At 41.7% G+C, this 142,461-nt stretch overlaps 8 protein-coding genes across 19 annotated transcripts in view; 4 read left to right on the forward strand and 4 right to left on the reverse strand.

Annotated features, from left to right (window-relative positions):
* The window catches only part of LOC111844689 (acid-sensing ion channel 1-like), a 26,679-nt gene extending 24,953 nt beyond the window's left edge, over positions 1-1,726 (reverse strand). Inside the window, exon 1 of the mRNA XM_023813384.2 lies at positions 308-1,726. Within this exon, the coding sequence (XP_023669152.1) occupies positions 308-672 (365 nt within the window). The 5' untranslated portion in view covers positions 673-1,726. The remainder of the gene's footprint in view (positions 1-307) is intronic.
* A 10,811-nt stretch (positions 1,727-12,537) lies between these two features.
* On the forward strand, positions 12,538-16,434 carry spryd4 (SPRY domain containing 4). 3 transcript variants are annotated; one of them, XR_002838452.2, is made up of 3 exons: positions 12,538-12,708; positions 13,329-15,875; positions 16,194-16,434. XR_002838452.2 is itself a non-coding variant. In XM_023813362.2 (2 exons), exons 1-2 carry the CDS (start codon positions 12,576-12,578, stop codon positions 13,868-13,870), a joined length of 675 nt encoding a protein of 224 aa, XP_023669130.1. In that variant the 5' UTR covers positions 12,538-12,575; the 3' UTR covers positions 13,871-16,434. The 3 variants fall into 3 exon arrangements, 1 of the variants encoding a protein (XP_023669130.1); XR_002838451.2 differs by having other exon boundaries at positions 13,329-15,450; positions 15,757-16,434; XM_023813362.2 differs by having other exon boundaries at positions 13,329-16,434.
* A 13,496-nt stretch (positions 16,435-29,930) lies between these two features.
* LOC111844673 (uncharacterized) lies at positions 29,931-60,369 on the forward strand. The gene is made up of 53 exons (XM_023813345.2): positions 29,931-30,198; positions 32,740-32,946; positions 34,058-34,074; positions 34,669-34,695; positions 35,075-35,128; positions 36,340-36,432; positions 36,635-36,712; positions 37,339-37,383; positions 37,781-37,834; positions 38,652-38,705; positions 39,547-39,600; positions 40,254-40,307; positions 40,492-40,545; positions 41,029-41,073; positions 41,455-41,508; positions 42,004-42,048; positions 42,210-42,263; positions 42,741-42,839; positions 43,276-43,320; positions 43,508-43,606; positions 43,951-44,004; positions 44,134-44,241; positions 44,631-44,684; positions 45,281-45,379; positions 45,700-45,753; positions 45,961-46,059; positions 46,335-46,388; positions 46,696-46,749; positions 46,874-46,927; positions 49,216-49,269; positions 49,411-49,455; positions 49,584-49,682; positions 51,639-51,746; positions 51,931-51,984; positions 52,201-52,254; positions 52,348-52,401; positions 53,050-53,103; positions 53,592-53,699; positions 53,892-53,945; positions 54,215-54,268; positions 55,054-55,215; positions 55,404-55,511; positions 55,717-55,824; positions 55,930-55,983; positions 56,279-56,386; positions 56,634-56,687; positions 56,999-57,106; positions 57,916-57,969; positions 58,064-58,171; positions 58,307-58,592; positions 58,729-58,916; positions 59,052-59,294; positions 59,496-60,369. Exons 1-53 carry the CDS (start codon positions 30,111-30,113, stop codon positions 59,640-59,642), a joined length of 4,416 nt encoding a protein of 1,471 aa, XP_023669113.1. The 5' UTR covers positions 29,931-30,110; the 3' UTR covers positions 59,643-60,369.
* A 3,152-nt stretch (positions 60,370-63,521) lies between these two features.
* On the reverse strand, positions 63,522-69,114 carry aaas (achalasia, adrenocortical insufficiency, alacrimia). Of its 3 annotated transcripts, XM_023813424.1 has the most exons (18): positions 68,993-69,114; positions 67,871-67,935; positions 67,513-67,644; positions 67,133-67,260; positions 66,997-67,049; positions 66,680-66,771; positions 66,333-66,379; positions 66,076-66,174; positions 65,744-65,887; positions 65,538-65,658; positions 65,284-65,408; positions 65,140-65,200; positions 64,969-65,059; positions 64,770-64,863; positions 64,256-64,323; positions 64,063-64,144; positions 63,868-63,952; positions 63,522-63,773 (listed from the first exon to the last, which is right to left on the reverse strand). In XM_023813424.1, the coding sequence occupies exons 3-18, from the start codon at positions 67,621-67,623 to the stop codon at positions 63,618-63,620; spliced, it is 1,557 nt and encodes a 518-aa protein (XP_023669192.1). In that variant the 5' UTR covers positions 67,624-67,644; positions 67,871-67,935; positions 68,993-69,114; the 3' UTR covers positions 63,522-63,617. The 3 variants fall into 3 exon arrangements, with proteins under 3 accessions (XP_023669192.1, XP_023669193.1, XP_023669191.1); XM_023813425.1 differs by lacking the exon at positions 67,871-67,935 and having other exon boundaries at positions 68,993-69,109; XM_023813423.1 differs by lacking the exon at positions 68,993-69,114 and having other exon boundaries at positions 67,871-67,991.
* map3k12 (mitogen-activated protein kinase kinase kinase 12) lies at positions 68,169-80,617 on the forward strand. Of its 3 annotated transcripts, none has more exons than XM_023813421.2 (14): positions 68,169-68,801; positions 70,760-71,296; positions 71,697-71,880; positions 72,016-72,207; positions 72,359-72,517; positions 75,988-76,146; positions 76,937-77,045; positions 77,196-77,305; positions 77,768-77,884; positions 77,966-78,082; positions 78,234-78,936; positions 79,048-79,115; positions 79,210-79,471; positions 79,649-80,617. In XM_023813421.2, the coding sequence occupies exons 2-14, from the start codon at positions 70,828-70,830 to the stop codon at positions 79,754-79,756; spliced, it is 2,757 nt and encodes a 918-aa protein (XP_023669189.1). In that variant the 5' UTR covers positions 68,169-68,801; positions 70,760-70,827; the 3' UTR covers positions 79,757-80,617. The 3 variants fall into 3 exon arrangements, with proteins under 3 accessions (XP_023669189.1, XP_072569125.1, XP_023669190.1); XM_072713024.1 differs by lacking the exon at positions 68,169-68,801 and adding an exon at positions 69,145-69,817; XM_023813422.2 differs by lacking the exon at positions 68,169-68,801 and adding an exon at positions 69,839-70,009.
* A 414-nt stretch (positions 80,618-81,031) lies between these two features.
* pcbp2 (poly(rC) binding protein 2) lies at positions 81,032-87,803 on the reverse strand. Its single transcript, XM_023813426.2, has 13 exons — positions 87,631-87,803; positions 86,553-86,679; positions 85,922-85,945; positions 85,799-85,831; positions 84,630-84,746; positions 84,314-84,445; positions 84,091-84,219; positions 83,575-83,649; positions 83,395-83,436; positions 83,065-83,137; positions 82,747-82,799; positions 82,432-82,601; positions 81,032-82,084 (listed from the first exon to the last, which is right to left on the reverse strand). The coding sequence occupies exons 2-13, from the start codon at positions 86,619-86,621 to the stop codon at positions 82,048-82,050; spliced, it is 954 nt and encodes a 317-aa protein (XP_023669194.1). The 5' UTR covers positions 86,622-86,679; positions 87,631-87,803; the 3' UTR covers positions 81,032-82,047.
* A 1,497-nt stretch (positions 87,804-89,300) lies between these two features.
* On the reverse strand, positions 89,301-106,495 carry kif5aa (kinesin family member 5A, a). Of its 6 annotated transcripts, none has more exons than XM_023813381.2 (29): positions 105,811-106,495; positions 104,694-104,781; positions 103,950-104,023; positions 103,382-103,486; positions 102,949-102,997; positions 102,365-102,420; positions 102,107-102,194; positions 101,888-102,012; positions 101,525-101,629; positions 99,116-99,264; positions 98,665-98,882; positions 98,431-98,564; positions 98,186-98,254; positions 97,502-97,708; positions 97,274-97,420; positions 96,348-96,536; positions 95,170-95,287; positions 94,976-95,028; positions 94,737-94,846; positions 94,282-94,383; positions 93,655-93,715; positions 93,382-93,450; positions 93,179-93,286; positions 92,704-92,905; positions 91,901-91,976; positions 91,570-91,649; positions 91,393-91,420; positions 90,902-90,979; positions 89,301-90,600 (listed from the first exon to the last, which is right to left on the reverse strand). In XM_023813381.2, exons 1-28 carry the CDS (start codon positions 105,937-105,939, stop codon positions 90,904-90,906), a joined length of 3,015 nt encoding a protein of 1,004 aa, XP_023669149.2. In that variant the 5' UTR covers positions 105,940-106,495; the 3' UTR covers positions 89,301-90,600; positions 90,902-90,903. The 6 variants fall into 6 exon arrangements, with proteins under 6 accessions (XP_023669149.2, XP_023669144.2, XP_023669147.2 ...); XM_023813376.2 differs by having other exon boundaries at positions 90,902-91,000; XM_023813379.2 differs by having other exon boundaries at positions 91,393-91,423.
* A 24,871-nt stretch (positions 106,496-131,366) lies between these two features.
* Positions 131,367-142,461, forward strand: part of LOC111844693 (neurexophilin-4-like) — a 13,850-nt gene continuing 2,755 nt past the window's right edge. The window contains exon 1 of the mRNA XM_023813391.2: positions 131,367-131,796. Within this exon, the coding sequence (XP_023669159.2) occupies positions 131,743-131,796 (54 nt within the window). The 5' untranslated portion in view covers positions 131,367-131,742. The remainder of the gene's footprint in view (positions 131,797-142,461) is intronic.

Genomic DNA, 142,461 nt, shown 5'->3' on the forward strand with positions numbered 1-142,461 from the left:
TTAAACACAAGGTAAGGTGAAGCATAGTCCAAATAATAACATCAATCATGTTTTAATGTTGAGATTAAATGAAAACTGGTGTGCCTTGTGGCCACATTAGATTTATATGGGTTTATACACCTGGGAACCTATTATAGAGATGAAGAAATGTGAAAGAATCATAAAATGTTTTTCCTATATTGTCTCATTTCAAGTAAATGCCTTTGCCCCTATTACTACGGGATAAGCCGTTGATCTTCCTGACACCATCTTGTTCTCCAAATCCCATCCAGATCATTTCCCTGCAACTAATAACAAGTAAACGCACCTATTGTTCAGCAGTTCCAGGAACTCCCCGGCATGATAAATGTCGTTGCGTGTGACGCGGCTGAAGCGAAAGGAGTTCAGGTTACAGAAGGTGACAGCGGGGAACACCATAACCGGCGCCGTCACTTCGTCCAGTTTGGTGACATGCGGGTACTCGAGATAGAAGCGTATGCGGTCCGCACAGACGCACACTAGGAAAGCCAGTGATCCCAGGAAAAACACGGCCCACAAGCAGCGTCTAATGCCGATCCGCTCGTAAGTGAAGATGTGGGAGATGCCGTGCAACGTTGACCTGTTCGCAAAAACGTCGATCGGGGGTGGCTGGCTACAGTCCGCTTCTTCTGACTCCACTTTCAGATCCATCATCACGACAGCCCGTAATAAAATATTGAAGCAGATGAAATAAGTGTTGTCGGGGGGCAGGCAAGTTCACACCCTCCTGTACATACTCATAAGTCCTGAAGGCTATCCAGATCGTTCTCTGAAATTATAGTATACGACATTATATGCCTAAATGTGATTAATCCTTTAAAAAAATCTACGGGTTTTTTGTGCACTCACACAAACTAAATCTAAATTACAGCGGGAAAACCACAGGCGTAATTCTGTTGATGCTGCGCTGGATCTATTGTATTTCCCATTTGATATCAGATGCCTGCCCCAGTGCGTGAAACTGTAGCCCACGCTCAGTGTCGTGAGGTCGGGAGTCGCTCACGACCTAAACAGCGCAACTTGTGGAGAGGCGTTATCAGTTAAACAAGCAAAAAGCAACAGTTGCCCAATTTACTAAAATGCCTCAGCCGATATTTTAACGATGCAAGTAAAACAAACACGTCCACTTATTTATAAACATTAATAACTGACATAGTTTACGAAGTTAAAATTCAAGGAAGATCATATTTGGCCATATAGAATATCGTCAACCGTTTTCCTACCAGACATCCTAGACAAACTGAAGTAAAAGATTCAAAGCCCTCTATAGGGATAAACTCGTAGTGTGGCAAAGAGTAAAGAAATCAGGGAATCTCCGCTTCAACGAGAACAATCACAGTGAAGAGCCTTTTACATCCAAATGAAGGATTTGCAGCTTCCATCCCTTAAACATGTATACTCCAAAATATATGTTCTGGTAGACTAGAGACCACAAAGCCTGGTTTAATAACGTCAGCTTCCGCAATTAGTAAAATAAATAAGACAAGACGGCGAGACGGAAAAAACTGACGAGGCGCCTTTGTTTTCTTAATTAAAAGAAAGGTGTCGTATTCCTATCGCTTATGTCTTGGCAAAGAAAAACATGAAAACTGATTTCTGAGTGTATGTCTATGGAAAGCTGGATGGGGGAGAGGTGAAAAAAGCAGCGATCCCCGTTCCCTTGCAGATTTGTAGGTTGCTGCTGCTTTGACGGTGACTGCAGTAAGGACTGCCCTTAGGTTTCCATTAGAGAGGGTCTGGACTACAGTGGGAGGGGGGCGGCACACGTGCCAGCTGCAGTTTGGGTGTCTGTCTACGGCGCTGCCGCTTTAAGGAGCCGCTCTGGGCTCCGAGCGTGGGCAGCTCTGCAGGTCTCACAGACGGCCGCTGGACCACTGGTCAATTTCCACCGTTATAATTTGACGCTGTATGGTGACGTTTTTTATTTTATTTTAATTCTTTACTTTCTTCGTGATTTAACTGACGTGTAAAATAATGTGAAAGAAAATAAAAATCGTTCACAATACATAACACTAACTTTTTCACGCAGGACTAAACAGCATTTCATCAATTGATGCAACATTTTGAAATTTACAATTAGGCCTACGTTTTACATATTTGACACACTCATTTGTCCAAAGCAAGGTACAAAAGAAGCAAATGGCACAATACAAACATTCATGCTGTCAAGGCATCAACTAGGCATAAAAGCAGCTAGGCTGAGCTTCCAATTAATGGCCAGACACAAGTGTAAGCAGTACTGGATCATGAGATACGCATCAGCTACACATTAAGTATTAACCAAGTAAGAAACTAATACGACTATTCAAGTGCCAGTGAGTGAATCACAAGAGCCTTCATAGAACATAAACAGGCATCAGGTTGGTAAAAGAATCCATGGAACAGATGGGTTTAAAGGTGTTTCAGTTAAGGTGGAGAGGGAGTCTGATGACCAGACATGGTTCAGCAGCTCATTTCACTGTCAGGGAACCAGACAGGTGAACCATCTGATGTGACACTTCTCTCATGATGGAGTTCCAAGCAGCATTTGCTTTCTGACTGAAGGGGGGACATATAGGTCGTGAGGAGCCTTTTGATAAAGCCTTTTGATAGGTGCCTGTCCATTAATGGACCTGTAAACCAGCCCGAGGATTGGAACTTGATGCGAGGGCCGATAGGGAACCAGTGAAGAGAGGCAAGGAGAGGTGTGATATTAGACACGCTTGGGCTATGTTACAGGCTCGGGCTATATTGTACAGTAGGTGGGAAAAGATGTGATGACCCTCTTGTGGCTCCAAAACAAAAAACGGGTTTTATTTAAGGACAGATTTTGAAGTTCAGAACACTGAGAATCACACAAAATAAAGGACCATGAAGGGTCAGAAAACTATAAAAGAACTACATACTAAAACAAGCTACAAAACCATAAGGGAAACATAACCAGGGAGGAGGGCAACACAGGGAATAGTATACAAGGGCCAACATTACACCATGATATTACATTGGCCGACTAAAGCACATAGTGAGGGAAGGCACTTAAATGCATACAAGGAAAACAAGGAACAGGTGTAACCAAATCAATGAACCAATCAAGGGAGACACAGGAGCAATGAGAAACAGGTGGACAAAATAACTCTAAGAACACATAGAACTAAAAGGATTAACAAACACTAAAAACTAAAAATCTACGTCAAGCACTAGGGGAAACACCACCAGGAAAAACTAGCAACAAGAATATATAGAAATAATCACAATGAACCTGGGGAAACTAGAATAAGAAAACACAAAATAAATAGTAGAGAATAAAAATCTCAAGCCAGCCTCAAACCTATGACACAAAAGAACAGTAGCGCCCGTCAGGCACTGACCCTAACAGGCTGACTGAATATCAGGCATGTTGTCATATGGTCCAATAGCATAAGCGGGTCGACCTGCTAGTAGAGAGTGAAGTGGAGCAAACGTGAAGTCGTGAGGTAACAAGTGCCTGGACTAGAAGCTGAACTGCATACTGAGACCGAAAAGGCCTGATCTTCCTGATGTTATACAGCGTAAATCTGCAAGATCAGGAGAGCGCTGCCATGTGCTCAGCAAAGCACAGCTGGTTGTCTGTCATTAGCCCTAGGTTCCTGGCGGACCGTGTCGGAGATGGTATGGATGAGCCAAGCTGAACAGTGATGTCATGGTGGATGGTAGGGCTGGCAGGAAGGACAAGAAGCTCAGTCTTGGAGAGATTAAGCTGGAGGTGATGGTCCCTCATTCAGATTGCGATGTCAGCCAGGCATGCAGAGATCCGAGCAGAGACCATGGTGTCATCAGGAGAGAAGGTCAAGCAGACATGGATATCATTGGCGGAGTAGTGGTAGGAGAAGCCATGGATGATCTGATTTAAAGAGGTAATGAAATATCAATATTTTAAATAAATTTAAGCTTCTTTTTGGTTCTGGTTTTGCTTGATTACGTTTATACTCAGAAAACATTATTTAAAGTACATTTAAATTCGAATTAAATTCACTGTGAATTAATGGGTAGCAGGAGTGTCCACCCCTAGTAAATGCATAGCAACTGCTATTGCTACCCCACGTCAATGTAATATAAATGATTTTATTTTCTAAGGGGAACCATGGAAGAGACACGGTGTGGCACAGCCACCCCCATAAATATAATTGCCTCCTAATGACCACCCCAATCAAAATGTTCTGCAGATGCTGCTGGTGAGCAGCCCTGTTGCTTCCCAACTCCATGTTTAGAGCTTTGACTCCTGTGGTGTGTGTGGAGCTTGTGTTTCCTCCAGCTGTTCAAAGAGATGCAGACAGATGAGATTATCTACAGTATAGTATATGACTGTGCATGTTTGTCCTGCAACGGACTGGCGTCCCATTTGCGATCTTCCCTGTGTCTTGGCTGGGAAAAGCTCTAGCTGTCTATATTGGATAAGCCATAGGAATTGGATAGATAGATAAATTGCATTAACTCATCATGATACATTTTGCACTAAAGTATAACTATTGGACTCATTGTTCTAAAAATGGTCTACAGTATCCATCCATCTATCCACCCATCCATCAGCCGTCTATCCATCCATCAGCCGTCTATCCATCCATTGTCTGCCGCTTATCCGGGGTGGGGTCACCCTCTCCCCAGCCATCTCCTCCAGAGGAATACCAAGACGTTCCCAGGCCAGCCGAGAGATATAATCTCCCCAGCGTGTACTGGGTCTGCCCCGGGGCCTCATCCCAGTTGGACATACCTGAAACACCTCCCCAGGGAGCCAGCCAGGAGGCATCCTAGATAGATGCCTGAAATACCTCAACTGGTTCCTTTCAAAACAGTAGTGGTTCTCAAACTGTGGTACGTGTACCATCAGTGGTACTCGAGGTTCCCCAGGTGGTAGGCGAGATGATGATGATAATTTATTGCTGTGATTCAGGTCACTGCGATTATTTCACCCACATGATACTTGGCTACTTTTGTTTGAGCTCAAGTGGTACTTGGTCCAAAATGTTTGAAAACCACTGCTCTACAGTTAACCAAAATACAGCCGCAGAAAAATTAAGAGACCACTCTATATTTGTAAACAAATTTGCATTTTTTAAATACTGGTTTAATCCTGGTTCTCCTGGCTGAAGGCTACACTGAGCAGCAGGTGGTTCAATATTTCTAAGACCGCAGTACACAAGAATAAAGTGAAGCAGGAACACTGGGTATGACCAGAAACCAGCCTGGTAGAGGGCGGAAGTGACTTTCTAATGCCAGAGATACCACACCAAAAAATGGCATTGATTCAGTTATGCTGAACTGGACCTTATAGAGCTGTAGGTCAGCAAAGCAACACATGGCATACACTTCAAAGTGAGCAAAACTTGAAATGTGTTAAAGAGGGGTGGGGAGGAAAGTGTGGGATATCAAAGAAGTTTAGGGATATTCAGAGCAATGATTACATGGAGCAACTGGAGTTATTCAGGGATGCCGCCTGTGTATTTAAAGCAAGTAGATCAACCAATTCTCATTGGTTGGAGAAAATTAGAGAAATAGAGAAAAATGTTTGTGATAAGTTTGAAATGGACAGAAAAAAAATCTAGAATGGGTAATATGTAAAAATTACAAATTATTAGGTCCAACTCCATCAGTATTTATTGGACCCATGACCCTGACCAGGGCAGGCATATAGAAGACAGATGGATGGTTAGATGGAAAAATGATTGGCGAAATTATTCACAATTAAATGGAAAGGAGATTGGTTTATAACAGCAAGAGCCCAGAACTTAATATAAAATTTGCTATTAAACCATCATTTGTAGCTTTACCATATTAATGGCATGAACATTACACATAAATTAGTTAAGATGTTTGTACCCATAACAGGCCACTAAAAGCTTCACTGGCATTTTATTGCAGGGATTCATAAAATAAAATATAAGAAAAAAAAATGAAATGCACAGATTTCACAGCTCCCTTTGCCATCTGTTCTCCTAGTATCTAGCACTTCCTATTCACTCTGTCTGCTCACCCTCTTGGGATTACTGTAAACAGTGTCTCATCATTCAGTACTCTGTGTGTAAATCACACACATCATACAGTAAATAAAAAGTGTGCTATTTATGTTATTTCTGTACATATAACAGAGTACACTCAAGACATATTGACAAAGGTTAACTCTGTCTTGTGAAATTCCCACGTTTGGGAATTTTTATCTGATAGTCTCCAGTTCCCACAAACTGGTTGTCTCCTCAAACAAATTATATCATAATCATTAGTTGCCATAGATCTAGATACACTGTCACACAGATATTTGACAATACATAAGAGTGGGATTTTGGTTTCATACAACAAGCACCACATGCAGAATAATATATCAGCTATGTTGGTGGTCTGAAATGCACAAAGCAGTACCTGCTGACTGAACAGCAAAGAGGTTTCAAAATGATATTTTGCGATGTATTCTCCGCCTGGCAGTGTTCACAGAGAAAGGAGAGCATGGTTATGAAGTCTGAACTCACAATAGAAGATGATGATTGTATGATCAATTGGCTAACAGGTTAGCAGTCCAGATTTTGTTATAAAGCTACAGTTTGTTAACCAAAACATTCAGAATTTCTGTCCAATTGATTTAAGTTATTTCAACTTATTAAAAAGGAAATGATCGGGCATTTCCATCAGTACAGTGTTCTTGCTGTAGATGTTGCCTTCCTGGCATTGTTCAAACCACTAGCAATAAGCTCAAGGAAAGACGAATACATTTTTCTGTCAGATTGTGATTGTTGGTACAGGATCACCATTAATGAATCATATAATATGAAATAATTCAGGCTTTACTAATAACAAGCTATTTATTACTCTGCAGTTCCTATGCATCACATTATTCCTAAATGCCTGAAGAGCCTGTAGTTTCAATCTGCCTCAGAATTTAATGGAAAACTGGACTCTGCTGCCATGAATCTGATATTCAGAAGAACAACTAGAGGCTTTTCTCCATTAGTGATAATAATGAGTATGGTCTTCTGCCTTCCTTCATGCTCCCTGATAGATTTGGCGTGGATTATGACTCAGAATTGGCCCTGTGTAGTTGATCTGTGCAACAACCTGAATGTGAATGGTGTATGGGAGTTAGACCAGCCAGAGAGAATAAGATCGGGCCAAATGTGGAGGGAATGAACAATGACTGAGAGATTCCTCACAGGAGAGCTTTCCACTCCCAAGAAATTAATGTTCAGTTAAGGACTGGCACTCCTTGCCAGCTAATTTTACTAAAACTCAAGTAAGGTCTATGAGGCTGGAAGGGTCTGGACAGATGGGCCATGAGAAAAGAAGCATGAGGCTGAAGGCCAGACCTATAAAGAGCTAAAGGGACAAGGACATTGGTCAGTTGGGCTTTTGCCCCAGGAGTTGATAATCGGCTAGGAAATCTAGCCAAGCACTTTCTTTCTCTGCTGTATCCCTGGTATTTTTTTACAGATACTGTAATCATCCTCAGCATGTGTTAGCTGGAGCTGGCCAGACCGGGAGCAAGAGTTGGGGCTGGCCAGACTGGGAGCAGGAGGTGGAGCTGGCCAGACTGGGAGCAGGAGGTCTTTTGTGATGGATTTTAGCTTATATTAGCTAAAGAAGATGGGGGGAAAAAAACTGGTTAAAGAAATGCTGGCTTCTTGTATTTTGTTTTTCATGTTGTATGAACCATAGGGTTGTCAATGCATGCATACAGTATGCAGACAGGAACAAAAGGTTCAGTTACTGTTTGTCTAAGCATCAGCACAGCTGGGATGTGTGATAAATGTGATTTATGTGGTGTGATTGTTGGTAGACCCAGCATTTCAAAAAGAGCCACATAATGCAGCCTCTAGAGCAGGGGCCCAAATTCCATCAGCAACACAAAGCCAAGGTCCACTGCATCCAATAAAATTTGCTGCCCTGACGGTTAAATTTCCCAATAATGGGGGAGGGGCGTGTTCCTGACAGTAAACTTTGCCAGGGTGGTCGATCGCTGAGCGCATAGTCTAGTGCTCTTGGTTGGTGAGCCAGTTGGGGACCACTGATCTAGCACATCCAAAATCGTGACGTATGCCAAAAAGACTTTGCTAAGGACAGAGGTCAGGGGCATCCTCTTTAACAGGAAGGCTACATGTGCAGAATGAGCAGCTCAGTACAACAGCGGCCTCTCTGAATGCACATCTTGCTGTATTTATCATTTATCATCTTTGATCACTGTCCTTCAGGACATAGACGAAAAGGTTACTGCTGTTATGCTACTTAGCTAACTTTTTCCCTTGCAGCATTTCAGGTTAAGTATTTTCATCAAGGGAAATAGAGCAAGACTGTTCTTCTGACGTGAGCCAGCAACAGCCCATGCCCTCACCTATAAAGCTTCCTGCTGAGTTTAAATTGAAAAAAGAGCCTTTGGGGAAATGCATTCAATTCCTGCATGTTTTATTAGCTTAGCTAAGAAAACCATTTGTTCGTTGGGAGGTTTTCCACACTGAAATATGTACTGTCCAGCAAGCTTGCTGGTTTATGAGTTTCTTTGTTGCTGGGCAGCTGAATCTGTCCCTTTGAGGGGAAGCAATATGTCTTGTGTGGATTCCAAATCTCATATTGGAAACTGTGAAATCCGTTCGATTTCCCAAACAGGAAAAGTGTGTATTAAAGCTGTTGTCTTAACAGCAATTTTGAATTCTGGTCCTGTCTGTGGGAAGGAATGAAGTAAAGACGTGATATTGTGGTAAAGCATCATGAAATTCATCTATACAGTACCTATTTACAGTATATACATACACACACTGTCACAGAGCAACTGAGCAGGCATGGGAAAGGCAAGTCCAAATGGTCTAAATGCCGGGTTATTTAGACAGACTACCACAACTAAGGGAACAAGGGAGAACACGGACAACACAGGGAACCACAGACAACACAGGGAACCACAGACAACAGCACCTATATTGGCTAAAGCAACAAAACACAACAAATGCTCTATCTACATGTCAGGGCAGAAGCCTTTGCATATAAAGAGCAGCACACAGGTGCAGCACATGAGGGCAATCAAGGCAGGGTGATCACCAAGTAAGGCACCACACACACACACATACTGTAGACACATAGACACACACACTAGTGTAGATAATCCAAATACTAACAAAGTTGGCAGATTTTCCAGGAAAATAATATTTTATGAATCTAATGTCAAAAACAATGTGCCCCATTGGTCATAGTTGGCACTGATGCAACTAACTTTGCACTGAGAAACAAGGGGAAGTTTTTCTTTCTGGGATTGATGCATCATTTTTGAGGGACATCATTTCAGAGATTAGCTTCTATCTATTGCTCCAGGACTATGACAGTGAAAGACTGATAGATCTGATATATCTTTTTTCCTTTGCCCTTTTCTGTATCACAGCATATGAAACAGAGAGGGGCGCTAATCCCATCAGTGAAATTAATCAGGTTATCCAGTTTCATAAGACTCACATATCTCCAAGGACTCCAGCTCCTTTCAGTTCTTCGTTCACCTTCAACAACGTCTTAGTGACAATGGGGGTATTAAGCACTTGCACTTACAGGCTGAAAGCAACTCCTTTATCCAGGTCTTTCTGGACCTTATGAAGTACATGGACATTTATCTGGGAAAAAAAGTTCTATTACCAAGCTCTCCCACATCACTGATGCATATTTAACAGGTAGTTCAAGCACTGAAAATGTACATATTCCATATCAGAACTTGTTTTTTAATAAGCAATATCAAGAGTAGAAGGACTTTATTTCATATCATGACATGAACCAGGTTCGCTTGATTCCCCTCATAAATTTTCAACATTTACAATTGACAATTTTGTAATATATCTGGTAAAAAAAAAACATAGTAGTGGTCAGGCGTGGGAGAATAATGGTCTGGAAATAAAATGCATTGCAACCTAGATGGCTTACCATTACTAAAGGTGACGCAAATTCTGCTTTCACATACTGTAGAACTCTGCAATGGTTTGCCATACCAAGGTCTGAGCTGATTTGGAAAAGAATCAGACAACAGGATCCAAAATACAACGGCAATTCAACATGAGAATAGTTTATGAACAAAATACAAATGTTTTGGACTGGCCAGGTCAATATCCAGATCTAAACTGAACTGAGAAAGCCAGAAATTAGCAGTTTGTGTTTGTAGAACCAGATGTAGCACTAGGATCTGCTAATGACAATACAGGTACTCCTCACTTAATGACCGAGTTCCATTCATACAGTACGGCTAGGTCGTTAATAGAATGATCGTGCATTTTAACCTTTATATGCTATTCGCATTTCATTTGGGAAATCACGGCTAAAATGCACGGTAATTTCTTGTCATATCAGTTAAAATTAACATAAAAAACTTGCTCATTTGTGCTGTTACCACAATCTATTGCCGCACATTACGCTTTTAAAGTTGAATTCGTAGTTGCGTAAGTTATGTGCATCCCTGTTTGTAAATGTTTATACAGTACTGTACTGTATAGTGTAATCAACAGAGGAAATCAGCTCTGATATACACTACTCAGGTTTGCATACCGTAAATACAGGTCATCGTTTGTATTTACTCTGAATAATGAAAAGAGCTAGGAAACTCCAGCTTGATAACTTTGTTTTAATTTCCATAATTGATTGACGCTGAGACGCCGCGCAGAAGTTCTCGTACAGTGTACAATATACCGACTGGTCACTAAACAGGTAGGTAGTTAAGTGAGGAGTGTCTATGCATATGTTTTCATATTGTTTTTCATTGATCCTGCATAGAAAATGCATGAATGGGTGTACTTGTATATCCAGAAGGTTTTGCATTGCTTTCCACTGCGTTATTCATTTGTTATGTTTGCTGTTTGTCAGCTACAGTTAAAGTCCAACATACACTCACCTAAAGGATTATTAGGAACACCATACTAATACGGTGTTTGACCCCCTTTCGCCTTCAGAACTGCCTTAATTCTACGTGGCATTGATTCAACAAGGTGCTGAAAGCATTCTTTAGAAATGTTGGCCAATATTGATAGGATAGCATCTTGCAGTTGATGGAGATTTGTGGGATGCACATCCAGGGCACGAAGCTCCCGTTCCACCACATCCCAAAGATGCTCTATTGGGTTGAGATCTGGTGACTGTGGGGGCCATTTTAGTACAGTGAACTCATTGTCATGTTCAAGAAACCAATTTGAAATGATTCGAGCTTTGTGACATCGTACATTATCCTGCTGGAAGTAGCCATCAGAGGATGGGTACATGGTGGTCATAAAGGGATGGACATGGTCAGAAACAATGCTCAGGTAGGCCGTGGCATTTACACGATGCCCAATTGGCACTAAGGGGCCTAAAGTGTGCCAAGAAAACATCCCCCACACCATTACACCACCACCACCAGCCTGCACAGTGGTAACAAGGCATGATGGATCCATGTTCTCATTCTGTTTACGCCAAAATCTGATTGAGATTTGAATGTCTCAACAGAAATCGAGACTCATCAGACCAGGCAACATTTTTCCAGTCTTCAACTGTCCAATTTTGGTGAGCTCGTGCAAATTGTAGCCTCTTTTTCCTATTTGTAGTGGAGATGAGTGGTACTCGGTGGGGTCTTCTGCTGTTGTAGCCCATCCGCCTCAAGGTTGTGCGTGTTGTGGCTTCACAAATGCTTTGCTGCATACCTCGGTTGTAACGAGTGGTTATTTCAGTCAAAGTTGCTCTTCTATCAGCTTGAATCAGTCGGCCCATTCTCCTCTGACCTCTAGCATCAACAAGGCATTTTCGCCCACAGGACTGCCGCATACTGGATGTTTTTCCCTTTGCACACCATTCTTTGTAAACCCTAGAAATGGTTGTGCGTGAAAATCCCAGTAACTGAGCAGATTGTGAAATACTCAGACCGGCCCGTCTGGCACCAACAACCATGCCACGCTCAAAATTGCTTAAATCACCTTTCTTTCCCATTCTGACATTCAGTTTGGAGTTCAGGAGATTGTCTTGACCAGGACCACACCCCTAAATGCATTGAAGCAACTGCCATGTGATTGGTGGATTAGATAATTGCATTAATGAGAAATTAAACAGGTGTTCCTAATAATCCTTTAGGTGAGTGTACTTTGCAGCAACGTCATGGTAAACCAGCGTTCGAAAGGTCCCTAAGCCCCACCCTACGTGATATGTTAGCGCCCCCTAGAGATTAGGCTGTGATTATGACCCACTTTAAATTCTACATTTTCCTGTAAGTTGTTTTAAACCGTTTTAACCTGTCAGAACACCGCCGACAATCGATAATGGCACGCACACTATTTGTATTATACAAAGCCCAATTTCTGGATTTTTTTATTGTAAATGTAAAGTAGAAAAGGTGAAAAGGGAAAACATTGATAGCTTTTAATATAACAACAATGCAATGATATCCCTGCCACTAAAATTGCTAGAAAAATATGTAACAAATACTGTTGTGCGGACTCAATACGCCTTTTATTATGGACCGTTATTACAGGACAATGCCTCTGTTACTGCACCGTGAAAAACAAAGCCCGTGCTCAACATTCCACACATGCGCGTTATTAGCCCAACTTTCTAAATCGTGACGTATTCAAGTAAAGATGGCGGCTCTGAGAAATTTCTCTGTATGTTTGCGCCTGAAAACCGGACCCTTAAGTGCTGGGTTTTTCAGAGAGGTCTGCAAACCAATTCTGTCACCTGAGAGGCGATATGCCATTAACACGGCAGTGAATAGTGAGTACAGTTTCTGTACTTTCCGTTTAAGGACGGACGTATCTTTCCCTACCCTCTGTAGGCTATTGGCTCTACAGCTAGCAGTGGAGGTCAGACATGTGCATGTGCTGATAGAAACCTTATGCGTAAATATTCCCCTTCACTAGTATAAAATGTCTCTAAATTTAATCTAGAAGTTTCACTATGGTTCACTTATTTCGTAAATTTCTGTTGAATACACGTATTTAAAAGTATTGTTAAGTTTTATAAATGGTTAAAATAATAAGTTTAATAGCAACATTTAGCAACTTTCTAGACGTTATATTATTCGTGCTGAGAAATAGTGATTATTCTCTGCGTTTATTTTTCAGTTAAGATAGAACGGTGGAGATCTGCGTGGTTTTCACAAGCATGTGGATTGCGTAATCAGTGCAAAACAACACGAATCAGTTCTTTTATGCCGTTTAGGTATCCCAGGCACAAGTCACTGAACCACTGCTGTTGAATTACACGGTTTAGATGAGGCTCCTCATTTGACTGAACTCTTTGGCACTTTATACATTGTAAAGGTCTAGTTTTTCCACATCGTGGGTCAACCAGATATTGATATATTTATGATATTTTCATGCTTCTTCCTTTAGACCTACATTTTAAACTCGATGAGCGGACGGCACACAGTAGCTTGGACCTCTTCAAGAAGGACACGGGTGTCATCTACCGTATTCTCGGTTTGGACCCAAGCCTGGTTATGGATAACCCAGAGCGGTTCCGGGACTGGGCTGTGGTGTTTGGAGATTGCCAGGTCACAAGTGGGCGCCACTACTGGGAGGTGACTGTACGCAAATCGGAGGAGTTCAGGTTGGGGGTTGCTGAAGCAGGGATGGCAAGGGATGAGTGTGTTGGCACCAACAGCAGCTCCTGGGTCTTTGCTTACTCTCAGCGGAAGTGGTACGCCATGACTACCAATAAGATGGTGCCTTTGTCGGGTGTGGGCAAGCCCGATCGTGTGGGCCTATTGTTGGATTATGGGCTGGGCCTCTTGGGACTGGTGGATGTCCATAAGCCCCAGGTGATTCACTCGATTCGGGCTCAGTTTAGGGCACCCCTTTGCCCTGCATTCGCACTTTGGGATGGAGAGTTGCTCACACACTCTGGTTTGGAGGTTCCACAGGGTCTGGACTGATGACAGGGCGTTTTCCAACGAAATGTCCAGGAAAAACCAATTGAGGAATGGGTCAGCATTGCAGCGGGACTCAGTATGGGATGAGAAAAATGAGAAGAGAATGTATATTGTGACTGTCTTGGCAGTGTGAAATGGACAGATACAGGAGTGGCATTACAGTGTTGTCACAAGCTCCCCACAAAGCAAATATCAGCCCCAGCACAAGGGGTCAAGCTTGGTTCAGAAAATGAACTCACCCTGCATAAACTGGCAACTGGGCACACAGCAATTGATTTTCTGAGTGCTTACCAGGTTCAGATGTTGTATTTACTTAACTGCGAAATGTGAAATGTTTAAAGAAATTGAAAACATTTAAAACTACATTATAGGTGTTGCCTGAGGCTAGTATTCAGGGTTGAAAATTAAGAAAGAGATGTTTTGTGTTGTAAAATCAAAATGAAGGCAATATGAATGTGGAATCTTTCTTGGACCTGATAAAATGGCTTAATATAAACAACTGTACTTTGTTGGTCTTTATATTGAAATATCGTTTTTGCATGCATTACTTCTGGTTTATTGCAGTGAAGGCTCTGCCATTTATAAAAAAAGGCAAGTGAAAATGGATATTCTCTTTTGGAATAACATCGAGCCGCCAAATAATGTAATCAAAGTGTCTTTATAGATAACTACAGACAGAGTAAAATTATGTAATATAATAGAAACAGATATAGAGGTGGAAAGTTCAAGGCAAAACAGATATTTATGTACCTTTTAGTTGCACAGGAAAAACAACAGTTCAGCTACTCGTACCTGAATAAGCTCTCTTGGGCTGATGGTTGGTAATCTATGCCAACCAAATTGCCCACTTTCTCTCTTTGTTCTTTTTAGACTGACTGCAGCTGTGCAGATCAAATTCAGTCTTCAGAAGATTATTTGAATATCTAGCTACATGACTATTTTAGATGGTGTGAACCTGACAATACCTATGTAGAATTCAACCAGTGGTGAGCCCATTGAAATGCAGCTGAAACCAGTGAAATAAAATTGGTAGGAAGAAGGCTTTCTGTGAGTTAGTTCATCATTAAAAAAATAATAAGAAATGATTGATTTAGATGGGGTCCATAAGCCAGGATTTATCTGTTTAATAATGTTAAGGGAGCTCTATCCTGGAGCCTCACAAGAGTATGAAAGGGATGCATTGCTCTTGAGACTCAGGACTCTAAAATGATACAGAAGCAGTCAATATACTCTTTCTTGGCTTTATTAAGACCTTCATAAAATCTTAACTTGAACCCACTACCCTTGGCTTGAAAGCAGCAAGGTTCGGTTGGTTTATATATAAGGACAGAAAGGGCAACTACTGGTTACTATCTCACTTGATACTGTTGCATTCTGATAACATTTCTGGACTCCCACTGCACCTCGGCTCACATTGCCACTGGTTAATTTGCCTTGCCATGGAGACTAAAGTGTGCTATATTTTTCTGGCACTCATTTCGGCTATGACTGGCATGAGTCAGCCTCTCCTGGATTTTGAAATTGATGAAAAACTGCAAACTGTTACTGAGGAAAACCTTGTGGATCAGCTGGCCAAGTTGCTGGTAAGATATTTTTTCTTTCTTAAATACATAATGTGTAGGTATTGCAAACTTGGTATCTCCCAATAAAGGGCAACCTAAGATAGAAACTATTATTTTCTTACACACTACCCATTGTCTGCTGTTTTGACTTAGAACTCCAATTTTTTTTTTATCAGAAAAAAGATCTTATGTTCAACATTATTATACTTTAGTGTAGATGTATCTGATGGGAAAATAATAATGAGCAGAAGTCCTCTCTCCAGTGCTCTAATTGTGTGATTGGTCAATGCATGAACAGCACAATAACAGAAACCAAATGTATTTTAGGACCGTGAAAATCATGGAAATTCTGAAGTAAAAGAGTATATCCTGACTCTCCTGCAGTCTTTTTTCCAAAAATCCTCAAGTCGTGATCCTGGCCGTTCTATATCCTACCAGGCAAAGAGGTCAGTCCCATACAGCCCATAGCATATGGTAAATTCCATGGTCATAGAAAGCACTTGTGAAACATGATAGCAGTTGCTGGTAACAATGTAACTTAATGTCGTCTTCTGAGTGAATGTCCTTAGTGACAAGAGTGTCACTCGGGATTTGTGAAGCATTTACTAGGGAGGCCTGTCATAAATGAAAATGAATGAGAACACTATTTAAGCCGATTATGAACATTTATTTGGAGGGGATAAAGAGCATTTTAGAGGGTGAAAAGCCCCCGATTAGTGATGCAAGGTTGGCTGTTTGAATGCTTCTTTGCCATTTGTATCCAGGTCCGTACGTGAATCAATGGCTGCTGTGAACGGCAATGGATTCCTCCCGCAGTTTTGGCAAATGGCGATGCCGCAAAGGTTTGGAAAAAAGTAACATGGCTTTCAAACCCACATAAAGTCCATCCATTCTGTTTGTTTTACTCAAGACTGGTGGACGGAAGGCAAGCAGCAAATTAACATAAGCAAATGATCATACTTTGTATAACATTCAACTTGCACTTCCAATAAAGCTTGAAAATTACATGCTCATGTAGACTTGTTTTTTTTTGTATTGAATTGTTTCTTTCTGAATTGTGGTACTGGAGTCCACATACGAATGGACTCGATCTTGTCAATTTTTACTCGGTCTTGACTCAAACTCGCTTAATAATGATTCGAAAAACTTTCCTAAGTCCATCTGAGTCCATATCGTATGTATACTGATGTAATGTATAAAAACATTGTTTTATTCAAGACATCCAGTAAAAGGAAGCACACTGTCGAATGCAAGTATTGCAACTCATTGATTACTGAAGTGATCGGTACGACTTCCAATTCCTGCTGACATATGGAAAGGCAACATAAAGACAGATGTAATGCTTGCGAACACTTTTCAAGAGGCAATGACTGGTCAAGTGTCTTGGCAAAATTTGTTTCCCAGCTAGCTATTATAATAATAATCATTGTGTTTTATTTAACCCTGTCAGAAATTCTGTTCTTCATGTCGCCCACCTTGGTCTCCCGAGAGAGACTGCTGAGAGTGGAGTCTGGAAACATCGGCGTTTAGCAGCCCTGGAGTAGTTATGTTTAAAGATCTTACTTAAAGGGTTAATGGTGATGCCATTGATCTGCCCGGAGTGGGAATCAAACAAGCAGTTTTTCAGACACTGGAGTCTTAATCCCCACTGTGCACATTTAAGCCACAAAACGCTTACAATACTTGTGTTGTCCCAGTCGTCGTAGGTATCACACATATTGTGTTAGAGTAAATCTGCCACTGAACATTCGTTTGTACTTACAGTATAAGTAAATTACAAAATGTTTAATGAAAAGTTTGTTAAATAAAAAATACATTGAAAGAAACCTTATTGTTTTATGCATTTTTTTTGTTCCACAACCAATTTTAAATGGATTTAATGGAAGAAGTAAAACATCTCAGGAGGCAAAATGAGGAAAATTATAAGAAAATTCTTATGTTGGAAGGACGAGTGTCTGAGCTGGAACAATTTTCAAGAATGAATGAAGTGATTGTGACAGGACTGGAAACTATGCACCGGACAAATGCGAGGGTTACAGTAACAGAAAATGAGGACCCGTCTGAGCACGAGCTAAACTCCTTAGAGAAGCAGGTAATTGACTACTTTGGTAGTAAGTGTATAAAGGTGGAAAGCAAGGATATAGAAGAGCGCAGACTGCTACCAAGAAAAAATAAAAACCTGAAACCAGCCATTATCATGAGATTTGTGAATAGAAAACAGAAGAAAGAACTGCTTATGCAGGGGCGTAAGCTGAAAGGAAGAAATGTATATATAAATGAACATTTAACTAAGAAAAAGACTACTAAAAAAGCAGTAGAAAATACAGTTAACTTGGACATCAAATTGTAAGGTATTCATTAAGTTGAATGGAACTCCAGAACAGGCAAAAGTGCTTGTTATAAAAGAGATGACAGAACTAGAAAAATACAATTAACAAATAAGGTTGAATTAGTTAAGATGAGGTGATAGATAGGATGATATTCTTGATAAGATGTGTGATGAAGGGAAATAGGTTAAATATTATAATTAAGATGATAATTTGAATATTACTAGATATATAAACTTAGATAATAGGTTAATGGAGTGTGATAGTAATATAGACCCCGATTATAATATTCTTAATATAAAAATGAATCATTGCACTTATTGTACAGAAGAACAATATAATATGAAGATAAAGGTAGAAAAGAGGGGTGGCACTGTATATTAATAAAAAAATAAATTACAAAAGAGTGGATAGGATGACAACTATGGTTAGTGGAGTAATGGAATGTATAACTGTAGAAATCAGAATGGAAGGAAAGAAAAAGATAATTGTTAGTTGTATATACAGAACACCAGGAACTAAGATTGAGACTTTTAATAATATTATGGAGGAGTTATTCACTAATTTAAATCAGAAAAGGATGTTTATATGTGGGGATTTTAATATTGATTTGTTGAACTCTAAACATAATAAAAGTATATATGAATTTGTAGATACCATGCATTGCATGGGTTTATTTCCCCTGATAACAAGACCAACTAGAATAACAGCACACTGTGCAACTTTAATAGATAATATATTTATGAACATAATGGAAGAGAATATAGATTGTGGGGTATTAATCAATGATGTAAGTGATCATCTACCAGTTTTTGCAACTTATAACTGTCATTATAATGTCAACAGAGAAGAAAATACTATTATGTATAAAATAATTAGGGCAGAGAAGACGTTAAATACTTTAAAAAATGAACTTCAAAAGCAAGATTGGGAAATTGTATATGAACAAAATGAAGTCAATAAAGCATATGAAACATTCTTAAGGATATTTAAAGTTCTACTTGATAAAAACTGCCTAGTAGTTGAAAATAAGAGGAACTGCAAGTATGTTGGAAGACCGTGGATGACTAAGGGATTACAAAATGCCAGTAAGAAAAAGAAAACACTTTATCACGATTTCATAAAATCTAGAACTACAGAAGAAGAAAATAAATATAAAAAATATAAAAACAAGTTTACTAATATAATGAGAACTTGTAAACGAGAATATTTTACGAAGAAGCTAGATGATAATAAAAATAATATAAAAGGCATGTGGAAGGTATTAAATAGTATAATAAAAAATGGAAAGAGGAACAATAATTATCCTCAGTTTTCTAATGAAAGTAAACAAAATAATGGTTCTATTCAAGACATGAATGAAGTAGTAAATGGGTTTAATGACTTTTTTGTAAATATAGGACCGAAATTGGCAGAGGAAATAAAAGTTGATGGGATTGAAATGGATGCTGCAGATTATGTGGAAATAAATAATAGTTCAATGTTTTTAAGACCAGTGGATGAGAGAGAAATGTACGACATTGTCAGTGGATTTAAAAATAAATCTAGTAGAGACTGGAATGATATTGATATGATAACACTGAAGAGTGTTATTGGTGGCATTGTAAAACCATTAACCTATGTTTTTAATTTGTCTTTTCAAACGGGGGTATTTCCACAAATGATGAAAGTTGCAAAAATAATTCCCATCTACAAAGAAGGAGATAAGAATAAATTTACAAATTATAGGCCAGTGTCAATACTTTCTCAAATTTCTAAAATATTAGAAAAATTGTTTTTAAAACGACTGGAAAGTTTTGTTTATTAAACAGGATTTGTTAACAGATTGTCAGTATGGATTTAGAAATAATAGATCAACAGAATTAGCACTGATTGATTTAATATAAGAAATAACAGAATGTGTGGATAAGAAGAAGTACTGTATGCAATTGGAGTATTTCTAGATTTAAAGAAAGCTTTTGATACTGTTAATGATGAGATAATGATAAAATGGAGAAGTTTGGTTTCAGGGGTATAGTGTTGGAATGGATTAAGAATTATATAAGGAATAGGCAACAATTTGTGCAAATAAATAAATATACATCTAGATTGATGAATATTGCATGTGGAGTACCTCAAGGATCTATATTAGGGCCAACACTGTTTATTATGTATATAAATGATATTTGTAAAGTATCAAAGATATTAAAATGGGTACTATTTGCAGATGATACAAACATTTTCTGTTCAGGTGAAAAATTGCAACAGGTTCTGGAGGTGATTACAAAGGAAACAAATGCAGTCAAAAAGTGGTTGGATATAAATAAATTGTCTTTAAATAAAACTAAATTTATGTTATTTGGAAATCATAGATGAAATATAAAAGTAGAAATATGTATTGATAAGGTGTATATAGAAAGAGTAAATGAAATAAAATTTCTTGGTGTCATATTGGACCATAAAATTAGTTGGAATTCACACATAAATCATGTGAGGGGGAAGTTGGCACGGGGCATGGCGATCCTGGGGAAAACAAGGCATATTTTCAGCCAGAAAGCACTTTATACATTATACTGCTCTTTATTACAACCATATCTTAGATATTGTGTAGCGGTCTGGGGAAATACATATAAAAGCAGAATAAGTACAATAACCATAATGCAGAAAAGGGCCATTAGAATGATAAACAATGTAAGGACCACACTAATGAAATAATGAAATTCCCAGACTTGGTTGAATTTAAAACAGCGCAAATAATATATAAAGTAAGAAATAACTTACTTCCAAAAGGAATACAGAAATTATTTACGAAGAGAGAAGGGGAATATAGTTTAAGAGGAGGTCTGAATTTAAAAAGGCATAGTGTTAGAACAACGTTAAAAAGTATGTGTATCTCAAGAGCTGGGGTGAAATTATGGAATAGTCTAACAGAAGAATTAAAAAAAAGTACAAATATAACTCAGTTTAAAATTAGTTATAAATAAATATAAGGATCTGAAACATGGGTTAAACCAGGGCGGTAATTGACGAAGGAAAAGAGCTGTCATTTTATTTTATTTTATTTTTTTGTTTCGTTATAAAAAATTTGTGAATTGCTCTTTTTTTTGGTGGGGGGGGGGATTGGTGTGTTTGGTAGAATAGCTGGTTTTGTTGCAAGGTTTATTTATTTAGTTGTTGTTGTAATTTGAAGGAGGTTAATTTTGAAGTGATATGGTATGAATGGGGTAGGACCAAATAAGTTTACACTTCTGCCTACTCCTTTTCAAGCAAGGAAATCAAAAAGTGTAATATTATGATGGAAAATGTGGAAATGTTTTTTTTTGGTTGTTTGTTTGAAATAAATAAAAATGAATGAATTAATAAATGTATTCAGTATGATAGTGTCATGTTACAGTGAAAATAATTGCTCCTGGATGCAGTGGAGATCTGTTTCTGTTACCTTTGTAGTTCATTGTCAAAAAACAGTTCATTGCTTTACCTAGTTATCTTACACTTGGCCTCCATCCGTGATAACCTCAGTTTGAAGGAAAGGATTGAAAAAAGACTAAAAAGCATTTTTAAGGTAGTTAGCAGTAAAGTAATCAAATATCATAAACATAGAAGAGGGTGCACAAAATATCAGGTAGATGTCTGAAATAGCCTAGAAGGTAGCCTTGTGTGTAATACGCTGTATGTGGGTAAATGTTTAAGGGGAAAAGAGGAAGGGTTTGGAGGAGCATCTGTTAGTCTGTTACTGAAAATCTTAAGGGACGTGTTCCCACTCACCACTGACAGCATGATGCTGCAGAACCAACATATTGTTTGTATTTCTGAGATGACTAATGACCCAAAAGTCATTTGTCCTTCTAGCATCTGCTTATCCAGTAACAGATCACATGGGGCCATTAGCCTATCCCATGCAGCGCCGGTCACACCCTGGATGGGGCGCCAGTCTGTCATAGGATACTCATTTTTCACACTGGGAAATTTTAGAGATGTCAATTGGCCGAACTGCATAACTTCATACAAACCCAGCACATCGTGACAAAAAAATGCAAACTGCACATACAGTCTGGGGGTAAGATTCAACACCCAGTTCCTGGACGTTTGAAGCAATGGTCTGGAATTTTAATGCCTGGTATATAATTGTATCTGACTCTGGCCATTTGTTCAGAACAAAGATTTCTGCAATCAACCTTTTTTTCTCAATATTGTGCCCCGAGGCGCAGCGACAGGGCAGGCAGGGCAGGCAGTGGCCTGGGGCCCCAAGCTGGAAGGGGGCCCCTGAGGGCAGCCAATTACATAGTACATTGCAATGACAAATCTGCTTTATTTGCGTACTCTTTTTCACAAAAGTGAAAATAAATATCTTTTGTTTATTAAATTGTCTTTGTTGACATTATGAATTTACACTTCACAGTAGAATAAAGGTAACAAATTTTACCATGCTGGAGGAGAGGCGAGTTGGAGGCCCCTTGGATTTTTTTTTTGTCTAGGGCCCCCAGAGTATTTAGAGTCACCCCTGGCTGTGCCCCTGACTGCTGTGATGGTCACGTTATGGCATCAGGCTGAATGCAGCTGCCTTGAAGCAAGAATGCAGAGCAGAAAAACCGTCCTGTTTCACCATATGACCACTAGGGGCCATTCTGAGCTTGTGCTTTTGCAGTTTCTGAACTGAGATTTATTTGGGAAACGTAGTGTAATAAACAATGTTGAGGGTGTATTAGAATTGTGTGCGAGCATAAAAATCTCATACTGGAATATGTTAAAACTACTGCAATGCTTCCTGGCTAAACAAGAGACAAGATACCTAAACCTACCTTTTCACCCTGAAAAGCATCATCCCACCAGGGTTCAAAATGCCAGCGATAGGTTATGCTACATTTTTATTGATGAGTCATCCTTTAATCAGCCAGTGGTCCTTTAATATGGGAGAAAAACATGGAAATAGGGTGTTTAGAATAATGTGTTGTTTTCAGCTCTAACACCAGCAGTGGAACGGGTTTTGGAATTAGATTTCAAAAATCACTGTTTAACATGCTGGAAGGTCTGTCTTGTCAAGTGGTTTCTATGCCTTTTTGTGGTTCTTTGTGACAGGTTTGCACTGACAACTGTTGTGTGCTCTTCATCATGTCCTCACCATACACGTAACATTATGAGCTCCGCTCTGCTAGAGTTTCAGTCTGAGCTGCTGCAGAATGGGCAATCTGGACCAGATTCAGTGAGATTTGTTTTTTTTTTCCTGGCTAAAGTCTCAAACATTTATGTACAAAATATATGCAGGTACTTGGCTTGCCAGTCACTTTTCATAGTAAATTGATACTGATATAGTATGAAACTACTTTTGATACTTTCTTACACTTTTTAATTATACAGAGGAATTACTAACTTTTCACACCTGCTCACCATTTTTCGTGAGCAAAAAAGAATTCATCCCAATGTAGCTGTGCCTCAATGGATGGCGAAGTGTTTTCAAAACTTTATGTATAACATTTTTGTCTATTGAGGGACAAAATATCTGAGTCCCGTGGTTCAGCTTCATTACAACACTGAAACATACACATTAGTGTGACCCTCACCTATTGCCAACAGAGTAACACAGTGCTAATAAATGACATTAGCTGAGCCAATATACACCCCTTGTCTTCAGGGTAGAGAAGTGTTAAGGGTTTTGTAATCCAGCACCAATGTCAGGCTACTCAGTCTGATTCTGGATACAGCACATTGAGGCCCTGTTCCCACACACAGCTAGTCTGCCACAAAAACCAGAACATGTTCTCTCATATAACCAGCACACCCTAGGTCCAGTCCTCACCCAAGGCCTCTTCTCTCTTCTCTGTTTTCCATTCCATGAATGGCATCTTTGTCCCTACAGATTCAGACTAGCATGTGAACCCCCCACTCTAACCTTCTCCCACTGCCCTCTCCAAACCTAACCCTCTCCCCTCATCATTGCCTTGCACAGGGACACCCAGAGTAGGCATTTATAATCCTTACTCACAGTGTATCTAAAACCCAAGAACTCTGCCATCATAATAGGCGCTCAGTGTCGGAGGCAGAGTCTGCTTAAATCCTGCATAAAAGTTACTCTCTACCCCTTGCTCCTTCCTGGTTCTCTGTTTTTCCTCTCCCTTCTCTCCAAATAGGCCCAGCTTGAGTGGTCTTCATGCTTATTCAGCAACAGCCTCAATAATGTTGGGAAATGATGCAAACTACCTCTGGTTAGAGAAACAAATCAGGGATAAGACCAAATGACATTGTGGACCTATGTGATCTGTATGGCTATAGCTAGTAGTACAGTAAACAATACTGGCAAATTCCTATGGATTTAACTTGAACAGTTAAATAAAAGCAATAACAAAAGATACTGAGTCAACATTGTTTACCCAAAATGTAATTTATGAACAATTGCACTCAAAACGTTTTTTGTCAAGGATTCCTCAATGAATGACTTTTCATTGTGTTTTTGAATGACGCTTAATTCTCTAGATATTTGTGCTTCGCAGTTAACCTTGTGCTTATTGCATTGTCAACAGTATCACAGGGATTCTTCTTGGGGATAACATTGTAAAATTGGTTCAATGCTCCACAAGAGGGCGCCTTTTCACATTGGCAGTGCATTTCTAAAGCTTAAAAGACTGTAGTGTTTTTGAAGCCATTTAGAGCAGCTGATAAGAGCCCGTTCATGCCCTTTTCGTGTACTTATAAAATATCATAAGATGTGTTCCTGTTATTATTATTATTATTATTATTCTCTCCTGACTTCTATCTGGCTCTTCAGGCTTCCCGGTAACATGTTTGTTATTTGAAATTTGTTATTTTTAAATTTATTTTCACTGTAAGTTTCAGCTAAATCCAGGACCTTGTTCTGGCCACAAATAATCTTAAAATCGGGTTACAACTCTTGAACTCCTCCTACTGTGATAGAGCCACTGGTGGATGGGCACAATAGCCAGGGGTGCTAGGTTTTAGCTAGCATTTTGCTGGTTTTAGCTGCCTCTATCGCAGAATATTGATAATCCTTATAGGCAGTTTGCACCTTGTAACCAACTTGTGGCATAGGGTCCAGTGGTTTTTGCTTATTTTACACCTTCAAACCTTTAAGGAATTGTCTTTCAAAATGCAAATCCTTTTTCCTCAGCACAAGCCATTGCACCCAGATTTTTCTGATACAGAGACCTGGACACCTTGCAGACCTCGGGAGCCTCCTTGGGATGGATGTGGCAGCAGTCCTCCCCCCGCTGCTCCGCTCGCCGGTGCCCTCTTCATGCATTCCAGGGAGCGCCGTACAGAGGGCCATTGTGTAGGCCGGCAGAGAGTACACAGAGGCAGCCCCGGCATTCACGCCCACAAGATCGCCTCAGGATGCCATGAATAGCGGCTGAGCCCCGCGGGGTGCTCCCCTCCTTCCGCCCTCTCTACTCCATGGCTTCTGCTAGAGATCTCCTGCTTTTTTTTATCTTCCCATCCGTCGGACTTCATATTTCCGACCTGGCTGTCGTGTGAAGAGGGGATGTGATTCCAAGACATGGCAATGAGGTCTTTGTGAGAATTTGATCTTGCAAGTTTCCTGCCACAGTCCTTAGTATTACATGAACTACGCTAGTTGACAGCCAGGCCCAATACAGTACATCCCTCCGTTAGCTCTGAATACCACGACTCCTAGGTTGGGATGTATTTAGTGGGAGATTTTCACCAACGAGATCATATTTCATCTCAATTCATTATGCAGGAGGAGGGAGAGGGGGGAGGGAGCCAAGGGAAGCAGGAATAAAAGAAGACAAAGACACTTTGCGTAGTTCAATCCAGTGAAATCCCAGTGCTGAGCCTTGCCTCAGGCATGTGATGCTACATTTGTCTAATATAGCTTTGCAGTGCCTTTGAGGTAAGAATGTTTCATTGCTACACCAGTTGGCACCATTTAGCGCCCTTTTGGTCTCACTCCTAATACTTTGATATAATTGATAACCAATGCTTTGTAAAGATGGCACATGGTCAACTTTCTTCTAGATATTTCACTTCTCAGTTACAGTCTTAAGTTCTGCTTTTCACGTGAATTAGTATCTCTAAATTACCCTTTGTGTGTTTGTGACTAACATTACATTCAGATTGTTTTCTGAATTATGCCCAAAGGTTCCTAATAGTCTGTCTATCACCATAACCTTGAATGGAGGGAAATTTTGCTATATTTTATGCCTTCGTGAGTTTCTGGGCATCCTTAGAATAAGCACAATCAGGCTCTAAGCTGGTACCGTTAATGGCAATCGGGCAACCCAACCTGTTGCATAATTCCAAGAATAATCCAAAATTACAAAAATAATGTGGAAGTATAATGGATGTTTATGCTGTGAACACAAGTTCTATCTGTCTGTTTAGGGCAGTGCATAGCTTAGCAGATCAGTACTCTGTGCCCATGGCCAAACGGTCACCTGGTGAAATCCCAAGGCTGGCGGAGTGATGTCACTGTCGGCCCCTTGAGCAACACGCTTAGCCCCAGTTGCTCCTAGCGTCAGTGCTCCATACCCGTGAGTAGGAGGTCACTAGTTCAAATCCCAAGGCTGGTGGAGTGATGTCACTGTTGGCCCCTTGAGCAACACCTTCTGCCCCTATTGCACCAGGGTTGTTGGCAAGCTGGGTGCTCTGACTGCTCAGCAGTCTATGTGCCTGTGTGTCTCATGGAGAGCAATATGGAATATGCTAAAACTACCCTGTATCCCCCTGGCAATGAATGAAGCATCATTATTCTGTCTAGGTGTAAGTTCTTTTATCTTTTCTGTTTTTCCTGGGAACAAAGAACAATTTGTCTTCTTTTACCTCTTGTTTCTTTATTGACTATGAGAAGTATTAGTAGACACAGATCTACCACAACAAAGAGTATAGTATTGTCACAGGGCTTTCCATTTCACATGACACCTCAAAGAAGTTTACAATTGTGTACTCAGCCAACAACATACAGCTACATTCTCTGTGCTTAGGAAGAACAGGGCTATAGCCAATGAAGCTGCTCATATGAGCCGGAAAAATGCAGAAATGTCATTTACTTATGGAACCTCTAGCTGAATTTGGTCATTCTTGGTATGTTGATGGAAGGCAGTATAAGAATGTTTACTAAGTTCCAGCAATGCCTACTGGGAAATAAGCTACCTGATGTGTGTGTGAACGGAGAGTAACAGACAGAATGACGGCTGCTATAGGAGGAAATTTGTGCTTGAGACACAGAAAATGCTTTTTGCTGAGTCTGAGAGAGGAATATGTGTATATACACATGTACCAAACAGTTATGTACAGCTTTTTTGGTACAACTTGGCACTGGCTTTGCTTAATGTCTAGTTTTAAACCATATAAACTTCCAATTTCAATTAACTTCATATCATTTTAAAACAGCTCTGAACATATATAGATCCACTGTAGTTGTACCAGGATGATTCTATATTTGGTTTTATGAATTTCACATTTGATTCATACCTGGTTGTCTTAAGCATTGCAAAATACTTAAACTTTATATGGCATGTCATTCTTTTTGACCTTGTTGCCCTTATTGAAGCCATTCCTGAAAGCTCATTCCAGTACCTAGGAGGCCAGATTTTCGATTCCAATATTCAGCTGTTTGGTTACATTTGGCCCTCTTATGTAACTGACTTCAAACAGTTTGATGTAACACTATTTGGTGATATAACTAAAATCATAAGATATAATCGGATGATATTGTGTATATGTCACTTTTTGGTCAAGTAGAAGGAGACGTAAGGATAATATGAACATAAAAACACAAAAGTGTGAAGATACATTATATTTTTACAGAAATTTTACTCATCCTAAAGACCTGAAAGTGACCTCTGACCTAATGAAAGGAGCTTTGGCTTATTGCATGGTTAGTAAGCACTCAAGAGGGGGCCACTTTTGTTACCCTTAAGTGAGGTACTTTTCCTGACAAATTTTTAAAACCACTGACAGCTATTAAATATTTAGAAACTGTATAGATATTCCTTTTGTATTTCATAGGATTGTGTGAATGTCAATGTATTGAATTTCTAATGAATTGCTCAGCAAGAGTCTGAACACCCGGCCTGTTTTCGATGGGCTATCCCTTGTGTGATATTGATGGAACTCCTTCTAATGAGCTCAGAATCTGGTGGTCCCACAGACGTGTGACATTTTGGAGAAAGTCTGGGTGACAGCACCATTACACTTTGTTAGCTCAGCTGCGGCATGGAGCAGGACCGAGGGTGGTGTTGTTGCCTAGACAGGGGGAACACCAGATGGGATGCCGATCGAGTGCTCTGCACCTAGAAGCCCACGTCCATCACCACAAGGCAAAATCCTTTATTTGCTCTCACTCTGGAGTCCTTTTGTGGCACATATGGGGTATTTCCATTGCAATTTATTTCAAAGCATAAAGAAAAATGTATTTATTTTGCTGTAAACTCACGTTTATGGATATGAATATAGCAGGGTTATTCAAATCACGGTCCTCGAAGTCCGAGCACTGCTGGTTTTCCAGCCTTCCTTTACCTGCCAGTCAGGTGAGAAGCCTCTGACCAATCAGAATCAGTAATCATTAAACTAACTACCTGGGAGAACTGAAAACAAGCCTGGATTTGGAATCGAGGTCCAGCTTTGAAGAGATCTGGAATATAGGATCATGTTGCCCTGTTTAATGTGCAAGTTCTCAGGTGATGAATTTATCATCAATTCAATTTACACAAAAATACTAAAACACAGCCACTATCCCCCATGACAGCTTTGAATCATAGTTATTTACTATTGACAAATCTACCAAGCATTCAAGCCTCCTGTAACGGTGGTTCCTGACCCACACTGGTTGAACGCCAACACGATGCCTTACAGGCCTGCTTACTGTACTCTGTGTTCCATTGAATGGTGCTCCCAGTCTTAACCCCTTCATAACTAGAACCAACGTTCTCCAATAACTATTTTGGAGGATTTACGCGGAGAATGTTCTGGAATGTAATTAATATTGCCTAAATGATTCACTCCTAAAAGGAATCAGTCCGTTAGAGCAGTCAAAGGTGAGCTTAACTGAACGTTTGGTAATATAGACAACAAGCAAAGCATAGACGTGACAAAGCTTTTAAGGATAAAAGCAAAGATCGAGGGTTTATATAGATGACAATTTTGTAAGCTGGCTTACACCAGCAGATTCATACCAGCATTAAAGCTGTCTATGTCCAAATGTCATTTGTGTCTGACCATGATAATATGTGCCATGTCCCAGCCACCAGCTTAGGTAACAGACCATGCAGCTGGTCCCATTATGACCGCTGCTGGATGACTGACTATCAAACGGACTAACCAGGTGACTCTGCTGCTGAATTCCCCTTCAGCATATATATGCTTGTTACTCTGTGCTCATTATGCTGCCCAGGCAACTTAATTCTTAACTTGACATGTTTGGATATAAGGTTAATAGGAACGTGACTGTCAATAAGTGAACACAACCTTATTACAGTGGATTCACAGCACTAAGTAAAATGGAAATCTCATCTTCGCATCTTTTCTTGGACAAAAAAAATAAAAGTACAAACCACCACACAACTAAACACAATTGAATAGTGGTGGCGCGTGCTTGCACTTAATTCAGTTAGAAATCTGTCAGAATTTATAGGCATGAAATGGCAGTAGAAGCTGTCATAATAATTTACAAATTTATATATATATACAAAAACCAGGTCACTCCTATACTAAAATTGCAACACAGTTCTTTAGTGATTATACGGTTTCATCGGAGCAAAATTACGTGTAGAGCTGTAGCACTGCGTCAAACGTCCGCGCATAACTTATTATAATTCTGTTTTATTTATGCATGTGCCGCTGTCGGATTTTAGCTTTGTCGAAATCAAGTTTTCACACTACTACTTGTAATATAATGGACTTTTTGCATCTTCTGTCCGTTTGACCCAATTCCGAAATTTTCTCAAAATCATTACTATATATGTATAGGCCTATATCCCCATTCTCATACAGGCTACATATTTATTTATTAAGTTAAAAACTCAGAAAGGTCCATCGTTGCTTAGCGATGAAACTATACTGAGCCGATCTTCAGTACTCTGCCGGAGGTGTGTGTAAGAGCGAACCTTGGGAGAGAGAGGCGAGTAGGGAGTGGAAGCTCGTGTTTCAGCTTTGCTGGGGGTCGGGGTGCCTGTTCTGAGGGAATATCCGAAGATCCATTGGAGACAGAACCGACATAAAACCTCTGTACCTGACCTGGTGCGGTGGGTGCTGAGCGTTTACGGGGGCCTGCTATTGGATTCCCCATCAGTTTTGGAAGGTTGACTTATGGTGCGGTAGTCAAAGGGGACACAAGAGCCGCGTCTGCTCCCTCACCTTTGCTTCTTCTTTTCCCCGAAGACCTTGCATGTCTAATTTTCAGACATGCTCAGCTTTGCGGATTCCAGGACTTTTCTGCTCATTGTAGCAGCCCAGATATTTTTATTAGCCTTTGTGAAATGTCAAGAAGACCGTAAGTCGCACGTTTTCTTATATATATAATTTTAACAATGGTTGGCGACATTCTTTATTTTACACATAGTTAATATGATGAATGAATGATTGATATGTAATGAACATTTGCCACATATACATAACGAAATCTTAAACGTGTACTCTAATATATTGATGCATTTCTTTAGTTTATTGGATATGTAACTTTCAGTTGTCAGGCATTTATTAGATGGATTTTTCATCAGTCATTTATTTAATATTTTAACAGCTTGATTAATATATAAAATCATTCCATATGTGCTACTTCTGTATTTTGAGTTACATTTGGTTAATATACAGTCTATTGTTTAATGTATTGATTTTTGTGTTTTACACTGTAAATCATATTGGCTATATCTGGATAAAATTATTTCACAAAACTTTGCATTTCCACTGCATTGCCCTGTATTTAATCTTGTTGCATTGAGTAGCAATTACGACTTTGGCCAATGCGCACGCGCCGTACGTATGGCTACAGGTATGCGGTCCAGGAACCTTTGAAATAACCGCTGTTCGGCGCCCGATAATGCTTTCATGTTTTATATACTTAATTTTTAAAGGTAATTTGCCTTGTTTTGTTTGGCAGGTATGATTGTTGATCACCAGCAGTTGATACTTTTCCATTAAATGTAATAATAGAAATGCAAATAATATATAGTCAATTTCCAGGACTAGAATGATAGTTTGTTGGTAGTCAGTTGTAGGAAATGCATGCAGGTTTATAAATCGGATCTTATCGTCTGCCGGCGTTTTATTGGCGGTAAGATTTGTGGACGGTTTCACTGCCAACTCCTGCAAAGACGGAAACACAGATGCTATTTAAAACCAGTTTTAGAGTTTAAGGCTGTATCCGTCCATCAAAATATATAATTTATGTAAGGGTAACAATATTTTAACAATACAAAATTACCGAGACCCCGAACGCGATAAGCTGTTAGAGGGTGAATTCTTGGAAAACACGAATACTGGTGGCTATGCTACAGACTGAATGGGATGATAAATACGGCTGTGTAACTGCGACAGTAACAGCAAATGCCTTATTTACAGTCTTCGTTTTGGAGGTTAAAAAGAAAACCCAAGTAAAGCCGAAAACAATAACAAGTAACGCTGGAGTGGACTTTAAAAACAACACGACCTTTTTTATGAGGTCTTAATAGACTTAACGAAGTACCCCCATGTGACCTCTGGATGCCAGGATCGAAGGGTGACTCCCAACAATGAACCTTCATTTCAGTTATTTAAGTGACTGGTCGTGTATCTCTTTAAACTACCTATGGGTTCCTATGAACTGTATAATCTATAAATTAAACACTTAGATGATTTATCGCCCGTTCTGCTTTACCCACACAAGAGACCAGGCAAGAAATAACTTATTCAGATATTATTTTTAATTGGAAATGACTAAATGTAAACAAATACACAATTAACGTACATAGTACTCTATTATGCGTTTGAACATTTAACTTACGCCATTACTGATACTATTAGATGCCAATTAATCTTACTTGTAGAAGAGAAAAAAACTATGTGAAATAGTTTTGGCAGTCGCTGGGGTCCCCAGGGTTACCCCTGCTATAGGCACGGAGGGTGAGCACAAGCAGAACTAACTGACAGCCCGATCTTACTCCAGCTGTAATCTGTGCCTCGCTCTGATGCTTGTTTTGGACGTATTTAGACAGCAACTTGTTGTAGGTCGCAAATGCGATACTTTCCTCCAGAATAGAATGATGCAGTTGTCACCGATGGTTGTAATAAGTCAAATAAGTCCTTCATAATCTAAGTGTATTGTTTTACGAAAATGTTACAAGACAATATATTTAAGTAAGTGCATTCTCTTGACTTTACATTACAGAACAACTACAAAAAGTCTGCGGTTTTTTTAGGAAAGTGTGTTTTCAACCCGTACTTTACAGCCAGATACTGTAGGCCTGTGTGTTCTTGATAGTTTTCTCAAATAAGCTCAGTTTTAATTGGAAGTTTTGTATTTTTTAATGCAAAAACTAGAAGATGAGGCAAATGAATATGGTGCTCGTTTTTTATTTTTCATTTGTGGAAGGTGGCCCTTACAAGAAAAATCATGAGCTTTGCACATGTTTATGGGATGGCAAGGGAGTGAGCTTGATCAAAACTCTTTAGTTGTCAGACAGATTTTGATATCACTATAAAGTCTGGTAGCTACTATTGTGTAAGAAATTTTATTGAGGAACCTAAAGACAATTTATGACACTTTGCAAAGTGGGCTTTTTACAGTTTCAGTTGTGTGAATTTGAATATTATTAGTTGAAATTAAAATCATTATTACATAGTAATTATTTTTGTATGTTGCATTGGTGCTTCCTTGACGTCGCTTGTATCCCTATAAACTGCTAACATGTTTTGACTACTGTGATTATCTGAGAATCATGCATGTCATTGGGAATCATGCAGGCTTCTTAACTCCCCCCCCCCCCCCCTCAACATCTGACTTCTGCCTACTTCTGTGTGCCTGACCTCCCCCCCCCCCACTCTCCTTTCCACACAGAAGAATCTTGGAGTTGTATCCAAGATGGGCAGCACTATAATGACAAGGATGTGTGGAAGCCCCAGGCATGTCGCATCTGTGTGTGTGACACTGGGAATATCCTGTGTGATGAGATTATCTGCGAGGAGCTAAAAGACTGCCCAAACCCGGAAATCCCATTCGGAGAGTGCTGCCCGATCTGCCCTGCTGACCACAGCACCCCCATTGGTTGTAATTTATTTATTTACGCTATTATAAATAAATTACCGTGTTGCTTCTGTTTGGCTTTTATTCTTTTTTTTTGCTGATAAATGGCAGCATCTCTACAGACCTGTAAATGTCCCATCTCCATTAAATGGGATTATGCTTGTCTGTGGTGTGGCTTCTGTTTTGCAAAAAAATAAATAACAAACAGGAGATAAAGACAAACACGATTTAACCAGATGCTTTTTATCATGGAAAGCAAACTTTCAGCTTTATATTCTTCATGTTGTGTATGTATGTTGAATGAATTATAGATTTGTGCAGTTGGAAATCTCGGTCCTCATCATCTAGGCACAAATCAGAAAGGAAAAACTTTCTAGCCAAATCGTATCTCATTCTTGAACATGGCCTGTGGCAGCCCTGTTGTCTTTCTGTTTGGATACTATTTGAGGTTTCATTCAGCATTACCATAGCCTTATTATTTTGACCCCACATAACAACTTAAGGCAAAATAACTTTGAAATTGTGATTGTTTTGATGCCAAAATAAACACAAGTGTAGCAAGAACAATTTTTTATTAAAAAAAGTGAAGACCCAGTTTCCATTGAGAGCTTGATTAATCTAGATTCAGAAGTGTTGATTGAAGAATAATCTTGCAAAAACTAAAACAGGGGATGAAAAATACTTTAACTCCAGTGACCAAACTACATGTGCTCGCTAACAAATCACTAAGGTGCTACAGTCTCTAGCTTTTTGTACAGTCCAGTGTGAGCCTACTCTTTGCAAGCAAAGATGGCAGTCCTAGCCTGTGTGTACAAATGACCCCAGTGACCTCATTCTGCATGTCTGCCTTGTCATGTGACCACTGTCCAATGGCTTTGCCAGTAGATGGCACCCTACTCTGTAACAAGGCTTCTGTCTTTTCCTCTTGACACTATTGTGAAGCATCTTGGAGTCCTGGGATGTTTATTTTTTGTCCATTTCCTTTTGGTATAATTAGATAATGCCATCAGATTATTGTTCATGTAGCAGTGCATTTTCCAGTGTTTTTTTTAAAATAAACTTTATATAACAGTGTGTCTGTCTATCCTAATATTTGTGTCTTTTTTCTTTTTGATTTTTATTCTAAAAACAGGGCCAGTTGGTGGTAAGGTGAGTCAGTTTATATGTGAAATTTTTGATGTTTCTACATGAAAATCAGGGGTATTTTTAATAGACATAATGAATGTTAGATTGCATGACTTCAAATTCAGCACTATTTGTCTACTTACATTATTTTGTCATATAAAGCCTATGATTTTGGCACACATTTTATATGATAAAAACCTATGTTCTACATATTTTATTTTCATAAATGATCTGCATGTATTATTTAGGACATTTATGATTTAGTATTTATTTCTCATATTTCCAGAGGTTTTATGAGGTTTAGCAGAAGGTAACAGATTTTGGCTTTATTCTAGATTTATTTTATATTTTAATAGTAAACCAGATTATTTTAGCTTACACCCTACCTGTACCTTGCATCCTAAATGCTATTTATGTGTTTCTATGGCAGTTAAAGGTAGTTTGAAGTAGTCCAATTAGTGGTATTTTGTTTCCTGACTGTGGCTGAAAGGGGTACCGGGTACCAGAGCATCAAGCACCGCTTACTCAGGGAGTGAGGGATGCAGTGGGGCTGCCTTCGGTGTTCCTTTGAAATGTGCTCTGATGTTTTGGCAACTCTTCTTCTGTGTGTCTTTACAGGTGGTGGATGGAGTAGCAGGCCCCATGGTAGGTTGTTGACGAGCTCTTACTGAGGAATAGTCTCTTTAATGAATAATAATGCTTAACTCTACCCAGAGTTGAACATTTCAGGTCCAGAAGGAAAAAAATCCAGAGTAAGGTTTTGTTTCAGCCAACTGGTTGAGTTACAGTCACAGAGTACTCACCTGGTTGGTGGACCTGAAATGTCCCCCGCTGACTCCTCTGCTGTGTTTTATTGCATGATGTTATTTTTTTTTGGTTTCAGGAAGCTATGAACTTTTACTGTTCAGGTGACAGCAAGCTGTGTTTGTTCATTGCCATTAAGATTAAACAGTGTGGTGTTTTCAGTAAACTGAAGCACTGTGTTCCACTGAAGTGTTCATTATGTTTATTGTTGGTCTTTCAGGGACCCCCCGGGGAGCAGGGACCACGAGGAATGAGGGGTGAAAAGGGTGACAGGGTAGGATATGATCATAAACATTTGGCTTCAGCATCTCAGAGTTGCCATTCTAGTGGAATTGTGATTTTCGGTTCACAGCAGCTGATACAATGGCAACTGTAAATAAGGCTAAATGAACCCCACAAAGCATATTGGTGTTTATTAACAAGCCATCTAGTTTGAAACATCATCCAAGCACTAGTTCATACTCTTCAATACATGTGTACTTGTTCTTGATAACAAGTGGAATTTTGCCAAGAAGATGAAGAAGACAGACGATCTAATTCATCAGCTAGTGCATGCATGCAGAGTATGCCTTAATGTTATGAGTGGGTTTTTATATGTTTACAATGACTGCTGAGCTATTAACAGTTCTGTCATGTCAAAGATTATGAATCCTGTGTACTTCCCAGGCCCCAGTTCTATAGATTAGTTTTGTTTACAAAATGAAGAATGATCAAGCCTTAATTGTTGACCCAAGGGCTATGCTCACCCAAACCCTACACCGTAATGTAAAGAGGTGGTAAAGCATCAAAACATCATTAAGGAAAGATAATCCTCTCCTGTGTTAATGACTGACTGTTGACTGCATACACTCCAGTGCTGATAGGACAGCAGTTATCTTTCAACAAATGGAGCCATGCTTTTTCAAGTGAGTCATGACTCATTCATCATTCATATAAAGGCTTGAACTGTCCTTATGACAGAACAAAGGTTTGAAAGGCATATTACTAGCTAGGAATATTATTCTGCGGTCAGTCTACTCTCAATGTCATGTTAAAATCAGGTAGACAAATAAATTGATATAAATGTGTGTGTGTGTGTGTGTGTGTGAGAGAGAGAGAGAGAGAGTGAGAGAGAGAGAGCTTTCATAGATCGTATTTGGGGACCACAATATCCCTAAAGTGTGGTAAAACCTGACATTCCCTTACTTTTTGAGACATTTTCAGGTATCCATTTGTATAACCTCAATTTTATTAAAATCTGCGAAGAGTAAAAATACTAAAATTATTGTAATTTTTTGGGTTACTTATGGTTAAAGGTAGGGCTGGGTAGAGGTTAACGGTGTCATGATTGGGATTAGGGCATAACCCATAGAAATGAATGGAAGGTTCCTATTTATCTGGGTACGCCAACGTGTCTGTGTGCGTGTGTTTCAGTGTGTGTGCACATAATGTTTCTTTGGATTGTACCTGTTTGTTTCAGATGTCCTTTTTCCTCCTTCCTCTCAGGGTAATCCTGGCCCCCCAGGTAGAGATGGCGAACCTGGCATCCCCGGAAAGCATGGCCCCGCTGGCCCTCCAGGCCCCCCAGGCCTTGGTGGAGTAAGTATGAGCAACAACTTTAGCTTTATTCTGCAATGAAAGGATGTTAATTTAGATAGCTAGTTAATGCTTTGCCATGTTGGGGATTTTGTTAGCAGTAACTTGGTGCGGTGTCACCTCACCTCATCTTAATTAGCTGATGGCAGTGACCACATCCAGGGTATTTTTTGCCATAATTGCTAATTCCTGCTTTCTGCTGTAGAACTTTGCTGCCCAGATGGCAGGTGGCTTTGATGAGAAAGCTGGTGGAGCTCAGATGGGAGTCATGCAAGGCCCAATGGTAAGAAATGGCGGGGAATGTGTTAGTCTAAGGGTGCAGTCAGATACGAAATCATGCACTTTGTGAAACAGGTATGTAATACAGGTATAAACTGATAACTTTATGGTAACGGGCAAAGAAATTTCAGTAAGGAAACCTATTGACATCTTGTGGACGAAATAAGCAATTGCAATGTCTGGCCCTCAAGTTTCATTAGCAGATATAAAGAAATGCCTGTGTTGTAATCTGCAATAGCATCTATTGGTGCTGGTCAAAGGCCATATGGAGCCCAGGGGATTATGCAAGACTTTGGGGAGGTGGGGGGTCAGACAGGGGTTACTGAAAAGATGCCACCTGCCTATTTCACCCTGTGGGTTGAGCAAAATGCCCAAAATGATCTTCTATAGTTTAATCGAAACCCCTGTTGTAAATAAACTTTTCCTTATAATGAAGTTATAATGGGTCTGAAGTGAGATATAAAGATGTTAAATTAAATTTATGTAATTTTTAAAATAATCATTGTAGGACCAAGCTGATTTTCGAAGGGGTTTTAAGAGCTCAGTCCTCATTCCTTTCTGTACTGACTCACATGCCATCATCTTTTTTATATATATATTGTCTTCTCTCCACCTTTCTTCCTTCCATAGGGCCCGATGGGTCCTCGTGGTCCTCCTGGCCCCCCCGGCCCTCCAGTGAGTCTTTCACCTTTTCACTCCTGTAAACACCAAGAGAACACTGAGTGAATTCATGGCAGCACTTGGACACCAACGTGCTTTTTCCTGCACCACAAGGTCACACACAAGAGTGTACACTTGTTCCTGTTAAATCCCACTGGGGATCTTGGAGTTCCGGAGTTTTGAAAGTGTCAGATGTTTTGCCAGGTCACTCAGAAAGAGGCTTTTTAAATATCTGATCGCCAAACCGGTAACAGCTGTGCTGTTACTTTTAACCATTACTGTCTTTAACTGAAGTCCTTTTGATGAAAAATGACCTTTTCATGCAAAGTAGTCTTGATAACCAGACTGCTGCACTGTTTGTCAGCTGCTCATATTTTCTTCAGACTGTAACCCTGCATCATACACTTTGTAGGGCCCACAAGGTTTCCAAGGCAACCCTGGAGAGACTGGAGAATCTGGAGCAACGGTCAGTACTGCTTAGTGTTGCAGTGACACACAGTGACACAAAGGGCACCCTGCACCACGGCTAATTAAAAAGACCACCGTCTACATCGGTCCAGAGCAGGGCTCAATACCATGGGCTCAATCTGATGGACATTTTGATCAAAATGCATTTTTCCACAGACATGGTATTTAAAATGCAGTGTTTTTTTTCTCAATCAAATCATTCTGCCTTGGACCCAGACAAGTGTTGCCATAGACACGTTTGTCAGTGTATGGACAGGTTGGCAATTCCTGGTCCCCTGTAACATCCATTTACTGCAAATGCATTGATATATAATATTGGTTTATTATATTATCATTATTATAAACTTATTACCTAATATTACAGTCTAATTAGGAGCACTTTTTATAGCAACCATTTTTCCACAATGGTGGAGATGAGTGTAGGATGTAGCATAAATTCTGCATGATCAGCAGAAGTATACACAGGAAGTGAAGACAATGAGAGTCAATGTGCTAAGTTTGATTAATTTTAGAACCTTGGACTTCACTGATTCCAGACCAGCTCAACAATTTAACACACTCAGCGCCTATGAATACCATGTGACCATGTGAATAAAACCATGCCGTGGAAAATTCCAGAGAAAGATGCATTATATTACATATTTTACATTCACTTTGTTACTTTTTCAAATTATTTTGAATGTTCATAGTGCAAAGCCGTCACTGTAAACATTATTTATGTATTTATGTACAGGATAGACCTGAAGAGTAAAGACACCACAAGAGTAAAGTCTTGTTGAGTGCTTGACTCCACAGCATTGGCTTTTTTTTCACAGGGTCCGATTGGCCCCCGAGGTGCCCCTGGACCCTCAGGCAAACCAGGAGATAATGTAAGTATTACTAACATCAGTATCCATATTCATTGTTTATGTCTAGCATTTTCATCTTTTCAATGACTGTCATCTCCACTATGCATGATTCTGTAAAGCCTCTTTAATCAAAGAAAATGTCGTAGAACTAAAGTAGGTAATTGAGATAATATAGCAAGCAGGATTAGAACCTGTCATAGTCAGAAAGGAGTGAAAATGGGTTATATATATTTTTTTGTTATGAATTTATTGTCCTCATCAATGACATTGTGCTTTCTTCATTCCTCTGGATCTCTGAAAGTTTTTTACTGATTGTATTGATTTTGTTGCCAAGGTGATGGCAACGATGATTACAATTTTTGTATCCACTTAATTCATTTGTAGTGCTGTGTAGCTGGGAATACAATAATATTGCATGTTATATGTTCTTAGATGAAACAACGTATGTGTTTATTCCCCAAGCATGTGTCACCCTGTATAATATTATTATAATTATTATTTTGCATCCATCCATCCATCCATCCACTTGGTCAGGGTCACAGGGTTGATCCTCATTCATTCATTCATTCATTCATGTATTCTTTTTTATTTATTCATTTATTTACTTATTTACTTGAAAGTCAGTCAGTAAGTGTGCTAAGCACAGTTCCACTGGGGGGCGCCACAGAGTCAAATAAAAGAAATATTGCAGTAGGGCATGCAGCAATATTATTAATAGTCATCAAGCAAATAATTTATGTAATCACATCAAGTATTTCTCACCAGATCTTCAAGCTTTTGCAAGATAACATTTTATTGTAATTACAAACTTGTAATTTTTATATTGCCAGTGATGCTGAGATGAAACTCATTTCTTTTGTAGGGAGATCCTGGCAAACCTGGGAAAGCAGGAGAACGTGGACCCTCCGGTCCCCAGGTAACACATCAGCACTGATGTTAAATAACATCAATGTACGGTAGCAAGTGTACTTCTGCACTAATATTTTCACTTGTTTGTTGCGCACTAATTTATTTAATCTTAATGTATTTTATTTCAGGGTTGTTCATTTTGTTAACATTTATATGTTTTGTGTGTGTAATGTATTATGCAAGATAATTAAATTAAGATAAGTAAGTTTTCTACATAATTATGGAATGGGTCTTTATAGCACACGTTGCTGGTCTGAATAGTAGAAAGGCACAATTTTAACTTCCCCATAAAACCCATTTTTTTAGGCATTTTTTCCCTCCATATTAATGAATATACAAATAATAGTTTGCGCCTAAGTAATCCTATTGGTGTCTAGAGACAATTTTAAAGTCTCCTTAAATTCCAAAAATAATTGGGCTTCTTTCAGCCAGGCTGATAGGTCCATCTCTCTGTTAGCATTGGTGAATGTTGCTGTGATAATGTCTAATAACAGTGCTGCAGTGTTTGGCATCAATGACCTCATGCATTCTGTAAGTCACCTAAGCCCTGCCATTGAACAGATTCTTCCTGCTCTTGCATCACCCCATATCTTTCCCACTTTCCCCTTCCTTACTTTCACTTTCTCCATCAATTTTTCATTTCCATTTCTTTGCCTTTAGGGAGCACGAGGATTTCCGGGAACTCCTGGGCTTCCTGGCATCAAGGGACACAGAGTAAGTCCCCGGGCTGTGGTTTACTTAAAAAAGGCACCCCGATCATTTTATTACTCTAGCAGCTAGCAATAATCACATCTAATAATTACTTTTGTTTTAAAATGGCATGTATCCATTAACCAGCTAAAATGTAGCGATCGGACATGGAACAGTTCAGTAATGGTATGTTCCTGTTTTTTTGCAGGGTCACCCAGGGATTGACGGTGCCAAAGGAGAAGGTGGTGCCGCAGGAGCAAAGGTTTAATGCTGCTCCGTCATTCTCCTGCCACCTGCCTGATCTACTCTGTTGCTCCTCATACATCTATAGAGGCTGTTCTTTATTCAGGAGTCTGCTAATTTTTGTCTTAACTTTTGTCGTAATCCTCCTACTTCTGGTTTATTATTACTGTGCTGTTTATTTACTCCATTCATCGGGTTCTTTGTTGTCATAGATTCTCCGTTGAATTCCAGTTGTATCTTCCTGTTTCTGTATTTTATGTCCCTGATGTACCCACAGACTTGCAGTACTCCTTGTTTTAAATGTAGTTAACTCTGGTCTGTGAACTCATGTATGTAAAATCTCTTACGCTCTCTAATCATGATTTCTTTCACTGTGTTCACGGGTTTATTAATTAATGTTCCTTAATATCAAAGTTGTATATAGTGAAGTCTTTATTATAAATATTATACAAAGTCTTTAATCTCCCTTCTCACTGGACTTTGTTTCCTTTACTGTCACCAGGGTGAGGCTGGTTCACCTGGTGAAAATGGTGCCTCTGGACCAATGGTAAGTGTACAAGCATATTGTATGCATGTAAAATGGATTCCCAAAGGCCAGATATTCCATTACACGTAAATGTATGAAAAATGCATTGGTCCATGTTTTACATCTATGTTTGTCAGAAAACAGTTCAAATTAAACTGTGTGTTTGCCTAAATATAATGTCACTTGAAGTGTGTTTGATCATAGCAAAATGATTGTAGTACTACTGAAAAAACAGTTGATGATATAGTGATGTACCTGAGTTTAGGAGTTATTTTTAAGGCATTTAAGGCATGGTTAGTAAATAATATATGCAGTACAGCTCTGTACATGGCAGTTCAAGTTGTTACTGTAGGTCTGTTGTGTTATTGTACAGAGATGAATGATGGTTCTCTGTGTCTGTAGGGTTCCCGTGGCCTGCCCGGTGAGAGAGGTCGGCCTGGCGCTCTTGGTTCTGCTGTGAGTTTCACACATGCTCCTCATTCTTCAACACTCCTTTAATCTGCACCAAGCCTATAGGCCAATGAAAGGAGTGTGCTGACAGTTTGTAATAACATTTAAGTCGCGTTCACTGCAAGGGACTGCACACAATTTTTTGTTATACCTTTATATAATGACAATAAAGTTTCTGATTCAGCACCTTCCTCATCCTCCCCACTTACTCCTCCATTAAATAGGCATCAGTCTCACCACGTCTTCGAACTTTTGCAGGCAGCTAATATTTTATTGTAATTACAAATGACAAAAGCATTTGATGTGGTATTAAGCCTCTAAGATGGTGTGAGAATGTAGGCTTTGTGCGCTCCGCAACACTTCTTTGGTACTATTGGTTAACTTAAATACAGTTAATTTGCTGATGCTCCTCATTGACCGTAGACAAGTTCCTGTTTTCCAATGTTCTTGTGTAATGGCCCGATCTTCTTTGTCATTGTCATCATTTTTTCTGTTTTTTAGGGAGCCCGTGGTAATGATGGACTGCCTGGTCCCGCTGGTCCTCCTGTATGTCATAATTCCCTTTAATAATTCAATGTTCCATTCCCTTTTACATTGCAGTATTATCTGTAAATGCTACATATATGCTTTAATTGAAAGATCATTGAAGAAAGGATCATTCCAGCAGACAGACTATGCCCTCATTGTGATTGCTTCCACCACCATAGGGTCCGCCTGGTTCTGCTGGACCTCCAGGTTTTCCTGGTTCTTCGGGTGCTAAGGTGTGTATTTTCTTAGTATACAGCCTTTCAGAATATTTTTATTTATTTTTGTGGCTTGAAAGAACAAGCAAAGAAACAGAGTGAATGCCTCTCAAGGCCACATTTTCCTTTTACTTTATGAGTAGAAGCACCATTATTAGAAGTGCCATGTTATTCCTCAATCGAACACCACTTGCCTTGTTACCACAGCAACCTGTCAGAAAGTTTGGGCTGACTGAACACAAAGCTGTTATATTCTCTACGGAAGGCCAGTGTGGTATAGCTACTGCAACAGATGTAGTTCAGTATGTAAAGTTTATTTTGTATAATTTAAGATCATCTTTCAAGTAACCATAAGTGAATGACTTTTTTGTATGGTACCAAAACTGGGTGACTGAGCACAGAATGACCTGATTGTTTGGTAGAAGCTGGATGCTGTCAGACAGACCGAATGGTGCAGCTCTGTTATGGATGAATGAGTGTTGTGCCTGTTAACAGGGTGAAGCTGGTCCTTTAGGGACTCGGGGGGCAGAAGGTCCGCCAGGATCCCGTGGAGAGGCAGGGACCCCAGGATCACCTGGCCCGGCTGGAGCGTCTGTGAGTAACGTTTTTGGAATCGCAGAGAACCAAAATCCATGGAACGCAAACCTGAACAGAGCCAATGTGGACTGCGGAGAAAATGCTTAAATAAGCAGGAAATTGCATAATAATGAACCAACAATAGCTGAGATCAGCATGTAAACTGTACCTGTACAGGCCTGGTTCCAGGACTGCCAGATGACCTGTGAGTTTGAGCTCTTTATGAAAGATCAGAATGTTCGTCATGATTGTATAAATGATGTAAGCTTGTAACATGTTATGGATGGGAAACATACGCCGTACACAGGAAGGGTAAGGGTCCTTTTTTGAAAGAAAGAGATCAACTAATCATTGTGATCATTAGTCAGTATGAAACTAGACTAGCTTAGCATAAAAATATTAATGACAGGCTTTCAGTTTCCCCAAGGATTAGTGTCTGCCTTTGTCCTCCTAGGGTAACCCTGGTACTGATGGAATACCTGGAGCCAAAGGCTCTTCAGTAAGTAGCTCTGCCTAAATCATGTGACAACAACATCTGTCTTATCTAGCACTTTATATGAAGTATATCTCAGATATTGATCATAATAATAATGAAAGTGGCTAGTGCATTAGCTACGTTTATACTGAGTCACTTTTAACCAGTTACGGAGTACCAATAATGCTCTGTTTCTGTTTCCCATCTGCAGGGTGCCCCTGGTATTGCTGGGGCCCCTGGATTCCCTGGCCCCCGAGGGCCCCCAGGACCACAGGGAGCAACAGGGACCCTAGGGCCCAAAGGACAGCATGTAAGGTCCAGTCTCCATGCTAGTTTTAAGAAGGAGATCAAATAAATTGTTTATTTTTGGGGAGATGCTTACTGCATTATGTGTTTTATTTACCCAGCAGTCATTTTATCCAAAAATGTTACTTGCTTCTAAAACTTCCAATTATACAGTTTTCCATAGTTTGTGATTCTGAAGAATACGTCATCTGTTATTGTCTACTTTGTGCTTGCAACCTGATTAAACTACAGGTGGTGAAAATCAAGTCATTTAAAAAAGAATACATCACCTTGATCTTTAATGTAAAAATTTCCCTCTGCTGATAAACAGATGATTCATATGTTGAGCAATGTCCTGCATCCATTTAGGGTGATCCCGGTGTCGCAGGATTCAAGGGTGAAGCTGGACCCAAAGGAGAGCTTGTGAGTCATTTTCTTTTGTCATTTAACACATTTTCTAAAACATAAACCATTTTCCACACTTGTCCACTTGTTTGTTGGAAGGACGCATGGAGTGTTCAATGATGTGGCATATTTGCATTTCACCTCCAGGGTCCTGTGGGTCCGCAAGGTGCCCCTGGTCCAGGAGGAGAGGAGGGCAAGAGAGGACCTAGAGGAGAACCTGGTGCAGCAGGTCCACTTGGACCTCACGGAGAGAGGGTGTGTACAGTGCTAACATGTCTGCAAAAAATATTCTCCATAGATCTGTAACCTTTATTTTAGCAACGCAGTGGTTGATGTAGTTACACAAATCAGTTCTTTTGTGCTTCTGTGGAGAACTGGCCTTTATGCCTGGGGCAAGAGTTTGCTCATCAGTGATTATATCAGACCACATATTTGCCATTTGTAAATTTGAAGCATTAAAGTGTACAGGTGTGATATGCAAATAAACAAATTGACTCAAAAGTGACATAAAAACAATTTTCCATAGTATAATAATTTCGAGTTACCAGAAATGATATCTACTCCCAATCTTCACATGCTTAAACATTTAAATAAATGTGTTTCTGTGTGTCATGTTGCTGCTTTGTCTCTCTTGGCCATTCTAGGGTGCTCCTGGTAACCGTGGTTTCCCAGGTCAGGATGGTGTGGCAGGTGTTAAGGTGGGTAATGAAATAAAACAGCTGATTAATGACTCGTCTGTAATGCATTTCAACCATTCTAGCTGTCGCCTGTCTACCAGCCTGTGTACTCTGCTGCTACAATCACACGCAGCTTACAAACTGCAGAAGAATGACCTTCTGTACTGTAACACACCTCAGGCAGATTGTTCTGTTAGTTACCACCCCAATATATCTCTTCTGCTTCCAAAAATGTTGTCCTTTTATTCAAATATTAACCACAAAATATTAGTAAACAGTTTCACCTGTTGGCTGGTGGCGTTTGTCATTATGCTAGTAATTTGGAGAAATGGAACGTGTGGTTGTGTCTTCTACACAGCACATTTAAATATATTTTTATTGCTCTTACAGTATGTCATGCTAAAAGCTGGACTAGTCTCATATGTGTCAGATACTGGCATGTTTATATAGTGCATAATGTGTGTTAGGCCATATTTGTGTATGTGTTTTATGATAACTGTAGTATCATCTGCATGGACCATCTGACCTCAGTGCTTGGCAGCATTGCTGTCTTTTGCTGGGGCCTCAGGCTTCAGAGCGGCCATCTGCTGCAGTAACCCTGTTCTCATTTTGTTCAGGGTGCCCCAGGTGACCGTGGAGTCCCTGGACTTTCCGGGCCCAAAGGTGGCAATGGTGACCCGGGGCGTGCTGGAGAGCCTGGCCTGCCTGGTGCCAGAGTGAGTGCTGTGACTTTCCGTGTGGCTCTGCCGGCAAATTCTTTAATTACACTGATGATTGATATGGTGATATTTGTGAGCAAGATTGATAAGTCTTTTTCAGTTTTGGTTGTTTTTCAGTCAGACTCGTGAGGTTAATCCAAGGCCTGTGAACACATAACAGAACACATAACACATGTAACATAGAGTAAAAATATGCCTGTACAGTATGGAATACTAACTAGTCCATCTCTCTTTATTTAACTAAATAATAGCCAAACATTGAAAGGGTGGAATTAGTAGGCATCTCTATTTACTGTCTGTTTTTGCTTTGCATACAGGGTCTCACTGGTCGCCCTGGTGATGCTGGTCTTCAGGGCAAAGTTGGACCCACAGTGAGTATAAATTTCAGGCCAACTGTCAGGCCTTCAGAAAGTGTTAAAGCTTTTTTTGTTCCATGTATTTATTCTTAGTTATTCTTTGTCATGCAGTTTTCATGTTACAAAAATAGCATTTATAACTAACAGCTTTACATTTTCTGGAAACAGTCACTGCACTAAATTCTAGTAGAGATTTGAGGTGCTCCTGGCTGCCCCCTACAGGGAGTCCCAGGTGAGGACGGTCGCCCAGGACCCCCTGGCCCATTAGGGGCCCGCGGCCAGCCCGGTGTGATGGGATTCCCTGGACCCAAAGGAGCCCATGTGAGTATCCCTCTTTGCAAGGTGTGAGCAAGGCCAGCCAGTCAGGCCAGGCTGCCGTGTGGCTCCCTGGGTTAGAAATGCCTCTGAAGGGACAGATGCGCGTTCAGGTCCTCAGGCTGGCCGAACCAGCATGTCCCTTCTGGGCTCTGCCTGTCCAGCTATAAAAGAATGCTACATATTCGCTGTATATAAACACTACACTTAGCACACCTTTAGCTTAAGCTCTTAAGTAAGAGACATAGAGGATTTGTAAGCAAAATATTTTTCCTCCTCAGGGAGAGCCTGGTAAAGCAGGACAGAAGGGACTGATTGGGGCCCCAGGTGTACGGGTAAGGGCCTCTTCCTGCACATTTATACATGTCTTTTCCTGATTGGTTAATTAACATGTAATGTGTACAGCAGCATATTGTTTTCTCGTTGCCAACTGATATTCTAATGTTAAAAATAACAGCACAGTTAGATATGAGACAGCTGGAATGTGAATGTTCTCCAGGTAGTTTTTCAGAACTTGTAGCAGAACAAATGTAGCAGTTTCTCTTAAGTGCTACTCAAGTTGACTAACCATCCATAGTCATTGGTATATTAACATCTCATGTGATGTCCAGATTAATTGACTTTCCAATCCTCACTCAATAGGGTCTGCCAGGCAAAGATGGCGAGACTGGACCTACTGGATCTCTTGGGCCTGTAGTAAGTTGACCTATCACATTGTGATGATGAGAGGAGATTTGTTTTTGTACTTTATGTGAAACCGTGTGACCACCTTGTCGCTCCTGTTGAGAAACTCATTGCTGATGATGCATCCTTCTCACAGGGAGCAGCTGGAGAAAGAGGAGAGCAGGGACAGCCAGGCCCCCCCGGCTTCCAGGTACGTGTGTCACTTGGCAGGACACTGTAACCTGGAAACAGCACAAGGGTGAACCTCAGTGCATGTAGTCTCGGCAAATATTAAGTGGTATCCTGTCATTAATATCGCCACTATTACAATCAGTTTGACTAGAGGAGTATATTGCCTTATGCCTGGGTGGCACTGTAGTGCACTGGTTAGCACTGTTGCCGCATACCTCTGGGACCCGGGTTTGAGTCTTTGCCATGGCTCCATGTGTGTGGGGTTTCCTCCAGGTACTCTGGTTGCCCCCCCTCCCCCAGTCCAAAAACATGCTGAGGTTAATTTGAGTTGCCAAATTGCCCATAGATGTGAGTGTGACCAGTGATGGGTTTCACCCTCGGCTGTTCCCTGCCTTGCACCCATAGGCTCTGGACCCCCTCCTGACCCTGAATAGGATAAGCAGTTATAGAAAATGGATGGTTATGCATAAAAATGCCTTTTGTTATCTTTGTTTATAGGCAAGATGGGATACGTCTAAATTAGTTGTGCCATTTGTGTTTCAACTGTGTTAAAACTGATGAAGTATCAAGAAGTACTTTTTTCCTTATGAGCACATTGAAAAACATCAGCATTTTGTAATGTAATATATTTAGAACTGAACCCTACAGTTAGGCTGCAGAACATCTTAAATCAGCATGAAATAACTATAATGCATAGGCACACGTAGGCTTGTATGTTATCAAGAAATCAACTTTTTATTTGAAAATGGCGCCAAATTATTGTACACCACAGTATAATGTAAAATGTACACAAGGGAGAAAGAGTAAACACAACATGATCTATGCAGAGTACACAAGCTGTCTAAGTAGGTTTGAGCGGTATCTAATTTTGCTACCATAATACCGCCCAAGCCTACATCTAACCAAGAGATTTTAAAATGCACCAGATAAAGTACAACTCCCAGCAGAAAATATAAAGAAGTGCTGAAGATAGACATAAATATCCGTCGCTAATTACTGGATGGCAGTTGGCTTGGGAAAGAAAGCATCATTCATGCTGAATTCTCATTTCACCCCTAGTGTTTTACATCCCATCTGGTTTCCAGCTCCTCCTAGTGGTCAGGCAGCATGATGCGCTAGTATTTATTTCAAAGTTGTTATTTTGTTTATAAAACATTCATTTGTTAGGGTTGCTTTGGTTATAAATAGTTTTGCATTTACCAATCCTATTTTCAATGTGTATTTGCTGCTTACTCAGCCTGCAGAAACACAAGACTTGATATTTATTGTTACTGTCACAAATACCAATCAAATAAAAGCCTGCTTGTTTAAATGCATTGCCAGGAAACAACCTGAGTCCACAATGCTTTCTTCAGGGAAAACGATGGACAGAACCATGTGACTTGGGGATACGACGAAGTAATAGGGATTTTATTGGTCGATGGGTTTAACAAAAGCAGTGGAAGGGAATGGAAGCAAAAGTCAGCAGGGGAAAAAACCGAGCTTCAACTCAACTGGGATGGAACACTAAATCAGGGGTGACCAATCATATCTGCAAAGGACCGGTGTGTTTGCGGGTTTTCGCTGCAACTCCCTAATTAGATTACTAATTAGAGGACTGATTGGCTGAGGAGTCCTCACACCTAAGTTTGAACAGCTGACCTACAGGTTATCCCGAAAACCAGCATACACACCGGCCCTTTGCGCATAAGATTGGCCACCCCTGCACTAGAGTCTGGACATAGTGCTGAACTGGTTATAGGTGAACTGAATGAATGACCTGTTTACCTGACATGGTCCTGCCCCATGACCTCTGTACTCCTTTTCCAGCTTGCAGAGTGCTGATAGTGTGAAATGTAGGTCGTGGTAACGATGGTTCAGTGCTTTTGGGGAAGCCTGTAGATTTGCTACCTGGACTTGGTTATGGGTTAGAATTATTTACTTATTATTACTAGACAAATTTCTAGACAAAAAGACATCGTACCATGAAAGATGGACACCTTCCCTTAAAAGTTTAGACTGTTTTAAGATATTTGAAGTCTTAAATGCTGACTCAGATTTACCTTTAGCATAGAATACGCAGTTACCTATTATTATCAGCTTAAAGGCCCCTCAGCAGATGAAATTAATCAGATGAAAACAGGGGATTAAATGCTCTCTGTCATCCATGCTTCCCATAATGCACTGTGCTGTGACATGGTGTAACATGGATAAATTGTTTTCTATGGCATGAAACTCAGTGTAACCAGAAGAACGCAAACAAGTAATAGCCAAAATAATTTTTACACAATAGAAAAGAAAAGAATGCCATTTTGTATCTCTGTGTAGGGTCTGCCTGGACCTACTGGTGCCACTGGTGAAGCGGGCAAGTCTGGAGAACCGGTAAGGTCCTAAAAGGATCAGCTGCTCTTTTATTGCGATGTTACGGGTCTGCTTTTGATCCTGTCCCCTCAGACCTCAGTGGGTAATATTATGGGATGGCAGTGACAGTACAATGCGTAACAAATTCCTGTCCTCATGCAGGGTCTCCCTGGAGAGGGAGGAGCTCCTGGTGTAGTTGGAGCCAGGGTAAGTTTTTTTGGTTCTTACAGACATACTGTAATGTTTGGTTCTGTGTATTATGTTCTGTGAACTCTGCGGTTCCCTTTGCCCCCTCAGTCATTGTAATTTTTGTGGCCTGGTCTCCCCTCACACAGGGTGAGCGAGGTTTCCCAGGCGAGAGAGGTACAGTTGGTCCCCAAGGTCTGCAAGGACCACGCGGTCTTCCCGGGAGTGCAGGAACTGATGGACCTAAGGTGAGCATCATGCTTCTCCATGCATTTTCTTACCTTCAGCCCCATAAACTATAGGCACTTTCACACTGGAGTTCTGTAACCTGGTGCCGGTGTAGAAGTCCCTGGGCTGTCTCCACCTGGAAATTTTGTAGCTCCTGGCCATTGTCTTGCAGTTCTTCGCTTTCACACTGCATAACGGAACAGGGACCTTTACGCCAAACAAGCATGGGAGACACAAACATTTTGTAGGTTAAACTTCACACATAATTTCATTTGAAACTACACCGCCACTCCAAAACAATGGAGGATGAACAAGCTGTCTTTTTTTAGTTATTTTTTAGTTACTGGAGGGATCGATTAGAATGAAAATGGGGCAAAACCTGTTATTAATACTTTATTTGTATGACATCTGACACATTTATAATTCTTATTAAATCTGGCTAGCTGACATTCATTTTCCACAGAAAAAAAGATGTAACATTATCCCACGGACACTGACAATATTAGAAAAAAGTATATTGGTTAGCGATCATGTTTTCCAATCCAGAAATATAGAGACACGGGCAAAAAATGTTTTTATTGATGCATTAAATGTAATTGAGGTACAAAAATCTCTTCAGTTTTTGCTCCACTACCTACTTTTCCCTCTGCTACTTCTGTTCTGTTTGTTCCCCACGTAAGGTGCTTGCGGTTGGCCAATCTGCAAGTTTATTGCTGTAAGCACCTCCCCAGTAGTTTGTGTTCCAATGAAAAGTACCTGATTTGGATTAGGGACTGAAAAAGGGTTCTGGCACTGCCTTTGAGGAACTACTATCAGACCTAGTTCCTGCAGTGTGAACGTAACAAAAGTTCCTCGTTCTGGAAAAAGGTTCTGGTTCCTGAAAAAAGCTCCTGCAGTGTGAAAGCACCCTATGTTGCTTTTTACATTCAATTTCAATAACTTTTAAAGATCATTTTAAAATCCTGGCTTTAACATATAGGGCCCTGCATGGCCAGACTTCAGAATATGTCACAGACCTTCTATACACTGTCATGGTGAGCCTGTCCCTTAGGTCATCTGGCCAGGGACTTTGAACAGTCCCTTGTAGAAGTTTAAAGACCTGGGGTGACCGAGCCTTTGCAGCTGTTGCACCCAGGCTTTGGAATCCTCTTCCAGTATCCCTGCGGTCTGTAGATGCTGATAAGTTTAAATACCTGCTGAAATCTCATTTTTAAACTAGCCTTTTTACCCCAGCACTTCAGTACAGGTGTGCCCCTGGAGATTTCTATTTTTTAGTTTTGTATTTTATTTTTATGATGCACTTTGTGACTGTCCTTTGTTTTATTGGTTTTAGGCCTCATTTCTATAAATTTACTTATGTACTAGTTTTAAAATGTGAAGCACTTTGTGACTGTATTGGTGGAGTGTATTTACAGTAATTACTTACTATGTAACTATGGTTTTGGAAGCACTTCATTTCAGAATGATGTATATGTGTCATTGCCATGATGAACTATAAGAATAGTTTCTGACCTGGTACTGAGGTCAGGTTACATTTATGTTGTTCTGTATTCAAAATGGAACTTAATATAAACAGCGGCTTAACTTTTGGTGAAATGTTTGAGGCAGGGCAAAAATAGTGATTTATTACAGTTACACAAGTTTTACCACAATGATATGAGCACAAATACTGCAGGAAATTCTTTATTAGTTGCACAGAGTGCAGAAGCTTTTCAATAACACAAGAATCATATCTTCCTTGGGTCAAGTTTAGAGTATAGCCAGGTTTTTCAGTGTGACTTCAGGCATCAGACATCTGTCAGACTGGAGCGAAATGTTACCCAAAACCTCCTTTGCTAACACATGACCCTAAAAGAAGTTTTGCGTAAGGCTATGAGGAAGCATAATGTCTGTAGTGTAATCCATGCTGTTTCACAGGCTGTTGTGTAGTTCGGTTGCTGGTATGCTTCTCTTACAGGGTTTCCCTTCTTTTCCAGGGAGCTATTGGGCCTGGCGGCCCCCCCGGTGCCCAAGGACCCTCAGGCCTCCAAGGCATGCCTGGAGAGAGGGGTACCTCTGGGATAACTGGGTCTAAGGGAGACAGAGTGAGTGACAAACACCCTCTAGCCTGGACACTAGTACATCCTTAATTCACTTACATATATCACAGCTCCTCTTTGTATGTTGAACGATAGTCAGTCTATTGGCATTGGTACTGTGGTTATAAAGACCGCTTATAGTGCTATATGCTATAGCAGTGTGGACTCATTATGCTGGTTTGTCCTGCAGGGTGACAATGGTGAGAAAGGACCTGAAGGTGTCCATGGAAAAGATGGATCGAGGGTGAGTACCTGTTCTGTGAAGTCGGCACTGCATCATTTCCATAATTAATTAAGTGATTGATTGAGGAGTTATTGATTAGTGATTTTACATTTTTTAAATGTACTGAATTTTAAATATGTATGTGTGCTATCATACATCAGTCTGGTATATGGTGTATTGTGACATGGAATTGCTATTGGAGTTAATGACCTATGTTTGTGTCTTCTTCTCACTTAGGGTTTGACTGGTCCTATTGGTCCTCCTGGTCCAGCAGGCCCTAATGGTATAAAGGTGAGGCATCATGTCACAGCTAATTTTTGTGATGAAACTTTTTGGTGGATTAATGTTATATATATGATTGTTTTCTTCTGATATCCGTTTTAGGGTGAATCTGGTCCCTCCGGTCCTTCTGGAGTACCTGGGGCTCGCGGTGCTCCTGTAAGTCACTGCAGTCTGTGTAAAAGGCTCTGCATGTAACCTGAAATTGAAATAATTCACTTTGTATCCCTGACTTCGTAGTGCTATAGCGCTGTTACCTCCAAATTCAAAGGTTTCCCTAAGCTATGTGAATGACGGCTGAATTCAGTCCTAGGATTTGATTGACACTGGTGTTCTGCCACTTTCTAGTCAGCAAAATCTGTTCTTTGTCCATTTGCTGGTTTCCCTAGTAGGCTTGTGTGAATGTATGGCAGCAGACAATGCCCCTTATCTGAAATATAAACGTCACGCCCCGTGTCCTGTGTGCTTGCTCTGTGGCTCAAGGTTTTTGGCAGTGGCGACATCAGAGCTACACAACCACTGGAATTTACAGGTTTCTAAGTAAGGGTTAGCCAGTGTTTCACTTCATTGTGGGAATGACAGTAAGCTTTACCCATGCCACAGAGTACAGGGCCGCCTCCGCCATGGGCGATCGGTACCATGAAGATCCCTTTGCTTTTATTTACTGCTAGCATAGACATTAATGGTCAGTGTGTGGTAAATAAATGGTTTTAATAATGCAGGAGAAATCAACTTATATTACCGCTAGTGTCCAGCATTCCAGGATGTTTCCATGTTTCCACACCTCTTTGTTTTCTGCCCTTTCAGGGAGATCGTGGCGAGAATGGCCCTCCAGGCCCTACTGGCTTCGCTGGACCCCCTGTGAGTGTTGATTTCATGATGTACACTCATCAATCTAAAGCCACTTCTATTCAGCCCCACATGGGATGAGAGATATTAAGTAGGATCATTTAGGTGGCGACTAGAAGCCTAACTTCGACAAAATTAGAGATTTCTTTAACATGTTCAGCCATAAGGCGTCTCAGTATGGCATGTTTGCATGATGTTGATCACACCGTCTTCTGATGACTTTATGGTAATTTCCTTCATATTCTGAAAAATGTATTTGTTGTAAATAGTCATTAGGTGGTATTTTCCCTATGTTGCTGAACTTTCTAGCCCATTGTTGACAAACAAATGCTTTGAATTAAGTAAAACACTGTTTATTCTTTGTAAATGTCAAAACATGACTCGAACGATTTGTAGCATTTGTTTTCTTCAGCGCTGAATTTTCTTTATGAACTCCCCCAAACCTGGCCCATGTTACTGAAACCATACATGTGAAATGGCCGGTTCTTCTCGACCAATAGGGTGCAGATGGGCAGCCTGGAGCCAAGGGCGAGCAAGGAGATTCTGGCCAGAAGGGTGATGCTGGAACTCACGGCCCTCAGGGTCCCTCAGGAGCCCCAGGACCTTCGGTAATATTCTACTGTCTTTCGTTTGGTGACAAGAAGCTTCAGTGTGGGCCTTCAAGAAATTCCTCCCTGAGATCAATAACGTTCATCTTATCTTATCATTGCTGCCCATTTTGTCATTAGCAGTAGATTTCAATCATGTATGTTAAATAGCCTGGGAAATGTTGTTAATCTGAGTTTTCTCCTTTAATTCAGGGCCCCACTGGTCTTACTGGTTTCAAGGGTGCCCGTGGTGCTCAAGGTGCCCCTGTGAGTCACGTCAGCTTTTCCCACATTATTAGCACACTGTTAACAAAGAAAGTGCCAGTAGATAAGAGCCACATCATTTTTAGGAACTTTTCTCATTAACCAAATTTATGAAAACATGTCAGATTTCCACTACAATGATCTCTTTGTCTTTACTTAAGATTGCAGCAGGAAGTATTTTAAGGCTGATATTTAAAGCCTAATGTTTCCAATGAACTGACTGGAGTTCAGCATTGCAACCCTATTCTCTTACAAACCTCTTTATTCTAAAGGGTGTAACTGGTTTCCCTGGAGCTGCTGGAAGAGTCGGCTTACCAGGTCCCAGTGTAAGTCCCATGCCGTCGCAGCTCAGGCATACCTCTCTGTTCAGGAAGTGCCGCTTTGTTCTGCGCATGCAGCTGGTCTAAGCGACCTTTCTATCCCGAATACACCATTCTGCTGTTGGGACGTGCAGCTTGTCTCTCGATGCATCCTTGTGCTCTTTGTGTTTCTTGTGGAAGTACCGCACTGTTCTGGATGTTGCCCTGGGTGTCATCAATCTGAGCTGTTTTGAAGCAACAGTAATGGCAGTCAAAATATAGACTATGCGTGTTTCGGATAATAAGTAAGATCAAGTTGTAGTACATATAAAATTTTAAGTGAATGTACTAAATATTAATGACCACTACAATCGAAAGGTATAAAAATAAAAACAGTAATGATGATTATGCGGCTATTAGCAGTTTATAATGAATATAACAATTATATATATATATAATTTTTAACAATGCCTAATACATAAGGCTCTAAATTTATGCAAAAGTTGCATATAGGCAACATGAATATTTCAAATTTTACATATTTTTCTCTTATTGACAAGTGAAATGAATAAAAACAGTGTAACTGTCCAATTTGTCTTAATGACTGTACAGTGATAAACAAGAACCAACATATTGTTATGTTATTATAATTATACATAATTTGAATAAAAATCATGCAATTAGTTAAGTATTATATAAATATATGGTTTTTATATTTGCATACTGATTAATATTTGTATTAGACACAAGTTAATTTCATCATATGCATTTTGATTCAGTGTGTGTGACGGTTTCCATATTCTCCTGCTCAGGGTAATCCCGGCTTTGCTGGTCCTGCTGGCCCTGCTGGTAAAGATGGTCCCAAGGGTGTTCGTGGAGACATTGGTCTTGCAGGGAGACCAGGAGAGGCTGGCCTGCGTGGAGCTGCTGGGCCTCCTGGGGAGAAGGGAGAGCCTGGACCCGACGGGCCCCTTGTGAGTTTGCAGCTCCTGGGCTGTGACCTTCACACTGTCATCATCCAGTAGACTGATACAGAAAGCCCTAATCTATTCGCATCACACCAGTAGAAAGATAACATCCCATAAAATACCTGACTTGTCACTTTTCCAGTCACTGAAACCCAAAACTCGCCCTGCTGTAACCCACATATCCCTTATTTCAGGGACCTTCTGGCTCTTCAGGTCCCCAAGGTCTTGCTGGATCTCGTGGAATCGTGGGTCTCCCTGGGCAACGTGGTGAAAGAGGTTTCCCAGGCCTCTCTGGGCCTTCTGTGAGTTTTTTTTTATGTATGCATACAGTATGTTCTATAAAACACTGCAGGCAGTCGTGATGAAATAATCATCCAGTCAAAAACTTGAGAAAAGTCTTAAAAGGACTTCAGAAACCAAATTTATTTTAGAAACAAAATGGCGGATGAAGAAAGCCTGTGCTGGTGAACGTGCTGGCCTGGTTGAGACCAGTGTTTCCCTCTGTAGGGTGAGCCTGGGAAGCAAGGAGGGCTTGGCAGTGCTGGTGAACGTGGCCCACCTGGTCCCATTGGACCTCCTGGCCTGACTGGACCTTCTGGTGAACCTGGGCGAGAGGTCAGAGTTCAAAATACAAATTCTTTATGAATCAGCAGCTTAAAACTATACGAGACAATAAAAGGTGAGTAATGTGATATCTGCTGCTTCTGTTTAACTTGAAAGGGTAACTCTGGTATAGATGGACCTCCTGGAAGAGATGGAGCTGCTGGGCTTAAGGTGAGAATATCCTTCCATCTGCAAGGTAGTGAAAATTACTGATCAACACCATCCAGACCAAGGAACCAAGGTTTTCTGATATTAATTTCCTTTGCAAGCACTCCCACGTAAATGTAAGAGGACAGACACTGATTGATACTAATATTGTGGTTCACTTCATATTGAAATAATGAGTTAGTTACCTATTGATTAAACCAGGCACCTAACAATTGGCCACAAATATATTTGAGAAACATATGAACTAGCAGTGCTGTCCTGGCATTAGATTCATTTTGTGCCTTTTATCCCCCTGCAGGGCGAGCGTGGTAACACAGGTCCTGCTGGCGCCCCCGGTGCCCCAGGCGCCCCCGGTGCCCCTGGTCCTCTCGGCCCTCTGGGCAAACAGGGAGACAGAGGAGAGGCTGTGAGTCTATATTTTGTTTAACTGAGGAATAACTCCAGGTCTGCAAACATGCTATGAAGACCTGCTGAATATACAAATATTATTTTAACAAATCATCATTTTATCATCCATGAATCTTTGGTATCAGTGTCTGATGGATTCCAGTAGGATTCCAAATAAGTAGTTAATTTTCCAAATAAGCAGTTTTGTTAATATTATGTATTTATTATGTTTTCCTCACTTTTCCTTCGCACCTTCTGCCTCACAGGGATCCCAAGGAACAGCAGGGCCTCCAGGCTCAGCCGGGGCCAGAGGAATGGCTGTGAGTGTTTTTACCCTTCGCTGCGATAGCGCCCCCTCCTGTCTGCAGGCGCGCAGCTCCTGTGCTCCCCTGTTAAGCTACACACACCGGTCAGAAACAGGCACCATGTCCATCGCACATATTAACCTGTCCCCACACGGTCAGATCACATCATCATTTTTTTCATACATTATCTGTACATTGACTTTGCCGCCACAAATATTCAGCCTGTACATATATTGTAATTATTTAAAAGGGGAATATAATATGCGAACACGTTTTGGCAAAATGAATCTTGCAGCCGCAGAGTTGATTTCACCTTTTTTTTCCAGGGACCTCTAGGCCCCCGTGGAGACAAGGGTGAGGTTGGTGAGGCAGGTGAGAGAGGACTGAAGGGACACCGAGGATTCACCGGCCTGCAGGGTCTGCCTGGATCTCCCGTAAGTCATCTGCTCCCCTGACCTCTTCTTAGGGATCGATCCAGGTCAGATGCCTGCAAGCTCTGCATGGAGCTGCTGATGACAGAGGAGAGTGATTCACCGACTCTTACCGGCTTAAAACCCATGCAGCTTACGGCAACTGGCAAATATGACTGAAAATAAGTAAATACGTGTAAAAATAAACTTCGGGCAGCCGTACACCCGACAGCGCTACGCTACCTCGTAAACGCTGCATGGCGCAAGATAGTTGCCGCAGGAAAGTAGTGAACTGTCTGGCAGCATGACCATCCCAGCTGCACACGCACCTCCCTGTCTCATTCTCACACCGAAAGTCAGCGCGATTGTCCTATTCCAACATACATCCATACTGAGGTATCACCTGTCTGTCGGAAGGGAACCCAGTTGTAAGTCAGGGACAGTCTGTATTAGAGATATTATTCAAGCAGCGCGCACCTTGTTCTTCTATTATATGCATCTGTTTTGTCTCATGCTTGCAATTATATTGTCCTGTTCATGTTTTTAAAAACACATAATTCAATTCAACCATTCAGCAAAATACTTGCATGTTGCTAGTCTGTGTTCCTCACTGGAAGAGTGGTGAGTGGGAGACTTAGGGAAAACCGAAGTAATGTACAGTAACCAGTGGCCATAGCATTACTTTAATCTGACTCCAGTTTTAGTTCTCCTCTGTTGTGAGTAGCCTTGATCTGTTGTTGTAGGAACTGCTGCAATTTTTGGTCTCTGTTAAATGTAATGATATTTGTGAAACGCCTTCCTGTTTGCTGCCATTTCTTGTTTGTTTTCAAAAGGGTCCTGCTGGTGAGCTGGGTTTGACTGGGCGTGCAGGTCCTGCTGGAGCTCGGGTGAGTGGATCGACCTCCTCGTCTTTCTTATAATCACCTCTTGTTTTTTTGATAGTGGTTGTAGATGTAAGCTATGAAAATGGCCCTTTCCTAGGGATCTCCCGGTGCTGTCGGACCCCAAGGAAAGGATGGAGCTAATGGACTGCCAGGTGCTCTTGGCCCTGTGGGACCTCGTGGACGTTCAGGAGAGAATGGGGCCACTGTGAGTTGAGATATCCTGCCTGTGCTGTTTTACATTCTTCTTGTTGAGACGGTTTCATGGACTTTGGCAAATTGATAAAAAAAACATTCAGCATTTTCTCATACTGACTTTAACACTCTTGATCTACTTTGTAAGGGTCCTCCTGGGCCTCCTGGTATTCCCGGCCCCCCCGGCCCCCCCGGACCTGGCATCGACATGTCTGCCTTCGCAGGCTTCTCCCAAGAGAAGGGCCCAGATCCCCTGAGGTACATCAGGGCAGATGATGCATCCAGCCCACTGCGAGAGCATGACGTAGAGGTGGAGGCCACCCTCAAGTCTATTAACAGCCATATTGAGAACATCATGAGCCCAGATGGCTCCAGGAAGAACCCAGCACGCACCTGCAGGGACATTAAACTGAGCTACCCTGACTGGAAGAGTGGTGAGTGGGAGACAGAGCAAAGACCAAAGTAAACAAAATGAAACATACAGTGCCCCCCCCCCCCCCCCATGGTAATTTTTCTGTATGTCGGACTTCAGCAAACATGTTACATAGTCATAACAATTCACTTTTCCAGGCAATTACTGGATTGACCCCAACCTCGGCTGCACCTCGGACGCCATTAAGGTTTTCTGCAACCTAGAGACAGGTGAGACCTGTGTCTCCCCCAATAGTCGCAGCATCCCGCGCAAGAACTGGTGGTCTAGCAAGACTAAAGACCGCAAACACGTCTGGTTTGGAGAGACGATGAATGGAGGCTTCCGTGTAAGTAGAACTTGACAATGCTAAACAAGCCTATCATATAATATCCAAGTTAAATACTAATCTCATATCCAGTATTTGGTTCAAGTTTTTCCCCATGAGCAGTAAAACACAAACTCTCATTGGCTCCCCCTGCAGTTCAGCTATGGCGGTGAGGACCTGCCAGCTAAAGCTGCCGAGATCCAGTTTACGTTCCTGCGTCTGCTTTCCAATGAAGCCTCCCAGAATGTCACCTACCACTGCCGCAACAGTGTGGCCTACCTGGACCATGCCACCGGCAACCTGAGGAAGTCCCTACTGCTACAGGGCTCTAACGAGGTGGAGATCCGTGCTGAGGGCAGCAGCCGCTTTGCTTACAGTGTTCTGGAGGACGGCTGCACGGTGAGCTCCACACTCCCCCACATCCATCATAATTTGCCATTTGTTTGCGGGTACCTTTACTGCCACTGCCTAACTCGCTGACAGGCCAGCATATGCTTACTGAGCACACATGCCGGCTGCCTGGCTCCAGAGGAGCTTTGGCATAGACGCTCTTTCAGACAGTGTGTTGTAACAAAACATTGCCTCTCCTTTCTCCAACAGAAACACACTGGGAAATGGGGCAAGACTGTAATTGAGTACAAATCGTCGAAGACCTCGCGTCTTCCTATTGTGGACATTGCCCCTATGGACATCGGTGGTGAAGACCAGGAGTTTGGAGTGGACATTGGTGCTGTCTGCTTCTTGTAAAGAAGAATGGTGAAATATCAAAAGCCATGAAGTAACTCAAATAAGAAACCAAACGCATATTCCAAAACAAGGCAGAGAAATAAGAAAAATAAGTTTTTTTTTTTTTTTTTTTGGAAGAAAAAGGACTATCCAAGTTGTGCTTCTGGGATATCTGCACTGAATGGCAGCAGCACATTCAGCTGTGCGTCGACTGTCTGCTGTGCGTCAACATCAACATCCCCAGTGCAACTCCTGCAGTCCACTTGTGGGTTCCACGGCCCCCCCCCCAAACCCCACACTGGGCAGACGTTACGCAGACAGGAAGGACACATAAAAATGTGTGAAGCACCTGGGAAAAACAACACAACTTGGTGTTATTTATTGTCAAATCTTTCGGGTCAAAGTTGTGGTTAAACTGGAACACTAAGAATCAATAGTCAACACATACTTCATTACTTTCGTGTATTCTTATTTGCCCAGCTTGTGAAACGTACCAAACCTCCAGCCAAAAGGAAACCAGTGATCTACCAAGTTTTAGAAAATGTTCTTGTTTCCCTTTTTACAGCCGTCTAAAAACTTTTCAGTGGTGCTACTGTTGTAACACAGCCTGCAATTTTAAACCACCAGATATCAATCAATATTTACTTATGTGTATTTATATACACATTATGGAAAATATATGTCAGTCTGGGACTTTTATGTTGTTTTTCCGATTTTCCAATTCCCCACAATAAAGAACATTTTTATACATCTTGTAAGTGAAACCCCCATATTCTTATTAAATATGATTATAATGAATTTTGTTTTGTTTTTATTTTGATTACCAAAATTGTTTTTAAAGCTACCTCAAATTTTGGAAAAAGAAAACAACAGACCTTGCTGTTTGCTGCATTCACACAAGTATCCCTAGTGAGTCTGGGAACTGTTGAGGCAAGTTTGGACTTTGCTGTCCCGTCTTCAGAGGTATGTTCTCTAGAACTGAATCCCTGCCGTCCGAACCCAAAGCCCCCCATGCTGTGTTGATGGGGGCACACACGCTACCCCAGCCAGTGCCAGCGCCCCCACTGGTGTAGTCACTCCCACCATTTCATTCTGCTTTGCCCAGGTAGGATGGGCCTCTGTGTGAGGGAGTGTATATTTTTATTATTATTGTGAACATTGTTTTGTTGTGGTTTTAATGTAAATTGGAAATAAAAAGAGAAACGATTTACGATGAAGTTCGTTTTTAACTGAATTAAATCAGAAATACACCGACGTAGAGGTGCAGTTGACTGGTGCTCCTCCTTTTTTTTAATCCATTCATCCATGGAGGCAGCTGACAGACCATGGAAAAGACGCCTGCCCATCACAGGATGCACAGAATCAATATGGGTCATTCAGAAACACCAGTTAATGTAACAGTGGGAAACCAGACTCCTGAGAGGAAACCCATGCAAATGCAGTAAGACAAGGTACAAGGTGGCACTGGAGAGAGGCGGTGGGTTGTGTGCTGCTCAAGCAAGTAAGAATTTCATTGTAGTTTTCTGCATCCAGTGCTTAAAACTTGATGATATATATCTTGAAACTTCATATCAGGAGCTAGAAGTGGGAATGAAGCACAACCTGACAGATAAGGAGACAGTATTACCACTGAACCACCTCTTACTTTCTGCTAGAAGAGATGAGTATGAAGTCCTATGGGATTTATTCTTAGTCACAGACTTGTAGCTTAGCACAGCACACACCGTTACCAACCAGACATTGGGTTTGTACTAACCTGCTCTTCACAGCTCAGACATAATTCTCTGTCTAACCCGTTTTACAAACATAATATGGTCACCTCCATCTCATGCTTCAGTCATAAGATCTGAATGCTGCTCTGGATCATCCATCTTAAAACCACGTATGCAGGGTCATGGGGGGCCTGGAACCTGCCTTGGACTAATTCTCAGCATCTCGATTGGACAGTTTTCTCACAGAGATGGTTACTGTCTACAGAGATAGTTATCTACAATATGATGGCTGAAACACCTTTAGCTGAAGTTTTGAAGACAGGTATTTGTACTGAGGGCTGAGAGAAGAAGGTTGGCAGCTCAACACACCAGAGACACAAGCTTGTTGGATGATGGACAGTATGATTTCTATTCCTGTGCTTCTAGTGTCTCTAACTTAGGTGTTTACAGGCTTAACTCGGCCTGCTTCCAACAGCAATAGTTATAAACCAGAGGCGATTGTTACTTACACCATTTGGAAAACATAAAGCTCCACAAAAGTTCTATCCACGTATCCCAGGCTGCACAAGACACAAGGTAGGTTCACCTCGAACAGGATGCCGACCTATCGCAGGGTACACACATAAATACTCTTACACACATCCAATCATGCACCCCCAGCAATTTAGACAAGACAATTAGCTTATCTTTAGATTGCAGGAGGAAATGTGTGCGGCACAGAGAGAACATGTGCAAAGTCCATACACATCAAGTGAAGATATGCAGCCTGGAGATGAGGCAATAGCGCCACCCACTGAGCCATTACAAAAGACAGCTGGTTTGACCATAAAGCACCTGCCATCCTCTCTCAGCCCAACCACTTTTAACAAAATGACAATAAATAATACAACATCAAAAGTGTAATTACAATGCATCACACAACTTTGATTCTTAGATTGGCTCGCCAGTTACATGGTACTAATAGATATTACTGAGCTATCTGTGTGACCCTATGTGCCAGGACCCTCACAACCCAGAGACGCAAGCAGACACCCGCAGCATTTACCCGCGAAACACCAGCATGCCATCACCTGCTAGGCCAACAATATTGCTTGCCAGGAGACCCTTTCAACTCTATCCATTTTTGAGTGTTTATCCCTTTGATTTTAGGCTTATTACATTGTTTGTACATGAGTTACTCAAATATGCTTTATGGTTCTGTTTTCAGGACATTCTGGGCTACTCAGGTATGTCATAATTTGATGTGTAAATGCTGACACAGTCTTGATATCATCCTTTTATGACAAAAAACTACTTATTGAAATGTCTATTTGAATTTCTCAATTTTCAGTCTCTTCTAATATGAAAGTTTGCAGACACTACAAATACAATCTTATAAATGTTGAGATTAGAGTCCCTATGATGTGGAAATGCAGGGGCTTCATAGTTTATGATCCACTGAATAAACACCAGCAACAGTTTTAGTCTAATGCTGAACGTTTATTGCTATCGGTTTTTTTTCGTTTTTCTGCCTATATATGGTACTGTATGATTGGTAAAGTAAAATTTAAGAATGAAACTTTTAGTTGGCATTTTAGCCTCAAACAACAAACCACTACAGCACACCATGTTTACATGTGGGAGGTGTTCATATTACATGCTGGGTGGGTTATATTTCAACCATTTTGACAGAGCTTCACATTTAATGTGCATATACTAACTTTTGTGAATAAATATTACAAAAATATCAATTCTCTTCCTAACAGAATGCTGCATATTGTTATTTATAAGCCTATAAATTATAAAATAGGTATTTTTTCCCCAGAAGGGTACTACGTGGATCATTACGAAAGGGCATATGCACTTTGTTTCCGTCTAATATGAATAGTATGTTTCATGGATTATTACGGGTGGGTTTTGGTGGAAAATGTGTAAAACATGCCTCATTGCAGACAGGATTACTCGAATACTTTAGTGCACAATGTTGCAACTTGGAGGACCAGATCGAGCAAGTTCTCTCGATCGCAAAATATATGACTCATGTCCGTGCGTTATATCTATCCAAAGTTACGAGCCTGAGATTAATGGGAGCGAACAGCAACACGTTTTGCATTTGTTGGCTTCTAAAGGTTAAGGCAATCAGCTTCATGTAAATATTCCAGTTAAAAATAAATAAATAAATAAATAAAAATCACTAACTGGAAACGTGTGGCAGAACAAAGAAAAACACTTTATTACAGCTGTGCAAAAGCAGATGTTACTGACAGTAGGTAATACAGAGCTCCAGGAGATGCCAGGCCGGGCTTTAGGAGGAGAGCTCCGTGTACAGCAGCCGGCCTCCATTCTCCGTGACCTGATTCTGCGAGAAGGGCAGTGTTGGACTGCCCCGGAGGCCGGGCAGGGGCCTCCCCACACTAACAAAGTAGAAGGGCACGTGAGAGATCCTTCCATTGGACCAGCACTGTAGAGGGAACACAATGACACTCATCATAAGGCACCTTTTCAGGTTATGTAGAGAAGAGTGTAGAGTCAAAAATGTGGTGGGTGAGTCTTACCACGGTGAGCAAGGCTCCATTTGCAAAGTTGGGGTGGAACTGCATAAGCCTGGGCTCTGCCCCTGACTCTCCCTGAACAAAGCCACTGCAACAGACACATGAACACAACCTCTACCAGCTGTCGTATGTGCATTAAAGCAAGAACCATCTTCGTATAAACAAGTGCACTCCCACCCATATGGATCAGACACTGACCATGGGAGGAGCTCGAAGATGGGACTGGTGCGGGTTTTAAACACTGCAATCATTGGAGGGTGGTCCAGTGTCTCTGGGTCACCTACAGATACACAATAGGTAGGAGCCATCAGCAGCCAAAGACATTATAAGACAGACGGAAGGTGCCGCTGTTGGTGACCCTGTGATGGTTCAAGCACGAGTGCAGCTTCACCTTTCAAGAGCACGGCTAGTCTCTCCCCTTGTGGGTCCCAGGCCATACTCTGCACCTCTCCCCCAAGCCTAGAAAGAGAGCATTGCAGAGTGGATGAGCAGTGACCGAGATCAGCACTGGTACTGCGGCTGAATGGAAGCAAGGCAATAGGAGAGAACAGGAGGCAGATCCAATGGACAGGGCACCACGTGAAGCTTTAAGGTGACCTCAGCTCGATACCAACCATCTGGTGGCAAAACGAGGTTCTAACATCCATTCAATAGGGGAGGGTGTCAAGCTCAGAGTGACAAGCATGACAACAGAGATCAGCATTAAAAGAACTGAGACACCAGACACTCCTAACAAAACCCAGAGCAGGATCAAGAGGCTGCCGCTTTACTCTTGGGCATTTGCAGTGCCTAGATTCCAGTTAACGAAAGGCTATAAAAAGGTACAGCGGTGTAAGGTTGAGCCAGACATTGCTGTGGATAAGAGCATTTGTAATGTAAATGAAAAGGCTGTCCTGCCCACTCACCTGATTTCACCCTCTGGGGTAGAGAATGTGGTCTCAGACAAGTCAGCAACTATTACTGCTGCTTTGGGTCCCCCAGTCTGCCCCTGTGGCTCACCTTGGAAGAAGAGACACCAAGAAAGTTAACTGGAATGTGCTACCTTCAAGAAATGATGAGCAGAGACACCCGTGCATATTTCTCTCAGGTCCAATGCCGGCCTACCTGGCACAGAACTGAAGGTTAAGGCATAAATGACCATCTCCCCCTGGACAGTGAACAGCAGGCGACTTCCATCTGGGCTCCAGCAGCCGGTCTGACTCAGACACAGACAGTGGTTAAATTTCACGCTACCTAAACTGCCGCACTTCGCCATCGCTGTGGTTCTCTTGTCACCTGGCAACGTCCCTTCAGGCAGGGCCAGTGTTCACACGTCCACATCCTTGTCTCCCAGATCCTGCAGAAGCACAGCGTGTGTGACTTATGCCGCTGCTCAATGAGGACGGATTAAAGGAACTGATGCCACTTCATGATGCCAACCTGAAGAGCGAGGATGGAGTGGCGGCCAGTACCCGACTCCCGTCTGGTGCCCAAGAGAGAAGGGTGACCCCTCCGCCTCCCACACGCTGCAGAGGCACACAGTTCTCACCGGCCACATCCCATACCTAGTCAGAGATCAGAAACGTTTTTCAAATGCGATGTCATGGCTTTGGGTCTGCAGCGACTGAGGGCTCAAACTGCCTCAGACACTCAATGCATCAGTCATGTGATGGTAGAGGAGAAGGGAGCAGTACCATCATTGCCGTGTCCACTGGCGACGCAGACAGCAGCAGAGAGCCATTGGGGCACCAGGCTATGGATGTGACAGGAGAGTGACCTGGATGAGAAAGCACTTGGGCACAACCGGAGGATGGTCTGTAGAAAGAAAGAGAGAGAGAGGGGTTCCTACACCACATCACTTAAGCGTAAATACATTCTTTTGGTGCGTTTGTGCTGCCACCTTGTGGAAAGGGAGGTTGGGTCCACATGCCAGACCAGCAGGCAGTTGTGACAGGCCACAGCTAATGCAGATGCACAGAGGGGCTTCCACTGCATGGCGGCGACGTTGCGCTGGACGCGGTGTTTCAGGGTGGGTGCTGTGGAGCTGGGGTAGGGGAAATGCACTACGTGTGAGGCATATGACCAAAGCAGCACTTCAGATTAACCTGGTTTAAAACACAGACCGCTGTGTTATGGTAAAGCTGCTTAATGAGGAACCATACAGTAGCAGCGATCTACAACAAAGTACCATTTATGTAGCCAAGAGTGAACGGCAGGCAGCCAATCTCCAACCTTTTGGAGTTGTAGATCCGGATGGAGTCATCCAGAAGAGTCACGGCAAACTTGTCTGTGTGTGGGTGCCATGCAAAGGCCCGCACGGCACAGTCAGACCTGGAACGCATGGATGGGAGCCACAGCTGTCCATAACCAGCAACACTGCACAGGCGATATCACACGCTATGTGTGTAGTTACACTTGAGACCGTTTCAGTCTTTGTCAGAGCGACTGCAACTCAGAGCCCCAGATGTGAGGAGGGAAGAGCTACTCACCAGTTCAGGACCTGCGAAAATTCAGCCACCAAGTCCTCACTGCTCAGCTACAAATAGAGCACAGGTCAGTCAGGCATCTGTGGTGTACGCCTTTGCCCCAGTTCATTCAAAAAAACTACATTAAAAGCACATTAAAAATAAGTCCACTGGAGACCTGAGTGCTGAGCTGGGTTCGAGTCTTAACGGCTCATATCCAGTGAAGCAGCAGCAGTAGCAAAACCGTGCTGTGGATACTAGTGCTGAATGGGATCTAGCTCTGCTGCAGAGTGCCACAGCAGATGGTCTCAAATATAACAGGAGATCTACTGCAGGACTTAAGCTGCCATAACAGTGTAGGCAGGACTTACTGTGAGGTGGGGGAACAGGGAGGTGTGGAATGAAGCAACCCAGCGATGCAAAGCCAAGACCCATCTGGAACCTACAGTCAGCCACCTGGGAACTAGACACATACAAGCTGTAATTCTATTCAGGCCCACACCGGAAGAGCAAAAGCATTTTTTGTTTCAGATCATGATTGGAAAAAAATGTAAAGTAAAACACTGATGAAGCTAATTTTCATTTAGATGTCAGACACCACTTTCTGACTCTGCTTGAACTCTGACAGCCTGAACTATACAACTGCAAAACACAGAACTACTTGATACCAACCACAGAGAGCACTCACCCTCACTAGAATTGGAAATTTCTTCCAGGAGCCCGGAAAGTCCAGAATCACGCCTGTAAAGGGCAGAGTGATCAGACAAGGACTTTCACACAAGGGCAGCTTTGCACCAAGTACCTGAGTGAGTGAACACTGGTACCATGCTGCGGCACTCCTCATCCACAGCGCGTCACAGTGATCCAGGAACGCCGCCTTGCTGGTATTCTCAGGACGACTGTGGGGCTTCAAGGTCTCACGGGGGAACAGAAGGCTGGGGGGGTCCCATTCCTGAAACATTCAAGACTGCATGACTACGCAACAAGAACTGGAAATCAACTTCAGACATTTAATGACAGTCATGTGTAGAACAGAATGACCCATGAACTTCTAGGAATTAGCATCTCTCAAGCACAAAAATGTCATTGGTTTCCAGATCCCACCTTTTGTACTTTGAGTCATTCCATGGAGTTATGTGAAAGAAAGAAAGAAAGAAAGAAAGAGCATAGCTTAAAAGTATTTACCAACTAGGATTAGCCCTACCTGTTTCTGATAGCAATCATATGAAGTCCCCGATACCAGCTGGTTATTAGACTCGTACAACGTGATGTGTCCCTTAGGCGGAGGTGGTGGGAACAACGCCAGTGAGTTCATTATAACGATCAAACATCGGATCTGAAAAAAGATTACACGTTTAAAATGAAGCCTTTAATTTAATTAAACTGCAAAGTAGCTAATAAAAAAAATATCAGCGAGCTGACTATACAGATTACCCATTTTACCAGTTGTTATGTTAAAGAAAAACACGTACCCTCTAGAAATGCTAATAAACAGGCAGTTATTCATACCTTGCTGCTATCTTTACTAAATTCTTTAGTGTGTAGGTACAACGCAAACTTACCGTCACCTCAGTACACTTATGAACAAGTTACTGCTGTCAATCACCATCCACCTTTTTGACTGTTTCTGTATTCGGAGGGAAACCCGCCGGTGTTATGGGACACAACGAGGGACAAACAGAACTGAAAATTTAAGCGAAATTAATCTTTAACGCCACCTAATGGAGTGGTGATGGCCCTGCAGCGAATCAAAACATTAAAATGTCGTCAATCTCACATTCGTTATGTATCGAATAACGCTGTAGTCTAATAGATATTGTAGTCCATTATGCACATACCGTGACGTATGGCATTTTATTTATTATTAGCTGTGCATGATTACGTAAGACACAAATCTTGACCTAGGAACGTATTTTCGCAACATAACAAAAACTGTAAAAAACCAGTTTAACAAGATTCAAATATTAATTTTCCATAAATCTTGTTCGTCGTATGAAATGTGTTATAAGTACTTTGTGAAATGAAACGCGCTTAATTTCGAGTGACCGTGTACCACGCGTATCACTGAGAGTTGTTACATATTGATGGTGCAGTGCTGCAATTTAGTGCTAAATTCTGTCTCCTGCATATAGGAAAAGAAAAACACCGTATTACAGATCAGGATGGATATTGTGATGTGTGTTACGAAAAGATACGCCCTCTTGTGGTTGTAAGTAAGGCAAGCGTGACGTGAAATCTTTACTGGGTTTACAGACAACTCCCTCAACCATCTTCTTCTCCAGATCGCGGCTGCCACATTTTAAATGATAGGGCAATCTACCACAAGTCGGGCTGAAAAAGTGATTTCGGTGCATAAAGATCCAACACTCTCAGTAAGCAGAAAATTGTGTCGGACGCGAAGAAACATTGGATATTTGCTGGCATCGTCTGACTATCATCAAGAAACGCATAGCATCTGCCCAGCTGTCAACCCTTAACCAAGCAGGCAGAGAGGTAAGGGTATGTTTTGATAGGTTGTCATCGTTTTATATGCAGGTTGATATTTCAGATCATTAAGAAACGGATAACAGAAACCGTCCTTAAACGCTGATGGGTTTCGCCATGGAATGCTGCTTATTCGGAATTTTAACACTATATTGTCGCTCAACGCAATCGCAGATCATAAGAAGGTGTAGTTTACATACTCTCTCCAGTGTTATTCCATGTGTGCATTCCTCATATCTAGCGAATGTGCATCTGAAACCGGTTGTTCCGTTGTGTGTAGTGACCCAGGTGATATATGACACAAGCGTTATTTTTCGCTAATGCGTGTATTTTTTTAAAATAAAGGTCGTTACTGTTAATCGTCGGGTTGGCAAGTCCGTTCTCGACATGGTCAATCGGAGCATGCATATGGCCAAAGGAGCGTGTCAGTGCGTTGGGGCAGGCCAGCGGTACCATTCGTCTGCATGTCTTAGAGAGACGGTGGGCGCGCGTCGCTACAGTGCTGGTGCAGCAGCGTGCGAAACGTCAAATGGGAATCGGGCGCACGGGACATCTCCGTGGAGTAGTTATGTAATTTTGTCATATTATGCGGAGGAATAAGGGGGGATGGGTGCTGATTAGCATGTCCTCGCAAAAATAAAAGATCAACATTTCAGCGCTGTATTTGGGTTTCTTTAATGGAAGAAACATCCGTCATATTTGCTTGGCGGAGTTGCTGTATAACGGTGTCAATTAACCTAAATGACTTAGACTATATCGATGCATGCAATATTAAAGGCATCGGTGATGATGGTGCTGATGGTGACTATGATGATGACACGAGCAGTAATAGTCGTCGTCGGAATCATACGCCCCCTAACAATAATATTATATTTAGTCTTGGTAGTTTTAGTAAACGTTGTGCGACGCTGGAAACGATCGCAGTGACGGAAATAGTCCAAGCTTTGTGGGGGAAAGTTTCCACTAGTTTTCTGCCTGTAATTCGTCGATGGCTACGGCTCTAGGAATCTACTGCACAAGACTGGGTAAATCTTCATAGATGAAAATCAGACACCCTGCTTGCCTAGGGACAGTGACGTGGGCATATCGGTCCTAGCTGATGTGGTGCCCTAGGCGAATACCAGCGCGCCCCCTCCCCCCCGTCCGAGGCAAAGTGAAATTAGCTGGCGCCCCCTATATCGCCTTTAGGATTGGCCCTGGATGTGGGGGGCATTGAGGTAGGATGCAAAAAGGTGAATTAAATCAACATGATGGAAATATGGGAACACTCGGCTACAATATACCATATCTAGACATGATTTACTTATAGAATAGCGTGCAATATGTGCCAAACACGTTTTAAATATATACTTGTCTGCTCTTAAAATTCATGCGATGCATCAATATATTTAAATAGTTTATTCAAGAGGAAAAGGAAAACATCTTTGCATTAAAAAAGTCCAATCACTGCGAAAACTCGACAATCTTTTAAAATCACAGATCATTGGGGACTACAGACAAGAACGAGCATAGTTTAATGGATTATTAGAGGATTCATTAATAAAAATCACAATATAATATTGTGATCATGGAACATACATAATTTGTCAAAATTCTTATTTAGAAATGTAACAATAGTGATGCAGGGTGGCTCAGTGAGTTGCACTGGAGTTGGGGTTCGAATCCCACACCTGTGTGTATCTCAGAAGTTTGCATGTGCCCTTCTTGCTGTGCTTCTTCTGGTACTCCATGTTTGTTACTGCAGTCTAAAGGATGTAATTAGGTAAACTGGTGTTTCTAAATTGCCCGTAGGATGTGATTGTGAATGGGTGTGGGCTGTGACATCATCCAGTTTGTCCCATGCCTCATGCTCAGTGCTGCCTGGGATGGACTCCAGGCCACACATGAGCCTGTACTAGATACGCAGTTACGGAAGATGGATGGGTGTAACAATGTTTTTTTTCCTCTTCTCTCTTTTCCCATATAAGCCTCTCTCTACCCTACTTGGTCCAAACCAGCCACAAGTACTGAGGAGTCCAGATGAGCAAAGTTACCCATGGCCTGCGTCCACGAACCCTCTGCTCCTTCCCCCACTCTGTCGGGCTTCAGCACCCCCCTGTCAGAGGCGCCGTTCCGTAGACGAGATACCGACACGTCAGCCTGCACCCCGGAGACAGATCTGACTCCCACTCAGTGTGTCCTGCGCAATGTGTTGTCAATTGACACAGGGGGCAGCGCAGTGTCAAGTAAAGGCTGCAGCCACAGCTGCGATCAGACCCTCACACCAAGTTATGAACCAGCCGAGCACTTCGTCAATAGTGTGTTGGAACTGCACGAGAGCGGCGCAGCCGGGGAGGCGGGACGTGATGTGGAAGTCGGGGCCACACGTGGCCAATTAGACAACAGCAGGCTGCATTGCCACTCTGAAAGCGGAGGCTTTCTGGAGGGATTATTTGGCTGCTTAAAGCCTGTGTGGACAATGATTGGCAAAGCCTATTCCACTGAACAGAAGCACAATCAGGAAGGTAAGAGATAACAGCAGCACCCACTGGTAGCAGATGGACCCCCCTCCCCCCAGGAATCCAGCAAAATTACTTTACTCCTTATATAGAGTCTATCTGTAACTCAGGAATAGGAACGGTGGAGCACATGTCTATAAATAGGCCTACGTGAATTATTTAAATGGATTGCATCTCTTGGGAAACAGGTATTTTACATATTTATGTACAAAATGTGAGGTAAGGCTGAAGTGACATTCTTAGTGCTGCAGTTGGCTCCTATCTGGCACTTCTGTTCGCCCCATAGCTCCCGCCTTTCCTTTGCATGACTTCACTTTCCGTTTTTACCCTCCTCTGCATTTCAGGATCCTCCCACCAGCAGACTCCTCTTGCTTTTGTTGACATTTTTTCCCATTCCATTCCCCAGAGCTCTGGGAGGTACCATTCGAGGAGATTTCTGATCTACAGTGGGTAGGCAGCGGGGCACAGGGTGCCGTCTTCCTAGGGAAATTTCGGGGAGAGGAAGTGGCGGTCAAGAAGGTGCGTGACATCAAAGAGACGGACATCAAGCACCTGCGCAAGCTGAAGCACCCAAACATCATCACTTTCAAGTGAGGAGGGCCTTTCTTGGTTTTCAGAAGCTTGGATTAACATTTTATGGCTGCAAAGAGAGAGAGTATGTAGGACTCCTTGTAAATGGCCGAACATTAAATTATGGTTTTCCCTACATCCCTTTTCTTCCCTAGGGGGGTTTGTACCCAAGCACCTTGCTACTGCATCATCATGGAGTACTGTGCTCAGGGGCAGCTTTATGAGGTCCTGCGAGCAGGTCGTAAGATTACACCTTCTCTGCTGGTAGACTGGTCCATGGGCATCGCAGGAGGCATGAACTACTTGCACCTCCACAAGATCATCCACCGTGACCTCAAATCCCCCAAGTGAGTTTGTGATGCAGCTCTCTGTTTCCTGGATGTAGGTGCTTGGTAGGGGACTCAAATGAGATTCTGGGGTTCAGAAAGGATTTGTTTATCCAGGAAGACCATATGTTATTATTTCTCACCCACCTTTGTCTCATTTTTCCTACTCAAGCATGCTGATCACCTCTGATGATGTGGTGAAGATATCAGATTTCGGTACCTCCAAGGAGCTCAGTGACAACAGCACCAAGATGTCGTTTGCTGGCACTGTAGCCTGGATGGCACCAGAGGTGATCCGCAATGAGCCTGTTTCAGAGAAGGTAGATGTTTGGTGAGTCCAAAGAGGATCCGGGTCAGCGCCAGCGAAATGGACAAGGAGAATTGGTTAGACTTAAGCAAAGCAAAAATGAGGAAGAGGATAATCATAAAGAATTAGAGACAACAGCAGTTTAAATGCATGGGATTGACAAATGTGGAAGAATATGTCAAAGGGGAAGTTTGGCATAGAAAGAAAATTAACGGGCCAGCATGCTGACTCTATAGGTCTCCAGCATTGCAAGTTTAAATTGATGGTGGAGTATTTGTTTGTATGTATTTCTCCAAAGTCAGAAACCTTTCTATGTAAATGGTTTGGTGCATCTGAAATGTCAGCAGAGTGATTATGTGTGCATCTGTGATAAATGGGGGATCTCATCCAGCATGTATCTTGCCTTACATTCTGTGCATCTTGGAGTGGGTTCTACATTGCCACAACCTGAATCGAATCAGCTATTATTGGAAATGGATGAAAGGCTGGATAAAATACTTCAAATCACTCAAAAGCTATAATGATATTTTGACAATTACTAGCAAGTTGGAATATAAGGTCAACAACACAAATAGAAATGCATACACTTGGAAATTAGGTTACACATTTTACATTCACCATGCCCATTCATCCATTAGGTATCACAAATGGAAACTCAATACACTCTAACTGTCACATCCTGCTCACCATGTCCACTTGACCCTCCTGTCTCCTCCTTAACATGATCCTAACAAGCCACGCCTGTTACTCATTTGTTTTACCTCTTATTCCTACCCTCGTGTTTATTATTCCCAGCTGCTTCTCATTAGCTCCAAGACTCTCGTATATGTGTGCTTCCCAGTCCTGTGTTTCCCAGTCCAATCATTGACATTGTACCTTCTTATTACCTGTGCCCTACCTCGTTTCAATCCTCCCGTGTTGATCCCTTGCAGTCCTGTTTATTTCCAGCCTTTGTTCATTAAGTTCAATGAAACCCTTTTTTGTTTCGCCTCCACGTCTGCCCTGAGTCTTTCGTCTGGCCAGTCATGACAGAATGACTAGACTCTTGAAGAAACCTCTCAGTTGTAACATCAGCCCTGACTTCCAAGCTTTCTTAAACCCCACAGACCAGATTCCCCTTGTTCCATGGATCTGATGACCAGCAAGGTCTCCCTAGCCACAGGATCTGCCAGAACCACCAGCCTGCAAGCTAAGGATTACTCTGCCTTCCTGGACCATCACCTCATGTGTGAAAGGTATTTGAGGCAGTGTACCCTTCCTGCAAGGGGGGGGGGGAGGAATACTACCAGGGCTCACTCCAGACACAGGCCCTAAGGAGGTGGAGGATTTCCGGTGTTGTATGGGGGAAGTGGAGCGACTCATCTCACAGCTCACCAAGAATTTGCCTGCTGGCTCCTCACATCTCGCCGTAAATTTGCCCGATGGCTTCTCACAGCCCACCGCAGATTCGACCGCTGGCTCCACACAGCTCACAGCAGATTCGACCGCTGGCTCCACACAGCTCACAGCAGATTCGACCGCTGGCTCCACACAGCTCACAGCAGATTCGACCTCTGGCTCCACATAGCTCACAGCAGATTCGACCGCTGGCTCCACAGAGCTCACAGCAGATTCGACCGCTGGCTCCACACAGCTCACAGCAGATTCGACCTCTGGCTCCACACAGCTCACAGCAGATTCGACCTCTGGCTCCACACAGCTCACAGCAGATTCGACTACTAGCTCCTCATAGCTCACCGCAGATTCGACTACTGGCTCCTCATAAGCTCACTGCAGATTCGACTACTGGCTCCACACAACTCACCGCAGATTCGACTACTGGCTCCACACAACTCACCGCAGATTCGACTACTGGCTCCTCACAGCTCGCCACGGATGCACCCACTGGCTCCTCACAGCTCGCCGTGAATTCACCCACTGGCTCCTCACAGCTTGCTGTGAATTCACCCACTGGCTCCTCACTGCTGGCCCCAGATTCACCTGCTGGCTCCTCACAGATTGTAGCAGGTTTGCCTGCTGGCTCCTTGCAGCTTGCCATAGCCCCTCCTGCTGATGCAAGTTGCAAGAGGAAGAAGCAGAGGAAACCAGTAGTGCCCGTGGCTGTCGCCCCACCTGACCTGGTGCCTCCAGAGTCATACCAAAGTACAGGTTACCTTCACACCTCCAGTGCCTGGCCCAGGAGAGGTCGCTGCTGAGCTTCCAGTGCTCAACCCAGGAGAATTAACCGTTGTGCCTCCAATGCCCAGCACAAGAGAATTCTCTGCTTTGCCTCCAGTGCCAGGCCCAGGAGACGTCGGCACCATGCCGCCAGTGCCTGGCCTAGGAAAGGTCTCTGCTGCAGCTCCAGCACCAGGCCCAGGAGAAGTTGCCACCATGTCTCCAATGTCCGGCACAAGAGAGGTCTCTACTGTGCCTCCAGTGCCAGGCCCAGGAGAGATTGCTGCTGTGCCTCCAGCTCCAGGCCCAGTAGAGGTCTCCACTGTGTCTCCAGCACCAGGTCCAGGAGAGCTCATAGTCATGCTTCCAGCATCAGGCCTAGGTGAAGCCGCCTCTGCACCTCCAGAGTCCATCTTTGCCTCCGATGCACCTTCAGTGCCCATCTTCACCTCAGCCACACCTCTGGAGGCTATGCTCCAGGCTCCTGGCCCAGAGAATGATTCTCCACCTGAGTTCTAGGCTTCTAGCCCAAGAAGGGCCACATTGCACTCACCTAGCCCCATGGCAGTTATGCTGGCCAAACCTGATCTAATTGTCCTGGCTTCGCCTTGCTCATCTCCAAGTTTCCCGGCTACACCTTGCTCACCTCCAGGTGTCTCAGCTGTGCTCCACTCGCTTCCAGGTGTCTCGGCTGTGCCCTGCTGACCTCCAGGTGTCTCGGTCTTCCCCTCTCTTGATGTCCCAATGCCTGACTCCCTGGCCACAGCTGGCTCAGAGGGGATAAATCTGGAGGATATCACTCCAGAAGACTTAGAGTGGGACCCTCTGGGCCTTGCCCTGAGTCGTGCTCCTTGGGCCACTGCCTCCACCCGAGTCTTAGGCCATTGTGGTTCCAGGGCACTGGAACTGTGGGGACACCCTGTCAATGGGTCCCCTTGGTCTCCTCTGATGTTCAGCTTTCGTGCCCGGAGGCTGTCATGTCCTGCCTGCCACATCCACCTGACCCTCCTGTTTCCACCCTAGTCTTTCTAACCATCATGTTAATCACTCCCAGCTACCTCTCGTTAGCTCCCTCATTTGTCTCATATATACGTGCTTCCCAGTCTTGTGTTCCCCAGTCCATTCATTGACATTGTACATTGTTGCCTGTGCCCTACCTTGTTCCAGTCCTCCCGTGTTGATCCCTTGCAGTCCTGTTTATTTCCTTTCGTCTCATCAGTCGTGACACTAATACTTTTTTTAGCAAGCAAACAGCAGTTACAACAGACTTGTAGCTCAGGTGTTGAGTTTAACATCAAGGAAATTCCTGTCTGTTGTCACTTCCTCCTCTCTGGCAGGTCATTTGGGGTGGTGCTGTGGGAGCTGCTGACGGGTGAGATCCCGTACAAGGATGTAGACTCTTCTGCTATCATCTGGGGTGTCGGCAACAACAGCCTGCAGCTGCCAGTCCCAGATAGCTGTCCGGATGGTTTCAAGATCCTGCTGCAGCAGTGCTGGTCAGAGCGGCTAGGGGTTGTGTGCCCACATTCATGTGAAAAACAGACAGAAATTAACTGAACTGAATGATATGCAGAATATAAATGTTGCATTCCTATTAAATGTTGGCCAGTAATATGTTAGTTGCACACAGTATAAGAGAGTCACACCCTGAATATTGCTTGGTCAGGTACAAGAAGGGGTGTAATATTCGACACTTGAGCAAGGCATTTATATTTATATTTATTTTATATTTATCAAGACTTACAAAGCAGATTGGTATCCCATCTAGGATGTTCACTGCCTTCCTGGTATAGGCTGTGGGATCACCTCAATAAGTGCTCAATTTTGGATTGTTGGATTGATAGATGGATGGATGGATGGATGGATATACAATGTGGCTGTAATGGTAAACTGCTAAGCACTAAACTGCTAATAATAAAGGCCACAGACCACATATTACCGAGAGTACAATACTCTGATACATGACCATGAGGGCTGAAAATGATGAGTCACAGAAAAAAGCAGGTCAAGAAGTGAAATAGAAAGAAACTTCTGTGTCGCTTCTATACATTTTCACTAAGATATAGAAAATTGTAATGACAGTATTAACATATTAAATAATAATTAAATAATAAAGCTTTAGTCTACTGCCCTCTTCACCATTAGGATGGTTCTGAGTTTATACCACTTAACGCTGCGTTGGGCACACATGATGAGGAAGCACTCTGTGTTCAGCAGAGGCTATGATGACGCAGGGCCTGCTGCTCTCGGCAGCCCATAGGACCTCTCTTCCTGTGGTTCCTACAGGAACTTCAAGCCGAGAAACAGACCGTCTTTCCGGCAAATTCTGCTCCACTTGGACATCGCCTCGGCTGACGTTCTGTCTACCCCACAGGAGACTTACTTCAAATCACAGGTACCCCCTTTACCATTGCCTCTCCCACCCCCCCTGTGCTCTTCTCACACGTACCGTACACCTCAGATAGCATGTGGTCTGTGAGGGGGGGGCGCGCTCACCCCCAGGGATGTGGTAGTCAGGTGGCTGTCCTCTCCTGCCGTCCGACAGGCTGAGTGGCGTGAAGAGGTGAAGCATCACTTTGACAAGATTAAATCAGAGGGTACATGCCTGCACCGGCTGGACGAGGAGCTGGTGAAGAGGCGCAGAGAAGAGCTGAGGTCAGGATCTGGGCTGGGCAGCAGGTCAAGAGGCGGAGCAGGAGTTCACACTGCAAAATGAATTTGTTCGTTCAAAACAAATAATAATTCAAAACTTAGGTCTAGTTGTTATGAGGTATAACACATCTGGAAAACAGTTACTTCACTCTTAATACAAGAATTGATTCAGAAACTCATTAAATTTATTAATGAAACTCATAAAAACCAAAGCCTGTATAAACATCTGAGTTATTATTGCTGTAGAAGATCTCAGTTGTTATGAAAACTGATTGTGCACAGATGCTAAATTGTAGCGATATTCCCTATTGGCTTACTTACTACAGTACCGTACACTGCCTGGCAACAAAGTCGCAAGCTTGCTAAGGATATATGCACGCTGGCAACGTCCGGAGCGTTTTTTGGCTGAGATAACTAAACTGGTGTTAAGTGTGAGCCCCATGCGGCGCGCTGTGCCCTCTACAGGCACGCTCTGGACATTCGGGAGCATTACGAGAGGAAGTTGGAGCGAGCCAACAACCTTTACATGGAGCTGAATGCAGTCATGCTGCAGCTTGAGCTCAAGGAGAAGGAGCTGCTCAGGTAGAGAGCAAATCCGCTTCTGGAGGGTTTGGTGGGAATGAGCCATGTCTGCCAGTCATTCTGTTTTTCTTTTTTTTTTAGGAGAGAGCAGTCCTTGGAGAGAAAGTACCCAGGATTCCTCAAACACAGCACGACTTCCATGGAGAAATTTATTAAGAAGCGAAATGTTCCACAAAAACTGCCATCACTGAGCAAGAGGTACACGCAAAAGAATCCCCTGGTTGCCCTAATATGTACAATCTGTGGAACACTGTTAATTACATCCCACATAGAAAACACAAATACAAAAATCTGTATGCAAATACAGGACAAGCTTGACACTGGTCATTCCAAATCTGCTCTGCTACAGGCCGGATATCCTGAGGTCAGACGTAATCTTTCCGAAGCTGGATTGCTCCCTGGCACAGGTAACATTTCCCTCCTGCCCAAACAAAGGCTCGACGTCGCCAGGTCGCTCTCACCGAGCGAAGACGCGTCACCGCAAGGCCGGCAAGGGTAGCAGTGGTGACCTGAGGGTGGCACAGTCTTCATGCCACCGTGACTTCCAGGGGGCACCTCATGGGGCCACGCCCTGCAGTACCACCCCCCCAAAACAGCACTTGGATCCCAGTGCCGCCCTGAGGGGCCTGCAGCATGACCAACTACTGAAGAAGATGTCCTCCTCCAGCCCTGACCTCATCTCCACTGCCCTGGAGGCTGAAGGGCAAAGCAAGGCCCAGTGCACTGGGCTGGACAAGGGGAGCAGCCAGAGTGCTTCTGCAGGCCTAGGAGAAGCTGTGGGTGGAGAAGATGACCTTGAGGAAACTCCACCCCGCAGCGACACCCCCAGTGAGGACGCTGCTTCCATTCCGTTCTCCAGCAGCCCAGACTCTCCTTGTGGCAAAGGGGCGGCCGCCAGCAGGTCCTCCGCCATAGGAAACCCCCGTATGCCCAATGACGGAGAAGAACGGGTGGAGGGTGTGGGAGTGCCCCGTTTACCCAGGGGAGCCAGCGGGGGGCAGCACCTCACACCGGCAGCAATCCTCTACAGGGCAGCAGTCACACGCAAACAGGTGTTCAATCTGCTCCTGCCAAGGAATTTGCTTGGGAAGGAAATCTGCTCACCCCAGCATCCTCGTGATTGTTTTAATGAATGTCGTCTTGTCTTCCTCATCCTTTAACAGAGGCGAGGCTTGTCGTCTGAGGAGGAAGAAGGAGAAGTGGACAGCGAGCTGGAGTTTCCGAGGAGACGGTGGGTATGACGTTTCACTCAGAAACAGCCATCACAACGTTGATTAGCGGGATTCTGTTTTATCTCAATGGTTTTGATTGTTTCCCTTGATCAGACGGGTAGCTGGTGTGGCCAAGTGCCAGTCTCCATCCACCCTTAGCTCGGAGAACGCTTCCGTGTCTGATGGTGAGGAGGGCAACACCAGCGACCGCTCCCGCAGCGGAACTCCGGACGTGGTCAGCAACAACACCGACGACCTCCTGTCCCAGGGCTCGGAGATCCCCGCCGACGCCCCTGACGTCGCTCAAGTCTCTGAGGGATCGTCTGGCAGAGAAGCTGCTCTGCGCAGGATCACCATTGAACAGAACAACTGTGAGGTAATGGGTCCGCGGCAAGACCAGCAGCACCTTTCTTACCTGGAAGATTTGAGCAGGTTGTGGTGATGCTGGTAGCGATATGCACTGAAGTGTAGTGGTCATGTGACCCGAAATATCAGAAGACCTGTAATTAGGTGTCACTTCTCTTGAGCTGTGTGTTTTTTTGCCCCAAACCAGGCCATGTGTGACGACTCGGACTGCGACAGCGCTGAGCTTGACCACTCAGGCAGCGCTGAACCAAGTGGACCCCGAACCAGCTGTGACCTTAAAGGACCCCCACTTTGACTATTCAGACCGGCCCAGATATGGACATATTTATTCCCACTGGTGCACCCTCTCCTCTGGCCTTGCAAAAACACTTCAACTCCAACCAGCCAATGGAAACCTGACCCTGGGGCACCTGCAAAGCCATATAGCTCCCATGCCTCACAGAGGGGGGGCTTTCAGTACTGCAGCTCCTACTTTTTTTATATACTTAAAGTGTAATTATATGTAGTTCCCATATAAAGGGACAGGAAGTGCAAAGAGTCACAAAGATACCGGTGCAAACTTTGACTCTCAGCACTTTCAACAGAGCCTGAAGTTCAAAATCATGTTTATAATTTTAAATTATTTTTATTTGACAGATATATTTGGGGTTATATTACTGTTTATTACGTCATGTGTATGTATGCATTTTGCAGTTATACCAACCTCCAAAGGTTGTAAAAATAGTTTTTAAAGGAGCACCTCTAGTCTAGCAGTGCACCAGAAGAGCTAAACATGTCCAGCTAAAAACTTAGAATGAGTGTTCTAATCTGGCCTCCTGGCTCTCTAACTCATGAATTTTAAATATCGACAGACCGGCATCATTTCCCTTGTAGATGTATAAGCCTGAATTCACATTGTATGAACACAGAATCACATTGTAGGCCATTAATGAGGCAATTCAAAAAGAAAATGTCTGAGTGATGAAACATACATCCTGCTTCCAGCAGTGGAAACAGTTTTACGGCCACTAGAGCTAATGGAGTACTGCTAATTTGTTACTCTATTCTTCTCTGGTGGGGAAGCAGCCTTTAGGGAAAAGTAGGGGGCATGATTTGCCACAAATGTAACATAGGATATATGTATTTAACAATGATTAATAAACTGCACTAAAATTCATGTGCTGGCATTTATTGGATGTCATCTTCAGTTCAAGAGAATAGCCTGCGTTTCTGCAGAAATTCGATTTCGTAACTGTAGTAGTTCATTCGACACAACACAATTAAGTGTTTAGCAACTCAGGTCATATAAAAGCCAACACTTTTAATAAGGCGATAATGTGTTAGTGTTAGGATTTTTGAGACACCACTAACACACCCCTGAAATAAACTTAGCATGATGGTCTTGCAGGTATTACCAGCTGTCTGTTGTCACTCAAAGCCCCGATTAGCACCCGTTACCAAGAATGACCAGCCTCTCTCAGTGCATACAATGTAAGTAACTTGATTTTGAGAAAAGCAGCAGGCAGAGGGGTTTTTAAAACCTGCAACCTCAGATTCGATCATACATAAGAAAGCATTCCAAGAGCCCAGGTCAGTTTCAGCTTTTCAGAGCATTTTAATTCTGTAATTTCAAGAATTCTGTGGCACCCAAGTCTACAATAATTTGAAAACGTGCACAAAAACAGGAGTTTCTTTCCTGCCAATAGTAAAAATAAAATCTGGTTCAAGCAAAGAAAAGAGCAGGAAACTACAGTCAATTTTACTTTTTTTCCTCCCCTCCTATTCAAATGATTTTTCAGCCTTTCCAGACCCCATGTAACGAGCCCGTCTTTCCATCTCCAGTCCCCTTCACTCTAACAAAAAATTATATATATTTTTTTCTACAGAAACAAATAGACCAACGCGTGTTAGTATCGTAAGTCTCTAGAAAAGATTCCAAGCCCCAGCCAAGGACCTCATGCCTGTACCCTGGCAGCCACCCCCCCAGACAACCTCCAAAATAAACTGGGGGGAAAGAGGAATGATACAGAAAATAAAAACAAAGTCTAATGGTGACAAAGAACAGCTAAAACAGTTCTACTAATATAGTTCATATTCACTTTAATAAAGCACTTAAGCGTGTTTGCTTGCAGTTAGTGTTGATCCGGTAATACAGGTGAGAGGGGAGCCAAGCTCATGCGATCTCAGGGCGGAGCGCACAGATCCCCAGCGATTCCAAACGGCCAAAAAGATCTAGCGCTGTGGTTGGGTTTCTCGCCAACCACCAAGACACGGCAGGGTGGGTAAATAAATACAGGGGTTTTAAGGGGGAAAAAAAAAGCAGAGTAAACAGTTTTTGTTCCTTTTTTTCTTTAATTTTTTGGAAAATCTGCCACAACAGAACTACACTTTAATGACTACTGAGATTATTCCACCACCATTATTTGATGGGAGAGCAAAAACAAAAACACTTTAAAACCTTATTTCAATGGGGGGGGGGGGTTTAAAACCAAAATTCTTAAACAGTATGCATGTGTTTGTGGTTGGGTTAGAACTGAAAAGAAAATCCTGATTAGTTGCAGTCACTGGTGTAGGGGACCTGCCACTTTAGTGCAGATGCTGGGTCAGTCAGTTGGTCGCCAGTCCAGTGGCCTCCGAAGACAACCTTTTGGAGATATTGGAAAGAAAAAAGAAAAATAAATTACACCTCATTATACAACACGGAACTGCCGTGACTGAAGCAGTACCAATTCCCACCCAAAGGGGGCAATGAGGGGCTCAACAGCAGATTTTAAGAACTTTTAAATCATACTGCATTCTGCTTGCCAGGATAAAACAAAACCTATAAAATGTTTTCAACCAAGAGAACACCTTAACATACACCAGGGTAGATATCAACATTTAGAAACATCAGGCTTGATTTTTTTTAATCATATACACTATTTGAATAATCTATTGTGACTATCGACATGAACGGAAACACTAGTCAATTTTTCCCACGGGCATCTTCACCTGGCATTGATGAGGTACTCAGCCAGGCTAATGCTGGCAGCAGAACCGGTGATGGTGACCTGTCGGTCAGTGGAGCCCTCCACTGGATTGGCGATCTTAATCTGGGCTCCTGACATCTGCCTGATCTCATTGATCTTGGCACCCTGGCGGCCAATAATGCACCCAATCAGCTAAGGGGATGAAAAAAGAAAAAGTTTAGTGCAACATACCAGCTGTCCCCACAGAAATAATGAGCTGCAACATTGTCACAATGACACAAGCCCTGATGCTTCAGGAAAGGAACACACTTCACTCAGACATGAATTAAGCACGTACGTCATTTGGAATGGTCAACTCATGGGAGCTAGTCTGGGCTGAGGCGTCCATGGCTGTAGGGCGACAAAGCAATTCACATGGCAGTCGTGTAAAATTATGAAGGACAAAGAGCTTCACAGAAATAACCGACAGCACAGGGCAACAGTTAAGATATTGCTTTACGTAAACAGAAAATGGAATGTTTGCTATTTGTGCATAAGCACTTGTATGACATTCCATAATAAAAATACATTCCAGAACTAAAATGATTTTACATCTTCCCGCTATGAACTTGAAGCGTAAGCAGAACCATCTTACGGCCCCCAGGCAGATACGCACCGTTGAAGCCCTGGCTGCCTGCAGTCAGTGGAAAGGGGCCCTGCTGCATGGCCAGCTGGTGAAGTTTGGTGAGCTATTGAAGGAGAGATGAAAGACAGCCATACTGATCAATAACCTCACGTTCAAACCAGCCTTTGTGATAAGTGTAGTTGGGGGCATTACTTTACTATACTCTGACACAGTCTTTATAAAGAAAACCATAATATGATGGAATAAATGCTGTAAATAAACATTTCTCTAGAAAGGCACTCTGATGTATGACCCACAAAAGTTTCTGGCCGGTGGTGCCTCTAGGATCAGTAAGCAAAGCTGAAGTCATGCAGCACTTACATCAGGCTGCGGGATCGCATGCTGTCCTTGGACAGCATATGCCTGCAACAAAAGGAGATGCTCAACTAGCACCCTCTCCTGGGACATAAGCATCACATCACTCACAGCATTTCATACAATACAACCACTCGACAATATAACAAACACTCATATCATACAGTGAGAATACATGTACAATACCTGTCCACCAGCAAAAATCACAGGTGAGCTTGAGGGTTTGGGCCTGTATGGAATGGTGACACCTTTTGGGGGGGACTGAAGGAAAAGAAACACAGAACAGGGTTTCTTACCAATCTGCTGTCAAACCGGCACCTTATATAAACAACAACTGCTGTCATGGGAGAAATGAGGACTCAAAAACCGAGATGAATATGATAGTGGCATCACGTGGTCAATGTCTGGTTTAAACGAAAGGAAATCAATAAAATTTACATCCATTTATTTAGCAAATGTTTTATACAAAGCAAGGCATAACTGAAAAAGCAGGTTCAGCCAGTCACTGTTGCAATTGGGGTTAAAGGTCTTGCTCAAGAAGCCAACTGTGAAATCACAGTGCTGACCATGAGATTCCACCCAACGACCTTCTGATCATGGAAACAGCGTCGTAACCCACTGAGCCACATCTCTCTGCCAAAAATTCATTCCCTTCTTCACACCCCAAAGGCAACAGAAAGTGAACTAGGTGATGGTAAATACCTCAAGCATCACCACGCAGATCTGCTTGACGCATTCGATGATGGACGGAGGAGTGCCTGCGACAGTAATGGCACGCTCCGTGGAGTTCGGCAGCATGTCTCCTGCAACCTGCACCTGGGCCCCGGTCGACTGGAAAAAAAAAGGACAGACCTGTTTTTTTAACTCCAGACTCACCGACTGCCCATACACAGGTACTGGGGGCACCATCTCTACTCTCACCCACCTCCCGGATCTCCTTGATCTTGCAGCCACCCTTGCCAATGAGCGAGCCACACTGGCTGGCGGGGACGACAATGCGCAGGGTCACCGGGGGCCGGCTGGCAGCCGTGCTGTTGGTCATCGAGCTGCTGATGTCCTAAAAAGTGAGAGGCCCAGATGTGTTCACAGAGAGAGAATGATATCGCTACATGTTATATGCTAGATGCAAACTAATCATCAAAACTGACGATTCAGATGGTTGACAACCAATGAGCTGGAAAAAAAAGCAAAAAAGGCAACGCAGACAGCGACGTCCAATGGAACAGCATTGTGTACTGTACCTCTTCCATCTTATCAATGATCATGGAAAACGCTTTGAAGATGGCATTGGTGGGCCCAGCCAGAGTAATGATCCTTTCGGGACAGTTGCCCTCTGAGATGTTGATCCGTGCTCCACTCTGCAGAGAGAAACGGCACTTTACCCAAGAACGCTCACTTTTACTTACACTTTTTAAAATGAGTACATTTTAAACAGAAATAAAATTTTAAAGAGGTAAGGGCTTTAATTAGTAACATTAGAATTCTTTGTTCATTGTGATGGAATAAGTTTAGAAAAAATTATAAAACTTCCTGGTAATTGAAAGTTTGGGAAGCCACATTTAAAGCTAGATTGTTCAAGGGACAGAGGACCGTGCACACTGACGTCTCTAATAGAAAGTAAAATCTTAAACTTTACCTAAACACAAATATACAGATATGCTGTTATCAAAGCACAAGTGGTTCTTAGAAATAGTCTGAGTGGCTCAAGCTCAATTATTTGGAAGCAACTTCCATTATTTTTAACGGGGAAAAGTACTATTTGTTCATCCAAGAAACCCCAGTTTACCTCCCCAAAATAAAACTAACATTTTTTCTTGAAAAGCTTTTAAACCTCCTTTGGACCCATGACGGATTAGAGTAATATGCAAAAATAAAAATCGCTTATCCAGAAACTGAGCTTGAAAATACTGTGCGACTGCACAGTGCTGCCACCTAGCTTCTCACTTGTAATCACACAAATCTCTAGTATTTCTCTGCTCTGCTTCAGCTGTACTTCAGTGGCACACATTTTTCCGTGACTTCTTCGCGCAGATGTACAATAAGGGTAATAATTAATATGGCTCACTTAGGTGGGACTCTGAACACCCAGAGCATAGAGAGTGGCATACAGGTATTTGGCAAACCCTCCAAAACTTTGACTGGCTATATTTGACCCACAACTACAGATTAAAGGACGCCAATCACTACCTGCCCACATGCTAACACATATTTCTCAACAAATCTACATTTCCCACAACACAGGGAAGGTAGTTACACATCATAGTGTAGTTATTACTAAGAAACTCATCTAACGAAAAACAAACCATGAGAGAGGGGAACCGTAACTATAGTGACGGAGCACTATTTAGCTCAGAGGTCAATACCTTAGTCTTACCATCATCATAAATACAAACAAGTGTTGAGAACTCACCTCATCTCGCATCTTCTTCACAGATTCACCTTTCTACATACAAGAGAGGAAAAACACATTAACGTTGCTGAAAAAGCAATGACAGAATAAATAATGTCAAGTCACAGAAAGCTTAGTACTAACCTTGCCAATGATGCTTCCAACTTCCTATAAGAAAGGGAGACGTTCAGTCCATTACAGAAATAAGACCAAGAATAAACACTCAAGGAAAGGTAGAATGACTGAATGTACTATTTCAACACTAAATAAATGTATTGAACATAATTTAACATGATAAAATAAGACATACGTACTTAACACCTATGTTATGCGAACAAATAGCTTTGTCCAGAAAACCACACTGTAATGAGTAATACACCTGTTTTTAAAGGTTTACAGATGAAATACAGAACTTACTCACTTTTAAAAGAAAAGCAATGAAACCAAAATCAGGCTTGATGACAGTTCTTAATTTTCAATTTTACTACAACTGTAGTCAACCTCTAGCAGCACAAATACTACCAGCCATGGACCTCGACGAGATGGGCCAGTGGCCATGGAGTAAAACTACTTGGTACTGTGGTTTAGCAAAAAAAGATCTGTCTCCGGAATCTCTATGCCGCTCAACTTGAGTATTAAATATTTATATTTAATATATAACAACATACAACACTGCTGCCAGATGTGGACAACATAATAAAGATGGATGGAACTATAGCAGATGCAACCTTTAAAATCGATCCTAATTTGACTTGGAGTTGACGGACATACCAACCTTGCCATGCATGAGCAGCCTGATTGTCAGGGTGACATTGAGCCCTCCTTCAATCACACCGGAGTCCATCGCTGCAGTGTATGCGGAGAGGTGCTGGCGGGTCAAGCGCTGGGGTCTTTGGTCAGAACTGGGGGGGGACGGGGGGGAAATGATCACTGCTCAGACCAGCGGACCAGGACTTTTCAAAGCGTGCAGTATTCACAACTACGCCCACTAAAACATCCGCCAGCGTCAAAATGTCAAATGAGACTTTAAAACGCAAAATGAATGTGGAGGGAAAATCGTCATCGTCAGTGTTATAGTTCACGGATTAACGCTATCGGAATCAGTATTGGGGGGGGGGGGGTCACTTGGAGTACGTGACCACATAAATTAAGCTTCACACTAAAATAAGATCAGAGCTCTGCTAATTCATAATAATGTGAAAGGTATAGCATTTCACGTTATGGGTAGCAGGCGGAAATTTACCTAGGAATAGTCGACCGTGGAGAAGCCCGTTTTCACTGGAACTAGCTAGCATGCTAACCAGTAAGCCAACGGCAACAACGCAAGGAGCTTCATCCACGTAAATCCCTGACCCGCTCAACCGCAACGCATTGGAAGAAAAATAAAATATTCACCGTCTTTCGATTTTCACACAGATATAGTGTTACACGCCTAAAAATGAGCGCACGACGCGGGGCAGTTCAAAGTGAAGCCTGGAGTTACGTAGGTAGCTAAGCTAAGAGGCTAACTAGCAAGGAGCGGCCGAGCGAGTAGGGCACAGCCGAGCCTCTCCACGTTTTCAGCTCGGGCATTTTCGGTGAGCGCTTCGGCAAGGGCCAAACTACGCATTTACTCCCAAAATGTACCGTATTAAAAAACAAACCAGCCGGTTTGAGCGTTAGTCGTGCTTACGCTCGGATTAACCGCGTCACGCAGGCACCGGCATCGACGGCGCGCGCTGTCCGCTCGTGCGGCCTAGCGGCTCCGGCGCAGCCTGACAGCGAGAGCTCCCAGCAATGGCGCGCTACGCTCAGCCCGGATTTTAGCGCTAAAAAACATCCAAAAAAAACAAGAAAACGTGAGCTTTTCTTACCTGATCCGTGCTTCGACGAGCGTTCAGGGGGAGGGAAGGGTTTTAAGGGTAAAAGGGGAGGTTCGGGGGGGTATAAACCCTGGGGGAGAGTTTTAAGAGGATACGGGGAAGAGGGAAAAGAGACAACGAGAGATCGCGCTCCACTCTTTACACAAAGACAACAAAACTGATACCTTTCAACTTTCACCTTTCACCCGGCCCTCCCATCCAGCTCGAACGCCGCCCCGTTTCAACGGCATCTTCAGCAGGCATCATCGGGACGGAGAAAAATGTTCATTGAATATAATATCGTAAAAAGCAGACAGATAACTTAGATAATGTTTAATATTTACTTAAATTACAAATTAACGCTAGAGACCGCATTAAAATATCTGAATTCTGAAGTTGCAAATTTGGTCAATTTAGAATAGAATACAATAGATTAGAATAGAATATATAGGGCGAGTTAGGGCTAGTTTACTAATGTTTTTTTTACTAATGTATTTAAAATTAATTTTTAACCTTATTTGCCCTATATAAATACTACAAAAATAAACTACGGTATAAACCTAATTAAATGCGTTGTTTATTGATTTGGATAGGCCTGGTGCACAAATAATCTTCTGTTTCTCCTGAAGAATGCCTGAACTGCACATCGGGGAGCCCATTTATGGTCTTATTTTACAGGGTGTTTTTAGCCTTGGTGCTTAATAGCACATTTCCTAGTTGTCACATGTGATGAATGGGAAATCGATTTGCAAGTCTGATATGCTTGGATATTTAGAGGTACAGGAGTAGTAGAGCTGGTATTTCATTTAAAAAAAAAACTGAAAAACAATTGTCTATAAGTTTTCTTCTGCTTTCTCATCATTTTCATAAACATGCGAATACCAGCCTTTACCTTGGCCTACTTTATATCTAAAGTTGCTTCTGTCCATATTATCTGTGGTATATTGTGCTTTATATTGGATTTCGACCATCTGAGGCAATAATTGATATATAAAATGTAGATACCTGTAGGTTAACAAGGAGTGGAGGAGATGCATTTCATGTAAAATTTCACAATACAAAAACCATATGTTATTGAAAAATTCTATATGAAAATATTCTTGCAAACTGCAATATTTTAAATTAGACAAAATTTGTCGGGGACATTATTAGTCCAAGCATGTAAATTGGTTAGTTTACATAATTGGTTTCTATAATTTGTTTCAAGGATATGCAGACTGGACTGCAGAAGTTCAAGTGTACTCACACACTATGTCAAAAATATCTTATGAAATTTATCCCGTATGATGAAGCCATATCTCCTAGGATGTAGCAGAATGTCTTGACAGAATCATGAAAACTGCATTTGACTTTATCGTTATGGGCTGAAGACAACCAAGCACTTCATTTTATTCCTATCTCACATTAGAGGACAGTTGTGCTGTAATATACAATCAAGATAAATGTATGGTCAAGCAATACCAGTTAATGTTTCTGTTTTAGCATTTGTGTCCAGTTTGATAACTCTCATTCCTTCGATGAAAAGTCCTTGTTCGACAAATAATAATTTCTATGAAAAAAAAACCCCAGAATCACAGTTCTGTGAGGTTGCTCTATGGCTCTTTGCAACATAATTCACTATAATCTACAGCAGCAATGCTTCCGAAGCTGCCACTGGTTTCAATAAGACAACTGACACCATATTGCCATAAACATGATTGTCTTTAATCACAGCAATGTTTAAATACATAGTTAAATAATAAAAACTGTTTTGTCAACACTGATATTTGCACATTTTTGGGTTGTTTTTAATAACCAAACATTGTAAATTTTGATTCTGGCTATTCAATGTGTACAAGAAACTTTAACTGGGACACAGGTGCATATTTTATTAGCAAAATACTACATGCTGAATAGTGCAAAAGAAAGTGTTAACCCTGAACTGTCATCGCACGCCCTCCTTCTCTTATTTATTGAGAGAGGTAATTGTGTGGGTAGGCAGGAATGTCAGAGGAACCTCCTTCACAGTGTCTTCATAATTTACTTCACTGGCCACACTCTTCATGACTGTGATTCAAAATGTGATTGGAATTGGTGGAATTACTGACTCAAGACATAAGACAATGAGCAGCTTCTACTTCTGTCCTAAGGTGAAGGAGGAACCAGATGTTATGACATTGGAAGAGGTGATATTGCCAGAACCCCATGACCTTCTTTTTCCGTAACTGATTGATCAGGCCAGATTTAAAGGGGATACATCAGGCTCCAAAGAATAATGGACAGTTTCATTTATATCCAAGGCCTACTTTACTGATGGGCAGTTCCAGCTTTTGGATGAAGTTCACATTTTCTGATTTCTCATAAGGAAGGTTCCATCTTTGCATATTGGTCCTTAGTCCAGTATTTTATGCTCCTTTCATAATAACTTATTTTTATATCTCTTTAACTGGTATGAGTCAGTGTAATTAGTAATAAATCCATGGTATAAAAAAGCAAGAACAGTACCAGTGAGATGATATATTTGGCAATTACCCATTTAATCATAATGCATATTAATATGTTAATCTCTCAACAGCTATAGTCTTTCCATTTCCACAGTCTTACTTCTTTATATGCCTGTTATTCATGAACTAACACTTTGCTGAGTAATGTAAACAGGGATTTGTTAGCCCTCACATACATATATGCTCCACGTTACGAGAAAGAGGAAAGATGACATGGAGAGATATGGAGATGTTGTACGTTAGTGTGGTTGTCCACTGCATGCTCGCGGACTGAAAAGTGGGGCGTGTAGTCCTGAAGTGGACCATAGAATACTGGGAAATTCAACACATCTCTGGTTCCTTCAATATCGACATTAACAACATGGGGATATGCTGTATAACCGGTGAATTTTCTACCATGGATACAGACTTGGGAAACACAGGGGGTTAATTGTGAAGAGAACATTTGATGGCAGCTGACATGCAGATTGACTGGGGAGATCTGGGATAACTCGGTCACCTGTGGACAGACAGTTGAGTGTCAAGGGGAAGGACATGCATTGCCAGTCATTCACTGTGCACTTCTACATCAAAGCATCTCGGATTAACACATTCATTTCCAGTAGTGTTTTCACTATTAAGCTTCATGTTTTTTATCTGCTGAGCTCTGTATGTCTAATATATGCCAATATGATAATTAATAGCAATTTAAAAGGGAATTATGTCAATAATCAAGATCCAGATGTGTGAGTGTGTATATAATTGTGTCTGAGATAGGGTCACGATTTCATTATGTGTGTCCAACCACATCTAACACGTACCTTCAGCTGGTTGCAGTCTCCTGCTGAGCACTGTAGAGCTTCGGGGGCACAGCCATCTCACCGCCACAGCGTAGAGAGCTTTTACACACAGGAAGCACGCTACAGTAATAATGCAAATTGTTTCTATGCATTGCAAACATGCTGCAAAACAATAAATGTGCAAGTAGCTTCTATGCATACTGCACTGACAGTGGAGAATTCCTTATATGAATGACATGCAATAGCAGGCTCCAGGTCTGTCTGAATTCAAACAGCTGTCTGTATGGCATACTGAAAGGCAATGCTAGAGAACAGCAGTAGTTCTAGTACTCAAGTAATTAAAGCTAATGATGTTGCAGTAGAGCAACACAATATTATTGTCAGTTTCCCATCAGAGAGCTGGCAGAGGTCTACAGTATGAGTTTAGCAGATGAAAAGAGTCTTGCAGTCTGAGTTCCTAACAGTGCGCTTCAGTTTCGGTATGCTATGGTCTGAGATGCAGAGCCGCTTACCAACTATCACTGTCTCCTCTCCTGTTTTCTGCTGCCAGATGAGATAAAATTAACAGGAAAGGGTTACTCAGTCCATTGAGAGGAGAATACTGCTTTGAGGGCAGTACTGAGAGAAAAGGCTGGTAAGAGGTTGAAGGGAAGGTGCTTGTCTAGCTAGCAGGAGTGTAAGACACTGACCGTCACTGGCATGGAGTGCACATGGATCCAGGGAACTGGTTGCACTGTCTGCTTCAGAGCTCACCTCAGAAGACTGGCCACTGGTGAGGCAGACAGAGATTTGGTCATAGGCAGGTAGTGAACATGCATGCATACAGTCTTAATACCAAGGTGACAAGTAGCCCAGGATTAAACATGCATCATTGCTTTGAACCCTTTCTTTTAGTCATATCACAGCTCTTTTTTTCTTTCATTCTTTATTTCATTCTTTTGTTTTTGTTCTTATCTTGTGATCAACCCTGCATTCATGTAGTTTCTATGCATGACTTGTATATGACCTTCTATGACTCACCTGTTAGCCTGTAGGGGGCGCCATGGCTTTGGAGAGGAATCGCCTTCGGGCTGGAACATCATGTCCAGGCAGCCTTCTGAACAAAAAATAGATTGGCTAACATTGTGGACAGCTTAGCCAAGTGCACTACAGTAACGGCTCACATCAGAGAAAAACCAATAACATTCAGAGCAACATTTGTAATTCATTTCTCCTTTAAAATGAGGTGATGGCCCTGCCTCCCCAGCCTCAGAGGGGTATGAATCGGTACTCAGAGAGGCATGAATCAGTACTCAGAGAGGCATGAATCAGTACACTAATTCCAATCCTCTACGCCTCTGGTCTCATATGGGTCCTCTAAGCTTGCTTAGGTACATTTCTGGGGCACTTAACCCATCTAATCTCACCAGTCGCAACTGTGACCAAATTTTTTTTTGTCATTTTTTTAAGCTCTAAAAGAGTTTGGTTGTTGCTTATCTGCCCAAAAGACTTCCTATAAATGAAAGTAGAGGTTGTCTTAATACAAAACTAATGTCATAGCACTAGGGTCAATGGTCATATGACCAGAGCAAGTTTAATTCTATCATGCACTCTAACGGCAAGGAAAACTTTGGGATTAAACAGGTTCATCCTAAGACATTCCCTCTACTTTAATAACTGCACCTACTGTCAAGACTCCCAGTTTGTACAGTAATTCTTCATATACAATAATCAGATTGCTACTCATACCGTGCCTGTTTGCATGAAAAGTCTTTTCTGTTTACGTGTCTGTGAGCCTCTCCCAGCCACACACTGGGGTTGGCCGCACAGTGAGCATGCTGTACCTGGCTGTTCCTGGTATCTCCTGGTCTGCATGAGTTCCCTCATGTGCTCCACCTCCTGCAGGTAGAGGTGGCGGTCACGGGCCGCCCCCGCCTTGGCCCCCCTCAGTGCCCCCTCCAGAGCGCGCACTCTTTCAGCTGTGTGCTGCAGACGTCTCTCCAGTTTGGGGAGGTCACTGCGCAGTTCAAAATTGTCACGTACCAACTGGAGGGGCAGGGGGGTGTTTGGCCAAGGAGAGGAAAGATTGAGGAAAGAGGAAACTGACTATATAAACACCACCCTTTTTCTGTCCTTTTTTCCAGCACATTTATCTACTGTTCTACTGATTGCTACATTGCTAACAGCTACGGGAAAGTCATGTAAACACGAATGTTTGCTGTTGTTACAGTTATGTCCTTTAGCCAGAAGATGTCGCAGTGGTACATCAGGAATGTCCAGAGGCCACCCAGTCCTTGAGTTCTGCAAGGCTTCTGGTACCTGCTTGTGAATCTTCGTAAGGTGCTCCAGGTTGTTCTCCAGGAAGGTAATTCTGTGTTTCTCAGTGTCTGTTCCCCAGTTCTCCGTGGCAAACTCCATTTCTTTGATCTAGATGAGAAAGGAAGGGATCAGACCTCCCTGCCGTGAAGTAAAGCGGCTGTAAAGCACACCAGCACAGCAATGGCGCTCACACTCTCACTCACATCTCTAAATTGAGCCACGAGGTCCTGCATAAAAACCTTCCGCAGGTAGTGGAGAGCCTGCAGCTCCTGCTGCAATATTGAACAAAAAAAACACGAATGACAGTAAAGAGAAGACAGACTGAGAGGAAGGAGACAAATCCTGATGAAATAACACACTCCCACACACACGGTTACGGTTATTTTTTACTTTTTATTTTTACTATGGTTTTGGTATGTATTGGCTGGTTATGACACTTAAATACATGGACCAGGAGACATGGGAGATACACTCACCACAGTCTTCTCCAGCGCTCTGAGACCCTGTCTGGACTGGTAATGCTGCTCAAGCTTAAATCTGATGGAAGGGGAAGGATTATGAAACACTTAAGAGAACAATATTCACAATAATAGCTGCATGAGTAACAATAATAATGTATATCTTTATATATCTGGACTGGAGCAACTTATTATATAGTCTAATGGTCTATGTGAGTTGTAGTATGTGAAGCATTTTATCAGTTCAAAAAAGAATTTGTCCTGTTGGAGGGGCTGATCTAGTAAATAAAAAAAATAAAATAAAATAAACATGGATTATTTTCAAGAGGAACCATAGAATAAACAGGGTGTATCGCAGCCACCCCATAAATATAACTGCCCCCTGATGGTCACCCCAAACAAGACTTCCTGCAGACACTGCTGCATGTAGAAAAAAATATATATCAGTTAAAACTTAGAAAAGAAAGAGAAAAGTAAAATAGAATTTCTTCAGTAAATATACTGCCATTCCATTGGCCTAAATCTCGACATACAGTAAACACCAGGTTTTAAAATGAGTTTACATCAAGTCAATATAAATTGCATTGTGCAGAGCACTACGCTGAATTTAAGAGCTGTGTTCTGCAGTGCTGTGCACATCCTTACTTAAGATCTGCTAGATGTTTAGACTTCTCCTGCTCCTGGATCTTCAGACAAGCAAACTCAGCATGCAGGTGCTCCAGCTCCCTCTCTGACTCCAGATTCCATCTAAGAAGGCAGTCCATGTTTTTAGTTTAGTTTAGTTTATTAAAAAGACCTGCCAGGTTTCCTCATAGTTTTACTGTAAACTTGTCAGCCTGCATTACTGTATTACAGCATATATTCATATACAACACTGTATAGATGCAAAACCAAATATACTTTAGGCAATAGGCACTGAGGATGACAGGATAATTTAATTCAGATTATAATTTACCTTGGGTTTCATGGTTTGACAAGTACATCACAGAACTCAAAATAAACTCTAGATAATATTTTCCACAATCAAACAAGGGTTTGATCAAACTGAGGGTACTAATTCTAGCTCTAATTGTATATCTAAGATTAGAGGAGTCACTGACTCTTTGAGGTCACCAATGATCTTTTGTTTCTCATTGATGTCATCATGCAGATGTCCAAGCTGCATGTGGGGGGGCTCGTGATGAGAATCCATTTCCTGGCATTCAGCCCCCTGAGAGAGGTCAGGAGAAATGGAAAAAAAAGACTCAAATAAAGAGAACAAGGAAAGAAAAACAAGTAGTAAGGTCAATCATGCAGCTCTGAATAGCGGTCATTGTCTCTTCCCAGCATAAAGGACTACCTTGTCATTGTCTTTTCCCAACAGTTCTCTGCTTGTACCTTTGTGTAGGGTATCTGCAGATGAAAAAAAATTGACAGGTTCATAAATTATAAAAATACTAAATTATTGCAAGGTGAGTCTGCACTGCAATACAAAATGCACTTCAGTATGGCTAATGGGTATTTATGAGCACTAGTATGCAATAAGGCCCTTACCTTCAGCCTGAAGTTTTGTCATCTCTTCACTTAGAACCTTGTAGCTCTCTTCCATCTCCTTCTTCGTCAGCTCCACATTCTGCATGCACTCCGTCAGAGAGCAGATATTGGATTCATGCTAGAAAAACAGACTAGAAGTCTTGAGCAGTGCAGGCACACAGGACGTCAGGCTTAGATACCTTGACTTACACGAAGGATGTAAGAGACTTGCCAATAATCTAGCTTTACATATGAACCAGTCTTTTTCAAGGGTTAGACCCCTATAATCCAGCACATGACCCACAAATGTGCTTGGCAGACAGTCACCAAATGAAGTAAAAAAAAAAAGACATAACCTGAAACACTGACATACATACAATACTGTGTAAAAGTTTTAAGCCATCAAAGAAATTGTTTGAAGCTATTTATCTGGATAGTACAGAGGCGTAGCAAGGAATTCTGCCCCCCCTGACAAAATGTCGCCTTGGCCTCACTCTGTATATTCTGCAGTCCAGTCCAGGCCCTGGGAGAACATATAAGCCTCCCCCCCCCCCAAGCGATTGCCCTCGTGCAGTAAGGGTAAATTTACTCAGAAAAAAGCTGCAAGATGTTTTCTTTTCTCCAAAAAAAATGACTTTGATGGCCAGAACTGACCACCTCAGTTCTCAGACCTCCCCTAATGCCACCTCAGCCATTCCATGTCCAGGTATCCATTTACTTATGTCCCGGACTTGAGGACGTAAATCAATCTAAATGTATTTTGGTTATTATAAGGAAGAAGAGAAATATGCTGTATAACATTAGATACAATATCACACAGATTTAAGTAAATCTCTATAGTGGCAGCACAATCAGCTTGCTTTGGTTCTTGCCACATGTCGCACATTTGGTGAAATTCATTTGCTGAAGTCCACCAAGTCTGCTTCCGACGTATCTCGACAAAGAGTAATACAGTCAGACGTCATTCTATGGGTCGTAAGTTGATGGGTGACTTAATTCTAGTGGTTAGGTAAAAAAACACAGAAGTGTATTGGATGGTTCCTGTAAATAATGGGGTAAATTCTGGAGAGGTATAGAAATGGCTCAGCTGACATACTTCGACAGACCTAGATTCATAGTTTTATGCCAACATGAAGATCATTTAGGTATCATTTTCTTTGACTGGTTAAGACTTTGCACAGTCTCGCTCTGCTCCCGACCTGTGTGATCAGCCTCTGGCAGGACGACAGCTCGCAGCCCGTCTCCTCCATCTCACGGTGGCACTCCTGCTGCAGCGTCTCCAGGCGACGGCACCTCTTCACCATGGATTTCACCTCCGCCCGGATCTTGTTTACGTAAATCCGTGCCACCGTGAATTCCTCCTCCAGTGCGCTGCTGATCTCCACAGGCTAGGTTAGGTTTAGGGTTAGGGTTAGGGTTACGGTTAGAGTTAGAGCAAAGGACAAGGAACAGTCCTGCTTTTCCGGCCCAAGTGTCTGTGTGTTACAGGTATCCTCCCATCTTTGAGGCTTAAAATAAAGGGGATCACACCTTTACAGTAACTGCTAGAACAAGCTACCATTGCATGTTAGCGTTGCCTCCTATGTTAGCCTCTTTGGTAACACTTTACTTCACGGGGCACAAATAATACAGCATTATGCTATAATTTATGTATTAATTAACTACAAACTAAGTCTTAGTTGCATACTGATCTCATGTTAATTCCCCGTTAATAAATCGGATGCTTGTTTTATCTCAAGCAGTTGCTATATTTTTAACTGTTTCAGTTCATTGTGTAAAACCTTGTGAACGACTGAGGAACTACTGAAGAAACGAGAAAGAATAACACCAGTGAAATACTGACCTCATGTTTGTTCATCATTAATGAATCGTGACGCATATTTTATCTCAAGTAGGGACTACATTTGTTGATGATTTATTCACGATTTGTGCCCCATCAGGTAAAGTGTTACTGCCTCTTTAAGACTAACTTAAAAACTTACAGTACTTGTTCTCTATGGCTTCTTGCTAAGTAGTCATATGGCCACTTTGGTGTCACCTTTGTGTCTGGGAATCAGCTCTATAAGTAAACTTTGAGTTGAGTTGAGTTGAGTTGAGTTGAGTTGAGTTGAGTTGAGTTGCTTACCAGCCTGATCTGCCTGTTGCCCATGACAGCACTGAACTCGCTCAGGTCCTGCATGAGGCTGTTGAGAACCTTGGCAATGTGCTTGCGCTGCTGCTTGCTCTCCCCTTGCATTTGGGACAGCTCTTCTTCCAGGGCCTGTAGATGGGCCTACAGAGGGCACTTGTGTTGGTGGAGGGGGGGGGGGGCACACAGTAGTGTGCAGGGAGAGTAAGGAGAAATCTGACTGACCATTTTCTGCACGAGTTCTGTGGCCAGCAGCTGACTTTGCTGACTCTGCTCCTCCACTTCCTGACTCTTCAGGTCATAATTAAGTGCCAGCTCCTCTAAAGCATACAGCACCTCCTTCACCTCCATTTTGGCGTGGTGGTTTTCTTCCTGCAGTCGCCTCAGATGACCATGTACATCCTCGCTGGTCTCATGTGTGTACGCCAGGAGCTGGAAACGTGACATGGAGAGAAGCCCAGCTTAATGTTGGCTCAGGGACTAAGCAGATCATTAGTGCTGCTTGATGCTGGCACAAAAGCCATCGGTGTGATGAGTAATCCTGCTTGTGAGAGTGAGTGGATCAAATCGCGATGAAAAATGATCTACGCCTGCCAGGTAAACCTTTCTTGTTCCAATTGGTGACTCAGATTCACTTAAAAAGTCTTAGGGAGGAAACTGGAATGTCCAGAGCAAAACCCACAGGAACACGGGGGAACATGCAAGCTGCACACAGACAGAGCTGGGGCCTAATCTGAACCCACAATCCTGGAGCAATTAAGTGACAATGCTGCACACTGAGACGGAAAAATAATAATCAGGCAGATTCACAGTGTACTTCAAATGCAGAGGCAGTAACAGAGGCAGTAACAGAGGCAGATGGACTAAGCCTGTAGAAACTCCTGCTGGGAGATGTAGACGGATCCTCACCTTGTTACGCTCCAAGATTTGTTTCCTCAGTTTTCCCGCCGTCTTACTCTGCTGGATAATTTCACTATCCTGAATAACATTTGTAGAACATTTACATTTGATTACAGATACTTACAAAATCAAAAACACTGTACGCAACAGTTAACAGTGACTTTGTTAGGGGTCAAGGGTCAAGTTTAATTTTGGATGGTAACTGTGCACATGTTATGTAGAAGTGCTTTTTTGTGGTGACCTGCACTGCTCACCTTGCTGTCCAGCTGCTGGTGCAGCCTGCTAATCGCCTCCTCATATTTCAGACGGTCCTCAGAGTGACATGTCACAGTGGAGGTGTTTCCAGCATCTGAGGGCTCCAGTTGCTCTGCCTCTGGAAGGTATTTCTCTTAAAAAGAGACGGCAGACAGTGATTAAAAAAAAAAATCCAGTGTCTGTTAGCCTTAGCTTTAGCGGCGGATGTCTGTAGTTTCACGACAAAGACCTACCTATGCTGTTCAAATTTAACAACAAGCCGGAACTGTTGGCTGGGTTTGATGTGCGTTCCTTCATCTCACCATGGCGCATGCGCTTCAAATCAGTCTCCAACATCTGGATAGTTTCCTTCTGTGACTTGCTCTTATCTTTCTCCCTCTCAAATTTCTTCTTCCATTCCTCTGCCGTCAGCTCCAAATTCACGGATGCCGTATTCTTAATGGTCTTTGCACTAAGTTCGGGAAGAGAACGTGAACTAGTACAGGAACAAGGCTGGTATGTGGGTGTTGTCAGACGTTTATATGGTTGTACAGTAAGATCTTAATGGGTGCAAATTTGATACCTGAATATATGAAATATTAACAGCTTCTAATAAGGTTCATGTTCCACACCCCTATACTAATTTCCTCTTATTTGTAATCTTGAAATGAGAAAATACACCCTAACTGAAGCTGGTTTTAGTACCGTTGTCCAAACATAAGGGTGGACCTCGTCTCAGCATCATTAAAGCTGGAAGGGGAGCAGCAGATAAATATTGTGGTACGGCAGTTTCCCCCCAGTGAATCCTGCAGGATCCGGGTCATCTTGCTGTCTCTGTATGGGACGTGTGCTTTCTACATGGAAAAACAAGCGAGAATTTAGCGTACTCCAGTGAACACTCTGCGACTTGTATCCCAGCAGATAATAACATTAACTAAAACTGTGGAAAGGGGGGTGCCAAACTCATTTCAGTTAATGAGCCACACTGGACCCAGTCTAACCAAGTGGGCCAATTTACACTATCATTCAAAAGTTTGGAGTCACTTAGAAATTTCCTTGCATTTGAAAAAAAGCAGGTTTTTTGTTCATTAAATAAAATAACATCAGATTGGTCAGAAATGCTGTGTAGACATTGTTAATGTTGTAAATGACTATCATAGTTGGAAACGGCTATTTTTTAATGGAATATCTACATAGGTGTACAGAGGCCCATAATCAGCAACAATTAGCACTGTGTTCCAGTGGAATGTTGTTTAGTAATGCAAGTTTATCATTTTAAAAGGTTAATTGATCATTAGAAAACCGTTTTGCAATTATGCATAAAACAGATGAAAACTATTGTGCTGATTAAAGAAGCAATAAAACTGGCCTTCTTTGAGCTAGTTGAGTATCTGGAGCATTAGCAACTGTGGATTAGATTACAAGCTCAAAATGATCAGAAACAAAGAACATTCTTCTGAAACTCTTGTTCTGAGAAATTAAGGCTGTTTCATGCGAGAAATTGCCAGGAAACTGAAGATCAATGCTGTGTAGTACTCCCTTCACAGAGTAGCACAAACTGGTTCTAGCCACAACAGAAAGAGGAGCTTCATTAAATAGTACCCGCAAAAGACCAGTCTCGATGTCAACAGTGAAGCGGTAACTTCAGGATGCTGGCCTTCTAGGCAGAATTGCAAAAAAAAAGCTGTATCTCAGAATGGCCAATAAAAAGAAAAGACAGAGATGGGCAAATGAACACAGAAACTGGACAGAGGAAGACAGGGAAAAAAGTGCTATGGATAGACGAATCTAAGTTTGAGGTGAAGAACGTTTCTGAGACACAGATCAAATGAAAAGACATTAGAGGAGTGCTTGATGACATCTGCCAAGCATGCTGGAGGCAATGTGATGGTCTGGGGCTGCTTTGCTGATGGTAAAGTGGGAGATTTGTACAGAGTAAAAGGGATCTTGAAGAAGGAAGGCTATCACTCCATTTTGCAACGCCATGCCATACCCAGTGGACGGCGCTTAATTGGAGCCAATTTTGTCCTACAACAGGACAATGACCCAAACACAGCTTCAAACTATGCAAGAACTATTTAGGGAAGAAGCAGTCAGCTGGTGTTCTGTGTATGATGGAGTGGCCAGCACAGTGACTGGGTCTCAGCTCTACTGAGCTGTTATGGGAGCAGCTTAACCCAATGGTACGTAAGAAATACCCATCAAGCCAATCCAACTTGTGGGAGATGCTTCAGGAAGCACGGGGTGAAATCTCGTCAGATTACCTCAACAAATTGACATCTAGAATGCCCAAGGTCTAAAAAGGCTTTAATTGCTGCAAATGGAAGATTCTTTGACGAAAGCAAAGTTTGAAGAACACTATTATTTTAACTTCAAAATGAGTATTTCTAACTTCGTCAGTGACTATTTCATATTTATTTAGCTATATTTCCTATTCAAACTCATTTCATGTATGTTTTCAACATTTCAAGGAAATTTCTAAGTGACCCCAAATTTTTTGAACAGTAATGTATATGTAGTAGGAACGGTCTCCCTAAAAGCTACCCTCACAAACAATTATGGATTAATGGTGCTATTCAAATAGTGATTACTGGCAGAATTCACAATTAACAATATCTGACAACAAACCGTAACACTTCAAGTAAAGAGAACTTTGCCTGCCTGTAATTTCAGTTATAGTAAGGTAGCCCTGTAGCTGCTGTTCAGTGCAGTTTATGCAGATAAACCCTGTCTCCAACCACATTTCTCATCAGACTCATTTTGAGGAAAGCCTGGCAGTTCCCTGGGCATGTGATAATGGCACTCAATGTTATATTCATTCACTACTGGCCCCCAAGTGCAAAAACTCAGAATAGCAGGGGTTTTTTACTTCTATAATTGTGGGGTCGATGTGTTTGTTGAATTCCAATCAGTGCGTTTGTACTCTGAAATCATCTTACAGTCCACATCAGAAGCTGTATCAATATTATTTATAAATTGACAGGGACTACGTGGAAGTAGGCAGTTGGCCATATTCACCCCATAAGCCCGAGATGTAAGAACATTTAACATGAAATATGCAAGTCCAGCTACAGACCAGTACTGACACAGAGATTAACTGTGAGCGTGACTGACCGTTCCCTCGGCCAGCGCAGAAATGACATTGCCAAGTGATGACAGTGACTTGTTGATGTTCTTGGCCTCATCCAGGACAGCACCTTCAGCACCTGTTTTACTGACCTGGAAGGATGATGCAGAGACACGGTGAGGTCAGCTACTGAATACATAACATTTAACTTAAGAAGTGCTAATGAATACAGGTACCATGACAACACACCATCAGTGATGTCATAGACCAGGGGTTTTTGGCAGCTGCTATAGGAGGCACCTATAATGTTACGTTAAATGTTACATTACACAATGCGCTCCTGTTTTTTCCAGCATTCCTTAGCAACTGCCAGGAAAGTCCTCTAGATCCAATAACGGCCCTCCCCTCACCTTCTCACTGCCTGCCAGGTCCACCAGATACAGCTTCCCGGTGAGCTTCTGCTCCGTCTCCGTGTGCTCCTGCGTGATGTCCACCAGGAGGATGCTGTGGCTGCGGGAGCTGTGCTCGTTCATGTCTACAGAGAGGAAGGGCAGGGGTGCTGTCAGCGACAGGAACGGGCAGCCTGGACATCACTAGACATTACTGGACGCAGAACTAGAAGCACTAACTGGTAACAGCGACATGCCGGTTGGCTTTTCCCTCGTCAACGATATCCATCACTTCTTCTGGGCAACTCACAAAACGTTCAGTACAACCCTGCATGAAAAGGTGAAGAAGACAGGGGACAGTGGCACAAACTGAATACTTAATGGATGAAAATGGTTAAAACATATACATTTTGGTAGTGTTTCAATTTGAATATTAATCAATGTCTAAAGTCCACAAGGAAAAGAACATGTATGAAATAAGTTGTATGTGTGACTCACCTTCACATATGGGACCCGGTTTCTGTCCTCATGGACTGCAAGGTTGGCTTTGGTCACTAAGAAAGGGAGCACTAATTAGAGTTCTGGAATGAGGGCATATGGACACATCCAGACACATGACATAAAGCCATTTTTTAAAAATGGCCAGGCCAGTTGACTCTGCACATATGGGTGTGGCGTTTAAGAGGTATTGCCTTTAATTTATTGAAAGGAGCAGACAGGGTAAGCCGAAGATCATCCAGGACACAGCATCTCTGAACTGTGCATCAATAAATGCAAGGCTGGGAAATACTCATTTAAAAATGCATTTAGAGTCCCTGACTCAGTCAAGGCAAAGTTATCTTTATGATGACATTACTGTCCTTCTCAGGACAATATGGAACAGAGGCATTTCATATGGGGGTATGGCAGTGAATGACCACAGTCTTCTTTTCAAGGGAACTAGGGTGTCTTTAGATGATATAAAATAAAAAAATAAAAAAATAAATGTGTCATTTCAACAGAGATGATAAAAAAATTCTGTTATGTTAGCAAAGTTGGCATGATAAAATTAAAACAAGCACTTTTCTGTGATGAGTACTTACCATCTAAAAGATCCCTGATTTTTTCCATATATATTTCAAAATATGACACCTGAAAGCATCAAAAGAAATAATCAAAAAAGGGAATAAACGTGTGCCAGAAGCTGTCATGACAACTACAAACAAATCATGTAACGATATTAACGTTAGATGTTATTGTTTCTGACACAGCAGCGTGGTTCTCTGTTTGAAAAATAGATCCGACTTGATCTCCTAAGTTATTAAACTTCTCAAAGAATCATTACTTTGTATCTATGAAAATATTTATTTGCACAGGCTCATGAGATGGTCATTCTGGTGTGAATGGAATTAGACCCCAAAGCCTGTGCACACTCGGAATCCAGGCAGTCCTTGTCAAGCTGAGGTTACAGTCGCTGTGAGCATTTTGACCCTGTAGTTCTACACAGGTCTGTGAGCGTAGTCCTGATTACCGAACCTTGATGCGGAATTCCAGATTCTCATCCATGGTATAGATATGGCTGAAAATGTCATCAGCAATCCTGGGAATGATGCCCATGCGCTCTTCATCGTGCAGCTTCCCCTAAATGTGGAAAAAAGAAACGAGACTGAAGACATAGTAAATATACAGAAATTTAATGACACAACTGCTTACTAATTGGATGATATGGTTGATTATATGACCAAATTATGCTTTGATGGCCTCATATGATTATGTTAAACATCTTTATCAAGTTACATATTTTTATTTTTACGTTTAATTTTCAATACTTACCACTTACATCATTTAACACTGTCTACCAGATGGCCAGTTGCATGTATGGTGTAAATGCAACATCACTGGCTACATTTTATTGGCAACCAAAAATAAATGCAGTGTTGCTGGCAGGCCAGGAGTGAATCCCAGCAAATCCCAATTAATTCCCATACACAACTGGTGAGTGACACCGTCGAGTTCTGAAGAATTAACTGTACTGAAGATCACTACATCAGCAGATAACACCCTTCATTGGCCAACCCACTCAAAGCATGAAATGATCTCTTACCTCCATAGTGTGGGTCTTGCCTGAGGAAGTCTGCCCATAGGCAAAAATTGTCCCATTGTATCCCTCCAAGACATCTATAAGGAGAAGATGTGAAATGAGCAAGTCATTATTTTAAGTTAGAACACATGTGGAGACCATTACCACATTACAAACACTCTAAGTTGACAATGAGACGCAAAACTGAAAAAGCAAAAACAAACAACATCTGACCCTGAACATCCACTCACCTGTCCAGCTAGCTTTAGATAAATAGGACCTATTAAATATAGAGCAAGATCTGTACTTTTCACTTTTCTTGCACTAAGTGTCTCTCTTGTGAGATATTTGTGTGCTGGTTTTATTTTTTAAGTCTGACCACTTAAAAATAAATGTACAGCATTTCTTTTTACAAATGCGAGGCTCTGAAGCAGTGTTTCATGTAACTCTTTTCCCCACAACTATCTTGCAGTTGTTTCGGTAACTGTTCAGCCTCTTATTATGTATTATCTGTCTCACTTGCAGGCTGTTTTGAACAAAAAGCATCTGCCAAATAAATCAATGTAAAATAAAAATAAATGCATGCATGGGCATAGGTTATGGGGGGAATGGGGGCTTGTAACCCCCCCTCAATATTCAAAACTAGACAATACAGCCCCCTGGACCGCCTTAAATGAATGGAGACCTCAACCCCCCCAATCTTCAACCCAAAGTTATGCCCTTGAATGCATGTATCTGTATCTGTTCTGCTGCACTGCTTTCCCTTACCTCTAACGATCTGTCTGGCACAGGTATTGTAGACCTGTTCCTGGGTGGTATTGGTGGGGAAAACCCGATCGAACACATACGACTTCCCCTAAGGAAGAAAGATAAGAGCAGTGGATTTAGCGCACACTGTAATTCCACACTGTTATACTAATTTTAAAGTATTTTAGAGGAGGAACCCTAAAGAATAATGTTTTCTTTTGACCTATATCTAAGAACACAGCTTGAGTCAGAGCTACACTGTGGCCTCACTGAAATAAGGGCCTCCCCAGTGACAGGACCTAGCGAGAGTCTGCCAGGAAGTGAGCTGCTGAATAGACACCTCATCATTACACTCTAACGAATGTTTCAGTAACTACATTAACACAGAATATTGGCACTGTCTCATTCTGTAGTGTCATAAGTTCTTCTTGTGTTGATACAAGTATTATTACTTAGTATCAGCTAAATTAAAATATTAAAACAATATTAAAATGATAAGTTCTTTTAATTTTTAATGCAAGTTTGAAATCGTGTCTATTGAGCTTTAATAAATGAAAGTTTTTTTGCTTTTTGATGTAATTGAGGCTATGTTAATGGTTGGGCACGGCTTCTTAAACATAAAGACCTTACAAATTCAAGTTATTTAGATTCAGCTTAATTGATGTACTGCATTCAGTCATTTCTTTTATCATTAAACTATCAAATTATTTTATTATTACAGACGCTATTTTATCATTTTTAACGTGTGGCGTGGTTACGTTTTCCTTCACATACGATGTATTCATACATGAATGGGATTTTTTGTGAAGGTTTCCGAAACAAAGTAAATGGGCGTTTAATGAATACCAGTATTTAATTAACCATCCAAAGTCATATCTTCACTAACGCATCTACTGATAATCGATGATCGTATGATATTTAATCAAATATATCTTCCCCTCCTATAAGTATAAAAACAGAAAATGTACATCAAATATGTTCACTGGTTTCCATGGGGGAAGTGCGATTAACATCGATCAACAGTGTTTTAACAAGTGCCCGCTATTAACAGCATCTGGAAGACTTACGAGAACCGACATAATATGAAAAACGGAAAATAAAAGCGTGTCTCAAAAATATTAAAAAGAAAGCAACCCACCCCGACAATGACGGTGTCGTCTCCTTGAAATGTGGGGATGAATCGGTCTCCTCGCCTGATCTCCTTCTCATTTAAAGGGCGGAAGCGGCATAGCACTTTGATGCTGCATTCTGCGGTCGAGTCGGCCATGGTAAGATAAAATTATTTTTACAGCTAATCCGGAAGGTTATCCATGAAATATATTTTCAAATATTTTATATACGATTATATGAAAATGCCCTCTCTTCTAAACAATGGCTGAAAAAGACGCTGCACTTTTTATTCTATAAGATGTGGCTTGAACGTACACGACCTTTGAGGAACTCCTTAGTTTCTGCCACTATAAAGACGGGGACGTTTTCTGATGATAACTCTCTATATATACATATGTATAAGTGCAGTAGAATTAATCATGTGTAGCGCTTCTCTGCAACACACGTACCGAAAGAGTTACGATTACAACTTCAAATCTCGCATTTCCCTCGTATAATACAAATCTCGCACCTAGATATTTTATATCAAAACGTCTGTATTCGGATCGTCCCCTGTACAGCTTAAAGTCGCAAACGCCACGAGGCCGGTATCCAGATATAGTTAAAAATGAGAGACGCCGCAAGGTTCCGCGTTCTCGCCCTTTTCCATCCGCCAGCGGGGCGGGGTCTGATCTGCTCTATACTGCAAGGCAACTTCGGAGATGCTCGCATCATCAGCACCACAAAGGCACTGGGCGGGTGAAGAGTTGCAGTCGCAGTCTAGGTCACAGCGTATTTAATTTTTGATTAATAGAAACTTGCCATGTGCTCGGTCATTCATTTTAACGGCACAAAAATATATACACGATATATGAAAAATTTACAAGTATATACACATATATGTGCACCTACATGCATACATACATACATGCATACATACATACATGCATACATATACAAACCCATTTCCAAAAAAGTTGGGACGCTGTGTAAAATGTAAATAAAAACAGAATGCGGTGATTTGCAAATCATATAAAGTATATTTAACTGAAAACAGAACAAAGACAACATATCAAATGTTGAAACTGAGTGTTTTATGAGAAATATATGCTCAATTTGGATTTGATGCCAGCAACATGTTTTAAAGACTTGGGCCAAGGGCAAGAGGTGATGTGTTGCATCACCTCTTCTTTTAACAGCACTCTGTAAACGTTTGGGAGCTGAGCAGACCAGCTGCTAGAGTTTTGAAAGTGAAATGCTGTCCCATTCTTTCCTGATATAGGATTTCAGCTACACAACAGTTCAGAGTCCCATTTGTTGTATTTTTCATTTTCATGATGCTGCAAATGTTTTCAGTGTGTGACAGGTCTGGACTGCAGGCAGGCCAGTCTAGCACCTGGACTTTTATAATATGGAGCCATGTTGTTGTAATACTCACAGTATAGAATAGAATAGAATAGAATAGAATAGAATAGAAACTTTATTGTCATTATATCACATACACAGTGAAACTAGGAATACTGCTCCTGATCAGTGCAATGAAAGAAAAGAGAAAGAAATAATAAAAACATTACAGTCACACCGTGTAAAGGATTATTATTATTGCCCTGGGTTTTTGATCACTAAAGACTGATAATGCCCACAAATTTATTTTTTGTTGTTATTTAGTGATCTATGGCCCTTGGGAAGGAGCTGTCCTTGAGTCTGGAGGTGCATGTTTCGATGACCTGCAGTGCCTACTAGGGGGCAGCAGGGCAAACACATGAGCGGGCAGGACGGGCAAAGTCGCTGATGGGTGCCGGAGAGGCAGCAGGAGCCAGATAGAGCACAAGATCATTGTTGGTGTTAAAGGCAGAACTTATTAAAGTTCACAGACAGCATCTGGCATAAGTCTGAGGGCTGTCTGGGGAGCTGTAGAAGGTGGTGCAGGGTCATTTTAATGGAATTATAATAATGATTATAATTTAAATGCAATGCAAAAACATACTAAACATAATAGAAATATTATATTATATTATAATTGTATATTTATCAAATTTTTACTCTAGACCAGCATTTGATGTAATACTGTCAAATGGGATGTCATATACTTGACAGTAGATGGCGCCAGGGGAGTCAAGCCTTCGGCTGAATCCAGACTCCCATCTCTCTGAAACCAGAGCATAAGATATAAAATTACTTAGGGTTTGAGTCACTGGGATCTCTGCACTGGCCACAGCCAGAGGCTCTTTAATGCTTGGGCTTACCGCTAATCAAGGGCCCCAACAACAAAATCTGGACAAAACTAAATCAACCACGTTAGCGGGAACAATCTGTCACATACTTAAAAGGTGTCTGCACCTTGTTTGCCCTGTCATACCACAACCCAGAGGGCGGAGCGTGTTTTCGATGCAGCAGACGCACAAGCAGAAGGCAGGGGACAGTGTACGCAGGCAGTGCGCAGAAACAGCGGTCACCGTGGTGATTAAGCAGCATATGATGTCGTATTGCCAAAATGACAGATTTTCTCTGAAGCATATATCCAGTTCAAAGGGACGCTGCCCCCCTCCCAGAGGTGCCAGCTCTCACGCTTTCTGACTCTCACGCTCACGCAAGAAATCTTACATCAAATCTATATTATTCCATTTTAAACCTAAGATTAGCTACATCAAAAGCGTTGGGGTAGTTTGCAAACCGTACACTGTATTTACAAGGTAATAAGACTGTTACATGCGTGTAAATGCTTGTGCATGTGTGTGCAGATTTGTCTCAAATTGAAAATCTCCCTTCAGCCAGCTGACCAAAGTTGACAACCCTGCCCCCCCGCTTCAAAGGAGGGCCTCTGAAGACTCAAATAGCCTAAGGGCATCTGACCATGCTAGTGTGACAGTGAGGAAACATGTGCTGCGTTGGACTTGCAGCCCCTCCTTAGTGTACCACTGACTTATGCCTTATATCACCTGGGGTGTCCCCTGACCCCCCTGCAACTCTGTACAGGATAAGGGGCTGGAAGATGGACAATAATTGGACAATTTCCTTAATAGGTAGCTAGTTTTTAAAATGTATATTCTTTCAAGTAAATTTCATATGTCAAGCACCTTTTACAGACTCACAGTCACAAAGCACTGTACAAAACTAAAATATAGAAGAACACAAAACAAAAAAGCAAATGACAATGTAAAAGTACACAGCAGGTGAAAAGTAGACAACAATACGTAACAATACATGATTTCATAAGATCACATTTTCCCAAAAGCCTGAGAAAAAAGACACGTTTCTGCCCTTTAAAACATTTAGCAGAGCCTGCAAAACGCAATGATGGAGGAAGATCATTCCACGGCCTCGGGGCAGCAACTTAAAATGGCCAATTACTGCACGTTTTCAGCTCGCAAGTGAAAAAGGCATGCGTGACCGAGAGACCTGATATGAGAATCAAAACTCGAAGAGAATATTTGGGCCAATGTGAAATGGATGTAATCTTACTGAAAATCATGTAATTCTGGAGGAGCAGAAATTAAAGTCTCAGTTTTTTTCAGAATTTAGACATAAATGATTAGCAACTGTTTTGTAGCCTCCACCAGAGAATCAGATAATATTGTTTCAAGCAATATTGCGCACAATATTCCGTTTGTGTACTGTGTACTTGTCTGCACTGTGTGTACTTGTCTGCACTATCTGCACTTGTCTGCACTATGTGTACTTGTCTGCACTGTGTGTACTTGTCTGCACTATCTGTACTTGTTCACACTTATGTGTACTTGTCTGCACTATGTGTACTTGTTTGCTCTATGTGTACTTGTCTGCACTATGTGTACTTGTTTGCACTTTGTGTATTGTCCTTGCACTTTATCTTTGATTTTTCACTTTATGTTTGTATCTGTGCATTTGATGCACCTCATTGCTGTATGAAAAAGAATTTCTCCCTGGGATAAATAAAATTTAATCTAAACAAACATTTATGACTGCTTGGGTATTTCTGAATAAATACCTCACATATTGTTACCTCTAAAAATCATACAAAAAAAAATCAGTCTTTACATATACAGTATGGGTACCCCAGTAATAAAAATAGCATAATTTAATTGATATCACTGCTATAGGTAAATGAGTCCGTCTTTTAGATCCAACACCTTTTTAGAAAATATTTGGCTTCTCTCACCCACATCTTAACCACATCTTTTCCCATTTTGTATTAAAACAAACTAACAGTTGACTGAAAATATGGATTATGTGTGCTTTTATTAGAAAGTGGCAGTATGGCAAACTTGACAAGCAGAGGCAGTTCACTGGTTCCTAAACAGCATGCGCAAAGGACCTGCATTTTGAAAACAGTCGGAAGTATTCGTGAGAGGCCCGGCAGCAACACAAAAAACGTGCTCACATTTCTTCACTGAATTCTAACTGTGACCCCCTCCGAAATGCTGACATCCGTTGACAGGAACGACGGCACTAGGGCAGGATTTCAGACCGTGCTCAGTGTGCCCTGTTTCTTGACAGGGTGAAGCTGTGGGGTCACTAGGGAGGAACCGATGGAGTAAGAGAGGACACTCTCATTAGTGTGAGCGAAAGTGCAAATGGTCTGGCCCAGTAATCAATATGTCTGGGGCCACCATGTCTCGCTGGTGCAGCTGGAGTGCAGTCAGACCTGCAGGGTTAAAGCTCTTTCTAGTTCAGGAACCTTCTCCTCTTGTAATTCATAAATGCCTCTGGGATCTGTTGCATTTCCCAGGGTGCAAACAGAAGGAAAACACAATGAAAACTATTACCTCCCCTGCAGGTGATTATTATGCTTTTGACAATAAACAACACATTTATTTGTAAGCTGATAAATTTGCTACCATTGTGATAAATGCAACCATTCCGGAGACACAGCAGTACATTGTGATTCCTCAGCGAAAGATTGTCGCTCGCCGTGGCTATGGGCACTTCTAAGGCCTATTTGGCAATGTCTCTAAAAACCAATGGATTATCTCTGCTGTCTGTGAGACACATAGACACACATACACACACACACAAGTTACAAGTGATCACTGAGGCAACAACAACTACTATGGAATGTTATTTAGCAAACGATTAGCAAAAAACAGAGTGGAAGGCGACTCCGATCTGGTTGGAATAAGTGGAATTAGTTTGCTCTGCAACCTAAACCAAGGCAAATTTAACTTTTTTTTTTATAAAAATGTAATAATGATATATTAATGACTTGTTCTACCAAGTTTCCAACGTCCAGTGTTCCAAGAGCTGGTCCATTGCTGCAATTAATCCTGGCCTTCCACAGGAAGGCAGAGAGGAGAGGGGGGTCATGGTGATGTTCATAGACCCATAGCTTGGTGGGAGGGGGGGGGGGCTTGCTGGGTTTGGGTGTTCCACTGATCCAGGATAAATGTAGGTTCCACATGCCCGAGGCAGCAGCGCTGGGTTTGGGTGTACCACTGATCCGGGATAAATCGAGGTTCCACATGCCCTAGGGGAGGCTGCAGCGCTGGGTTTGGGTGTACCACTGATCCGGGATAAATCAAGGTTCCACATGCCCTGTGGGAGGCTGCAGCGCTGGGTTTTGGTGTACCACTGATCTGGGATAAATCGAGGTTCCACATGCCCTGTGTGAGGCTGCAGCGCTGGGTTTGGGTGTACCACTGATCTGGGATAAATCAAGGTTCCACATGCCCTGGGGGAGGCTGCAGCGCTGGGTTTGGGTGTACCACTGATCCGGGATAAATCGAGGTTCCACATGCCCTGGGGGAGGCAGAAGTGCTGGGTTTGGGTGTACCACTGATCCGGGATAAATCGAGGTTCCACATGCCCTGGGGGAGGCAGCAGTGCTGGGTTTGGGTGTACCACTGATCCGGGATAAATCGAGGTTCCACATGCCCTGGGGGAGGCAGCAGTGCTGGGTTTGGGTGTACCACTGATCCGGGATAAATCGAGGTTCCACATGCCCTGGGGGAGGCAGCAGTGCTGGGTTTGGGTGTACCACTGATCCGGGATAAATCGAGGTTCCACATGCCCTGGGGGAGGCAGCAGTGCTGGGTTTGGGTGTACCACTGATCCGGGATAAATCGAGGTTCCACATGCCCTGGGGGAGGCAGCAGTGCTGGGTTTGGGTGTACCACTGATCCGGGATAAATCGAGGTTCCACATGCCCTGAGGGAGGCTGCAGCGCTGGGTTTGGGTGTACCACTGATCTGGGATAAATCGAGGTTCCACATGCCCTGGGGGAGGCTGCAGCGGTGGGTTTGGGCCACTGATCCGAGATAAATCGAGGTTCCACATGCCCTGGGGGAGGCTGCAGCGGTGGGTTTGGGTGTACCACTGATCCGGGATAAATCGAGGTTCCACATGCCCTGGGGGAGGCAGCAGTGCTGGGTTTGGGTGTACCACTGATCTGGGATAAATCGAGGTTCCACATGCCCTGGGGTCGGCAGTAGTGCTGGGTTTGGGTGTACCACTGATCTGGGATAAATCGAGGTTCCACATGCCCTGGGGTCGGCAGTAGTGCTGGCTTGGTATGGCAGAGCAGGCGTAGTGGTACTCCTCCCCTTCATCAGGGCACTTCCAGGAGGAAGGAGGTAAAAATAGAGTCCTTAAAGGAGATATAAGGGTCCAGACACTCCCTGATATCTGTGTCTGCTGCTGGTCGGTCTCCAGACCATGATTAGCATGTTGCACGGGATCTTGCCTCAGATTTCTGGCTGGAAGATCCGTTTGAGTGAATCTGACTGCATCCTGTCCCGTGTGCTAACGGACTTCACTGCAGATTAGGGAACTATGCTGAGCAGGAAGGGTAAATAAGGGACAGAAGTGACCAGCCAGTGCACCTGACATTACAGGAGGACAGAGGCATGCCCACACAAACACATACAGCTTCTAAGGGGGCGCCGACTTGCCAGCCAATTTCAATTGGCATTGGGGGAAGGGGGGATGATGTCAAGGACACTGTTAAGTTTAGATGTATGTAATGTACAGTAACTGGGGTCTTTAAATTACCCATGGAGAGTGAGTTTATGTGACACTGTCCATGCAAGTTCCCTGTGATGGACTGGCATCTTGTCTGTATACATACAGCCCTGTGGCCCATGCGGCCCAGGATATACTCTGGACTGACCAGAAAAAAGACCTGAATATGCATTGATGGATATAAGGGATGTACATATTGTTTAAATAGATTGCCAATAGATGGCAGTGTGAGGCAGTGCAGTGTGATATCGACAGTGAACACTGTACATCTGTTTTAAATGTAAGCTCATATATATATGTATGGGGGCATTTTTTAAGAGATTTTGTGCTTGGGGTAGTTAGTCTGGGGTAGGTTACTGTTGAGTAGCATTTGTACAATAGATTTATAATAAGTCATAATTACTGATTCACTTGCTGAACAATTGTTAAACTCTAGGTTTTTGTTTTATCTTTCAGGTAGGACATTACTAGTTTACAGCTTGCTATAAGGCGACAGATCAACCTACTGTCGTATAGTGAAGTGAATGAACGTCTTCAGAACTGCTGGCATTTTCTGGGGCAAATCTTTAAACTCATAAATTCACATTCCCTTTACAAACAGACACAACACGTATGATTACATACATGCACATACAATTTCCACAATAAACCACAGAACAATACCTTGTAAAATTACTAGACAAAAGAATTGTACAATAGACCTTTCAGGAATGAGTCGGTTAAGAGCGGTCTATGATGCCGATTACATAAGAACATAAGATTGTTTGAGATAGAAGAGAAAGACTCTGCTATCCTGTGCTAATGTGAAAATGAGATACGCAGGGAGTTAGACGTCACTCCTCTTCTAAATATGACCAGAAGCCAAATGCTGTTCTAATCAGTATAAAGGGCTAGAGCTGCTATGTTACACTGGGCAGGAGTCAGGAGTATTCGCAGGTTCAAAAAGACCATAGCACCCTAAACAGCCCAGACCTCACAGTAGAATTCGAGTAAGGCACTTTGTCCTCACCAATGCCTGAGGCCTTTCTCACGCGTAATCCTACCTGCATTTAAAGCGCATAGCTACTGAGAAATGTAAATACACTTTGATGGGCATGCACATGTAACAGCATGTAATAACTTCTGCATTTAAATTTGTATCTGAAGCAAAAATGAAAATGAAAAACTACTGATTTATGAATTCATAAATGGATATTTGCATTATACTTGTTTACAATAAGGCTTCCTTTTGCCACTTGTAAATGTTAGTAACTCATTAATAAAAAGAAAACAGTGTTATAAGTTGTTTAAAAGTGTCTGTTAATAATTTACAAAGTGTTACAACCTAATTAATAACCAGATTATAAACCATTCATAAACATTTATCAGATACAGGAGGTACCTGCAAACATATCATCATTTTCCAGTTATTATTGTGTGTATTACTCATTAACTTCATTTAGCTACCATTATAAGGTGAAATCAAATAAAAAGCACAAAATCGGGATGGATACGTTTGCTGTCACCTCTAAGCCAGCAGTAATGATGCTGAAAACTGCATTCACATTCATAAAATATACATAACATCCATGTCCATTTATTCTGTAGCATCGTTGGGTAATGCATTCTCTTATGCTTCCCTTCCAATCCCTTGTTTCTTGTTTTTTGTTCCATAATTGTACAATTTCTTTTATAATTGCACTGTCGGATGTTTGATGTTTCTGCTTTTTGCACCTTAATTTCCCCCTGGGGATTGCAACAGTTTGTTATCTACCTATGAAATATGTACAAAAACTGAAGATACTATTACAAACCTGACCATTGCTTTTTGCTGGTAAGAGGCCACTTAAATGCAATGGGTACCAAAGCTTATAGTTTGTCTTTAGTCCACTGGCTTTATTGTACAAACGCTTTCCTCTTTATTTCTTCAGGCAGGGAAGCATCGATGGCCACAGAGCTGTGCACTGCAAGATAAACTGGAACTGAATCAGTGATTCATGTCTGTGGGCCTAACAAAAAATGAAACCCATGTAATCATCCAACAAACTTGGGTGCTTCAATCAGGTTTAATCAAGAATGAAGGCAGCAGTTTGAAAGAAATGCTACGGGCTGAGAAATTCAGAAAGCTCTGTGTTTATTTCCACTCTGTCTATTCAACATCTCTCATCACATCACATACCAATAGGTTGCTGATTTTACTCTTAGAATGTCTTATCCATGCTTTCATTAATCATCGTTCACTAGCATTGTCCTATCACCCCTACTAACTCCATTTACTCCTCATTTGGACTGTCCAGTCCTGTTTTTGGTTTTATGGCTTTGGTCTTTCACAGATTTGTTGCCAACTTTAAATATGCTTGAGTAAAAAAAAATCATATTTTTGTTTCACACAGAGAGTCACAGTCTCTGATATGTAAAGGGGAGTAGTGACTGAAGGACAGGAAATCTTTCAGGGTATGCAGTGACTTTTCATTGGATTTGTTCAGAATCACAACTGCCTGTCAGGGTCAGCACCCGTCTGTCCGAGTCTTTCATGTTCTCCTCCCCGTTTGGCCAGCAGATGTCGCTGGCCATCCTGTCCTCCCTGTTCTCAAAGTCTTCAATGTGTTTCACCTGTGTCCCAGATGGCTACATGGCTCAATGACCTGAGTGTGTGGCTACCTGTAAACTCCTCTGTCATGTGTTTAAATCCCCCGTCCTCTGTTTTTGCAGATTTTGATCCCTAGTGTTTCATTTGTATCACCTTTTCTAGTTCCTGTGTTTTGTGACTTGTATTTGGTTTTGGTTTTCTGCTTTGTGCCCTTGGTTGTGTTTTACCCGTCTTTGTTATTCCCCAGTGTTAGATTCTGTTTCCTTGTTTCTCTGTCAGTTTCTTAGTTTCCCTGTTTGATCTCCCAGTTCCTTGATTGAATTATTAGTTTCACCTGTTGCATGTTTTTTTGTGCCAGTCCTTGTGTGTTACCTGTTTGCTCGTTGTCCTGCACCCTCCCTGATTGGCTAATTCTTTTGTCTCACTCCTGCTGCGTCATTACCCAGTTCAGTTGCTGTATTTAAGTTCCTCAGTGGGTCCTTGCTTTTCAGTTATTGTCTATTTCAGAATGCTACGTTACCCTGGGTTGTTTTTTTTGTACTTTGTTGCCTTGGCCTTTTTGTAGTTAGTCTTTGTTTTTCCTATTTTGCCTTTTGACCCCGTGTGGTCCGTTTGTTTTGTAGTGTTCCCAGTGTTTTCAATTTCTGATAAAAATTCCAGAGTCCATGACACTTCTTCATAAAATATGGGAAATTCTGCACTGGTTTTGAATAATAATGAAATAAAACTTCCTCAAACATCAAACTTTTTGATATCTTTATTGAACAGATTGCCCCAGCATTCACAATCTTTGCTGGAAAAGGCACTCTAGCGTAATCTGTTCCATAACTCTAGGATAATCCGTTCTATAAAGGCACTTACTATATCTTATATACCAAAGAAGGGCAGGACTAGCACTTGGGATGTGAAGGGGTGCAGCTGCACATGAGACTAAGTCTTTAAGGGGATCCATAAGTAAGTGAAAGCAACCAAGAAACACAATATTAGATACTTTGAAATCAATCTATACTGTAACATGCACTGATTACAGCGTGTTGCCACACCCACCACATGACAAACCATCTCAGGGATGAGAACCTGAGTGCAGTCATGTGGCAGGTGACACCTCACCACCACACTAGCCCAAATGGACCAGTGTGAGTTTTTTATTGCCAATCCTGCCACCAACCCCCAAATTTCTCTATAAGTTGGAGGACCTTCTTGCAGGGCTGGATGTAGTTTTAACATCATATCCAGGATGAAGCAAATGCAGGTTAAGGACTTTGCTCAGGGGCCCAACAAAGTAGGATCAGTCCCGGTATTCACGGGATTAAAACCAGCAACCGACTGAATAGTGACACAGATCCCTAGACTCAAAGGCACCAGTCTACACAAAGAGAGAGACCTCTGACCTCTGAATAAAACTGTCAGTCGTCATGAAACCAAAAAAGACTTAAACGCCGTTTCTTATATGCTATTAGCCAGATATTATACAATTGGAGAAAATTCAATATATTTATTATTACTCGCAGGATTGGTTGTTCAATAAAATTTACTCCAAGAACAAGGTGTACAATACTTCTAATAAATGGGTGAATAAAGGTTAATGCTCTGTAGTCCCCTCATTCAGTGCTAATAGTCTACAGTGCACAAGGGAGGAGCTGAACATGGGGGCCGTAGGATCTGCCTCGACCCCATGTGTCACTGTTGGGTTTCCTCTGGGGACCCCGGTTTCCCCCCACAGTTCAAAAGGTTAATTGGAGATGCCAAATTGCTCATTGTGTGAATGGTGTGTCAGTGTGTCCGGTGATGGGTTGGTGTCCCATCTTAGGTTGTTATGCCCATGGCTTCCAGGAGGGGGGGGGGGGGCTCCAGACCCCAGGACTCCACGTAGGACAAGCATCTACAGAAAATGGATTGACGGAAGGATGAAATACTGAACAAGTATTGTGTTTACAATACTCTCCAAAAGAATATTGCCGGTCTTCTCCAGTTCTCCAAAAATAAAAAAGGCGATAGAAGAATGTTCTACGAACAGATGAGACGAGTTGACTTTTTAGCAGGATTACGAGACACGGTATGCCAGCAAAGACTAAACAATGACGTTTTGGCCAGAAATATTGCACAGAAGAATTATGTGGTATCCGATCTATAAGTGAGATATTAACAATAAAACAATAGTCACATGCAAGTCTACTATAGAATGGTTAGAACAATATAAATAAAATAAACTCTAAATTCTAGTCAAGTTCATGGTGGGGGCGGGGGGGGGGGGGGGGGTACTGGTTGAACAGCTCTGCTGTCTCCAGAAGAGGCTAAGGAAGATTACAGGAGTGTAACAGCATGTCTTTGGAGTGTGGGGGAAATCTGAATATTGAAAGGTACAATGCATATTTGACTAAGATGACTGCTGCCACCAGTTACTATATCTAGTATTTTCAACAAAGACAATGTTGTTTATTCAAATTCCCTTTATAAATTATGATTTAGAAAAAGATCATGGGATGTTCTACAAAGCAGGTTTTTTTGATTAGCTGGATAACTTGTTGGACCTACAGTAGTCTAGGCTAAATGGACTTTATCTTCACTCTCTCACATTTAGCTCAAACTACCTTAAATCCAACAAGTTATCTGGCTTGTTACATGCCTGTAGAGAGCATGTGTGCTTGTTTTTCAGGCATGTCCTGTGTCTCCCTGGTGATATCAAGAAAACGATGACTGACACCATCCTTGTCCAACTAGAAGTGGACTGGGGGCGGTGCTTAGCATATATGAATGTGCTGGACTGGCAAGATGGTGGTGTTCAGTTCCATGATGTCACCATTCGGCGTGATATGCTTGCTTTGCTTGGGCTGAGACTGTTCTTTTGTACTTGTACATGTGACTGTGGTGGAATTGGGAACTACAGGTAGGCTATATCTTGTGAGCCTGTGGTTTATAATGATGTCTTTATATGTAATATATATATATATATATATATATATATATATATTCAGGTAAGGTGTATATTATATTATTATTATTTTTATTATTATATTATATACCCACTTGGTCTATTTGTTGAGTGGTTGAGTGCAGGGGTAATTTAGTTGTGTGCACACCTACATACTCACCCGTAGAACGGAAACTGTTTATTCGCACTAGGTAAAGTCGGCGGGCGCTAACCTTTGTAAGTTTTAAAAGGGTCAGTTAGCCTAGTTAGCTAGATTTGGGATTTGGACAGTTAAGAGATGGTCTAGGGTGAGTATTGTTTTGTTAGCTTCTTTGATTTAGCTCCACCTCCAAATCCTGTTGCTGTGGGTGTAAACAGAATAAATATCATATTTGTACAATCTTTCGTATCCTGTGGGGTGTTTGGGTTTGTTAATTGCTGCCGTTGCACATTTGGTAAACTGATCCCACACACTCATGTTCGCCTCCCTGCCCTAGACTGGGGAGAGTGTAACAGGCTAAGCAAGGAATCCTGCTTCATGTTCAAGTCAACATGGTACAGTAAATAAATTCCCGCTCACCTTTGTAATGTGCTTTGCCTGAAATCCTACATACATCCCAAGAAATCATTTGGGAGGCTGAAGGGCTGCTAAGTCATCACACATCACAGCTGACTCTCATTTCTCCATAAACAGGGCACAAATCCTGAAATGCAGGGGAGACAAGGCTTAGCCAAATGGAGAAACTGTAGCTTGTCTCTCTCAAATCCTCAGATACCAACCTGTGACCCTCAGATGTTTGCTTCCTAGCAACCAGCTGACAGCCTCTGAGAATTCAAAAGCTACAAAATGGTGAATGCATCGTATAGTACACCATTTCTACAATAGGGATGATTTCGCGCACAGCCACTGTTTCTGAAATCATAATTTCATTACTATGATATTGATTGCTTGATCGCTATGATGAGTGATGTGGGCTTTTCGGATTTTGTGCTGGTATTAGATTCAGATAAAGGAAATGTATTTTTGTATAACTAGACACTTGAAGTAAGTCTCTTTTGCTCACATAAAAAGAGAATTAAGCTGGGCTGGAACTCAAAAATCACACATTTTTTTTTTCTATGTAATGGGTCTAACAAAAACAGAGATTGAGAGTTAACACATCTAAAACACATTGGGTTTTTTGTCAGATGATTTAGACTCTTGCACGTGGAAAGATCAAAAAATGAAACCTGACAACATAATATATTCTGCCCGCCAAAAAGGCCCTCCATCTCAATTAGCTATTGATATTGAAGCGATGCGTTCTCTAAAACTAGAACTGGCATCATCAGTCTTGTATTGCAGTGGCAGCAGCAGGAAGAAAGCAGGCAATTGGCTGAGTTTTAATGTACTGTCTGTTCTCACTGCTGATAAGCAGCTCTGCTGTCTTCAGAAGAGGCTAAGGAAGATTACAGCAAAGGCTGACTGCTTCCTTTTCAGATTTTAAGTTTAGGGACATTCTTCAACATCGGAATCAATTCCCACTGTCCAGACTTATTCAGGTCATTTTACACAGCTCAGCAGAGTTCATGCAAATGGAAATCAGGAGGGATGCATTTGCAGTCATGGATAAAACTAAATATATTGATTTTTATTTCTATGGTGTTGTGCCAATTTCACTCAAAATCAAAATCAAGATATTTCTATTTTGCCCCTTTAGCAGTAAGAATAATGTAGAGTCTGAAAAAGTTGCAATAGTAAGACGACTATCTGTAATCTTTTTAGAAGAACTGATGCTTTCTGGCAAACATTAGCCTCTCTAGTCCTTCTGTTGGAGATATCTGTAATGTGTCCATTGCCTTCATGCAAGTCAAAATGGCAGCTTGTGTGTATGTGTTAAGCATGCTTTATGAATCACTTTTATATTTGCCAGTTTTAAAATTGTTTAAGTAGCCAACCAATGCCAGACTGTTTGGAGAAATAAAACAACAGAGCGGCATTGAAAGTAGACAAAGGGAAATGAGAGAAAAGCAGAAAGATTAAGGGAAAACGCTTATGGCTAAATGCAACTTCCACTGCCCTCTAATATTGTGTACTCAGTCCAATATAAACATGCAGACATCAACAAGGAGTCTTTTTAAAGAATAATTCTGTAATATTTTTAGTGGCAAAATTTAATGGTCTGGTGCTCAGGTCAGAGCAATGCTACAGCCTATACTGCTTATTGAGCTGGACAGTCTACAAAGAAAGTCCACACCCACCATGAGTGACCAATGCAGCCACCAAACACTATGTGCGCCCCCCCCCCCCCCCCTCCACTGCTGTCTGGCTCCACACACAGGACACTCTCATGCTCCTGCAAGCTGGCCAACCCTTCACAAGCGAATGCTTGACTTCTCCTTTATTCTGTTTACCCCTGCCACTTACAACTGAAGCTGAACCTTCAGCCGTTATAATTCTGTGATTAAAGGTTTTAGCTGGTTGGGCTGAGTGAGACATGGGAAGAGCCATTTCTCATCCCCAGAGGCTTTACTGGGACGCGTTAGTGGAAGCTATGCAACAAACAAATGATTCAATTGGGAGCAGATTGCTGTGAAATTGTCTTCTTCCATTATTTCTGGGATTTGCCCGGTGGGTAAAAATCCAGCTTCCATCGTGACTCTTCAATAGCGAGAAAGGGCTGTCATGTGAAGAAAATTGGAAGTGGACAACTAGACAGAGAAGAGGCCTTCAAGCCAGAAGCATCCAATCTTGGAAATGGAATAGAGCTGATTGAACTGTGATTACCCAGGGTGTGTATGTAGTGCATGAAACTTAGTTTACAATGATGAAGTTTCAGCTTTATTGAAATAATGATCTATCTTTTTATGTCCCACATTCTTTTCCATTGATCCTGCAGGATTTTACACCAGTCATAACTAGGGTTGGGTACCGAAAACCGGTGCCAATACGGTACCGGTACCTATATAACCGGTATGTACCGGACCAAAACAAAATGCGAATTTCGGTGCCTCATTTCGGTGCCACTTAGCTGCCTGAACTGTCGATTGAAATATTTGTTCTCTGGGGTTATGATGACACAGTTGTAATAAGCATCGGATTCATCAACACACACGTGACATCATCAGGAAATGATACCATCCGAGATGCGCGTGAATGCAGCAACTAACGTCACACGTGGTCTACCGCTATCTTAGCTTGCTAAATTAAACAACTTTCGTTAAAATACCTAAAACTAAACGGTCGAAAGTGTGGCTATATTTCACAAGAAAGGATTCCGACACCGCGACGTGCAGCAAATGTTTTACAGCAGTTACGTGTAAAGGGGGAAACACGTCAAATCTAATGAAACATTTGAGGGCACATGGAATAAACTTAAAAGCAGAGGGATGCACCGTGTTTGACAGCTTGTGGACAACAGCTGGCACTATCGGTGTGGAAGCGGTTTAGTAATTGTAGTTGGGTTAGGTGGCTTATGTTTTGTTGTTGTTGTTTTTTGTATTTACTTATATATTCATGTATACTTTAAACTTTTAATATATTGTTCAATTTTAAGCATTCAATTTTTTTGTTTAATAAAAATGTATTCTTGAGTCATCCACCATCATTTTGTGGCTTTTGTAAAGTATCAGTTCAGGCACCGTTTTGGCACCGGTACCGTTTTAAAAGTATCGATTTGGCACCGGTATCGAAAAAACCCCAAACTATACCCAACCCTAGTCATAACGCCGTCCATCATTACACTGTGAATCATTACACTGTGACCGCTACACTGTGACCGCTACACTGCAACTGCATGCTACACTAACCCAGACACTGATCACTGGTTACTGCTCTGGAGGCTTTCACTGTGACATCCATGTTCTATAGCACATTTATCTTTGATGTCCGCTCTACTGGCTGTGTCATTGGTCTTCCTCCTTACCACTGCATCAAAAACATTGTATATGTTTAGTAATGGTGAAAAAAGATGTTGCAATAGTGCGATTTTCTAAAAATGAAAATGATAAAACACCTAAAAGACATATTTTTGATGGGAACATCTGGCATTTGCACAAGACACTTCAGTTAAGGTTATTTTTACAACCCACCCAACTTCCCTCTGTCTGTTTGAGAGCCTGAGCGCATCCCTGGCGGTACAGGGCATATTGCGGGCATATACCCCGGTCAGGGTGCCAGAGCTCTGCAGGACACACAAAAGAGCATGCAGGGATTCCAACCCCCAACCCAGTGTACCGACTTCACCACCATACCACCCAACTTACTTTTCCATATTTAAAAATTACAGCTAATGGTACAACAAATGTATTATTATTTTTTTCCAAGACAGCATAATACTGCAGCTTCAGTTTTCTTATGCAGTCCTGCTTCAGTGATATTTACTGAAGTAGCAGCTCAAACCCCTCAAGATATTTGAACCTTCAGGCCATTTTTAATAAATGTTATCTTTCACTATATTTATAAAGATATACACTCACCTAAAGGATTATTAGGAACACCATACTAATACGGTGTTTGACCCCCTTTTGCCTTCAGAACTGCCTTAATTCTACGTGGCATTGATTCAACAAGGTGCTGAAAGCATTCTTTAGAAATGTTGGCCCATATTGATAGGATAGCATCTTGCAGTTGATGGAGATTTGTGGGATGCACATCCAGGGCACGAAGCTCCCGTTCCACCACATCCCAAAGATGCTCTATTGGGTTGAGATCTGGTGACTGTGGGGGCCATTTTAGTACAGTGAACTCATTGTCATGTTCAAGAAACCAATTTGAAATGATTTGAGCTTTGTGACATGGTGCATTATCCTGCTGGAAGTAGCCATCAGAGGATGGGTACATGGTGGTCATAAAGGGATGGACATGGTTAGAAACAATGCTCAGGTAGGCCGTGGCATTTAAACGATGCCCAATTGGCACTAAGGGGCCTAAAGTGTGCCAAGAAAACATCCCCCACACCATTACACCACCACCACCAGCCTGCACAGTGGTAACAAGGCATGATGGATCCATGTTCTCATTCTGTTTACGCCAAATTCTGACTCTACCATTTGAATGTCTCAACAGAAATCGAGACTCATCAGACCAGGCAACATTTTTCCAGTCTTCAACTGTCCAATTTTGGTGAGCTCGTGCAAATTGTAGCCTCTTTTTCCTATTTGTAGTGGAGATGAGTGGTACCCAGTGGGGTCTTCTGCTGTTGTAGCCCATCCGCCTCAAGGTTGTGCATGTTGTGGCTTCACAAATGCTTTGCTGCATACCTCGGTTGTAACGAGTGGTTATTTCAGTCAAAGTTGCTCTTCTATCAGCTTGAATCAGTCGGCCCATTCTCCTCTGACCTCTAGCATCAACAAGGCATTTTCGCCCACAGGACTGCCGCATACTGGATGTTTTTCCCTTTGCACACTATTCTTTGTAAACCCTAGAAATGGTTGTGCATGAAAATCCCAGTAATTGAGCAGATTGTGAAATACTCAGACCGGCCCGTCTGGCACCAACAACCATGCCACACTCAAAATTGCTTAAATCACCTTTCTTTCCCATTCTGACATTCAGTTTGGAGTTCAGGAGATTGTCTTGACCAGGACCACACCCCTAAATGCATTGAAGCAACTGCCATGTGATTGGTTGATTAGATAATTGCATTAATGAGAAATTGAACAGGTGTTCCTAATAATCCTTTAGGTGAGTGTATATTGTTTAACCATTATCCATGGGTCATTGGAGATGCATGATATGTATATGTGTGTACAGCTTAAATGTTCCCATGATAGGCAAAGAAATACATTTTTTCTTTCTTTTCTCTCTAAATGTATGGAAGAATAACTAGAAAAGATGAATATATGACACTTAGGGAGGTCAAGTTTTCCCCATTTAACCTATGACCTCAGGCTAAGGTACTGTTATTGTGAACTTTGTTCTGGGTGAGGCCTTTTGCTCTATAGTTATGGTCTAATGTTCAGTATGTAATAACACATACTGAGTGTTTGTTATTTAATGTTTAATTGTAACACAATACTGTGCAATCAATGTCTCCCCATGGAGCTTAAGGCTTTTTCTTTTGTTGTTTAGATGGTCCCTATATTTGCAATTACAGTTTTTAACAATCAAATTTTCACTAGTTACAGAACCTTGATGTCTTTTTTAAAAAACTCTAGTCACAAAACACACAACTAATAATCAAAATGCACATTTTTCAGAATTCTAACGTTTTTCAATTGCTTACACATAAAACAAAGATCATTTGTTCCTTGAAGTAAAATCACAAGTTCAAACTGACACAACTTAACATCAAAGTATCTCCATTTCAAAATAAAAGTCACACATTGCATTTCAGATGTCTGTCTGCTCATTTCTTTACAGTGATTTAACTAGCAAAAGATACAACTTCTCTAAATGATAAGTAACTGTTCCATTACACTTAAAGCATAGTGAAAACTGAGGAACAGTATCCCAGATTAATATCAGAAAAGTATCAGCATAACCAGATCCACTGACACGAATTCGTTACTGATGATGGATTTCACCTTGTGGTATGAGAATAAATAAGTGGAATCTACAGCGAAATACTAGAACATGGAGCAGGCAAATGGTCAAGCATTATGAGCGAGGCATTGTGCTCATAGGAATGCCAGGGGACAAGCACCACATCTGAGAGGTGGTCATAGGACTCGTCTTAGAGGAAGACTTGGGGCTCATCAGAGAGGTGGTCGTAGGCCCAGTTTGAGAGGTGTGGGTGACTGTGGTTGAGGACAAGGTAACAGACCATGACAGTGGCAGCAACAGCATAGAGTATCCCATGAGATCAGAGCAATGGTTATAGACCTCGTCATAAATCATGGTATGACAATGACTGAGGCAGCCTGAACGCTTCAACCAAACCTCAGAAAATCAACTGTGGCCTCATCAGAACCTTCCAGAATGAGAACCGGTAAGTCTTCAGCATGCACTACAATGAACAGCACAGTACTGTAGGCCACTTAGCTGTCAGATGATCGTATGCTGCATGCCAGTGTGTAGCACAGTTCTACATTTTGAAGTCTAATTTCTCCTGTAATTTTTCTACAGAATAGAAACTAAACCAAACAGTGGAGACTCCTAAATGATGAACAAGAGCGGGCTGTGGTCAACTTGGTCCGGCCAGAAATGACATTCGTCTTAGAGAAATCAGACAGCACATCCCGGACAATGAAGACATCTCCAGCAACGTGGAAGCCATAAGTTTGCTGACCATTGCACGCGTGTTGAGAAGGCACCAAACTTCAATAAAGCAGATATACCATGTGTCTTTTGAGAGAAATACAGATAGAGTGAAGCAACTCTGGATGCTGATGAAAACTATCATAAGTTCATTTTTGTAGATCAGGCAGGCGTCAACTTGGCCAAGACTAGGAGATGAGATCGGAATGTTGTTGGCCAGTGGGCAACCATTGAAGTACCTGGACAACGTGGGGCCAACATCACCATGTGTGTGGCTATATCAGAAGATGGTGTGGTGGGACACAGACCTTGTATTGGCTCATACAATGCAGAGCTCCTTGTTGCCTGCCTTGATGAGCTAACTGTAGTCTGTAGAGCTTTTGGTGTGACCTACGTTATTGAATGGGACAATGTCAGGTTCCACCATGCTCAAGTCGTGCAGGCATGGTTTCACACCCTCAATTCACCCCCATGTACTTGCCTCCATACTCTCCTTTCCTCAACCCTACGGAGGTGGAAAGTGTATGATAGGCAGCCACTTCAACAAGTGACCCTTCTCCAGGTCATGGATGAGGCATGCAATGACATCACAGCAGACCAGTGTCAGGCCTGGATTCACCATGCCAGAAGATTCTTTCCAAGATGCTTAGCAAAAGAAAACATTCATTTTACAATAAAACCTTGTAAATGCATGTAAGAACAACTAAACAGTGAAACTATTAGTATCTTGTGTGTAGCCAATCTCAAGAAATCTTCCCATAATGCTGTGAGTGTAAGGTTTCTTTATAAATATCAATGCAAAAAGCAAGGTTTTGAATGTTGGATAATTTATGTTACAAGTGGTTACCATTTTGAGTTTTGTGACTAGAGTGTTGAAAAAAGACATCAAGGTTCTGTAACTAGTGAAAAGGTGATTGTAAAAACTGTATTTCCCCACACAGAAGTAGACAGTTTTGTTTTTTTTGAGTGGAAATTCTGCAGAAAATTTTAATTTACATTTTTACGTATTTCGACTAAACAAGGCAGCATGGAGGCTGAGTTGGTGGCACTGACACCTTAGACCTGCAGGGATGGGAACTGGCAGCCTGTCCTGTGTGTGTGTGTGTGCGGTTGTATGTGTGCATGTTCATGTGTGCGTGTGGTTGTATGTGTGCATGTTCGTGTGTGCGTGTGGTTGTATGTGTGCATGTGGTTGTATGTGTGCATGTTCGTGTGTGCGTGTGGTTGTATGTGTGTATGTTCGTGTGTGCGTGTGGTTGTATGTGTGCATGTTCGTGTGTGCGTGTGGTTGTATGTGTGCATGTTCATGTGTGCGTCTGGTTGTATGTGTGCATGTCCGTGTGTGCGTGTGGTTGTATGTGTGCATGTGCGTGTGTGCGTCTGGTTGTATGTGTGCATGTTTATGTGTGCGTCTGGTTGTATGTGTGCATGTCCGTGTGTGCGTGTGGTTGTATGTGTGCATGTTCGTGTGTGTGTGGTGGTATGTGTGCATGTGGTTGTATGTGTGCATGTCCGTGTGTGCGTGTGGTTGTATGTATGCATGTTTGTGTGTGCGTGTGGTTGTATGTGTGCATGTCCGTGTGTGCGTGTGGTTGTATGTGTGCATGTTCGTGTGTGCGTGTGGTTGAATGTGTGCGTGTGGTTGTATGTGTGCATGTTCATGTGTGCGTCTGGTTGTATGTGTGCATGTCCGTTTGTGCGTGTGGTTGTATGTGTGCATGTTCGTGTGTGTGTGTGGTTGTATGTGTGCATGTCCGTGTGTGCGTGTGGTTGTATGTATGCATGTTCGTGTGTGCGTGTGGTTGTATGTGTGCATATTCGTGTGTGCGTGTGGTTGTATGTGTGCATGTTCGTGTGTGCGTGTGGTTGTACAGTATGTGTGCATGTCCGTGTGTGCGTGTGGTTGTGTGGAGCACACATGTGCTTTATGGGTTTCCTCCTATGGGTTTCTTCATACAGTCCAGAACTTGGTGGGGGTGGGCCCACAAATACTTAGGGACTCAGTTATTACTGAAGTGAAGTACAGATCATTAGCAAGTATAAATGCTACCTGAGATAAAAGATGTGTCGCGATTAAGGATGAACAGACATGAGATCGGTATTTCACTTTTGTTATTCAATACTTGTTCCTTCAGTAGTTCACAAAGCTTTTCAATATTACAGATACAGTGAATAATATAGTAATTGGTTGAGATAACTGATGTGTCACAAACATGAAATCAGTATGTGATTGAGATTGTTAGTTTGTGGTTACTTAATACATAAGTCATAGCATAATACAATAAGATTTGTGACCCCCTCCCCAAAGTAAAGCATTTCCCAGATGACTGACATTTCTAAATCGCCATTGTGTGAGTGCTCAGTGATAGACAGGCATCCCATCCAGAATGCACCCCAGCCTTGTGCCCTGCACTGCCTGAGGGGGGGTCTATGCTGCCCTCCCTACAATCCTGTACTGCATGTGCTGCTGGAGGATGGATGGTGGATTACATTAACACACCACCATGCCTGCCGCTCTCTGAGTGCCAGTCAGCAACTTTCACTGCAGCCTGAGATGTCAGCAGCTTGTGGGAGCAGCAGGTTCCAGGAAAACATTTTGGAGAATAAGAAATTTTACAGTAATGTTTTAAACTAAAATGAAATAACTATAAAACAGTATTTTTGTTTTAAAATAAAATATTTAGTTGTGTGCTGTGTGTGTCTATGGTGATGTCCTTTTTTTGTAGATATAATAGAGCAAACCAGTGTTGCTGCTCTGAGCAAATCTATATTTTATGTTGAAAAGATAAAGGAAATTGTGAGTTTTAAAACTCCCATATTTCTGTGCTAGTTTATTATAAAAGTACTTCCCTGCAAATATTTTTGCCTTTTTGTAGGTTAAAGTCCCATTTATCTGAAAGTTTGCACGGATACTTTAAATTATTTTATTTTTAACCAGCTTTTGAGCTGTGTTAGAATGTTCTCCTTTGTACGAGATTGGGTGTCTTTTTATGAATATGTTAATTATTCAGGCAATTAATGCAGCTTTCAAAATTTATATAATACGTATTGGTGAATAGTATTGGGGCAACACATTTTTTTCCATGATGTCAATGCATTTTTCACATCAATCCATTCCTTTATAGAAATGACATATCACAGAACATAACCCAGAGGTCCAAGGTAATGTGGGAGAAAAGTGGCCCATTCACTGTAGGATATTATTTTTCGTTCAACAATTTATGAGGAAGAAAATGGTACTGGAGCCAAATTTCTGAATTTATTGTCAATGAGGAATACCTGTGGTGTCTGTAAAGAACCTCTGACAGACTGGCCTGCGGTGTCTCACACCTCTGCTATTATTATTGCTCTCATGACCTGTGGATTGTTCTGCGTTCTGTTTCAGTGCATCTCACCCACAACCAGAAATTCTAAAAACTGTTTTCTTTTGCGCCATGGAATTCATGGCTTTATGATGTGATCAGAGTACAATTTATGTGAAGTATGCATTCAGAGATGTAAAGTCAGTCTTCATATTGTCACGTCCTGCCTACCTGCCCCTCCTGTTTTCTCCCTGGCGTGACCCTACAAGCCTGGCCTGTAATGCGCTTGTCTAACCTCTTGTTCCTGGCCTTATGTTACTCACATGGGCTGCCTCTTGTTTGCTTCCTCATTACTGTTGTATAAATGTGCTCTCAGACATTGTTACACTTGTTTGCTCGTGTCCTTCCCCTGTGCGGTCCTCCTGTTTTGACCCCCTGTGGTCCTGTTTGTTTCCAGCCCCAGTTCTGTTCTGTTTCATTTGATTCTTAATAAAACCCCTTTAGTTTTGTTTTGCTCCTGCGTCCTTTGTCCTTTTGCCACGTGACACATACAAAGAAAGTAGCGCCTGTATGGTAAAAGTATTCACAATATGTATCAGATAAGTGATTCTTTCTTCCATCTATCAAATAAGAAAAAGTAATTATTCTCAGAATCTAGCAAAAAAGTGACCTCCATTCAGGAAGAAGGACTCATTTCCAATGTGTAATGGGAAGGAATCTTCCCCTAATTCCAAGAGTCACACTGGTCCTGGTCAGCAGGGGTTAATTAAATCATAATCAGAGAGAAGGGGGAGCCCTGTCAGGTATGGAGGGGGGGGGGGATCCTAATTATGCCACATTAATGTATTAGTTATCATATCTATGTATGACCACAAACTTAAAGATGCAGTTCATTTGTCGGCATGTAGTTACGACTTTGAAGCAATACAAAATAAATTATGTAAAAGTTAATTATTTGGTATGGGTTTTGAACATATTGTATGGTTACATAGGACTTCATTTTTTTAAAACATGACATTAAAATGAAACTTAAAAATGAATCAAGTACTATTCTTGCTTACTCTATTTTTAATATTCTTAATGCCCTCATGAAAATGCATCAAAATATCAGTTATTCATGGATTGCTTCTTTCACATCTTACCTCTAGCAGAGTCTAGCTACTAAGTGAAGTTTTGGCAGCAGTATGGTAAGTGAAATAAGTGAAAATGCACATCCATGGCACAGAGCTACTAATGAAAATTAATATTAAAATAAAAAACTTTATTTTGAACTTTTGCAAAATTTTGGGACATTAGGAAAAAAAGATTAATGTTTAAGGAGGCGGAGTTCCGCTCCAGCAAGGTGCGATTTGGACATAAGGAGGTGGAACTGCGCTCGACCAGGCTCAGTCTATATTTAAACCCTGCTAGTCAGTGACTCTTAAAATTATAATTTCATAAAGCTCTTCTGCTCTATGTGTATTTTCACAAGTACCCATTACTGCATTCAGATTGTTCATTTCCATTGGTCCATCTAGATTCCTCAGGTTAGCCTAAATATTTTTAGGTTGGACAGTTGGTGAAACTGAAACACTGGCCAAACTAGTTTGAGGTTTCACACCCATGTAAGTGTGGCCTGGTGGCCAATCTTCACTGATCACACATTCCATCTATAAGGGCAGAGTGTGAAGATTGAATTAGCAGGATAATAGCACAACTGTATATAAAATATTGCGATTCACACAAAAAAATAGGAGACATATCAGAGCTCAAAAGAGGAGAAATTGTTGGTGCACATCTCACTTGCACATCTGTGACTAGGACAGCAAGTCTTTGTGATGTATGGAGAACCACGGTATCCAGGACTATGTCAGCATACCACCACATAGGACGAACCACATCAAACAAGAGTATCTGTGGATGCAAGAGGAAGCTGTCTGAATGGGATGTCCGGGCACTAAACCAGGCTGTATCCAAAAAACATAAAACCACAGCTGCCCAACTCACTGCAGAATTAAATGCTCACCTCAACTCTCCTGTTTCCACTGAAACTGTTCGTCAGGAGCTCCACAGGCTCAATATTCATTGTCGTGCTGCTACAGCCAAAACTTTCGTCACTTGTCAGTTTTCCACTCACTCCTACAACTCACACACAGCCCACCATGCTGACCACCCCGACTACTCACACAGCACAGGGTGGACGCACACACACACACACACACACACACATGTAGGGTAAACATATCATTATGGGGACCGCTCATTCATTTCAATGGGAAAAATGCTAACGCTAACTATGACAACCTTAACCCCTACCCTGCCCTAACCATAACCATAAGTAACCTAACAAAATACAAGAGTTTTTGCATTTTTAGTTTTTTCATAGCAGTCACCGATTTTTATAAAATAGAGTTTTCCGTAATGGGGGAAAACTTAAATGTTTAACTGCAGTTAACTGCAGGGCTTAACTGCAGAAGCAATCTGGATGAAAAACTTTAAGCGTTTTCTTGTTGATTATTTATACTCGTCTGTTAAAATAAAATGAGCAGTTCTTTGAAAAATATGAAAACTGGTGCCATTAACAGGTGTTCCTTGCAGACTACAAATGGAAAACACGAGTATGTCCGTGTCCGAGCAGCCTGTGTGTGTGTGAGCGCGCGCGTCTGTGCGCGCGGCTGTGTGTGTGTGTGTGTGTGTGTGTGAGCGCGCGCGTCTGTTCGCGCGGCAGTGTGTGTGTGTGAGTGCGCGTGTCTTGTCTGTGACTGACAGACTGGATGAAAATAAGAAAGAAGAAAACGCTTATGCCACAAACTGGCAGATTCCGTCTTGTTGAGGAAACCCGAATATTTACCATATTAGATTAATTTTTAAATTTATTTTTGAAATACAAACCTTAGTCGGTACGCTTTTATTTCCAGCATGGGATTTTAAAATTTATAAGAAGTTCTTTAAAAGTTGAATTTAAAAAGTCTTCATTTATAGTAAATCCATCCAACTACAATAAGCATTTTAGACTTGTTTCCAGTCACTGAAGCCGTATTCATTTAAGTTCAGCCAGAACCTATAGCCTAGTGATTTGCGTGAGGTGTACCGTTAAGTACGCGATGAAGATGCTCCGTTGGTGTTTTACGATCTTCTTTCACTGGGTCCTAATGAAGGTAAGCAGATGCTGCTCGCCTGACTAACGTCCATCTGCACCCCTCACCGCTGATTTCGAATACATTGGAAATTCTCTTTACTGTACTTCGGGTTTAACTTAATTTCTCAAGGAAAACGTAAATGCGCGATATACGTTAAACTCCGTGAACTAAATGAATTGTCCGACTTAAATAAAGGTATCTATTAATGCGAACAACGTCATTTTATAATAAAATTATTTAAGCACCGAAACTAACACTGCAAGATTACCTTTTTTTTTTGTCTTTCTAAGTGGCTAAATTCTGGTTATAGCGTATGGTGAATATCGGTTACTTAATACAAGAAACAGCAAATGCTGGATCATGGCAGAATGTGGGGACTTCAGGGTTGTTAAGGACTTAATCGTACAGGGTCGAAGTGGACCACGTATGTCTTTCTCCCGAATTTGTGTTAATGAAAGTTTATATTTGATGTACTACAACATCTGAGGATGTTCAGGCTTGAGACATTTAGCTTCTGCATTATGAGTACTATCAGCTAAAGTTGAACGCTTTCATCATAAAATCTCATTCCTTTTAGAGATCAAGCAGCACAGTTGTGCATTTTTATCGATTGCATTACCTCCAGAATTTGTTTACTCTTACATGTATGTGTCCAGTTAAGACTTCCAACTTAGTGTTATCAATACAACCCTACTTTCCTGTTTACAAAGTAGCATCACAGTATAGGAATACACAAAACATTTTAAGTGCAAATATCAAAATTTGTGTGCCTGCATTGAAGTAGACAAAATTGTGTTATCTTGACTGGAAGCTGTCCACGGTTATGAAAATGAAGAACAATGCAATGGGTTTCGTTCTAGATATGAACTGACGGATGACAATGAAAAACATCTATCCAGTAGTGCATTTGTCTTTGAGAAAACAATTATGTACCTCAGGCATATCAAGACAAGTGGATTCTTACTGTTTCCCCTATTCATATAATATATTGATATTCTTGGTGGCATTGTGGCTTTGAGTAACACTAAGTGAGTAAGACTTTTGTTTGAAATTCGTAGGTAGTGTTTGTGTAGCGTTTGCATTTTCTTCTTGTGTTACACTATTACTCTAAGCTCCCTTGAGACCCTGCACTGGACTGTAAAATGAATGATGATGATATTTTCTAAATCTAGATTTTTTTTTTTGCATAAATAAACAAAACATTAAAAAGAAGAAGTCAATTCTAAAAGTCTAAAAGTGATAGATTTCATGCTGAATATTATTACTACATATATTTTAATGAACACTTTTTAAATAAAAAAAAAAACATTAGCAATTATATGCAGGGACTACTGGCATATTTACTGAGACAGCTGCTATAATGGTAGTTAAGTGTTAGTAGCATTAGCTAGCAAACTAACCCTTTACTGATGTTCACTGCTGGGTATTTGGTTTATCCACAGATCTAAATCATGCCATCTTTCTCAAACTATGCAACCAAGTTTTAATGCAGCATATTAATTTAGTAAAATATTCAATTCCTAATCATCCATCTATAGAGACACTGATCCACTTATCTACAATGTTTTCCATGCACAGGGCTAAAGCTGGAATGGTATTAAATATGTTATTCACTGATTTTCATGCAGTTTCTAGTTTGTCTGTTTGTGTATTGGTTATCATCCTACTATTGTGTGTTTTTTCAAATGTGTTTAATTTCCTACTAGAGACATTGAGAGAGCCTGCAGAAAAAAATACACCTAAAGTAATTATATTCCTAATATCCGGAAATACATTGTTGTTGGGTGCTAGGTGAATGACACGTAAGTGCTCCTTCTTTTGCAGCAGAGAGGGTGTGAATGATGAAAATTGGATCAGAACTCCACAGGAAGAGAAGGGACAGAAGCCCACAGGCTGTTGTAGTGTCCTGGAGGCTAATGTCGCCTGGTGACAGACTCGCACATCAACTTTCCGCATATGTGATCCCAGTTGGTTTTCAAACGTACAGCTCTGACCAGACTTTTCCAGAATGGACTTAAGTACATATATTGAACAGTAATCAGTTATCATTGGGGACAGTCCTGGAATATGTAATGTTTGAATGCTGAGATTGAAAAAAAAAAATTCAAATACAGTGGTACCTCAGTTCTCAAACTCATTAGAACTCGAATTTCTTAAAAGTCGAACCAACCAGTTCGAAAAAAAATTACCTAGTACTCGATCTGAATCTCAGAAGTCAAACCGTGAACGCTGACCTAAGATAACTTGTACGCGCGGGGAAATGAGTCACGAAGCACATCTTCAACAAAGGGTAAAGCTTCAGTCTCAGCCTCACATTCGCTGTGATAGTATCGTGCATGTTTACACTAACTGAATACAATTTATTTAGACAGTAAAATACATTTAGACAATGATTGACAGTAACAGTGAATATTATTATATAATAAAATACATTTAAAAATAAAGATTTCTTATTCATTATTTTAATATTGATAATAAACCATTAATACATTTAATTATAATAATATTGTCGCGCGAGTGGGGACGGAATGGAGACAAAGGCGCAGATGTCAGTGTATTGGGGAATACGAGGTTTAATTACAGGTAAGGCAGGCAAAACACAGACAAACAATACAATAACCGGAGTGGGGAAACAAACTGAAACGCGGACGAAATACAGAGGGCTAATGAAAACAACCAGAAACAGCTGATCACACTTGGATTCCAAACGGGGTTAGTGAGGGGGCGTGGCACACGGAAGGAGCGGACGATCGGGGCAGGACACATTGTTTTTTTTTTTAATTTTACACATTGTTTGGATACATTTATTTTCTTACTTTACAAATTACTGATAAATGTGCTTAGATGTGTTTAGTACAGTATATGCTCTTCTTCTTTTATCCGGTTCATTTTGCGTTTAAATGCTAAAAAAAACATATTTAGGTGTCATTTTTTGGGGCTGGGAACCAATTAATTGGTTTTCCATTATTTCTTATGGGGAAAATTCGATCAGATCTCGAACTTTTTAGAATTCGATCCGGAGGTATGAACGGATTAAGTTCGAGTTCTGAGGTACCACTGTAGCCTACTTGCAGTGTGAAAGTTTTGGATCACGAATTAGTGATACACTCACAGAAGTATACGCAGTAGTATGCTTTTAAAATGACTGCAGTTATACTTCACACAGGAATCACTTTGACATAAAAGCAACAGGAGTTATAGTGGCATTTCAATCAGAAGCATGGTGACATACAGACACCTAATAGGAGTCTTGCAGGAAAAGACCGAATCACAAGTATAACATGATAAAGTTTGGAAGTTTAGGAAAAATTTGGGGCTCTTTGCGATTTGTTGATCTTATTCATGCTTCTTATTCTCATAATTGTATTCCGTGGATGGGGAATGCATATGGTTTTTTTGACTGGTGCGCCAAATCCACTACTCCTACTGCCTCTACTGCCATAGACAATTTCTTGTTAAGATAATAACTCAAATAGTATTCGATGGAACTTTTTTAAAACTTTGCAGACGCATTCTGTAGGTGCACTTGATCTCATTAGAGCAATAACTCGCAAAGTATTTTAAGGATCTTTTCCAAACTTTGCAGTCACATTTAATGGGTGAAGATCTGGACCTCTCAAATCATCTGAATGTTGCAGCAGAAATCAAAACTCATTTGACCAGATAACATTTTTCCAGTTTTCTATTGTTCAATTTTGGTGTGTCCGTGGCCACTATAGCCTTAGCTAACTGGAGTGGCATCCAGTGTGGTCCTCTGCTGCTGTAGCCCATCTGCTTCAGGGTTTGATCTGTTGTACATTCAGAGATGCTCTTCTGCATACCTTGGTTGTAACGAGTGGATATTTGAGTTACTGTTCCCTATCAGCTTGAACCAATCTGGCCATTCTTCTCTGACCTCTGCCATCAACAAGCCTTTTGCACTCAGTGAACTGCTCACTGGATGTTTTTTGTTCTTTTTCTGCTCATTCTCTGTAGACTCTCAACATGGTTGTGCGTGAAAATCCCAGCAGAGCAGCAGTTTCTGAAATATTCCTTCCAGTCCATCTGGCACCATCAACCACACCACGCTCAAAGTCACTTAAATCACCTTTCACCCTCTGGTATTTGATGTGAACATTAACTGAAGCTCTTGACTTGTATCTGCATGATTTTATACATTGTGCTGCTGGCATATGATTCCCTGATTAGATATTTGCTTAAAAGGGCAGTCGAACAGATGCACCTAATAAAGTGGCCATTGAACGTAAATATTTAGAAATATGAATAATATAAATTACATTTTCATTTATGGACATTAAGACATTCACAACCAAATACGGTTAACCATCTTAACCATAAAGATGTTGGAATGTAAGTGGAACGTGCAATAAATGAATAGGTGTGGTTTCAGAGTTATGTGTCACTAGAACACAAAACACAATTATTGGCTTTCACATTTCCAGTTTATCCAGTAATTCTAGAAATTGTAGAGGTTGGGGGGCGTGGGAGGAATAGGGATTAAATGGGGGGAGGGGGGAGGGGGCTGTCCAATACATTGTTGTCGTTTCGACGGTATCTTTTCTACTTTAAACTTGAATGCCTGTACCAAAGAGACAAGGGGATCCAGATTTTCTTTAGCTTTTAAATGTCATATTATTTCACAAGCCTTGCTACAGAATGGGAAAACTGCGTCTCTACTGAGCCATTTTCCTGTTTGTCACACCACATATTTTTACATTAAATCTGAAAATTGGTGTCTCTCCCCAAGCATTTACCCTCCTGGCAAATGTTTCCACAGATACATTGTTAGCCTAAAAATGTGCATCTATGTCTGTGAGTATCTGTGTATGTTTGCATTTTATAGAGTATCTCAGTATGTGTATTTGCTAGCGGTTGTGTGTGGGTATGAATGCACATGTGTAATCATGAGTGCATATATTTGTGTGTTCATATGTTCACTTGTGTAAGCATTCATGCATATTGCCCTTGGATTATAGTATTGTTGGAGTATTATTAGAGTATTATTGGGTGTGGAGTGTTGTGTGACAAAGATGAAGTGTATAATAGCTTAAAGAGCAGGTGGCTTGGCATACCAAGGGTTGGAATGATCTTTATTGTTTTAATATAACATGTTCAATGTATTTATTCAAGAACATAAAGTACTTGTTCCATTCAACTTCCTTAACTGCCTTTCCAGTACAGTGAGCCAGAGTCTATCCCAGGCAAAGCAGGACATGAGGCAGGGAGCAAACTGGAAGAGATGCTAGTTTATTACTGGGCACATCCTCGCCACACTGGAAGTCGTTTGGGGACTACAGAATATGAACAGAAAGTGTGACACGGTTATGTCAAAAATAATTCTTGGAATGTCCTATACCGGCCTCACAGAAAGTGGTATGGGTGCATTTGGTAAGAATGTGAGAATACCTGATATATTCAACACCTCACACTTTTTTGCATTTCCCTTATAAACGGATGTATGCTTAGAGTTTGCTTAAGGTCAAAACAGAGCCAAGTAACTCCAGCTGCTGCCTTTGCTCTAACTTTCGAAGTCCTAAGAGTGGAACTTTAGAAATATCAGTAATTGGTGCTTTGCAATTTCCCTAAGGCAGCTACAGGAAAAGGTTCACTGGAACTTTTTAAGATATAGAATTACAGAGCATGCAAAAATGGCGACATGTAAATGAACTTCTCTAAGACACGAATCTAAGGAAAACGAAGACCGCTAATGCGATGCCCTAAATTGAAATAGTTCAGGAAATAGTTCATTGTACACAAAGAAAGCCACAGAAACTCTATAGAGAGATTCCAGATAGTGATAAAGATAATTATTCAGGGCCCTGCATTGGCTAACGTCATGAAGGAGAAGAGAACAACAGAAAATGATTAACTCTTTCTTTGTACATTTTCATTTCCTGGTGCTTTCCTGGTTTCCTGGTGGTGGGTGGTTGAGTGAGTAGTTTTTGCCCTGTATCCCTATGATTGAGGGTTCAAACCCTGAACGTCTGTGTATTATTCTCCCCGCGTTATGTGGATCACACATTTTCGTTTAGGTCAGAAATGGGTCAATGGATGAACAGGCAGACTCTTGGCCTCCGTACAGCTTGTTACTGAAGACAATAGCTTTTCTCTGATTTTTGTGATTTTTGGATTCTCCCCTTTTTCACATTTCCTTTGATATGAAGTTCTGGTTATGCGACAGCAAGTCGGGAAATGAAAAGAAATTGAATGAGTGAAGTGTGTGGAGAGTAGCGACAACAGAGAGTCTTCCATCACACCCTTCTGCTTCTGGCTTTTATTTACATTCTGTCGAGCCACACAAAATAGATTGTTTGAATCTGAAAATCCATCACTGCCAGTTATGAAAGAGCAGTCATGTTCAGCTGAATATCTGTGAGAGACGGTAGGAAAAATTTCCAGAGATCCCTGTGAGGGCGGTGGTGCATGTGACCTATCCTGCTGGTAGTTTGTAAGCCACCAAAACGTTTTCTGATACAAAGGATGGAGTGGTGATACTGGGCATGACGCCTTGGTGTGGAAACATTGATCAAGGTGTCCTGCACGATTAGTTTTAGTGGAATCACTGAAAGGTATTAAGGTTACTTTATACTCAAGAGGAAAAGAAATGTAAATATATGTTTTACTGGAGCATGTATGCGTTTTTATAAAATGCAAGAAATACAGAGGCTGCAGTGTGAATTTATACTATAGCATTTTATGCATCATTCAATATCTGTATTCAATGAATAGAGTGTATTAATTGAATGTATTCTCAGTCTCTCATAAATATTATGTGTACAGTCTTAAATATTATGTCTAAATTAACCTGTTCAGGACATTGTCTAGGGAAAGGATAATGAGCTGCATAAAGTTACAGTACTTGGGCGAAAAAATGTTTCACTTTGCAGGTTAAGAGAATTCAGTGAGGGAGTTTTACATTGTCCCAGTGAAGAGTTCTGTATATTTGAACATACTATTAAAGTTTTGGCATGGCTATTGCTCTGTGTACATTGGTAGATGTATATCTACTGTTAAAAGTTATCATGACTCAATTTTGCTAACTAACGAAAAATTTTGGAAATTTTCATTACAGTTGCAGCCACTTATAATTTTCCATGTCATTCAGATGTATAATGGCAAGCTAAATATCTTTTAATGAAGAGGCAAGAGAAGATTTTTGGTCATTAATATCTGTTCTGAAGGCCACAGTTCATTTAAAAAGATCACATCTGGGTTTTTAAATGTGATGCAGCAAGTTGGTCAGCTGACCAGCATGTTACAGACACCATGTAGCACACCAGTAGCCTTTAAATACAACAACAAGAAGAGAGATGTCAAATCTCAGCAGTCTGCCAAAGTAATGAACAAATCACACATCAAACAACTATTCAGAGCAGGGGTAGGCTACCCTGATCCTGGAGTGTCAGCATTCAGCAGGTTTTCCATCCTACCTGGTAACCACACCTGATCTATAGGCAGATAGTAACTCATCTGGTAGGATAGAAAACCTGCAGGATACTGGTGTTATGTTTTAAATGGTGATCCTATTAACTGGTGTCAAGCACCTTCAGGTGGAATGCATACACTTATTTTTGAAGTGGACATAAGCAGATTCATCAAGTTTGGAGAGCCAAATAAAATAAAATATAACAAACATGCATGCATTTGTAAAGGTGATGTAGCTGCCTATGAATATAAAATTGAATCCCTTATGAAAAAAGATTGCTCTTCAAATATATACAGTGGTACCTCAGAACTCGAAATTGATCCGTTCAGAACTCCGGACCGAATCCTAAAAAGTTCGAGTTGTGATCGAATTTTCCCCATAAGAAATAATGGAAAACCAATTCCTGGCCCCAAAAAATTACACCTAAATATGTTTATTTTTAGCATTTAAACACAAAATGAACCGGATAAAACAAGAAGAGCATATACTGTACTGAACACATCTAAGCACATTTATCAAAACAGTAATTTGTAAAGTAAGAAAATAGATGTATCCAAACAATGTGTCCTGGCCCGATCGTCCGCTCCTTCCGTGTGCCACGCCCCCTCGTTAACCCTGTGTGGAATCCCCGTGTGATCAGCTGTTTCTGGTTGTTGTCATTAGTCCTCTGTATTTCGTCTGCGTTTCAGTTTGTTTCCCCAGTCCGGTCATTGTACTGTTTGTCTGTGTTTTGCCTGCCTTACCTGTAATTAAACCCCGTATTCCCCGATACCCTGACGTCTGCGCCTTTATTTCCGTTCAGTCCTTGCTCCAAAGACAATATTATTATAATTAAATGTATTAATGGTTTATTATTAATATAAAAATAATTAATTATTTAATTAATTACATTTTAAAATCTTTATTTTAAAATGTATTTTATTATGTAATAATAATTACTGTTACTGTCTATCATTGTCTAAATGTATTTTTACTGTCTAAATATATGTATTCAGCTAGTATAAACATGCACGGTGCTATCACAGCTAATGCGAGGCTGAGACTGAAGCTTTACCCTTTGTTTCCGCTGAGAGATGTGCTTCCTGACTCATTTCCCGCGCGTACAAGTTATCTTAGGTCAGCGTTCACGGTTTGACTTCTGAGATTCAGATCGAGTACTAGGTAATTTTTTTCCGAAGTGGTTGGTTCGACTTTTAAGAAATTCGAGTTCTAATGAGTTCGAGAACTGAGGTACCACTGTATTTAAGAAACTTGAAGTATGTGCATTTGCAATTCCACATATTTACAATTTTATTTCACTTTTACAAAACTGACAAATCTGTTGACACACATGTACATGGATACATAAACACTGTCACGCGTTAACAGAATCACCACATAAACTATAACACCAGCACTCCAGGATCAGGTTTTAGTGAAATATCAGTGTTCACCAGATTTCATATTTATTTCACACAATTATGTGCACTGGAACATATCAGGTAAAGTTACAGTAACCATAGGATGAAGGGTTGTAAAAACAGGCCTATGGAAGTCTGCCATATCTGAGGCATGTCTGCTCTCCCTCTCCCTGCGTGACAGCCCCCACTTCCAGAGACACCCCCTCATATGCATACATTTCCATTTCCCCTACTCCACCCCCACTCTTTAAACAGCCTGGCACTTCCTTCTCCCTACTAATTTGCCTGTGCTTTTGCACATGCTAAGTGTTGATAAGTTCTGATCAGGGGGGAATTCAGTCACCGTCAGTCAAATAACCCCGCATCGCTCCTCCGGCGGCCGTGACAGGCACACAGACTGGCACTCTCTGCCCCTTTTCTCTCCACTGCTGTAAATTTTAAAACCCCTGAATCGATTGAAAATTTATAACTGCATCTTGGCTTCCATACTTCATGCAGTAGCAATTTTTTAGATCAATGATTATGATTAAGGAATTGCCTTTAGCATCACTGTTCTTATTTAAGAAGAATAGAAAAGCTGTCATTATTTGAGTCATTGCTGGCTATGATGCATACCAAACAATTATCATTTTCTTCAGCTCCTCTTGGAACCTGGTGTGAACTAAGGGGACCGTTGTGAAGTACAAATGCAGTGCAGAATAAGGAATATCAACCGTAGAGGAATTGGACATTCTGAGATACCAAGTTGCATACTGCTGTTGTAATGATTTGTTATTTTTGTATTTGTGGCATTTCTGTTTAGTTTAATCAGCCTGGAAATTATCATCTGACCTCTCTAATTAACAGGGATTCTACACCCTCAAAACTGCCATTCACTGGAGGTTTTTTTTTGGTTTGTTGCACCATTCCCTGTAAAATGCAGACACTGTTGTGTGTGAAAATCCCCAGAAAGGTGGCTGTTCCTCAGTTTCTGAAACAACCACATCTAGCACCAGCAAACACATCACATTCAAAGACACGTGCATCATGCATCATAGCCGTTCTAATGCTTAAACAGTCTGACTGAACTTCTTGTCTGTGTGTTGTATGCATTCCGTTGTAGCCACATGATTTGCTTTGTTTGGAGGAGCAGGCTGTTTGCGTTAATCAGCAGATATACCTAACAAAGTGGCCACTGAGAATAGTTTGTACATGGGTTATAAAACTTGGGATTCGACCCAAACTTACAGCAACATTCTTTCTGGGAATGTAAGTCAGCAATCGTCTGTGTGCCATTCACAACTTTTTGCCCTCTTTGGGGCAACTGTGTTAATTAAGTTTATTGAGTTGGTTCCTCTTTTGTGTTATCTGTTTCCATCAGACGAATTTGGCAGTGCCAGTTGTGATGTCATAGCTGGATCTCCCAATATGCCATTTGTGTGTTCTCTGTGGTTATATTCCACTGGAAGCCAGCCAACAGGTGCAGAATGCGGGCTTGCTGAACACCTTCCTTACTTTTTATGACTAAAAACTGCCTGGTGACACCACACTAGGTATTTACATCAAATTTATTCAGAATGGGCCTAAACAGTGTGTAAATCATTTTCCTTCTTTACTGGATCATTTAAAAGTAGCCTCTAAAATAATAATTCTTTTCTCATTATTCCTTGTTCATTATTTCCAGTTGTGCTGTTTCTCACAGACATTTGAAGAAAGTCTTTGTGGGTCACATGAAGGTATCTGAAATTAAATAAATGACCAGTATTAACATGAATCGAGAACATCACTACTAGCTGAAAACACAAACACTGGTGATCCCAGACTGCATCACAGTTTTCTCCCTGGTTTTATTACAATCCCAATAAAGGCTTTAGTCAT

The sequence above is a fragment of the Paramormyrops kingsleyae genome, chromosome 6 (genome assembly GCF_048594095.1).
Source record: "Paramormyrops kingsleyae isolate MSU_618 chromosome 6, PKINGS_0.4, whole genome shotgun sequence".
Classification (NCBI taxonomy): Eukaryota; Metazoa; Chordata; class Actinopteri; order Osteoglossiformes; family Mormyridae; genus Paramormyrops; species Paramormyrops kingsleyae.

Excerpts from the sequence above, each read along its gene's own strand:
- spryd4 (XM_023813362.2), top strand. The coding sequence starts at position 12,576 with ATGGCGGCTCTGAGAAATTTCTCTGTATGTTTGCGCCTGAAAACCGGA. Across the intron at positions 12,709-13,328 it reads CATTAACACGGCAGTGAATA|ACCTACATTTTAAACTCGAT; the intron begins GTGAGTACAGTT and ends TTCTTCCTTTAG.
- LOC111844673 (XM_023813345.2), top strand. The coding sequence starts at position 30,111 with ATGCTCAGCTTTGCGGATTCCAGGACTTTTCTGCTCATTGTAGCAGCC. Across the intron at positions 49,456-49,583 it reads CTGGTGTAGTTGGAGCCAGG|GGTGAGCGAGGTTTCCCAGG; the intron begins GTAAGTTTTTTT and ends CCCCTCACACAG. Across the intron at positions 54,269-55,053 it reads TCGGCTTACCAGGTCCCAGT|GGTAATCCCGGCTTTGCTGG; the intron begins GTAAGTCCCATG and ends TCTCCTGCTCAG.
- aaas (XM_023813424.1), bottom strand. The coding sequence starts at position 67,623 with ATGAACTCACTGGCGTTGTTCCCACCACCTCCGCCTAAGGGACACATC. Across the intron at positions 66,772-66,996 it reads AATTTCCAATTCTAGTGAGG|TTCCCAGGTGGCTGACTGTA; the intron begins GTGAGTGCTCTC and ends GTATGTGTCTAG. Across the intron at positions 65,888-66,075 it reads CGGATCTACAACTCCAAAAG|CTCCACAGCACCCACCCTGA; the intron begins GTTGGAGATTGG and ends CCCCTACCCCAG.
- map3k12 (XM_023813421.2), top strand. The coding sequence starts at position 70,828 with ATGGCCTGCGTCCACGAACCCTCTGCTCCTTCCCCCACTCTGTCGGGC. Across the intron at positions 77,306-77,767 it reads AGGCGCAGAGAAGAGCTGAG|GCACGCTCTGGACATTCGGG; the intron begins GTCAGGATCTGG and ends TGCCCTCTACAG. Across the intron at positions 79,472-79,648 it reads TTGAACAGAACAACTGTGAG|GCCATGTGTGACGACTCGGA; the intron begins GTAATGGGTCCG and ends GCCCCAAACCAG.
- pcbp2 (XM_023813426.2), bottom strand. The coding sequence starts at position 86,621 with ATGGACTCCGGTGTGATTGAAGGAGGGCTCAATGTCACCCTGACAATC. Across the intron at positions 83,650-84,090 it reads TCTGCGTGGTGATGCTTGAG|TCCCCCCCAAAAGGTGTCAC; the intron begins GTATTTACCATC and ends CTTTTCCTTCAG. Across the intron at positions 83,138-83,394 it reads ATGCGATCCCGCAGCCTGAT|CTCACCAAACTTCACCAGCT; the intron begins GTAAGTGCTGCA and ends CTCCTTCAATAG.
- kif5aa (XM_072713025.1), bottom strand. The coding sequence starts at position 105,939 with ATGGCCGACTCGACCGCAGAATGCAGCATCAAAGTGCTATGCCGCTTC. Across the intron at positions 102,421-102,948 it reads AATCAGGGATCTTTTAGATG|TGACCAAAGCCAACCTTGCA; the intron begins GTAAGTACTCAT and ends TCCCTTTCTTAG. Across the intron at positions 98,255-98,430 it reads ACCAGCAGCTGGACAGCAAG|GATAGTGAAATTATCCAGCA; the intron begins GTGAGCAGTGCA and ends AATGTTATTCAG.